Below are 141,972 nucleotides of genomic sequence, written 5' to 3'. Positions count from 1 at the left end.
TAGGTCCCAAATCAGTGCTTTCCAAAAGAGACTCACCTGGGACCTGGTCACAAATATAAATATGCAAGAGAGAGAGAGAGAGAGAAAGAAAAGGAACAGTAGCCCAGCATCCTGGTCAGCAGGCTTGTCTGTGATTCACCTGTAGACAAAGAGAAAATAAATGTGGATTTTAGACACCAAAATGTCTGGTGGCTGTGGGCTCAAAGAAGATCCCCCCCCCCCCCCCAATCCAGCTTTTGGATTGGTTTTAAAAGGACATGAAGCCCAGACTTGGGTCACATGCACTGTTAGAAAAGTCCTTCCCTACTGGATTGTACCATGTAACCCTGAGGTCCCTTTCTCACTCTTGTTTTCCCTCGGCCACAGCTGGTTAGCTGAGGGGGTGGCCCAGGACAATAAAACAGATGGGCTGAGATGAAGATGCAGGGGTCTGTGCTGGCCTTCTCATCAGGTACTCCCCTATCCAGGGACAGCCTACTGCACTGGAGCTGCTCCAGATCCTTAACACAACTGGCTCGAAGGCACAGAACTAGAAAGGAAAGGTGGGTGGCATGACCAGCAAGGGGGATGGATGCTGCCTGGCCCCACCATTCAAGCACATTGTTCCTAATATCTGGCCAGGTACCAGCAGGACCAGTGTTCAGGGGTGTGTCTGGGCAGCAGTGTATTTTTGCTCCTGCACATTCTTGGGAGGGCTTCCAAGGGAAGGGATGCGGCTGGGCATGCTTCTGTCAGAGAGGGTGGTAGTTCAATCAGAGAGAACCCCTTATCCTGCAGGTCCTAGATTTTCTTCCTCTTGGTGTTGGCCTTGCTGGCCCACCATGTGGTCCTGACCTGCAGAAACATCCCACTGGAGTCAACATCCATGTGGGGATCCCAGAGCACCTTAAACCTTTCTGTACTTGGTAGGGATGACCGTGGAATGCCTCCAGAAGGCTGTCATTCCTGCATCTAGTTCCAGACTCCTAAGAGTGGTCCCAAGGCTCAGGCAGGCCTGACTCTGAGGCTCCTGGGCAACTATGAGTTTGGGAAGCAGTCATGTTGTTTCTTTGTAAAGGTCACTTTATGAATTATGTGGTTGTCTGGAGCTCTTAGATTAATCTGCCTGGCCATGCCGATTGGATTTCAGATACTAAAGCTCATTCTTCCAGAGCTTTGTCCCTTTAATAAGACACGCCTGCCTGCTTTGGGAAATTATGACATAGCTGCAGGGCTTGGTTTGGGAGGTTGGATATGGCCCTGAGGACTGTTTGTAGGTTGTCCTGCAGAAGCCCCCTGCTTGCCCCGTGATTCTACCGGGACAAGTAGCTGAAGGTCACTCAGGAAAGTCATGTGAGTTTTCTCTTGGCCAAAATGAGTTGACACCATTATTCTGGAGCCCCTGTGGAAGGCCTGTGAGAGAGGTCACCTTGGGACAGGCCGAAGGATAACAGAGAGCCTGTCCATTGGGAGGAATTCAGCCTCTGACTCCAGGGAGGCAGCCTGTCTTGCATTCTCAGGGTGCCATGGATGGAGTCTGTAAATGTAAGATTAGGAACTGGATGCAAAGCCAGCGTGGTGCCGGAACTCCCTGTTTCCTTTCCTCATGTCCACTCTATCTCTGGGGCTGAGCCTTGCACGGTCCAAGCTTGTCGGCTGAGAGCTCTGCTGCTGTTTTTATTGCACAGGCTGGAGCCTCTACAGTGGGGGTGAGCACAGCTTCTAGGGCCTCATCTCTTCAGCCTGAAATCATCAACCACTCACTGCTTTTGTCATTCCCTGGAGGTACCAGCATGATCCTCACATGAGGACCTGGCCTTGAGGACTGTTTGCCCATATTCTAATCTTACAAGCATGTGGTAGACTTGCACTTTCTCCCCTGATTTGCCTTGGTTGGCAAAGTATGATCAGAAGTGTGCTCCTTCTAAGCAGAGGCCCCTAGGAGCCAGTGTGTGGTTTGCCATACTCCCTTCTCTTTGTCACGAGTGACCAGTGGTGTCCAGAGAATGGAGGCTTTGGGTTCCATGTTAGGGCAGTATGTGTAGAACCCTCACCAACAGATGAGCGACACCAACAGATGAGCGACACGCAGTAGGACTGAGAAATACACCTTTGATGTTTGAAGCCGCTGAGATTTGGGGGTGTTACCACAGCATAACTTAGTTTATCTTGACCACTGCAGTCACAGTAGACACTGTGTCTAAGAACCTCAGCTGCACCCAGCACAGACCTATACATTTGCTGAGCACGCACTAGGACCTGGGTGTTAAGTCAGGAAGGCGCTGAATTGCCAATTTACCATCACTAGGTAAGGAAATAAACACTAGGACAGATTTATGCATATGTGCAGAAGGAGGAACAATTCGTTCTTTATGTAAGCGACATTGAACTAAACCTTGGAGAGTTTCGGTCCAACAATACCAACAGCAGCTAATCTTTTTTTGAGCTATGTACTAGGGGCTAATCTATACTTGTTTGGGCCTATTTGATCTATATGGTGACCCTAGAAGGTAGGAACTATTACCTTCATTTCTCAGATGAAGAAACTGAGACACAAAGAAGTCAAGTAACCTACCTAAGATCACAGCTCTAGGATTCAACCTCAGAGCCCATTTTCTTCAGCATTCTAGGCTGAGAGAGCAGCTATATTAACATGACAGTGACTGGCATGAGTAGGGTATGATGAACTGTCTGGTGCAACTTAGTCATAGGGCATGTGAAAGGGTGTGAACCTGTGGCTGGAAGTGTTGGCCACACTGTGATGGGTCCTATATGCCAGATGGAGGGGTTTGGACTTTCTCCTGTGGGCAGCAGAGTGGAGGACAGACTTCATGAGCTTTAGGAGTATCACTGCCAGCCATGGGACTTAGAGTGGAGAAAGGGTGTTACAGGAGGTGGGAGTCCAACTGGAGGGGCCTAGAAAACAGCCTGTGAGAGATGGTAGGCCTGCCTGAACCAACGTGAGGGCAGAGCCTGCCACACATACCCTTCCTTTGGCCCTTGACTATGAGTAGACCCATATAGTGTTTCCATGGCTTTCTTTTTAATTTTTTTTTTTTATGTTTTATTTATTTCTAGGAGAGAGAGAGAGAGACAGCATGAGCAGGGGAGGGTCAGAGAGAGAGGGAGTCACAGACTGAAACAGGCTCCAGGCTCCAAGCCGGCAGTCAGCACAGAGCCCGATGCGGGGCTCGAACCCACGAACCGCGAGATCATGACCTAAGCGAAAGTTGGACGCTTAACCGACTAAGCCACCCAGGCGCCCCTGTTTCCGTGGCTTTCATATCCTCTATTTTTCTTCTCAACTGGACTGAAAGCTGCTTGAGGGCAGGGTTCCTCTTAAGTGTTCTCTACTCTGTCCTTTTCCTTAATCTTGGGCTAATGCCCATGTTTGGAATGTCCTCCTCCTAGGGCAGAACACAATACCTTGTCCAAGGCCCAGCTCAAATGCCATCTGCCTGCTATGCAGTCTCCCTGGAGAAATATTGGTCACTAGGTTATAATTGCAGCTGGCATCTGGGGCCCCACTCAGGGTTTGCTGTTGGCACGGCCTGTTGGCTCCTGGCTTGTGCCTGTTACAGTGCGCCCCACCCAGTAAAGCATCAGAGAGAGCCCAGCTGGTCTTCCTCCTCATGCTTCCTAGTCTCCTTGAGGTCATAGACCATCTTATTCACTCTACAAGCTTGCTGTGGTTCACTAGTGCTCAGTGGACCTTCAGGTAAGAGGGCGGTTTGCACCTGACCTCTCAGCCACGATCAGATGGATAGATCCCATCTTTGAAATTGAGAGACTCTGGGTTTAGAGATGTTCACTGTGTGACTCATGAAACATTAAGCAAATCTTGTTTTTTTCATTAAAGAACAATTAGTCACAACCTCAAGCTAATGGCCGGATATAGCTCAACAGTCAGCAGATGCGGTTCTCATCTGAAATGATGATGAGAACAATAGCCTCTCAAGCCTGCGTAGAGCTTTACCAGCTCACAAAGACCATTCACATCCAGTATTCTTGTTAAGCCCCAGAGAAGCCCCTGAAAGCAGGCAGGACAGGTGCCTTCGCCCATTTTGTGGATGTGGAAGCTGGCCCAGAGCTTCAGCTATCAGCCCAAATTTATGCAGTCTGCATCTGGCCCAGCTGGGCCTCCTCTCCTGCCTCCATTCTCTGACCATGCTCCTCACCCTCCAATCTCTTCTCTCTCTTGTTGCCAGTCCCTGCCTTGGGTTCCAGCTCTGCAGAGCAGGGCTCAGCTGTCGGGTGCTGAGTGGATGCCTCATCCCCCCCCCAGCTTAGATGGCCAGATTCATCCACTTCTGGAGTGTGCTGTCCCCTCTCACAGAACCCTGCCCTCCATGGGAACTGATTCATGTGGGTACCTGGTGACACTAATGTACAGACCAAATGCAGAAAAATCTGCTGTTTGCCATTTGTATCTGGGATCCCTGAAGCCATTTAAAATCTGGGAAGCAAGACACAAAAATCAGGGAAGTTAAATATCAACACAAGATTAGAAAGCTCGAGATAAGACTAGTAGAGTTGGCCTGTCCTTGGGTGGGTTACAGGTACTTGCAGTGGTGCTTTCACCCCTTTCGCTGGTCCTGGAGCTAGGTCTGCTTATTCCTACTTGGGTCCTCCCAGAAATGTCAGGCAGACAGTCCCTGATTTGGGTAATCAGGACTTTTTAGCACATGAGAGTTTGCTGGTTTCTACCTTCATCAGAAAGTTTGCCTTCAAATCTGTGAGGGACCCAGCTGGATGAAGAAAATAAATGAGGATCCCCTTGCCAAAGTCAAGGGCTGAGTTTAAGTCAATGTGCCCCCTGGTGGTAACGCTAAAGAACTGCAACCATTGATGACCTAGGGCCCAGCCGACTTGACCCAGCGTGCTGGTGTGGCCCTTAACACTTCCTGCACTGCCTTTTGTTCCCATCAGACCTGAGCTTGGAGTAAGCATCCCCCTCCCAGAAGTCATCCCTGAAACACGATCTACTTGCAAAGAGTTTTAATGGATAAATCATTACATAGATTCAAGAACACCCTGTTGTAAATACACCCAGAAAACCAGGCTGATGACAGCAGTGCTCACCCCTAAGATCTTGTCTCTGCTGCCATTTCATGAGTTTTAGTAGAACCACTCAGTGCAGCTTTGGCTCAGATAAAACCATGCCAATAAGTGTTTACAGTGTACTCTTTTGGGCGAGGCATGGAGCTAAGCTTAGAGAAGGAGAATGGAAGGTGCAAAAGTCCTGTCTCTCTGGAGCCGTTAAATTCTGCCAAATAAGACACAAACCTCAGAGCAGTTAAAACTCAACACAGGCTTCAAGAAACTTCAGACAAGACTAATATGGTCGTCACCGCCCTTGGGCAGGTTACATAGCCTGTCTATACTTCATTTCCTCATCCATAAAATGGGGCTTAAAATCAAACTCTCCTCATGAAACTTTGTGAAAGTCTGATGAGCTAATGCATAACGTGCTTATTCCGGAACCTGACATGCTGCATGGGCTTAATAATCATCTGCTGCTATTATTGTTGTCACTGTGATCACATGCACTGGTAGCTGCAGGGAGGTGCACGTTGAGATTTCTGTAGGGATTTAGAGGTGAGCCCTTTGCCTGGGCACTTGGTGGGGAGGCTTTTTGGAAGATGTGGGAGTTGAATGATGGAGCCCCAGCATCCACAGTTCCCACCTGCCACCTGGGCCTTAAAGGACGGGTTAAGTGGGATGCATAGTGCAAGCACGCTGGGCAGAAGGAGGGCAGGGGAGGGACATGGAGGCAGGCACAGTTAGTGTGGCTCTGGAGGAGATGCATCTGGGTAACGGGAGGGACTGGGCCACAATGGGAATGGAGCCTGGGGCTGTGGGCTCAGGATACCAGGCCGAGGGGTAGGGCCTTATTCTGTAAGGGGGCACAGTCAGGAGGGTATTCTAGGACTGGGGGTTGGGAGGTGATGAGTCAGGATGTGGGCATTTCTGGTGCCTCAGGTGAGAGGAAGTAGCTGCCAGCCGCAGAGAGGGATGGATATGAGCCACAGAAATGTAGCCTAGACAGAACAGAGAAGGAGAGACTGGAGATGACAAAACATCTCAGACTTTGACACAAGAACGTTGGTGCCTTATAGGCAGGAACATTGAGGAGAGGGAGTGTGGAGGTCAGAGGGGTTCATCTTGGGATGTGGTGATGGGAAAGGGTTTGTGGTCTTTACCTGGAGTTCCCAGGAGAGCTCAGGGGAAAGGGTGGGGCTGGACCGCTGGATGATGTCCTGGCTTGGACATGTCAGATGGGTACTTGGAGGAGCGGGGATCTCAGGGTAAAGGAGAGGAGATAAAGGTCCCGGGGGGGCCCCCTGTATATTGAGGAAAAGCTGTCAGGGGAGGAGGAGAAGGGCCAGGATTCCCCCTGCAGCCCTTGCAGCATGCATGGTGCCATGTAGACTCTGGGAGATGTTGTCAGTGCCCAATGGCTGTTACAAAGGGGACACATTTAGTGACATATGTTATCCTCACTGGAGGCAGAAATCACCTTGGAAGCTAAGGGCACAGTTCTGGTAGAGAAGTATAACCCTCCCCTCTCTTGGATGTTGCCCTGGGCTGGCCAGTTCTCTCAGTGCCATAGATGTCTCCCACCCATGTCCCAGGGCTGCCCATGGACCTGGCCCAGCCAGTGTGTCAACCAGAGGCTGTCCTTAACACAGCATTGGCATGTCCATCTCCACATCGAAGTGCTCTCCGCAGCACCTCCAGCCCACACAAGTGGTTAAAAGAAACAGTGACCCCAGAGAACTTGTAGGTTGAGGGGTCATTGCTGGTGAGTTTAAAATATGTGTAACAGAAGGTTATGCATGATTAAGAATGAATTCCGTGCTCTAGCCATCCCGCTTCTGGGTATATGCCCAAAAGAATTGAAAGCTGTAACTCAAAGAGATATTTGTACAACCGTGTTCACAGCATTATTCCATAGGCAAAAGTTGGAAGCAACCTAAGTGTCCATTGACAGATGAAGGGCTAAACAAAACGTGGTCCATACATACAATGGAATATTGTTTAACCTTATAAAGGGAGGAAATCCTGTAATATGCTACAAGATGGATGCATCTTGAGGACAGTATGCTAAGTGGACAAGGCAGTCACAAAAAGATAAATACTGCATGAATCCACTTCCATGATGGTCTTAGAATAATTAAATTCATAGAGACAGAATGTAGAATGGTTGCCAGAGGCTGGGGGAAGGGAGGAATGGGCAGTTAGTGTTTAACAGGTATAGCGTTTCAGTTTTGCAAGATGAAAGCAGTTCTGGAGATGGATGGTGGAGACTTTATGAATGCACTTAATGTTCCATTCTTGTACACTGAAAAATGGTTGAAATGATATTTTTTCATGTTATAGGTGTTTTACCAAAATTTCAAACAAAGGGATGAATTCCAAGGTTCATTTTAATTGAAGCTAAAATGGCACACATACTAAAAGCTGTCCAAGCAAGGGGCATTTCTTTTTTAAAAAATTTTTATTTTTGAGAGAAAGAGAGACAGAGTGTGAATGGGGGAGGGGCAGAGAGAGAGGGAGACACAATCTGAAGCAGGCTCCAGGCTCTGAGCTGTCAGGACAGAGCCCAAAGCATGGCTCGAACCCACGAACCGTGAGATCATGACCTGAGGCGAAGTCGGACACTTCGCCAACTGAGCCACCCAGGTGCCTGGCACAGATATCTCATATGTAAAATGAGTATGTCGATCTCTGCCCTGCCACTACCCAGGGTTGTTATGTGGCGTGGGAGAGTGGGTTTGTGCAGCCTCTCTGTAAACTAAAATGTCGTGCAGAATCCACAAAGTGTCTGCACTTTAGTGTCTTGACTCAGGGGTCAACCTTGTGAGCTACACCACGTAGGGCTCTGATAGGACTTTTCTGGCACAAGGCTGTTCATTTCAGGCCACGGTGGGCCCCGGCTTTTTGGAGTCCTATAGGGTTCCCCCCGGCGGCTGCCAGGATGGGTTCTGCCTGGCATTTCGGGCTGCAGACTCTATGCACGCCTTTCTCAGCCATGTTCCAGGATGGAGTTGTGCCTTCAGCGTTAACTTTTCTCCTCAGCCATGTTCCAGGATGGAGTTGTGCCTTCAGCGTTAACTTTTCTCCTGTGCTTTGAGGATCATACTAGGAAATAGACACAGAAAACGATTTTCTGTGTTTTGTGGTTCCACGAGGAATCCCAGTTGAGTAAGGCTGGGACCTGGCAGACCCAGAAGCCTCCCACCTCAATCCCATGCCAGGGTTCCACAGGGAATGAGAGGCCCAAGAGAGGCAGGCGTTTGTCCAAGGTTGCACAGAGTTGGTGGCAAAGCCGCCATTCAAAACCAGGTCCCTGAATGCCAGGCCAGAGCTGCATGATGGGGGATGCGGCCATTTCCATTCCTTCCACATTTTCACACTGGAGCAGTTCCATGGTGCTGGGTTTTACTTCTCTGGTTGTTGAGTTTTTCCCCCAGACCACCCTATCTGTAAGAGTGGTGGGTTGGGGAGGCCTGAGCAGTGGCCTCCTTTTTCTTGGGAGCTGAGGTCACAGCTCTGGCTGGCTCTGGGCTGTGTGTGGCTAAGTGCACTGCCGCCCTGGCATGGTGGGAGGAGGGGCAGCAGCTAAGTGGTTTCTGAAAAAGGGCAAAAATGATGGGAAAAGCTCTGGGATCCTCTGGGAATCAGAACCACGGCAACAGCAGCTGCAGCCATTGCTGGAAACATTTTCCTTGAGTGCCAGAGTGCACCCACAGCCCATCCCTGCCAGCGCCAAGCGACTGCGGTCCGGGGAGGGGCCACGGACCCTCACAGAGGCAACTCTTCTCCCCACACCAGTCCAACTCTCTCTTCAGGTAACAAGACGGCTTGGAGCTCGCCGGGACCGGCTGTGTCCGGGGTGCACTGCGTCTAGCTGGTGAGTCCTTTCTGTTGTTTGCTGGCCAGTGCAGATGCTAGCTCTTAGAATGGCACAGGGAGCTGTCAAAAACGGGGCCCTGCCTCTGTCCGCTTGGGCAACTATGAGCAGTTCAACTAGCTTCTCAGCACCTCAGTTATCCCATCTGAAAACTGGGGATAATAATAGTGGCTACCTCAGAGGTCGTGGCGACGCTGAAGTGAAGCTATAGCTGTAGCGCCCTTAGCCTGGCTAATCGTAAACATTTGGCAAGTGGCCGTGGAGGTTGCTATTGTCCTTGTGTATGAGTTGCACCGGGGTCATCCTGGACCCTTGTCCTGGAGCAAAGAGGCCAATGGTTTGTGGCTGGAGGTTTCAGCTCGTAGCTCCTTCTAGACTGAAGGGAAGCTGGGGAGGGACGCAGGAGCCCTGGGTTCTTGTCCAGGCTCCACTAGCTCTCTGCTTTGGATAGGGATCCTGTGGCTCTTCATCCATAGGCTGAGTAGCCCCCGGATCTCCATCCCTCCTTAGGAGATGCTCAGGGAGGCCAAGAGGACAAGAATGACTGGGGCTGGGTCCTGGACCAGTTCCCAGAGCCTGCAGGGAGGCCAGAGGCAGGCAGATGCTTTGACCAGAGAGGGAGCAGGAGAGATGCACCCCAGGGTGAGTCACCTGGACTGGGGAGGAAAAGGGAGCCTCATCCAGGTGGTGGGCAGTTTACTTCCTGGCTCTGGGGTTGAGAAAGGCCCAGAGGCCAAACCGAGTTTTGCTGAGCAGGTTCATTTTTTCAGGACAGTCCTTCAGTCCAGATTGGTGAGTTTGTGAATCTTGCATAAACCAGAACCACCATCTCCATCAGACACCCAGGTCATAACTGGAGATTTCCTCTATCATTGTAGGATATTCAACTGTGACAGGTACATTGCCATGGGGCTCATGTGCTAGGCACACCCAGGCCGGGCAGTGGCAGACCATCCTGGCCCCTTTCACCCTGAAGCCCAGAGCAAATGGCCTCTCAGTCCCTGTCCTGCCCCCTGCTCTGGAAGAAGCTTGGTGTCCAGTAGGGAATCAAAGTGTGAGTGAGGCATGCAGTGCAGACCTGGGGGTTGTTGACTGACTGAATGACGGCACTGTGTGGGCTGCTTCATGTTTATTGGGTTTGGTTAGATTTGGACCAGTCAGAGGAAGAGGCAAAAGGGAACACTGTGGAAGGATTTGTGGGGCCCCTGCTAATGGGTGCTCTGGTTGCGATGTTGAGAGCTGTGTCAGGCACCAGGTTTATTCTTGGTTTTGTGGCCTGTCCTATCATATGGCCTGGTTCTTAGTTGTACTTCATTTTTGCCTTTGAGCTTCCTGGGATGCTTGTTTGAGCTCCTTCCAGTGCTACAGGTTGGGGCTTCTGATCAGAAGGGGGTTGTCCCTGCCTGCCTGGCCCCGGGGCTGATCTAATCAGCCCCCGCCCTGGTGTGAAGTCTAGGGCTGAGTGTAACGGCTGAGATCTATGTGCTGGAGCACTGGAGATACTCTAGAGCCAGGCTGCTGGGTATCAAATCCAGGTTCCACCTCTTCCTAACTGTGGCCTCCAGCAACCACTGTGCCCAAGTTTGCTCATCTGTCAAAAATTTACCTCTTGGAGATGTGAGAATGAAGTGAGCCCATGTGAAGTGTTAGAACGGTATCCACCTTCACACAGTACATGCTCAAGCATGTCAGTGATTTTCATTCTTACTGGCCTCCCGTGCCTTTTAATGGCAGCAGGCTCCTCATAGTATGAACAGTCCTGGACAAGAAGCAGTCTTCCAAAAGCACAAACGAGTGTTGGTGCTTTTGCTTCTGAAGCTTCTCATGGCTTCCTTCCGTCCACCCAATAACGTCCACATTCTGTTTCTTGATGTTCAAGGGCAGCAGCCATCCGGTTTTGTCCCTGCTGCCTGTCCTCCAGCCCCACTGGCTTCCTCTTCACCAGCTGCTGTGGGACCCCCATCCTCTCCCCTGGTCCCACACCCACCCTCCTCTCCTTCTAGGCCCAGATCCTCTGTCTCTTCCTCCATGAAGCCTCCTTCAGCGCCCTGGCCCCTCCTGTGATACCCCTGCCCCTGCCAGCACCTGGTTTCTGTCTCAGATGGAGGCTGAGTCCTTCCTGTACCCCCAGCACAGGCCTGGGTACCCAACAGGATTCAGTAGATGACCGTTGAGTGATGGAATGAACGAAGGGGTGAGTGGTTGTAAGGAGGATTCTCTGGCCAGGAACCCTTCCTGCCACAGAGTTTCCATCTGAGGGGGAACCCAGGGAAAGACCTGAGCCCCCCTGAAAGACGAATGGCAGGCAGGATGGAAAACGGGCCAGCAGTCAGTGGTCTGTCTTCTTCGCAGGGTGCAGAGTGGTGAGGCTGCCTCATTGTTTTCCCCCCAGGGACCTGGGCATCAGATAATGGCTGATTTATTGCCGACAGCCATATGCTCTGAATGTTCACTGCCTGAACTTGTACTTCAAAGTACAGGCCATGAGCACCCTCCCATTCCTTGACGAGCTACTTTTTGGAATCCAGCCACTGCTGGAACATGGATCTCACTAATTTTCTGTGGAAAGGGAACAAGAAGGGTCTGTATCTGATCTGTTTCATGTCCCCCACAGTGACCAGTATAGCTTTTTTTCATAGAGAGGTGGATCAGACAAGTTCCCTGCTCAGGAAGAGGTCATAGGGTGTGGGGGAGATAAGGCACTGCCCGATAGAAATTGCTAGACTGCACAATGGGTGGTGCTAACAGGGCCATGAAGGATGATGGACAACCAACTGGGCCACTCTGGAGGGGCAGAGAGCATGGCCGGTGCAGAGTCTGGGGGTGTGGAGCATTAGTGCTGGACCCCAAGGGGAGGTGGCCTCTGAGAGGTGATAGGATTTGGGCACAAAGAGGAGAAGGACAACGCTGTCCAAGTGGAGGCGCTGCAGGAGCAAAGGTCCCTGAGATGTGGGACAGCCCTGGGTACCAGGGAGCGGGCACGCCTGCTGGATGCAGGGAGGAGTGGAAGAAGAGGTTAAGAAGGGGGTGGAAAACAGTATCAAAACAAGTCCATGGCCATATGAATGTGCTAGCTAACCAGCTGACGTGCTAGCTGCCAGCTGAACTCCACGTGTTCAGGCCTTCCAGGCCTGAACCAGCCCCTAATCTCTTAAAGTTTAAAAATTCAGGGATGTTTGAAATTTCACAAAAATGACCAAAAAAAGTGCAAAACCTCCCCACCAACTCCATGGTTGCAGCCGCCAAATGGAAGAGCAAAAGCAGGCGAGCACATGGCTGGTGATGGGGACACGAGGCGCAGGAAGGCCTGTGCAGTGTGGAGTGTGAGCGTGGCAGTCTCTGCCGCTCACCCTGTCCATGGAGACGCAGCTGGCTCTGCTCTCCGAGGCTGAGCCGTTCTCATCACTGAGTCCCTCCCTGAATGCACAGCCAGTGACAGCCATTCCCATCATTTCCTTTGTTCTGATCTTGGAGGGAGACAGCAGTTATGATCCCACTTTGCAGATGAGGCCACTGAGGCCCAGAGAAGAGAGCAATCCATTCAAGTCTTTCAGAGCCTGATGGCTCCAAGCTGGGGGATTTGTCTACCCTAGTCTGATGCCCGTGGGGCTGCTAGCCCTGCTCACCCCTGAGGCTTCTGAGGTAGGAGGTACAGCACCCCTAGAAGCTTTACTTCTGGGGGCTAGGGCCAGCAGCTGTTGGATCTCTGGGGTGTCCTGCTTCACAGGGGCTTGTGAAAAGAGGGCAGATGGGGGCTAGAGTCGTGTAGTCCTCAAGCTGGGAACACACCTGATCTTGGTGGCTGCCCACAGGCTGCCTCTTGGGCCACAAAGGATCTGACAAGGATGAAGAAATGGGGGAGCTCAGACTCAGGGGAGTCTGAGGAACCACCCCAAGAAGACTCCTGCTCAGACCCCTTGGATGGAGACCCTAACTCCAGGCCAGCTCCAGCCAAGCCCCACATCTTCCCCACGGCCAAGAGCCGCAGTCGGCTTTTTGGGAAGTGTGACTCAGAGGAAGCTTCTCCTATGGACTGCTCTTATGAGGAAGGCCAGCTAGCCTCCTGCCCAGCCATCACCGTCAGCCCTGTTGTCATCATCCAGAAGCATGAGGATGGCCCCACCTGTGACAGGTAAGCTGCACCTGGAGCCTGGGCCCCTCCCCACCTAGAGCCCAACTGGCTCGGCCGGCAGAGACCCCAGCCATGGAGATACCATGTGTTACTGTAGCTTGTGGGCTGAAGGTCATAGAGCCAGGGATCTAGGGGGCCTTCAGAAATCATCTGGTCCAGTATCCTAGGAGCTTCAGGACACATGGTCATGGATACTGGCCTATCTGCTGATCATAGCTACAGGTTGACCTCTAGGTGTCCAGGTCTTGAATGCTCACCAGCCCCAAACACTTAAACTTTAAGTTGAAAACCTCAAAGCCAGGATGCTTCTAGAGAGTGCAGAACAGTTCCAGCCCAATGGCCCCCTTGCTTCCTCCAAGGCAGGTCAGGGAGGGTACATGGACTGGCTGACCTCCAGGCCAGTGTGAGGACACTTTTTCACTTGATAGGAACCATCCTAACTACTGCACCCCCCCTCCAGCCTCCTCTGGGCTACTGCCCCCCAGAGCCCCAGCTCCTGAGCAGGCAGAGAAGTGAGTGGCTTGGGTGTTGGAGGAAGTGGCAGCAGCAAAGACTTTCTATGGTGCCTACAGTCAAGGTGGGGACACAATGTGGGCACATGCACCCCACTGTTCCCCATTACATCAGTTTCCTGGACGGTCATCTAGACTGAGGGATGGGTTTTGTATCATGGTTTTCCACCTTTTGGTTTGTCTTGGGCTTTAGCCACACTCCCTGACAAGCTCCGCAGGCCCCAAGGCTGAAGGGAAATCAGAGCAGGAGATGAAGGTGTTTTCTGGCCCGCAGGCCCCCGTCCCAGGACTCTGCTCCCACTGGGTATGAGAAGAACCTCAAGCTGTATGATCGCAGGAAGATCTTTGAAGCCGTTGCTCAGAATAACTGTGAGGAGCTGCAGAGTCTGCTGCTGTTCCTGCAGAAGAGCCAGAAGCACCTCATGGACAGCGAGTTCAAAGGTGGCCCCTGCAGGACCAGGATCCTGGGACGGGCCCCAGCTGCCATGCTCTGCCCTGACCCTCACTTTGTCCTACAGACCCTGAGACAGGGAAAACCTGTCTGCTGAAAGCCATGCTCAACCTGCACGACGGGCAGAATGACACCATCCCTCTGCTCCTGGAGATTGCCCGACAGACAGACAGCCTGAAGGAGTTTGTCAATGCCAGTTACACAGACAGCTACTACAAGGGTGAGGAGGGGGCCGGGGTCTGGCATGGCTCTGTCCACAAGCACAGTGGGGTTAGGTGGCATGCCCGGGCAAGCCTCTGAGCTCTGTATTCCCTGCACTGTACACTGCGGTGGTGTCTCCTGGCCCCGGGGGTGCCATGCCTCCCCTACCTGCTGGATTTGCTTTCTCCTGGGGCCAAGGGTCCCACCCTCCCCTCTGTGTATTTGGTGTTCTTTGCTTCTGGAAGACATGGCTACTCTCTCTGCTACTGTTCCTTGACCTTGCCACTTTTGACTACTCCAGGTCATGGTCTGGTGTTCCCGGGGGTCTCTACTCCTGCCTCAGGGACTCTCTGGGCCCCTTTGGGCATTCTGGCCTGCTCTTGTCTTGTGGGGGGGTCATCTGGCATTTTCTGCCCAAGTCTTTCCCCTGCACCTGTCTAAGCACCCCCACAGGACTGTGAGTACAAAACCAATGGCACACATCCTCCACAGGCCAGACGGCCCTGCACATTGCCATTGAGAGGCGCAACATGGCACTAGTGACCCTCCTGGTGGAGAACGGGGCAGACGTCCAGGCTGCAGCCAACGGGGACTTCTTTAAGAAAACCAAAGGGCGGCCCGGCTTCTACTTTGGTAGGAAGGCCATGTGGTAGACACTTGGATTTTTGACAATTGCTAAGGGTGTAGACAGAAGGATTTGGAGGCTGGGTGGTCTGGGGACCAAGCCGGTCTATGTCTGAGGCCCATCACATGCCTGTGTTGGCCACAGGTGAGCTGCCCCTCTCCCTGGCTGCATGCACCAACCAGCTGGGCATCGTGAAGTTCCTGCTGCAGAACTCTTGGCAGCCAGCAGACATCAGTGCCCGGGACTCAGTGGGCAACACGGTGCTGCACGCACTGGTGGAGGTGGCCGACAACACAGCCGACAACACTAAGTTTGTGACAAGCATGTACAATGAGATTCTGATCCTGGGGGCCAAGCTCCACCCGACACTGAAGCTGGAGGAGCTCACCAACAAGAAGGGGCTGACGCCCCTGGCTCTGGCTGCCAGGAGTGGGAAGATTGGGGTACGGGGGAGGCTTCGGGCCTGGGCTGGGGGTGTGACTTTAGAGGGTGCTGTGGGAGGGACGGTCTGCCTTGCTGCGTGTCTGGTGTCACCACCACGTGGAGCCCTGATACTGTGACACTCGCCTGTAGGGGTAGGGCAGGGGCTGTTAGAGGCCAGAGGAGTTGTGAGATGCTTCAGAAGCCAGCATCGTACCTGTTTCTCGTTTCCACATGTGAGCAGCACTAGCCAGACTCGAGTGGGGGTGGGGCGCTAGGGCCTGGGGATAGGAGTATGTGGAGCCAAGGGTGAAATGTATGTGATCAGGTGTGATCGGGCTATGGGTCTGATGTGGCTGCAGCTGGGGTCTGAGGCGGTGGGCAGGTTGACCTTGATTGTGGTCAGGAGGCTGCTGGATAGAGGTGAGGGCTCTCCTGGGGCTTGGGTAGAATCTTCAACCGGGGTAGGAAGCAGACGTATTCTTGAGGCAGAGCTGGTGGCCTGGTGGGGACGCATCCTGTGGTCGGGGCTCCAGGCTGGTCTCTAACAGGCTCTTGTATCCCCGTGGCAGGTCTTGGCCTATATTCTCCAGAGGGAGATCCAGGAGCCCGAGTGCAGGCACCTGTCCAGGAAGTTCACCGAGTGGGCCTACGGGCCTGTGCACTCCTCGCTCTACGACCTGTCCTGCATCGACACCTGTGAGAAGAACTCGGTGCTGGAAGTGATCGCCTACAGCAGCAGCGACACCCCTGTGAGTAGGCCATGGGTGGGACTCAGCCGGGGTGGGCCTCTGGTCTCACTGCACCCCCCAGCCTCCACCCCTGCCCCCCCGATCCAGCTCTGCCTGTCTTCTCAGCACTGGAAACCTGCTGCCTGCAACCTAGGCCCAGAAGCGTCATCTCCTCCATTTGTTCTCACTGTTTTCCTTCATCATACAATGTACAATGATGTTCCCATAAAAGCGTATTTATTTCAGATACTCACAAAAAGAACCCTTTTTATATACCATATAAAAAACATGTAGCTTCATTTTGTTTATATAAATGGAATCCTACTAGGCAAAAGGTAGAACAACCAGTTTTTCACTTACTGGCGTGTCTTGCAGATAATTTTATATCAGAGTACAATGTTCTGTAGGAGGGCCGGGGGGTAAATGTCCTTTGGAGGATTTTTGAGTTATATCCAGTATTTTGCTTTTACAGTCCTGCAGGCCACTTGGCCTGGGTTTGAGAATTTTTCTAGGATACCTGGGAATGGAATTGGTAAATCAGAAAGTGTGTGTCAGCATGTTAATAGCTACAGCCAAGTTGTCTTCCACAGACTCCCTCAGTGCACTTGCCCCACCGGTGGGAGTACATCTGCCCATGTCCTTGCCACCCTGGGTATTATCAACCTTTTCTCAAAAACTAGTATAAGTTCTGGGGGCCCCAAATGCTATCTTATTGATGTCTTAATTCTCATTTTCTTGGCTAATGTGAGGGACAGTTTTCTCGTGTATTTACCTGACCATTCGTACTTCTTTGGTAGATTTCCTGCTCATTGTCCTTGGCCATCTCATCTACTGGACTGTCTGGCCCATTCCTTTCAGTCTGTAGGTTCTCTTGTTATAGGAGGGAATTGATCCTTTCTCTGTTGCCTATGTTGCAAATATTTTACTTTCTTCCAGTCTGTTTCTTGTTTTCTAACTTGGTTTAATGCATCATTTGCTTATAAAAGGTTTTCATTTTGAGTCAAATTAGTCTTTTTCTTTTATAGCTTCTGTGACTTTTATCTTGCTTTGCAAGGCCTTTTCCACTATGAGATTGTACAATATCCTTCAATGTTTTTGTTTAGGTCCTTTGTAGGTATTTTACATTTGGCTCTTTATCTAGAATTTATTTTTGTGTAGGGGGGAAGTAGGCATCTTACTTAATTATTTTGTTCCCACATGAGGGTCCCAGGGCCACTAGATGAAAAGGCTGTCCTGCCACCACTGCTTTGAAAGGCCACCTTCCCTGTCTGTTCTTTCTGAGTTGATACCTGCCCCTGAGGCAGCTCCCAGCGCTGGAGTCTGTGCTGGTGAGGAGGGTCCACCACAGTACGTCACAGGGCAGAGGCTGAGTTTACAGGGGCAAAGTCTAGGGGAGAGAAAGGTCTAGACTGCTTTGCTATGCCCTGCCAGACTCCGCCTGGGCTGCCACGCTGGATCAGGTCGTTGGATTCAGAATCCTGGATGCGAGTGTTCTCAGAGGGCTGGCTTCAAAAAGGGTGAGGTGTTTGGCCTAGAGAAGAGATGGCTCTGGGGCCATGCTGCCATTTTCATGTCTCTGAAGGCTCTCTCAGGCAGAACTGCAATCCTGGGGTCCCTGAGTGCAGAACTGGGACAACTGGTGGAAAGTAGGGAAGGAAGACCAACTTTACTCCAGAGAATAGACCGTCTGGCAGTTAACGTGTCTCCCCAGGCTGTTTGAGGCAGCAAGGAGCTTCCCATCCCAAAGGCACTAAAAAAAACATTGAACAGGGACCTTATTGGGGGAGCTGGAGCTTGGGGCTGGGGGTTGGGCTCGATGACCTGCAAAGGTTAGGATCACCTGATTTCGCCACATCCATCTTAGGAATACTGGAACGTTAATAGAGATCTCTTGGAGATGAGACTTTATGGTTCCTGGCTGGGGACTGAGCCTCACCTCTCTCTGCTCCCCTTAGAATCGCCACGACATGCTTTTGGTGGAACCGCTGAACCGACTCCTGCAGGACAAGTGGGACAGATTTGTCAAGCGCATCTTCTACTTCAACTTCTTCGTCTACTGCTTGTATATGATCATCTTCACCACAGCAGCCTACTACAGGCCTGTGGATGGCTTGGTGCGGCCTAAGGCTCAGCCCCGGGACAGGGACTGGGGACAGGGATGGGCATTTCTATGAGACCCCCGAGACCCAGGCCCGGGCCAGGCCCCAGACTCCTTCCCAGCTCACTGGAGAGATGGAAGGATCACCCGGAGCTCCTCACGTCCCCGCGTGCAGCCCTCCATCTCTCAGGCTGTCCTGGCAGTACTCCCATCCCCCTTCTCAGTCCCTCCTGTGCCTCCTGGTTCTGAGGCTGAGTGTGTGGTCTATGAGGTCCCTGATGGCAGAGGAGGGACAACAGTTTAGAAAAGATGCAGGAACTAGGGTCCCAGAGGCATCTCTTCCCTACAGAGGCAGCAGCTGTCTGTAGGGTCATGGGCTGGCATGAGCCCTGCGTCTGTTGCCATCCCACTGGCCTGCCCACTGTGTTCACTCACTCACTCACTCATTGTTTGTTCCCTACTTTTGAGCAATTCTGTGCCAGGCCCTGAGCCATGCATCAAATCAGCTTGAGACCAAACTTCTTTCTCTACCAGGAGCCATGGACTCCTTTGAGTTACTAATTTGAATCCTTTCCATTCAATACCCAAGCACTTAATTTGCTGACTTTGTAGCCAAGGCACCTTGCTTATAAATTGGATTTAAAACTCCACTTCCTAGTTAGGTGAAACCTGACTTCTATCCACCTAGTAAGGCCATTTAATGATTTCATTTTGTGAGAAAAGAGAAAGGTGCTAATAAGACAAGCTAGTGAGGCAGTGTTTACAAAACACTGACGTCAAACAGAAAGGAAACCCACCTCAGGAAACTGCCTGAGACACAAGGATGACACACATGTGTGTGGGACATCCCACCTTCCACCAGCCATGGGAACCTCGATGGAGGGGTTCACCATAGGCTGTGGGAGCAGCAGGAAGCATATGGCATTAGTGTCTCTAAGAGTGTCTCTACCTATGCTATCACTCTCCTTCCAGCGGTGCTCCGGGCTGGGACCTTGTCTGTGAAGGAGCACAGCACTATAAGGATGCTCTGCTTGGCATCTAAAAGCTGCCACTTTGGAAATCAACTTGCCTCCTTGCAGGTGTCCCCAGTAATGCACTGTCTTTAATTATGCCTCTCTCCTGATGGAGGCTGGGCCTCTTGGGCAGCCTGGCTTTTTTTTTTTTTTTTTTTTTTTTTTTTTTTTTTTTTTTTTTTTTTTTTTTGATAAAGTGAGTGTGTGAGTGGGGGAGGGGCAGAGAGAGAGAGAAGGAGACAGAAGATCTGAAGCAGGTTCTGTGCTGACAGCAGAGAGCTGGATGTGGGGCTTGAGCTCATTAAGTGTGATATCATGACCTGAGCTGAAGTCAAGCACTTAACTGATGAGCCACCCACACGCCCCCCAGGGGCTGACTCTTAATCACAGGGCTTGGTATATGTTTGTTGAGTGAATGAATGAGTGAATCCAATCACTGACTTCTCTGCACCTTCCAGCCTCCCTATAAGCTGAAACACACCGTTGGGGACTATTTCCGAGTCACTGGTGAGATTCTTTCTGTATCAGGAGGAGTCTACTTTTTTTTCCGAGGGGTAAGCATTCCTTCCCACACTGTGAGTTTCCATTATCACCGAAACAAAAAGCTAAGAGACTTCACTCGTTGCTCACTCGCTCTTCAATTCATGGGAGAGATGCCCAGGTGAAGATGAGGCATTCATGCCCAGTGGTTTCCGCGACCCAGGGCAGTCATGTTCGAAGACAATCAGGACTCTCCACCGAATGTACAGTTGACCCTTGAACACCACAGGGTTAGGAGCTCCAGCTTCTCACACAACCGCAAATCTGCTTATAACATTTGACTCCCCCCAAATTTAACTACCAGTAGCCTATTGTTGACTGGAAGCCTTATCGATAACATGAACAGTCTATTAACATGTATTTTGTCTGATATATGTATTTCACACTAGATTCTTACAGTAAAGTAAGAGAAAATAAGTAAGAAAACCATAAGAAAGAGAAAAGACATTTACAGTACTGCACCACATTTATAAAAAAAAAAACCCTGCATATAAGGACCCTCAAAACCGTCTGTTAAAGCTCAAAACAACAGAGAAAATCTGCACACATACTGGGACCATTTTATTTTACCTGAAAACTCATACATGTGCATTCCTTGGCCATTCTTCTAATATATGAACAGTCTTTTCTTTGAAATTGGAACCATGGTTGCATGTACAAACAATTGGAGATTATTGTGGTTTCCCCCCCTTAATCTTTTTGATCTAAGCTACACTCGATTATTTTTTTATTGACTTCACTTTAAGGAATCTTTCCAAATCAATGGACTCAATTTTTTTAAAATATTTTTTAAATTTATTTCTAGGAAAGAGAGAGACAGTGTGAGCAGGGGAGGGTCAGAAAGAGAGGGAGATACAGACTCTGAAATTGGCTCCAGGCTCTGAGCTGGCAGTCAGCACAGAGCCCGACGCGGGGCCCGAACCCACGAACCGCGAGATCATGACCTAAGCGAAAGTCGGACGCTTAACTGACTAAGCCACCCAGGCGCCCCTCAATGGACTCAATTTTTATATTACAGTAAAATACAAAGCCACAGTAGCAAGTGCAGGCTTGATGACCAGGATTGACTGTGGGAGGGAGTAGAGTGTGGGTGTCGTGGAGGGACTCCTAGCCACCAGCACTCGCTGTGGGCATCAGTCAGAATGTTTCCAGGGAGTGGAGAGCGCTGGCTGATCTGGTGACTTAGTTCAGTGGAGGCTGATTAAACACTTTTTACTATAATGCATAGTTCTTAAAATTAGGGAAATGTGTACAAATGAGAAAGAAGAAAAAATCACTCAATGTCATCATTCAAACAGAGCCATTAATATTATTTTGGTGATTTTCCTTCCTGTCTTTATTTCTACATAGAGCTCGTAATTCCACTCTCTATTTTAAAAAATCTCTCCTGAGTCACATAATGTTACCCTGTTAACCTGACCCTCACTACCCTCTTCAGAACCTCTGCTTTGATGCATTTGTTCTGTATAGGAGCATTGCAAGTGCTCACCATTTAACCTCTCCTGGGATCTTACTCTGTCTATTTATTTGCAGATTCAGTATTTCCTGCAGCGTCGGCCATCACTGAAGACCTTGTTTGTGGACAGCTACAGTGAGATGCTTTTGTAAGTGATGCTTTGACTCTTATGACTCAATAGCAGACAGTATCTTTTGGCCCAGTCCTAAGGTTATAGCCATCAGTTCTCACCCATCCTCTCACCTATGCTGGGCCCGGAACATAGTAGGACCTCACAAATGTGTTGAATGAATAACAGAGGCTCTCGATACATGTTTGAATGAATATCGAAACTCCACTCAATGTCAGATATGCACCACGTGCTAGGGAATGACATACATGGGCTCATGTGGCTTATAGTCTGAGTTACAGTCTGAATACCCTTGTTCATTTTTTCCATCCATTTGTCCAACCATCTGGCAGTCACTGAGTTGGCATTGGAATACTGACATGAAATAGATATGTTTCCTGTCTTCAAGGAGTTTCCAATCCTTGGGGCAGTGTTTCTCAGCACTGGCACCATGGACATTTTGGACTGGTTGATTCTTTGCTGTGTGGACTGTCCTATGCATTGTAGAGTGTTTAGCAGCATCCCTGGCCTCTGCCTGCTAGCTGCCAGTAGCCCTCTCTCTGTCCCCCATTCTTGATGACCAAAAATATATCCAGATTGCCAAAATGCCCCTGACTTGGGGGGGCACAAAATCACCCCAGATCAAGAATCATTGCTTTAGGGGGAGAGAGATTAGCAAAAACCATAGTTGTAAAACAATGTGGATATCACCAGGACCCCCCCTCCAAATAAGCTGGAACCTTATGAAGTTTCCTTGGAGGACCCAGGATACACAAAGGGGGTTTTCAGATGGGAATGGGTTCTTCTGGGATTGTTATAAAGGACTTAAATCTGATCCCTGAGTTTCCTTCATTCCTGAGGCCTCTTAATTCCTGGCAAATGTAAGGAGTTGATTTCTTATCCTATTGTAGCAAGCTTGTCCCCATCTGTTTACCGTAATCTTCAGATACTTGTACCTTAACCCCACAGGGCAGGGTCTGCAGGGTTAGTGCAATGCTGGTTTGCTTTACTAAGAGAAGCAACGTTCTCCTACATAGCATTTTGCCAATACACTCGATTCTATTCCTAGGAGGACCCACTGTAGGCAGGTTAGAAATGTATTTTATTTTACTTTTTCAAAGCTACCCATGCACATAGGGAAGCACTGAAGAGTACTAAAACGCTTATAGCCAGTATATGAGTTCCTCATCTTAAATCTTCCTACCTTGTAATCCTCCTTCCCAGGGACAATCACTTTTCATTCTTGTGGCTCTTTCTTCTGATGTTTCCTCACCTGGTGGATGAGGATTTAGCATCCTCACACTTCCTTCCCCTCTGCTTCTGTTCCTCAAGCCTCCCAAGATGGTTCGAAGTAATTTTTGTTTTAGTCTGAATTGAGTAATTTACGTTCTTATGTCTCTACAAGTAGTATTCACAGTTGAGCTTCATAATATACTGCACTTATTTTTTTTTTTGTTTCTCTTAAATTTGTAATTGTCTTGTTGTCACATGTTTAGTTTTCTTTGTACCCATTGTTAACTAGTCCCACAATCTCAAAGCCTCTCAGTACAACTTTTCTCAAAGTCAGTCACATGAATTATATGATTGGAATCCCTGCTCCTTTTTTTTTTTCCCCTTGAGAGATTTCCTCCAGGAGTGCTGTCCTCACGTTCTTACTGGGCTGGTTACTTTCTGGACCTGCTGCTTAGCCATCATCCTGGGACTCCTCTTTTTTGCCAGCCTTGGGATGGTCATTGCTTTCTTTCTTTTAGACTTCCTGTCTCTCTCTTGATTTTCCTCCTTTTTTATTTGAACACATCCTTCAGTATTGTCATTTGGTGAAAAGGATTGTCTGATAGTGAAGGGCACACTGATGACAACTTTCATTGTACCTGGTTCTTGAGTCTCATTCTCCCACATGTGCATCCAAGGTGTCATCCCTTCACTGGCACCTTGGAGATCCCTTTCCCTTCTCTCCTGATTTGGATCTCTTATTTTCTGAATGCTATGCCTTCCTCTTTACGGATTCATTCCTTTTTTGAGGGGAAAACATCCTTAGCTAAAGAAAAAAGGCACATAGTAGGGAAGGGGGAAGTAAAATTTATTTTAAATCTGGCATGCCTGAGAATATTTTTACTATACCTTCACATTTGATTGATAGCTTGGTTGGGTATGAAAATCTTAAAAAAATTGAAGATATTTCTCCATTGTTTCCTTGCTTCCAGCATTATAGATGACAAGTCCAAAACTATTCTGATTCTGGATCCTCTTTTAAGACCCAGTTTGGCCTTTCTCTTTGTAAATCGGTAGTAGCTTCTGTTTGTTCCTAGTGTTCTGAAACTTAATGATATGTCTTGATTGGATTTATTTTTATCCAATGTTCTGGGCACTCAGTGGGCCCTTTCAATCTGAAAGTTATGTCCTTTATTTCTGGGATATTTTCTTGAATTATTTCTTGATCTCTCTTCTAGAACTCCTATGATATGTATATCGAACCTCCTGACCTAGTCCTGGACCAGTTCTTATATTTTCTCACTCGTATTCCATCTCTTTATCTTTGGCTCTTCTTTCTGGGAGGTTCAGATCAATTTTAATTTCCAACCTTTCTATTGAGTTTGTTACCTTTGATATCATGTTTTTACTTTCTAAATGCTCTTTTAAAAAATTCTGTTTATTCCTTTTTAATTGCACTCTATTCTTGTTCCGCTGATACAATATTTTCTTTTGTCTTCCTAAGGCTGTGCAAATAAAGTTTTAAAATAAAATAAAATAAATTTTCTTCTTTTTGCATGGGTTTTATTTTTTCCAAGTTGTTGTTTCCCATTTTCTTGTTGTGCTCTTTCATATTAGAAGATATCTGGAAATTTTTTATATCTGCTCATGAGTAAGAGTGGAGGACTGAAAAGCTGGTGGGGAGCTCTTAATGTATAAATGGGGCTTATCAGTTTTTTGAGTTTGACTATACACTAATCTAGTTAAGCTATTTATTGGCAAATATCCAAAGTTAGTTGATAGCATCTCTTCAGTCTTCTGCCTGGAGGAAAGAAGTCTGGCTGCCAACTTTCTGAGAACTGAGTGGAGAAGAGGGCTTTCTGTAACCTGTGTTATATAAAAATCACGTAATCTCCTGCTGTTGGTAAAATACCAATGCTTTCACTGTTGTTTGATGAAAGTGGGTCCAAAGATCCTCTGCTTTATCTTCTTCAGAGACAAAACCTCCACTCTTCCTTATTTTAGGTGTCTTCATCTCCTTCCTGGAGGTCTCTAACCCTTTTGAGGCTCCTTGGTTAAAGGAGCTGATTCTCAGCTTTCCCCACTACACATTTGGATTTGGTTTTCTTGGGTCTGCTAAGTCAGTTTCTATTTGTCTGCTGCTTCCGAAATGCATATGTGGGGCCTCCATTTTCCATCCAAGGTATCTCTTACCTATTTTAACTGGTGTCAGTTCTTATTTTGGCCATGGTTCTGCAAATACAGAGGGATAGTTTTCCTTTGCAGCAGAATTCCAATTGAAGAGCCGGTTTATTGACATCAGTTTTCAGTAGACTCACATCAGCACAGTGGTGTTTTTTTGCTGGGTTCTTTCACAGAAATGGGAAATGAGGTGGCCAGTGTGGTCTACAGTATAAATGTAGTTGGGGATACTTTCGAGAGAAGGCTGTGGTGAACAAGGAGACCTGGGATTAATATGTAAAGAATGGACCACTGAGCAGATTCTGTCATAGGATCATCAGATTTACACACCTTATCCATGGATCACACGTGGGGAGCCCCACCAGCCCAAGTTGCTGAGGAACATCTTCCCTGGCTCTGCTCCTGAGTCTGAGGGTATGACCAGCGGACTCCGCCTGTAATGTGTCAGGAGATCATGGCCTGTACCTCCTCACTGCTAAAGCAATGTTTCCCAGACTTCTTTCAGTATTGCCTTTTGAGGCATTTTTTCCTAATTGCCCCCCCATGAAATCTAATATCACAAATATACTGTATAGTTGTCTATGTATTGTATTTCTATTTGTGCTTTCTATAAAAAGAGAATAAGATTTTGCACCCCCTCCAACCAACTTTTTCCCCCTTGGGGATGCTGTTACTCCCACTGAGAACCATGGGTGAAAGGAGGCAGGACAGTCAACCCTAGCTCCCACAGCAGCCTGTTGTCTGTGCTTCTGAGGGGGTGCCTGGCCCCCTGGGTGCTCTTAGACAGAGCTTCCTATCCCTCCACCCTCAGCTTTGTGCAGTCACTGTTCATGCTGGGGACCGTGGTGCTGTACTTCTGCCATTACAAGGAGTACGTGGCCTCCATGGTGTTCTCCCTGGCCCTGGGCTGGACCAACATGCTCTACTACACCCGCGGCTTCCAGCAGATGGGCATCTATGCTGTTATGATTGAGAAGGTGGGTGCCAGTGCCAAGTAGGTTCTCCATAGAGCCTGTTTACCTCATGGGTACATGGGACATGGCCTACAAACTCTGTCTATCATCTGTAATGTCTGGGGAGTTGCTGGTTTAGCTTCGTACCCACTTTCCCAGAAATTACTCAAGATTCAGGCAATCTGGTCTTGACCTGGGTTTGGGGGCTCCCCTAAAAGTTGACTCCCCCAACATACCAGGCCCTGCTCTCCCACCAGAACAGAGGCCATGGTCGGGGGAGCTGTGGATGACTTCCTTATGACATTGGAGCTGAAAACCACCAAACCAGACCCTCCTGCATGTTCTCCAGTTCTACTTAGGCTCAGGATTAATCCGAGGCTGACATAGTCCTGACCTTTCCCTTGGCCTAGCCTGGGACTGGACTTGGTTCTGACACGCCTGCTCTCTCCTGCAGATGATCCTGAGAGACCTGTGTCGCTTCATGTTTGTCTACCTTGTTTTCTTGTTCGGGTTTTCCACAGGTAATGGGCTTGGTCAGGGCTGGTGGCGGGCAGAGCTCCTGCTACCCTCAGCTTCCTGAGGACTCTGCAGGGGCTGGGTGGGGAGAGGCCCACTGGGGTGTGTATCTGCAGGTGACAGAGTGGATGGATAAAGAACACACAGAAATGAACAGGAGAACCTGGTGATTCATAAACAGTGTAAACATTTTTAGAGGTATGAAGTGCTGCTTGCCTACAGTATAGCTGCATTTTGGCTTAGTTTTTATTTTGTTTTTATTTTATTTTGTTTTGTTTTAGTTTTTGGTTTTTTTTAAAAGATCTTTTATTTTGACATTATTTCAGATTTTCAGAAAAGTTGCAAGAATAGTACAAATAACTTTTCTGTACATATTACTCATCATCCCCAAATTTTACCGCATTTTGAAATCACTCTCTCTCCCTTTTACACACACACACACCACATCACACCACACTTAAAAAAAAAAAGAGTAAGCTACAGACGTGATCAACCCTTTACCACTGGATAAAGCCTGCATTTCCTAAAAACAAGGATATTTTCTTACATAAACAACACATAATGATCAAAATAAGGAAATAAACACCAATACAGTACTAATCTACCAGCCTTATTCAAATTTCACCAATTGTCCTAATAATGTCTTTTATAGAAATAAAAATCCCAGGACATGCATTACATTCAGTTGTCATGCCTTTTTAGTAGTTTCCTTTAATCTGGAGTGCTTCCTCAGTCTCTCTTTTTTTTTTTGACCTTAGCATTTTAATGAGTAAGGGCTAGTTTTTACAATGTCTCTCAATTTGGGCTTGCCTGATGTTTCCTCACACTTAGATTCAGGTGTGCATTTTTGGTGAGCCTATGGAGGAAGTAATGTATGTCTTCCCCAGCTCACTGGATCAGGGTTCCCATAATGTTTGTTTAGACCGTGTCTGGTGATGTTAACTTTAATTACTTGGTTTTGATGGGTGTGATAAGTAATTTGTGAGGAGATGCTTTCAGACTAGGTAAATATCCTGTTTCTCATCAAACTTTCAACCGGTAATTTTAGCATCTGTGGATGATTCTCACCTGAATCACTTAATCCTAATGGCTGCCGAATGATGATTTTCTAACTCTGTCATTCCTTCCACATTTATTCACTGGCATTTTATTATAGGGAAGAGCTTTCCATTCTCCTACATGCGTTTATTATTTCCATCAGTGCGGCCTCATAGATTCTTTTCTGTTTTTGTTTCATTTTTCATGGATTCTCACTTTGTTAAGGGGGTCATAATCTTACTATTACCATTTATCTTGATGCTGAGATGGTCTGAGAAATCGTCTTTGAGGGCCTCTTCAAGCTGGCTCCTGTGCCCTCCTGACACATCCACAGGATTTCTGGGCACCTGGCTCTACTTTGATCCTCATCTGAGTTCTGCAATTACATGGTTCACATGTATACCCTCTCCTTCCCCCACCCCACAGCCTGGTTTGGAATCTGTCTCAGAGTTATGGACAGCTTTGCCTAGGAGCTTTGATTGATAGGGATGTGTGTGGGCTCTGACACCCAGTCTGAAGGTCCTGGACTGTCGGTACCCACAGGAAGGGACTTGGCCAATGGGGTTAATGGATACCGAATGTGCAGTAACCATGGGCACAACTACTACAGAAGCTCTCAGGCTCCAGACTACATTTCGAAAAGAAAAGTGTAGAATGCAGCAAGAGACCATTCTGCTCTGAGCTGCTTAGTCCCCATCATTCTGGAAGGGGCTGGCTTTGCCCCCACCCCCAAGGGGCACAGGAAGACAAGTGTGACTGAGAAGCTGGGTGCGGATCCAGGACTGATACGTAAATTTAGGCAGGTTGTGCACTGCCCAAAGGCAGCTAGATTCACATTGTATATGTACATTTGCATAGTTTTAAACACTTTTTTTTCCCCTAGCAGATGATGATAAAGTTCTTACTGTAACAAAACAGTATACAGTTGACCCCTGAACAAAATGGGGATTAGGAGCACCAATTCCCTGCACAGTCAAAAATCTGCAAATAATTTTTGACTCCCCCAAAACTTAACTACTAGTAGCCTACTGTTGACCAGAAGCCTTACCAATAACAAGCAGTTGATTAACACATACTTTGTATGTTATATGGATTATATACTGTATTCCATAATGAAGTAAGCTAGAGAAAAAAATGTTATTAAGGAAATGATACAGAAAAGACATTTACATATTATGCTGAATTGATCGGAAAAATATCTGTGTACAAGTGGACTCGCAGTTCAAACCAGTGTTGTTCAAGGGTCAACTGTACTATGACAGTTTGCTGATAGTTCTGAAGAAGAGGGTTGTTTTTCTTTAAATTCACACAAAAGTGCCATATGGCTGAGCAGCATTCTTGCTGCAGACCCATCCCAGGAGATGTGGTGTGTCTGTTGGGAGATCTATCTTGGCTTCCATCCAGCTGCACCTGTCCCTGCCCCTGCCCTGTAGCGGTGGTGACACTGATTGAGGACGGGAAGAATAACTCGGTGCCGGCTGAGTCTACATTGCACAGGTGGCGAGGGCCTGGCTGCCGGCCACCTGACAGCTCCTACAACAGCCTGTACTCCACGTGTCTGGAGCTCTTCAAGTTCACCATTGGTATGGGCGACCTGGAGTTCACTGAGAACTATGACTTCAAGGCCGTCTTCATCATTTTGTTGCTGGCCTATGTGATTCTCACCTATATCCTCCTGCTCAACATGCTCATTGCCCTCATGGGTGAGACTGTCAACAAGATTGCGCAGGAGAGCAAGAACATCTGGAAGCTACAGGTGGGTCGGTGGGTGTGGTGTGCACAGCAGGAGGGCATTGGCTGCTCTGTTGCTGCTTAACCCAGCTGGGCATATGTGCCCCTGCGGGGCTTGAGGAAGGGCAGAGAGCCCAACCAGGCCCGGGGGATCTTCCCCAGCTGGCTCCTTTCTGCCCCTTCCTGTGGGGTTGCCCTGCTACACATCATCAGCTGGTATTCACAGACACTGTGTTTCCTGTGACTGGACAGTGCCCAGGAGAGGAGATGGAAGGCTTGGCCCCATGGAATGTCCACCTCACAAGAGCTTGGTCTAGGGTGGGCACCAGAGACCAGACTTGGGGGAGCAGTTAAAATCGGGTTGACCCTGACAGGTACATTTTTGAGCCACCTGGTCTGTAATCTGCCTTCCCACCTAAAAACAAATAATTCTAATTATTAAGTAGCACTGACTCCATACCAGGTACTGTTCTAGGTGTTTTATATGCTCTCAGTTAATCCTCAAAGCAATGCTTTCATGTGGCTACCATTACATATCCCCATTTTTGTATAAAGGCACTGAGGCATTGAGAAGTTAGGCATCTGTGTCCAGGGTAACTACAGATCTTCTTCAACTTACAGTGGGGTTACATCCCAATAAATCCACTTAATTTGAACATGAACTTAATACACCTAACCTACTGAACATCACAGCTTAGCCCAGCCTACCATAAATGTGCTTAGAACACTTAACATTAGCCTACAGTTGGTCAAAACCATCTAACACAAAGCCCATTTTATAATAAGGTGTTAGAGATCTCGTGAAATTTATTGACTACTGTAATAAAAGTGAGAAACAGAATGGTTGTATGGGTACAGAGTGATTATAAGTGTCCTGGTTGTTAGTCTCTGTGATCCCATTGCTGAGTGGGAACTCCCGGCATCAACGAGAGAGGATATTACCATTATTGCTAGCCTGAGAAAAGATGCACGTTCAAAACTCCAAGTATGGTTTCTACTGAACGCAAATTGCTTTTGCACCATCGTAAAGTTGAAAATTATCAAGTTGAACCATCGTAAGTTGGGGACTGTCTGTAGTAAGTAGCACAGTTAGGCTTCAAGTCAAGCAGTCTCATCTCGAGGCCCTGTTCTTTACTACACTGTCTGTCCCCTTGTGAGTAGGGAAGTCTGGGGCGGGACACTCTACATCACTCATGGGAGGCCCAGCCCTGACCCCACCTGACAGGCTGAGCTTGGAGTGTGTACCTGTTGGGCTGTGGAAACAAGCCTGGTATGGAAAACACTAGAGGTCCAGCTTGGGGGTACTGGGAGAAACTCTGGAGAGGCTGGTCTTGGAAGCCAGCCCCTGGATAAGCCCCTCAGCCCTTTGTGTCTTCCCACAGAGAGCCATCACCATCCTGGACACGGAGAAGAGCTTCCTTAAGTGTATGAGGAAGGCCTTCCGCTCGGGCAAGCTGTTGCAGGTGGGGTACACGCCTGATGGCAAGGATGACTACAGGTGGTGTTTCAGGTAATGCTCAGGCAGGAATCAAACTTAGGGAGCTCAGGGGCTTAGCTAGATATCAGGGATCTACGCAGAGCCAGCTATGGGTACAGAGGCCATTCTGGAGCTTTGTGGGCATAGGTGACTCACCCAGAGCCAGCTGTGGATACAGAAGCCTGCCTCAGGGCCTCTTGGGACCACTCATGTGCATGGGGGACTCTCCCAAGGCCAGCTGTAGTTAGGTACAGAGCCACCCCAAGGCTGAGCTGTGGGCATAGGAGACCAACTGGAAAATGAGGTGTGCAAAAGGGGTCATCCAGTGATCAGAGTCGGAACCAAGAATCCAATATTTAAAGTCCTTGGGCCCCATGATATGGTCAGAGAATACAGCTTTGGGGGTGGTGTCCAAAAAGCAGGCCCTTCTATGTCTCCTCGTCCTGGTCTATGGGCTTCTTGGGATTGGCCCATGGCACCAAGCCCTCAACTGGGAAGATAGGCACGGCCTTTAGGCCATTAGCTCCCAGCTCCCTTGTCTCCTTGCCCTGCAGGGTAGACGAGGTCAACTGGACCACCTGGAACACCAATGTGGGTATCATCAATGAAGACCCAGGCAACTGTGAGGGCATCAAGCGCACCCTGAGCTTCTCTCTGCGGTCAGGCAGAGGTGAGGTGTGAGGGAAGGGTGCTGTAGCATAGATGACAGGCAGGTGAAGCCTTGGGATTCCTTTCTCCTTGCAGGCCTTCTTCACCCCTCAACCTGGATGCTGGAATAGCCCCAAGGGTCAACCACTTGCACACATTCCTGCACAGCTGACTGGGGCTCATGCCCATGCGCACCAGCTCTGCCAGCATCCTGGCCCAGGCACCTGTCCTCAAGTGCCCCAGAGAAAGCAGCTTATCCCATATACAGCCATTTGGATGGATGGCCTCGTCGTGGGCTGCCCTGTCTCCTCTTCCTGTTCCTCATACCAAGTGTCTACATTCAGCTCTATGAGGCTTACAGACAAAAGCACGTACAGGCAATACTCACCTTGTGTGGACACATACAGGAAGGCAGAGGAAGGAAGAACGGGAAGGATAAAGGGTATACCTTGAACAGAAATGCCCTGTAGAAAATCACTGCCAGAAAAAAAGTTCTTTAACAGTTAATGGGAAATATTTAGCAGTACACATTAACTTAAAGGTCTAAATTGAGGACATTTACTTAAGAATGAAGCAGACCTAGTTTTTATTGAATACATTTTGAGTTATGATTATAATTTTGCACTAATTCTGTTTTTATATTTTTGAAAAACGTTGTGAAATATATGTAACAGAAAGTGACCATTTTAGCCATTTTTAAATGTTCAACTCATTGGTGTTAATTATATCCACAATGTTGTGCAAACTTCACCACTCTTTCCAAAATCTTTTCATTATTTCAAACAGAAACTCTGTACCTATTGAATAATCACTCCTACTTTTCCTTCTGTCTCTATTCTACTTCTGTCTCAATAATATTTCATTTTATGTATATGCCATATTTTATTTATCCATTCATCTGTTGATTGACATTAGGATCGTTTCCACCTTTTTGGCTATTGTGAATAATGCTGTGAACATTGGTGTCCAAGATTTTGTTTGATGCCCTGCTTCAGTTCTTTTGGAATTAAATTGCTGGGTCGTATGGTAATTCTGTGTTTAGCTTCTTAAGGAATGCCAGACAGTGTTCTATAGTAGCTGCATTATGATACATTCCCACCAGCAATACATGAGGGCTCCACATCCTCACCAACAACTGTTATTTTCTAGGTTTTTGTGGTGGTGTGTTGGTTGTTCTTGCCATCTGAATGGATGTGAAGTAGTCAAAATGTCAATTTCTTTCTGGTGTTTGAAAAATATTTTCATTGAGTAAAGAATTCTGGGTTAAATATTTTTTTTCTCTCCTTTTAAAAAAAAATTCCAACTCGATTTTCCTCCACTGGCCTCCACTGTTTCTGATGGAAAGTAGCCCATAATTTGCATTACTATATGTAATTTGTCTTTTTTTCTTTGGCTGCTTTCAAAATATTCTCTTCATTTTTGGTTTTCAGCAGTTTGACTACGATGTGCTCAGGTTTGGTTTTCTTTGGTTTTATCCTGTTTGGCGTTTGCCTGAGATTCTTGAATCTGTATGTCAGTGTTTTATCAAATTGGGAAGCTATATATATTTTGCTTCATTCTCTCTATCTTCTTTTTTGGGGACCCCAGTTACATTTTGGATTACTTGATATTGCCCCATAGGTTTCTGAGATTTTGGTCATGTTTTCCTCAATTTTTTTCTCTCTGTTTCTCAAATTTAGTAATTTTTATTGATCTGTCTTCAAATTTACTGATCCTATCCCCAGCCATCTCTAGACTGGTATTAAGCTCTTCCAGTGACTGTTACATTTCCAGCATTGTGCTATTCATTTTTAAATTTCTATTTGGTTATTTGTTTTATAGTTTTCTTTTTTTTTTTTTTTAAATAATTTTATTTATTTCTAGGAGAGAGAGAGAGAGAGAGAGAGACAGCGTGAGCAGGGGAGGGTCAGAGAGAGAGGGAGTCACAGACTGAAACAGGCTCCAGGCTCTGAGCTGGCAGTCAGCACAGAGCCCGACGCGGGGCTCGAACCCACGAACTGCGAGATCATGACCTAAGCGAAAGTCGGACACTTAACCGACTAAGCCACCCAGGCATCCCTGTTTTATAGTTTTCATTTCTTTCCTGAGATTCTCTAGTGTCCTCTAATCAAGACCATATTTTGCTTTGTTTCTTTTCCTTCTTTTTAACGTATATTCATAAGAGCTGATTTAAATTCTCTGCCTGCTAACTCCAACATGGGGGCCATCTTGGAGTCAGTTTCTATTGACTGCTTTTTCTTCCCCCTTACTATGAGTCACATTTCCTTTTTTCCTAGCATGTCTAGTAACTTTTAATTGTACACTGGGGATTGTGGATAATATGCTGTAGAGACTCTGGATTGAATTTTTGTTTTAAGTGGCAGTTCAATTATTGATGATGAATCACCCTGACTTCTGTACGCTTAGTTTTAAACTTTATTATGGTAGATATGTGAAATGTCAAGTTATTTGCCAATCCCATCAAAATTGTGGGACTCAACCTCCCAGCTGTTTCCAGGGCTTGGTTTTAGGCTTTGTTAGGGTGGGTCTTGAGTAGACCTTACTCTAGGGCATGTAGAGTAAAAAGGGCATTTCTGGTATTTTAGCTTGATCCTCGGAGTAGAAAAAAAAAGTGTTAACGAGGTCTCTCCACTCTGAGAATCTCTCCACTCAGTGTCGCTCAGCTTCTCGTGTTTTTGTCCCACTTTCAGCCCCATGGTAGCCACTGTCTGGTGAGCCTTTGTGGTCTCACACTGTGCAAGTATGATCCAGCAACCCATCCCAGAGACTTCTGGACCTCCACCCCGACAGCTCCCTTCTTTCTCTTCTCCGGTACTCTGTCCCACAGATGCTAGCTGCTTTGGCTGCTCCAAACCCTGATCTCTTCTTTCTTAGCTCAGAGGCACCACCATACTCTGCTTGGACTCCAGTGTACCCCACCATGCTCAGAGAAACTGTCCCCAAGCAAAGCATCAGGGCAGTCATGGGGCTCACTTTGTCAGTTTCACTTCTCTCAACAATCACAGTTTCCAGTCTGTGTCCTATGCCTGGAAACATTTATTGCAAGTATTTTGTCCTGTTTTATGGTTGTTTACAGCAGGGTGGCTAGCCTAGTGCTCAGTGCTCCATCAGAGGTGGAAGTAGAGATCTGTTTTACCAAGAAGCTTACTTTTGGAAAACTACTTAAGGGTGTAATCAGTTTTCCCAAGAGCCTCCTGCAATCTTGTAATTTTCCCATGAGTTTCATTGGAAGCATTTCCTGTGTCGTGCCATAATTCTTACTGATTCTCTCTTCCATTGTTTAACCCTGGTCTAAATTTGCCACAGAGCCATTCAAAGATGGCTTTGTCTTTAATTTGAGCAGTTTTCCAACATCACTCTTACTGATTTCGTGAAACCCCACATCTTTTATACTTGCGGTTTCACTTTGCAGTTGATTTGCATTTTGTTTGCGTGACATTGTTGGCTGCTTCTAACATTACACATTCACTGTGATTTTATATTGGCAAAGTGGCAGGGACACACATAGTCATGTTACTTGGGGTTGGGGCCAGAGATGGTTCAAGGTTCCCTGATTTCACTTTTATAATTAATTAGTGAATATTTCCCAAGGATTTTGCTTTCCTGTACAACCTTGTAACAGTGGACACTTCAGTAATGAATAGTCACATAATTCAGATAACAAGGAACTCTCCCACCCACAAAGTATGTGTGTGATTGGAAAGGGTAAAGGAATGCATGAGAGAAAGGCCAGGGAAGAAAAGGGGTTACTAGCTGAACTAGGAAGGGCACGTGAGGGAGTCTTGGCATCAGGACTGTGGGAAGTGGGCACTGGGAGCCCCATGCCTCCTTTGAGAGCCTTTGAGCTGGAACTGGGCCAAGCAGTCTCTGAGGCCAGCCAGAAGATTGTGTCTCAACGAGATCTGGCCTGTATCCCCACGAAGCCCGGCTTTTATGCCTGGGTTCCCAAGAGATCATCCTTCAGCAGTTGACGATTGGCATTAGACTGTGTTTGGGGGCAGGCCAGTGTCAGTCTCCATGCAGGCCTGGGGTCAGTACCAAGACCTGGAGACTTCAGCTGGAGTGGTCATGATGGACCATCATCCCACATTCCTTATGCCTTTGACATGTTAGTATTAGACACCAGCAGAGGGGCCTGAATAGTGGCCTCTGAATGGGAGGTATAAATTTAGGCTGGTTTTCCAGAGGGATTAGACCCAGGGTGGCCACCAGAGGCCTTGGCTGACTAGGGCTCTGGCAGTGGGAGGAGAACATGTATAGCTTTCCCTCTTGGCTGTCATTCTGCCTAGGTGGCTGGGAACCTGGAGGTGGCTATGGGGGTGACAGCTAGGTCCCCTTCAGGAGCTTCCTGTCCATACATGAGAGCCCCATTTAAGGCCTAGTGTCACCATGGTTTCCTGGGCACTGTTCCCAATGCGCTGTGCCCTGTGGGGCCTGGTCCCCAAATCCCGTCTTCGGACTGATGTGATGTGAAGCCACCATGGGGCAGGTCCCAGTGTTGTTCTGTGGAGACCTGCTCTCCCTCCCATGTGGGCAGGGGGGCAATGGAGGCTGAGAAAGGCAAGCAGTGGGCTCTCGTGAGGCCCCTGCAAGTCAGGTGAAGGTGAAGGAAGAGAATTTAGGAACTGCCACAGTGGATGAGACTGCTTAGGTGGGTAAGGGAAGAGGAAATGGCATGTATCCATGTGTCTCAGGAAGCCCGGAAATGTCTGGGTTTCCTTTTAGCTGGAGATCGGTGAGGCCAACAAAGAAGTATTTCTTGCTGCTTGCTGCATGCAAGGCAGTAATGATGTTTTACCCTTCAGTTTCAGGAAGAAACTGGAAGAATTTTGCCCTTGTTCCCCTCTTACGAGACTCAAGTACAAGAGAAAGGCACCCTGTCCAGCCACAGGAAGTTCATCTGAGGCACTTTGCTGGTTCCCTCAAGCCAGAAGATGCTGAGGTCTTCAAGGATCCTGCTGCTTTAGGGGAGAAATGAAGGCCCCCTACAGGGTTCTCATAACACTCACTGTTGGGCCTCAGGATAAGCCGCTGCTGCTGCTGGGAGGCCCTCAGCAGCCTGGCCTGGTCTGTGCCTGCCAAGGCACTTTCCTCCCTGTCCTGGACACGCTGTGGGCACCATTGTTGAATACCTGGGAAGAGAAGGTCACCCAACCCTCACTGTCCCCAAGTGAGTCTCCTAAAAGGAAAGGATTTTTCTCTCTCGCTGTCTCTCTCTCTCTCTCTCTCTCTTTTTACAGACTCTGTTAAGTATCATGAATGATATATCCTTATGTGGACATATGCAATGCCCCTATTTTATTTTATTTTCTATCACTAAGAGTAAAAGTGAATGAGGCCCAGGAAAACACCTCTTCGAACAAAACATGTCCTTCAATGTAAAATGCCGAAGCCGGTCTCTGTATTGTGCTTAATACCTCCCCTGAACAAAGTGGTCTGGGGGTGATGTCGTTTATTCCTCAGAGGAAGGGGGGGAGCTGGCCCAGCTCTGGGGGTGTCAGGTTTATCTAGAGGGACTACCTCCTTCTGTGTGACACATCACAGTTCCAAAAATTTTAGCTCTTTCGCTGTTCAGATGAAAGGACAGAACCTGTCTCAATAGCACGTGGCAGGAATTTTTTTAATGATCTTCTGTTTGCTGTGACCATGGTCTTGCTCCCCTGCAGTGGTACGTACTTCCTCCTCCATCCATCCTGTTATCCATCAAATATACAAGTAAGTAAGCAAGTAAATAAATAAATAAATAGCTAAATATCATACCAAGTGTGAACTTTGTGCCAGTCACTGAGCTAGCAGAGCTAGTTGGCTCTATGTGGGGGTGTGTGTGTGTGTGTGTGTATGTGTGTGTGTGTGTGTGTGTGTGTGTGTGTGTACTACCGAGGCTGGGACAGTTAGCAGTTAGTAAGGTTACACAACCAGCAAAGAGCATTGCCTGGGTCTGACACCAGGCAGACTGACTCTCCAAAGCCTGGAACTTAACTGCGGAGCCAGGCGACCTGGCAGAGATGTGCTGGGGCATGCTAGCCCATCCCTGGGGAAGGGAGATATGAGGGCTTTTTGCTTTTTCCTGTGGGCCTGGGAGCCCTAGCTTTATCTGTAGGCCTTCCTCTGAAGGTGTCATGTAGATGTCAGATATTTGCAACTTTCCACAAATTGGATCACCTTTCAGACTTACTCGGAGCTGTAAGGAATCTGGTGGGTGTTCTTTTATAAAATGAATGATCATCACCTTTTGTGTAAACCTGCGTTGTTTAAAGAAGGACACGTGCAACTAGCCTGTTCTTTCCCTTTTGTATCTGTCACTGTCTCTTTATCTCTCTCTGTCCCCGTGTCCCTCCCTCCATCACCTGGAGGCAGCATGAGCCACAAGCCAGGATCCCCCATGGGGAGGCTGCTGAGCTCTCCTAGCCCAGGGACAGCTGCGGCCTGCTAGGATGTAGGCGGGGCCTGTCCTGGCCGCTGTCAGGGTGGATGTACACAGGCCCGAGGCTGTTGATGGAGGTCTGTGCGGCTCTCAGTCCTTCCTCCTTCTTCACTGCACTAAGTGGAGCATTTCCTAGAGCAGGTCAAGGGCTCGGCCCATCCCTGTGGGCACTCACTCCACAGAGACCCCTTCTCTTCCCCCTCTTTCTTCAGGGGAGCTTGTGCACCTGCCACAGGGCCTGAGGTCTGCAGGGCTTGGGGGTTGTGGGGAGGAGGTGAGGGTGTGCTTGATTCCCACCTGGGTATGTCCTTTGTGAGGGTTTTATAGTCCAGGGCAGACAGACACTGACCCCAGTCTGGTGAGGTGGGGAGCCATGTAGGGCATGTCGGCAGATGTCCAAGGGCTGCCTAAAATTCAGGCCTCTGGGGGCAGGACTGGGGCAGGAATATCCAGAGACTGCCTGTTCCCTCTTGCTGCCCATCCCCCCTGGGCCCCGGGACGCATTTCCCTTTTGTGTTTTTTTGTTTTTTTGTTTGTTTGTTTTAATTTTATAGTTTATTGTCAAGTTGGTTTCCATATAACACCCAGTGCTCTTCCCAACAGGTGCCCTCCTCCATGCCCACCATCCCCCTTCCTCTCTGCCCCTCTCCCCATCAGCTCTCAGTTTGTTCTCAGTATTCAAGAGTCTCTCATGGCTTGCTTTCTTCCCTCTCCCCAACTATCTTTTTCCCCTTCCCCTCCCCCATGGTCCTCTGTTAAGTTTCTCCTGTTCCACTTATAAGTGAAAACATATGGTATCTGTCCTCTGCCTGACTTATTTTGCTCAGCATAACACCCTCGAGCTCTATCCATGTTGCTACACAAGGCCAGATTTCATTGTTTCTCATTGCCATGTAGTATTCCATCGTATAGATGAACCACATCTTCTTGATCCATTCGTCCGTTGATGGACACTTAGGCTCTTTCCATGTTTTGGCTACTGTTGCCCCTATGCATCAGCACTCCTGTATCCCTTGGGTAAATTCCTAGCAGCGCTATTGCTGTGGCCTAGGGGAGTTCTACTGTTAATTTTGTGAGGAACCTCCACACTGTTTTCCAGAGGGGCTGCACCAGTTTACATTCCCACCACCAGTGTAGGAGGGTGCCCGTTTCTCCACATCCTCGCCAGCATCTAGAGTCTTCTGATTTGCTCATTTTCACCACTCTGACCGACGTGAGGTGGTATCTCAGTGTGGTTTTGATTTGTATTTCCCTGATGAGGAGGGACGCTGAGCATTGTTTCATGTGTCTGGTGGCCATCTGGATGTCCTCTTTGGAGAAGTGTCTGTTTTGTTCCACACACACAGCCCATCTGGGAGGTTTCTCCAGTCACTGTTTTCTTTTTATTTAGGTTCTGCTTGTTCCATGCACTGTCACAGAAGCACTGAAGTCACTGATAAGGGTGGGCACCGCATGGCGCATGCCTGCTACCAGGAACGAGGAGCTGGTTTGAGGACGGCAGTTTGTCGGTCCTTCCAGGCTCCCAGGCCCTGGTGCTGCTGTGGCAGAGCACTAAACGTCACCCACGTGGTGCCCAAGGCTGAGTGTGCAATACTGGGTTCTGCGGGCTCCAGGCTTGGTGGAAGAAGTCAGGACTCCTGGCTCCCCTGTGCTATGTGGGCCCCAAACAGTGGGAATCATGTCCCCTGCAGCCCCAGCCAGTGCAGCCGGGGTTCCCACTGGAGGAGGAGTTGCCTTAGGTGTGGGGTGCTGACTCAGCTCAGCTGGGTGACAGCATTGGTGACAGCATCCCCAACAGGGCCCCTTCCCCCTTGAGGCTGGGCCAGTGCAGCCTTCTGTGATTAAGGGGTCAGGGCTGACTCAGCAGCTTGGGGCCTGATGTGCAGCTCCTGTCTGGTGCCCCACCGAGGTCGTGCGTCACCCACACTCATCACCACTCCTTGAAAGTGCCTGGACCTCTTGCCTCCCAGTCTTGCTCCTGGTGTTCTCCCTGTGTAGACGGTCCTTCTTCCTTCCAAGTCCAGCCCAAATGCTCTCCTCTCCCTGAGCCCATCCCCAACTTCCTTATGGGAGGGATTTCCTCCCTGCTCAGTGACCTGAGCCCTTTTTGTCCTTTCGACCTGCCTCGTGGGGGTATGGTTCTTGCCTGAGCCTGTCTCCTGTGTGGTCCACAGTTTCTTGAGGGTGGAGACCGCTTTCCCCAGTTCTGAATCCTATGCCAGCCCTTATTTCCCTGCCTTGTCTCCTACTGTGGGCTCTCACTGTGTGTTGGATTAAACGGGATTGAATGCAGACCAGCTCAAGTGGCAGGAGCTGCTGTTTCCTTGCATCTGGGGTAGGAGGGTGGGGAGTAGTGGCTCTGACTCTGTCGGTGACCTGGTCCCTGCTCTACGCACAGCAGAGGAGGCTCCCCTTACTCCTTGCTGGGCCCAGTGAGTGTCTCTGGGTGGGGGACAGGGGTCTATTAGAGTGGCTTCAGCCTGGCATTTGAGAAAAAGTGCCAATACCAGGCAAAATGTAAACCGAAATTTGGCAACAGCCTCACCCATAAGGTTCTGAGGCAGTGGGAAGTAAACTAAAAGGGACAAGGGGCTGAGTCGGAAGGGGCAATTAATTGATTATTAGAGGGAAGACTATGATTGATCCAAGATCAGGCCTTCATGAAGGAGTTTCAGGCAATGTTTGTGGGAACTTTGGGGCCCCCTTGATGTCAAACTACAAGAGCGGCCCCTACTTCACCCACACTAAAGCCTCTTGGCCCCAAAGCCAGGTCTCCTGCCCCTTACTGGCTATGGGTCCCGCTGCCCCATGGTCAGAAGTCTGAGCCTGCCTCCTGCCTCTCTCCAGGTGGGCTGGTTGTGGTGATGAGAGCCGGAGGACTTGCCCCAGATGACAGTTGGGGAAATCCCTGCTGTACCAGTCACGGGTGCCATCCCTGTCAGCAAGACTTCCTGCTCCCTCCCAGTCCTGTTTTGCCAGAGGGAACAGGTGTGCAATTCCTGAGTGTCAAGAGACAGGCAGGCCCATGCCAGCCTTGCTCCACCCCCTTCACAGCTGCAGCCTGGGTGGGGTTGAGGGGGGCACAGTCTTCCCTATGGTCTGGCCTGGAGCAGGTGGCCTGGGTGGTTGCCAGAATGGACTGGGATGACAAAATCAATAAGAATTAATAGCTGTTACTGTTTATTGAGTTCTTTCTGTGCCCTGGGCCTTGTTCAAGTCCTTTCCATGGGTTTTCTCAAATAATTCTGCAAGGTGGATTTATTATGCACATTTCATGGGTGGAAAACAGGAGGAATGACTTGCTCAAGGTCACATAGCCAGAAAGGGGTGAGGTTGTCTGGCCCTAAGGTCTGAAGTGCATAATATCTGGTTGTAAGCTTTGAATGGGGGATTTCCTTTGTCTTTGGAAAGGTCAGATCCCAGACTTTGAAGGACAGATACTCAGTCTTGGGGCTGACCACCTTTGGATCAACCAGGCCAGTGCTCAGCTGTGGCCTTTCGTCCCATGGCTCAGGGCAGAGCACATGGCCTCTCACCAGCATGATCTCTTTGACTCTTCACAGCATCCGTGGGAAGTAGGTATTATAATTCCCATTTCCCAGTTGCGGAAACTAAGGCTTATGATGGGAAGCATCAAATACAAGAAAACAAAGATGGGACCAGAACTTCAGCCTCAGCACCTGCTGCCTCCCCTGGCTTCTCCCAGGTTGGGCTGCTGTGTGGGTGTGGGGCTGACTCAGGCAGGGCATGTGGGTAGGCGGGCGCTGCAGCTATGGCTGGTGGGTGTGGCCTGCCTGGTGCCTAGGGCAGGTGGCCCAGCCAGTTCTTCCTCCGACGCCTCATTTCGACCATTTCTCTGCCTATGATGAGAGCCTCCTCCCGCCTCAGCCACAGTCCCTCTGGGGGTCCTTGGGCCTGGGACATGCGGTGATCTCAGAGCAAGGGCAGACACCACCACCCGGACCTTACCAGGTGAGTCCTCACTGCACATGGCAGCCAGTGCCCTCCAAGGTCCTAGGGGACCCTAGGGCAAGGACATCAGTGGGCCTTTAGGTCACATTCACCCTTTGCTGACAGGTCTTGGGGGAGGGGTTGGGAAGAAACTTGGATCTCTGGCAGGAGAAACAAAGTTAGATGTGAGCTTTTGGCCCGGGGTGTGTGCCAGAGACCCAGGAAACCTCCCTGAGGTTTGGAGATCTTGAGGGGGGGAAGGTCTCACAGCCTCCAAGGGGAAGAGGTGAGGTTCTTGTCCCCACCAGCAGGCCCCAAGGATGTGGTTCCCCAGGGCAGGAGTGTGAGGGGGGTAAGGATGTGATGAGATAGCCCAGAACTTGAGAGAGACAAGGCCCAGGCAACTCACAGTTGCTGAGCCAGCAGCTGCAGGGTCTCCCTGTGGTCTCCAGGCCTGGTGTGTCTTCCAGGGAAGGCCATTCCAGTCAGTATCAGGGCTTGGGAGGCGCTTTCTGGGTGAGGGAGCCCAATCCCAGAGAGAGGGAGGGCAAGGCAGCGAGAGAGTCCCACAGGTGAGAATGCAGGGTTTATGGGGTGACTCAGGGAGCTAATTATCACTGCTAATTATAGCTTCAGACCAGAGTTTTCTTGACCCTCTCCTGCCCCAGCTTCCCAGAACTGCCCCGACTCATGGGCCCAGGGCAAGCAGGATGGAGCAGCCAGCTGTCATGGGTGAGAGCCGCAGGGGCCTTGGGGGCCATTCAGCTCATTTATCAGAAGAGAAAACGGAGGCCCAGGGAGGAGTAAGAGACATCTCTCTCCTTCACTCTTGGTTTAGCTCAACCTTTTAGCCCTATCGGGCCATATGCCACTTTGGGCTGAGGAAGGTGGAAAGGGCCACCCATCCTCGTCCTGTGACTGTGGATATAGGCAGGGACCCACATGCTCATGATTCTCCACCCATCTGGCCTTAAGGCCCCTCCTCAAAGACCCTTGCCTCAAGGTACCTGCATTCCAACACCAAAGCCCTCCCCTGGATAACCCCTCCTCTCCCAGGGCTGCTCATTTTGGGGGAGGACAGCTGTCCCATTTCCAAACCTCACTGTAGTCTGATGACAAACTGCTCCAGACACTTTTTCCAGGAAGCTTTCCTATTTGGGCCAAGAGTACCAGTGGCCCCGGCTGCACCCCACCCAGCTGGACTCTTCGTACAGATATCTGTCCCCTGCCCCCACCTCCATGACCCTGAGGCGGTTCTCTGAGGACTGTCCAAGTTGAGAATGCCCCCCCCCCCCCAGTTAACTGTAGAGTCACCTCCCGTCCACACAACGCTTTGCCCTATCCATCTCATCTTATGTGGCCAGCCTCCCCGTACTCATGCCAATGGCCTCCACAGCAGCCTCCTCCTAGCCCTATGGCCTGGTCTCCTCCATCCCCCACTCCATCCTCCTCCAACATGGCTGTCTCCTATGTAACCCAGGACCCGCCCATGTCCCGCTGCCCTGGGGACCAGCCACAGTTCCTGACTGGTGTTCCAGGCCATGACAACATGGTCCCACCTGCTTCAGAGCATCTCAGTGCCAGTGGTCCCTGTGAACTCCCCAGGTTCGGCAACCATACCCGCTTCTTGCCACCTGCTAACTCTCTTGACCTCTGGTCTTTGCTCAGGCTATTCCCTGTCTACTTTGCCGGTTCTGTACACAGAAACCTCTGAGGTCCCCTTAGTGTCCTCAAAAGACACGTCAGTCCCTCTCTCCAGCATATCCCTCGGAGCCCAAGATGGCATCCAGCCCCATCAGTATGAACATCAGTAAAATAGGTCAGGACTGGGAGCTGCCTCCTCTGCCTTGGGAAGCGGGCTCTACTGCTCCCTTCAGGTGAGAACAGAGTCCAATGGACAGGTAGCCACAAGGCTCATTGCACTCAGCTCTGGGTGCACGAGACAAAGATGATCAGTGTGTTAGCTGCAGAGACCACCAGGGTGCTAAGAAAGCCACAACACCAGAGAGGCTGGAGGCTGTATTACTATAAGCATTGTGTCTAGCGTAAAGGGCGTGGCAGTCTTATTCTGTTGAGGACAGCTCTGAACACAAAATCTGATAGGAGCATTAAAAAAAGCAGAGCTAGGGGCGCCTGGGTGGCTTAGTCGGTTAAGCGTCCGACTTTCACTTAGGTCATGATCTCGTGGTTTGTGGGTTCGAGCCCTGCGTCGGGCTCTGTGCTGACTGCCAGCTCAGAGCCTGGAGGCTGTTTCAGATTCTGTGACTCCCTCTCTCTCTGACCCTCCCCTGTTCACGCTGTCTCTCTCTCTCTCTCCTAGAAGTAAATAAAACATTAAAAAAAAAAAAAAAAAAGCAGAGCTAATTCTTGGGAGTCCACCAGAAGATTGGCAGCTGGAATTGACGTCTTGAGAGAAGCTAAGGGCCTGGTGGTCTCTACCTAGAAGTTCTGCTGGGCTCTCCTGGGATGTGCAGGAGCAGGGCTGTTAGAGCAGGGAGCAGGAGAAATTGCGGGGACAGTCTCCCTGCCCTGGGAAGAGTTGGCAGCCTGGGAAGGTGGAGAGTGAGCTCCTTATTCTGGGGGTATGAGCAGGAGCCCCAGGTGCCACATGGGGTTCTGAAGCCCCCTGAAGTTCCTCTATGACCACTCAACCTAAGCATGTGTGCTGTGATTGTGTTCCAGTCATGAATGCCCACCCTAAGGAGATGGTGCCCCTCATGGGCAGAAGAGCTGCCGTCCCCAGTGGGAACCCTGCCATCCTGCAGGAGAAGAGGTCAGCAGAGATCACCCCAACCAAGAAGAGGTAGGACTGGAGGGCTTGGCCGCTGTGCTGTAAGGGCACAGGAAGGGTCCTGGTGTCCGTCCTCAGGGATCCCTAAGACTCTCAGTTCATCTGGAGTGACCTGGTGCCCAACTAGGTATAGATTGGAGGAAGGTGGGGAAATAGCACTGCATACTCAGGGGGCTGAGCTGAGGAGGTCAGTACAACCAGAATAATCAGGAAGGCCTCCCTGGAGGTATGAGAGGCACTGAAGCAGAAATATTCAGGAAGGCTTCTGGGTGAGAGAAGGGGTTGCTGGAGCCATCTTTGAAACAAGGAGCAAAAAAGTTCATGAAAATTTCAGGTAGCCTGGATCCCCAAGTGGGTACTTTTCCATATACACCAGCTGCTTTCCTGTCCACCATGTGCTGAGCCAGGTTATTCAAGCTCTTTAACCCCACCTGTGTAATGGGGACACCAGCAAAGGCACCAGCTCACAGGATGATGGTTAATTGAGATTGTTGGCACAATGCTCTGTGCCTGGCACATAGTCAGTGCCCTGCACATGCTAGTGTTGATAGGGTTTTTGTTACTTAGAGATTCATCTTCACCACTGTCATTGTTATTAATATTCCACAGGGCCCCTGGGAGCCAGACAGGGCTGGGATGGTTATGACTGCTTCCCAGATGGGGATGTGGAGGAAGCAGGAGCAGGGGACGTACTTCTCCAGGGTCGTCCCTGGCCCCTGAGTCACCTGCATGGTAGTCCCCCACCCCCTCAGCTGATTTGGTGCCCCTCAAGTCTGAATGCCCTTTTCCCTATGAACTGTGCTTTCTTCCGACCCGGGTGGGCCCCAGGTGTAGTTCAGCTCATTTGCCCTGTCTCCTTTGTCCCCCTCCCAGGCCCCCTCTTGGGCCAGAGGTGAGGTTGGTGCTTTCCTTTCTGTCTGTTGCTTTGAGTAATAATCTCTGAGGTTTTCTGTGTCTCCCCAGAGCCCAACCTGGGGAGACAGAAAGAATGCCCATCCCTGATAAGTCTGGTGAGAAAGGCATCCAGAAGAATGTGGGAAGTGTCCTGACAACCAGGCAGGATGGGGTCTGAGGAGGGGTGGGTCATTCTGATTCTGTGGGCAGTCTCAGGGCACTTCTTGGATGAAGTGGTTTGAAATGGGTGATGGCAGGTGGAGAGGAAGGGAAAGAGCATCCCAGACAGAGGCTGGGGGCAGGGACCAATGAGGAAATATGTAGCTGAAGTGCTGGGTAGGTGGAGGAATCTTGGGGAACATGAATCCCAGTGGGGCTGGGATTTGTGAATTGGTTAAGGAGCTTGGACAAACCTGAGGGCAGCGGGGAGCCATACAGGGATTTTGTGTGAGAGGGAGGGCATGGTGAGATTTACGTTTTGGAAAGGATATTCTGGGTGATCTGTGTGGATGATGGTTTGGAGGCGCGGCTGGGAGTAAGGAGATGATAGAAGGCTCTTGGGAAGCCTGAGTGATAGGTGGTGAGGTCTGAACCTGGGTGATCAGGGATGGAGAAGAGGGGGTCAGGTCAGAAAGGTATCAGGGTCATGGTGTCTGCAGGATCAGCTATGACAAGTAGGGGAGAAGGAGGACCGAGAGACATCCCCTTCATCTGGTGGGGGACCTGCAGGGATGGTGGGGCCATAGGTCAGAGGAGAAGGAGCAAGATGAGGAGAGACAAGCCAAATCCAGGTGTGAATGTTGGCTGAGAATTGCCCGGGGGACATCCGGGTAGAGGCTCCATCCTGGAGCGCAGGGGAGAAAACTGGGTGGACATTGAGTTCAGACAGGTACTAGCGGGGCCCTGGGGATAGCCTGGGCCTGGGTGGGCCTGGGTGGGCTTTTCTAGGTAAGGGCAGAATCATCCCTGAGCTAAGCCACCAAATAGCACCCTCCTGTCTCTCTTTCCCTTCCCCCCTCTCACATTCCTTGGGGAGGTTTGGACCTCAGGGAAGCATTTCAGACAGGGTTTCAGGAAATCTCAGGATCTTTCCACAGTCAAGCTGTCTTTTCTAAGCCTATCCCTGTTCATTAACTTAGCTCTAGACTCAGCTCTACCTATGGCCTTAAAAGCCAAAGGCCTGGGTGTGAGGTGTGGCTGTGGTCTCCTGAAACAGTAGCCCCTTCTTCCCAAGGGCTCTTTGAAGACCCTCACATGCCTATTTCTCCCCATATCCTGGAGGTTTTGGGCATCTCCCTCAAAACTGAGTAGAAGACTCAGCCTAGAAAGAAAAATAAAAATTCTATGTAAATAAAGAAGGCCAGTTTGATGAGTAAGGGAATCTGTACTAATGGTGGGATTGAAGACACCAAGAAGTCTAGGTGGGGAGAGATTTCTTTGGGCCTGGAGCTTTTCATGAACCATCATGCTATTGCTCATGAGCAGCCACTGTGGCCTCCTTACTGAACCCTGGGCAAGGTGATGCCCTGGGACAGAGACATGGGCTGATGAAGGGTATGGAGGAGCTGGCCTCTTAGAGACCAGGGCCCTTGGGCATTTCTTGGGACAAAGTGGTTGGCCACCCAGGCTCCTTCCCAGCCTTAGGGATGCTCAGGGGTAGTTCATTATCTTCGAAAGGGACAGAAGTGCAGGAGGGATGGTGCAGAGCTGTATGCTCCCCTGAGTTAGTGACACACTTGTGGTGCCCTTTGGTCTGGATCAAAGGGAGGAACAAACAAACAGGATGTGCTGCAGATTAGGGGTCAGGATGGCACATGGCTAAGACGTCACCATCTGTCATGATGGCAGGTGAGATGTGGCACGTGCGGTGTGCAAATAGGGCAGGTGTGGGACGGGCCCTCGTGGTCTAGCAGCTCCCCATCCCAGGAATTGGCTCACAGGAGTTACCTCTCCAGCCCAGCTCTCAACACTCTTGTTCCCCGCCACCAAAGACTTCCTTCCTCAGACATAGTTCTTGCCTTCTTGCCATGGAAGCTTTTCTCATGATGTGCTTTCTTCTTGGGATTTTCCCAAGCCACAGCTCTGCTCCAAGACCCACAGCGATAGAGCACAAAGTCTGTCCTGGTCCCTGTCCTCAAGTGAAGAACCTTCTCTTCCCCAGAGCTCCCACAGCCCAGCTCCTCCCTAAAGAAACTGGCATGTCTATTGGGATGGTGTCCTAGCTCTGGTTGAAATCACTAAGGACAGGATCCATGGAAGGGCCATCTCTTCCTTCCCTGCTCCCCAGGTTTCCTACACAGAACATATTAGTAGCTTTTGAGTGAGTGAGTGAGTGAGTGAGTCAGTGAAGGAGCAGGTGAGACAACAAGAGAAAGAGTAGGTAAATTGAATGAGTAAGTGCCCTGGTGGCTTAGCATAGCCCCTCAGCATGAGGGAGGACACTTCATGGTGAGATAAGGAAATATTTCTTCCCCTCCCCTGGGCCCTGCGTTTCCAGGCCTGGAGTAGATAGATGCTGTCATGATCTGATTTTATGCTCCATCCTTGAGGCCCCTTTGGGAGGAGGCCCTGAGAAGGAGGAGAGGTAGAGGAGAGGCACAGGACCCTTCCTCGGCTTCTTGTGCAAGACTGAGAAAAAGAGATGAAAGCTTTGGGCAACAGACAGACCAAAAGGAGTCACCTGAGGGATGCAGCCTCCAAACACTTAAAAGTATAAGGTTTAAGCCTGTCTGCTTATTGGGCCAGTCTACCAGTCTCTCTATCTACTCACTGATCTGCCCACCCAAGTTCTCATTCCCCAGCCATCCATGCAGCTATTCACCTAGCTTTCCTTGTATTCATGCACCATCCACTCATCTCTTTACCTTATTCACCCATCCAACTCATCTGTCCATCTATCTGACCAGCCGTTTTTCCTTCCTTGCGTTTATCTTTCACACATTACCTATCCATGTTCTGCTCCTCTGTTTAGTTAAGTCTTCTGAATGTCAGAGCTCATGCTGGGTTCTGGAGAATCAAGGACAATGCAATTATAGTTCTTCCCATTGAGGATCTTTTTTTTTTTTTTTTTTAATTTTTTTTTTTTTTTTATTTCTAGGAGAGAGAGATAGACAGCATGAGCAGGGGAGGGTCAGAGAGAGAGGGAGTCACAGACTGAAACAGGCTCCAGGCTCTGAGCTGGCAGTCAGCACAGAGCCCGACGCGGGGCTCGAACCCACGAACCGCGAGATCATGACCTAAGCGAAAGTCGGACGCTTAACCGACTAAGCCACCCAGGCGCCCCTTCCCATTGAGGCTCTTGCAGCTGAAGGTCAGTGTGTTGTCTAGAGCAGGAAAAGTGATGGCCTCATTGTGCTACGCCCTGGTCTGGTCCCTGGGGCCAGTTCTGACCAATTCACTATTCGCAGTAGCTCTTCAGAGCAATCTTTGCCCATTTGTGCACCACTGAATCTCCAGCTCCTGGAATGGTGCCTGGCACACTATAGGTGCTCAATAAATGTTTACCGAGTAGATGCACTACTGAGGAGCCCAGACAAGCAGGGACAGCTTTAGGGTGGCATTCCTGGGGCACTTCAGGGATGCTGAGAATGGTGATCAGACTGGATGAGCTCTGATGCCCACCTCAGCTGCACAGTCCATTTGTGGATTATTTTATTTTATCTTTTCTTTTATAGTTTATTGTCAGGTTGGTTTCCATATAACACCCAGTGCTCATCCCAACAAATGCCCTCCTCCATGCCCATCGCCCATTGCCCCCCTTCCCCCACCCCCATCGGCCCTCAGTCTGTTCTGGGTATTCAGGAGTCTCCATGGTTTGCCTCCATCCCGCTCCTCAACTATTTTTTCCCCTTCCCCTCCCCCATGGTCCTCTGTGAAGTTTCTCCTGTTCCACTTATAAGTGAAAACATATGGTAGGGATGATTTTAGAGCTGTCCTGGCTCCAGAGTCCAAGCCTTAGGGATTATCCGGCCCAACCATTCTCCATCCTGGGGTCACACGGGAAGTAGAGGCAGAGGCAGAAGCAGACTAGAACCCTGATTTTGTGCTCCCTGCCAGGGGTTTACTTCTCTTTTGGAAGAAGGATTTGATTTCAGGTCAGATCAGAAGGGCGGAAGATAGGAGGGTGAGGGCTAAGGTGCTAGCCAGTCCCTGGATTTGTTCTGAGGCTTCCAGGCTTGTCTGTGCCTGGAGCAGAGGAGAGGGATTCCCCAGGCAAGACCTGGGGGTCTCCCTCATGCCTACCCCATCCTGGGAAGTGCCTGTGTTGGACACTCTCCACCTGTGGCTAATCCCTAGAGTTGCTTCGGCTAGAAGAAGATCCAGAGGGCTGAGGGGAAAGCGGTGTGGCTAGTGGCATAAACTGTGAGCCTGGAATCATGAGTCAGGTTCTCTGAGCAACTTGGCCTCTAGCCTGGGGTAGGGGGTCACTATGAATGAGGGAACTGGACCTCAGCTCCCTCATCTGTAGAATGGGGTCATGATCCCTTCCCTGTGGCCCTTCCTTCTGAACTTGATATGGCTGGAACCGTACTTTGGGAGCTCCTCTGTGTTCTTGTGAGAAAAGGAGGGAGTGTGTTGATCCTTCTGGGCCTGGGAAGGAGGCAGGCAGCAAAGGCACTTAGGAGAGAGGCCAGCTGGCAGGAGGCCACTGTTTCCAGGCGAGGTCACCGAGCCGGCAGGTATGCTGCAGCAACCACGGGGTGGGAGGGGTGTTGCTACAACTGACCGTCAGCCTGTTCCTCACTACCCTGAATGTCACAGGAAGCCTTGTCTCTGAGTGTGTGATTGTGGGTTCTGAGAGCGTGCGTGTCTGTGTTTGTGGGTGTGTCTAAAGGTGAGGCCAGGGCTATGTCTGGTTGGGGATCATATCTTGGGTCTGTGTCTTGCCTCTCATGGGGCAGTGAGTCTGTCCCTTTCCTTGGGGCTTACCCAGGTCACAGGCCCTGGGCCCGGATCTCTCTTCCAGCCCGGGGAGGAAGCATGCCCTTCACTTGCTCCTCTACTGCTCCTCGCCTCCACTGTCCAAAGTGCTTTCCTGAGTTTTCCTTCTTGACAAGGGGTTCTTAGCCCTGTATCCTGAACTGTTATATCCCCTCACTGCTCTAGATCTCTCTCCTGTGCCAACAAAACAATATGAGAGGTGATCAAAGGGGATTGAATGTGCGGGTGGGGCCTGTGCCCTGGCAGCCAGGAAAGGCCCTAGTAGATGGCGGCATCCGGGGACCTCCTCCATGGCAGGGCTCTTCAGATCTGAGGCCAGAGGAGCAGCTGTGGGACATGATGGGGAATTGTCATTCCTGTTGCCATGTTTGCCATCTCTGGTGGGTCCTTTGCACCTGCAGACAGGAAAGTGCCCTCAGATGTTAAGCCACCCCAGTAGAGACCCCTGGGTTCATCTGCTCAGTGTTGTTAGTGACAAGAGTCACCCAAACCCAGCTTTGAATCTCGGCTCTGCCGCCTATCTGCTGTGAGCTTGGGCAAGTAGCTTGTCCTCAGGGCCTCCACAGGCCCCGCTGTGGAATGTGGATGATCTGGGTAGTGCCCACCCCTGAGGGCTGCTGTGAGGGAAGAGCGAGGCCACGAGGGATGGGGTCCGGCACAGAGCTGGCCGAGAGCGAGCGCTCTGTGTGGCCGGGCGCTCTCAGCAGCAGGGTTGCAGGACACACAGGTGGACAGCCCCTGCCCCAGCTCTAATGGCCTCGCTTGGGTGTCCCCGCAGCGCGCACTTCTTCCTGGAGATAGAAGGGTTCGATCCCAACCCCACAGTCTCCAAGACCTCTCCCCCCATCTTCTCCAAGCCTATGGACTCCAACATCCGGCAGTGGTGAGTACCCGCCCCCTGCCCGGCCAGCCCTCAGCTCCAGGGGGGCGGGGGCAGTGACTCATCCTGGGGCACAGGGCCAGGCCCGGCTGCCACACGCTGCTTTTGTCTATTTTTAAACTCCTCTCTCCCTCTTCCTTTCCCCCACCCTCCAGCCTCTCTGGCAACTGTGATGACATGGACTCCCCGCAGTCTCCTCAGGATGACGTGACAGAGACGCCGTCCAATCCCAACAGTCCCAGGTGGGCCTGGCCCTTCCCCTCATCCCGCTGTGCCCACCAGGCGGGTGTCAGAGACACAGGCGCCAGGACCCAGGAAAGAGAAAGAAGCCTCCATTCCCGGTTGTTGGGACAAATGTCTGGTCCGATGGCTGTGGCTTGTCGGAATTTTGGTGGGGGGAAGGGAAGTACTACATTTTATAAACTATAAGAAGTATTACCCATTCATTATGAAACATTCAGGCAACAGCATGCAGCAGAATGAGAACTTTAACACAATCCCATCTATGTAACTTAAAAATATATACGCATATAAGCCATGAAACATTATATGCATTTTGCAAGAACACACACAAATGAAAGACCTTGCATTACCATGGTTGCCTATTTGGAGTGTCGGGGCAGGGAAGATACATTTCAAACACCACAAAAGATGACAGTGGGATTTTCCTTCCCCTAATCTCTTACTTTTTAAGGTAATCACTATTAACAGTCCTTCCTAATCACCTTTACTATGTGTATCTGAATATATATATATATATGTCTGTATATATATGTATATTTAAAAGTTTATTTATTTTGGGGCGCCTGGGTGGCTTAGTCGGTTAGGCGTCCGACTTTCGCTTAGGTCATGATCTCGCGGTTCGTGGGTTCGAGCCCCGCGTCGGGCTCTGTGCTGACAGCCAGCTCAGAGCCTGGAGCCTGTTTCAGTCTGTGACTCCCTCTCTCTCTGACCCTCTCCTGCTCACGCTGTCTCTCTCTCTCCTAGAAATAAATTAAAAAAAAAAGAAAGAAAAAAAAAGTTTATTTATTTTGAAAGAAAGAGAGAGCAGGGGAGGGGCAGAGAGAGGGAGACACAGAATCCGAAGCAGGCACCACACTGTCACTGTCGTGCAGACCCCCATGCAGGGCTTGAGCCCATGAACTGTGAGATCACGACTGAGCCAAAATCAAGTGTCGGATGTTTGACTGAGCCACCCAGGTGCCCCAAAATATATGTTTTGAAAAAATGTGACTGCACTTGGATTAGGGGGGAAGGCTGCCTAGGGCAACGTGGATCCCGGGGGCCTGGAGCATGAATGGAGGGGTCCCGGGCATGTGACAGGCCCACGGAGGTACAGAGGCTGGTGCCGCACCCCGCAGGCCCATGGGGGAAGGGGAGCCGCTGGGGCTGGGGGCGCGTGTGTGGTGAACTGGAAACGCTTTCTGGCCTCAGTGCAAACCTGGCCAAGGAAGAGCAGAGGCGAAAGAAGAGGCGGCTGAAGAAGCGCATCTTCACAGCCGTGTCAGAGGGCTGCACGGAGGAGCTGCTGGAGCTGCTGGTGGAGCTTCAGGAGCTCTGCAAGCGGCGTCGTGGCCTGGAAGTTTCTGGTCAGTGCCTGGCTGTGGCCGAGAGGATGCACCGCTGGGGCCCCTGCCTGCCTCCTGCTGTCAACCTTCCCCCGTGACAGCCCGTGAGGAGGGCATGTGAGGAGCCCAAATGCTGGGCTGGGGACTTTGAACCTGACTCTGAGGGCAATGGGGAGCCATGAAAGGGCATAGACAGGTGAAGGTCATGGTCTGGCTACTGCATGGAGGATGCAGCAGAGCCGGGGGAAGGTGACCAGCTCTTCAGCAGTGGAATTGGCTGGACCCAAGGACAAGGGGGGTGAGAGGAGCCACGCAGCGGGTGAGGTTGCCTCCTACAAGGGAGAGGGTGCAGAAGGCAAGGGGCAAAAGGCCTCAGATAAGGCTCTCTGGGGGCCTCTGGGGAGAAGCAGCTGGAGAGGGAGGAGGGGAGTGTGTAGCCCGGGCTCCAGGAGGCCAGTGAAGTTCCTGGGGCAGAGTCTCGAGGTTTGAGGCTGCACCCGCACCCCCCGCCCCCACCCCCGCCAGGGGCAGAAGGGGCCCCTCCTGCAGCTCATCCTATTTCCCTCCCTGCAGACTTCCTCATGCACAAGCTGACGGCCTCTGACACGGGGAAGACCTGCCTGATGAAGGCCTTGTTAAACATCAACCCCAACACCAAGGAGATCGTGAGGATCCTGCTCGCTTTCGCTGATGAGAACGACATCCTGGACAGGTTCATCAACGCCGCATACACTGAGGAGGCCTACGAAGGTATGCGGCCTGTGCGAGGTGCCGTGCCACACGGCATTTCGGAGGGTGCGATGGGAGCCAGACCACGCAGAGGTGCTGCTGTCACAGCAGGCTGAACCCACTTAGCACTGGCAGCACATAGCAGGCCCTCCTCTCTTCCTTCCTTTGTTCTGCAGACAGCTTCGAGCACTGACCACATGCCAGGCACGGTTTTTGACACTGGGGTACAGTGGTGAACAAGACAGGTGTAGGCCAATGCTCTAAATAAAATAGTTTTAGAGGCAAAATGCTATGAAAATAAAACAGAAGGTAAGGGGATCAAAAGTGACTGGGGACAGGCAACTTCAGAGCGGGTCAGCACAAAGGTAACCTTTGACAAGCGGCCTGCTTGTTGGGTGAGGCCAGCACGTGGCAGCTGTTAGTATCCTCATCATCACTACTATGAACTGCCCCACTTGGGTCTCCGTTTTGTGGTTTCTCTCTGAAATAGGCTGGAGAGGGGCAGGGAGACCAAATGTGAGATAGTGTTTCCCTGCCCAGCAAATCTGTTGCAAAGAATCTGTACAATGTGTCCTCCCTGGAGTTTTTGGACTCAGCAAAACAGCCCATTAGGGTCTAATGAGGTACAGAAATGATGGGCTCAGGAAGTACAGGATGCCATCTTGCTGATATGCCAGGGGGTGCTGAACATTGCTCTTTGCAGGTGATGGTCTAGCTCGGGCCCTCAACTTTTCTCATGGGAGAAAGTCATTTTTATTTTTACTTTTATTTATTTAAACTACAGACTCTCAAAAGGCTTTTTGTTACACGCAGGAAAAAGTCAAAGATTGAAAGCTCCACACTGTTGATCAGAAGAGAGGAAACCCAGGGAAGATCGCTATCACTGAGTGCTGAGCCGCACACTGAGCTCCCTGGTAGCCAAAGCAAAGAGAGAAAATGGATAAGCTATAAAATGTTCTCAGCCTGTCACCAGAGAGTTGATAGTAGTCTTGTATCCAGGGTGGGTTAGGCCAGTGCCTCAGGCTTGTCTCTCCTGATTCTTCTCCCTTTCAGTCCCCCTTTGTCCCCTCCTTTCTTCCTGTCAGCATTACAGGGACTTACGTACTCCCCTTCTCGTAGCATGTTCCCCTTGAGGGTGGGGATGGAGTCTATCTTGCCCATAGTGGATTCCCTGGGACCTTGGGATCTCACATAGGAGGTCCTGAATAAGTGCTTTTTGAATGGGTGAATAAATGAAGATTAGTGTCTTTATTAAGGCTTTGCTGCCTGGCTGCCACTCCTTACTTCTCTCCTTCCTCCTCCTCCCCTCACCCTTTCCTTCTTTACTGGTGGGCTTGTTGGGCGCTGTGAGCACCCTCTCTCTCTCTACATGGCAGGAGTCGTTTATTTCTGTTTTCCCAGAAACCATCCCCACCCTGTTTTTTCCTTTTGATGGTATGTGCTGGTGCCTCCCCTTCAGTCCTGGGCGCTCCCTGCCACCTGGGGCCGAGGGGCTACAGCCCCGGCAAGGTCGGCGTTTTCCTCCCTCGGGGCCTGTTGCTTTGCTTTTCCTTCTGAGTCTCAGTTCCCCCAGCTGGCAGAGGCGAATATTCCTCCATATGCTGCTGAGAGGCTCCAAAGACAACTTTTACAATCTTATTATTTTTAGTGTTTTATTAGAGGCCTTCCAGAAATTTGCCTTTTGCAAGGCAATTTATTTAGTTAAAATGTTTAGTATTAAAAGTTTTAAACACACATTTGAGATAGTAGCTTAATGAACCATTATATATCTATTGTTGAGATTCAACGTAACAATTTATTTTTAAATACAGAAGTAACACGTGAAGAGAGTTTCATTGTAAACCATTCAAATATTTTAATTAAGTTTAAAAAAAAAACCCTAGTTTTTTTGCCTAGTTCCTATCCAGAGCTGATTATTATGTGTATATTTGGAGGACTTTCCTAGGCTTTCTACACATGTGTATATGTGCACATGGAAGTAGATAGTTTTATTTATCCACTTATACTTAACATAGAATAGTATAGTACTAGTGTAGTACTGTTTGCATTGTTCTATGACTTGCTTTTTTTTTCTTTTTAACTTTATTCCTCAGACACCTTCCCACCTCAGAATATGAAAGTCTGCCGACTTTAAAAAAATGTTTTTTTTGTTTTTTTGTTTTTTTACAAATAGTTTATTGTCAAATTATTTTCCACATAACACTCAGTGCTCATCCCCTCAAGTGCCCTCCTCCATGCCCATCCCTCCTCCCCCCCACGTCCATCAGTCCTCAGTTTTTGTCAGCATTCAAGAGTCTCTCATGGTTTGCCTCTCTCCCTTTCCCCCACCATTTCCGCCCTTCTTCTCCCCCTTGTTCCTCCGTCAAGTTCCTCCTAATCCTCCTATACGTGCAAACATATGTTATTTTTCCTTCTCTGCCTGACTTATTTCGCTCAGCATAACACCCTCAAGGTCCATCCATGTTTAAAAAAATGTTTTTAATGTTTATTTTTGAGACAGAGAGTGTGAGCAAGGGAGGGGCAGAGAGAGAGGAAGACACAGAATACGAGGCATCTGACTCCTTTTTACCTGCTTAGTCTAAGGGTGGGTATCCTGTGGCTAGTTTCTCTATTTCCCTGTTGATGGCTATCTGAATGTTTTCCAAGTTTTCACTATCACAATAGCACAGTGCACGTTCTTTTTTTTTCTTTTTTAATTCAAATTAGTTAACATATAGTGTAATGATTTCAGGAGAGAATTCAGAGACTCATCACTTAAAAATAACACCCAGTGCTCAGCCCAAGAAGTGCCCTCCTTAATGCCCATCACCATTTAACCCATCCCCCCGCCCAACACACCTCCAGCAGCCCTTAGTTTGTTCTATGTATTTAAGAGTCACTTATGGTTTGGCTCCTTCTCTGTTTTTATCTTATTTTTCCTTCCCTCCCTCTATGTTCATCTGTTGTCTTTCTTAAATTCCACATATGAATGAAATCATATGATATTTTCTCTTTCTCCGACTGACTCATGTTACTTAGGATAATACACTCTAGTTCCATCCACGTTGTTGCGAACGGCAAGATTTCATTCTTTGTGATAGCCCAGTGATAATCTATTGTGTATATGTACCATATCTTCTTGATCCATTCATCAGTCAGTAGACATCTGGGCTCTTTCCATAATTTGGCTACTGTTGGTAGCACTGTTATAAACATTGGGGTGCATGTGCCCCTTTAAATCAGTGCCCCTGTAAATTGGGTCACAGGGTAGTTCTATTTTTTTTTTTTCCCCTGAGAGACAGAGACACAGCGTGAGAAGGGGAGGGTCAGAGAGAGAGGGAGACACAGGATCTGAAACAAGCTCCACACTCTGAGCAGCTGGCAGCACAGAGCCCGACGCGGGGCTCGAACCCACGAACCGTGAGATCATGACCTTAGCCAAAGTCGGACGCTTAACCGACTGAGCCACCCAGGCGCCCCAGGGTAGTTTTATTTTTAACTTTATGAGGAACCTCCATACTGTGGCCTGTGCGGGGTGATTGGGAGAGAAAGCATGACTGGCCTAGGAGCTGAAAGAATGGTGTCCCAGGGACTGAGGAACAGAATAGGGAAAAAGTAGCAGGAAAAGGGACTGGAGGGACGGTAACGTTGTTGGTGGAGGCTGTGGAGCCTCCAGATGGAAGGGACTAGAAGGCTGGGGGTGTGGAAAGGTCTCAGAATGTCCCACCAGAAACAGCATTTTCCAGACAGCTGCCACCGTGCTATACACAAAAATACAGTCGTGGTGGATTAACAAACTTGGCGTTTAAAAAAATGGAAAATTCATTTATAACTAACCTTTTGGCAGGGAAGACCTTCTTAAACAAGATCTAAAATGCAGAAACAACCACAAATGAAAAGCCAAGATGTTTGATACCGTAGAAATGAAAGCTTTCTGTATTTCAAAAGACATTTTAAAGAAAGTTAAAAGGCAAGTGATAGGATGGGGGAAGTATTTGAGATGTAAATAAAGAGACAGTATGTTTTTAAAAGTTCCTGATGTATTAAGCAGTAGACAAAACAGCCACAGGCCAGGCTATGCTGAGGACTCTTTCTCCTAAGGGTCTTTGGGCCTCATCATTTCTTTCTCTGCTGGAGCAACAGTTGCTCACAAATCTGGGCTGATTCTAACGCATCCTCCAATTCTGCATCCAGAGTGTTGGGAAAATACATATAAAAAAATCCCAAACTCTGGTCATGTCACTTGCCTGCTTCAGTGCCTTGTGAATTCCCATAGCACTTAGGGGAAAGTTCGAACCTCTTAACCTGGCCTATGAAGTCTTGAGCCAGCCCATCCAGCCTTGATAAACTTAAGGGGTCTCAGCGTAGAGGCCACTTCTGGGAACGCTGTCCCTGTCCCCCTCCTGCCGTGTTAAGAGTCCCTGCTCTAGGTAGATGGCCCTTGCACCTCCCAGTATGACAGCACTTAATTCTCTGTGAGACTGTGAGGTTCTTGAAGAGAAGAATCAAAACCACACCCCGTGTACCGCCCTATCCCCAGCGCCTGGCACCGGGGGCACACAGCGGGCACCCATCAGTATTCCTTGCATCCATGTGAATGAATGGAGCATAGAATGAAGCTGGGACTCTTGGTAGCTGGGCGACAGGGACCAGACAGGCAGCTAGTGTTTCACCGTGGCTCTGTGGAGGGTGTGGAGGCCCCAGAGGAGGCTCACCCAGGGCCCAGCCGCTGAGTGCCCGCCCCCCATCCCCACCCCGTCCGCAGGGCAGACAGCACTGAATATCGCCATTGAGAGGCGGCAGGGAGACATCACCGCGCTGCTCATCGCTGCTGGCGCCGACGTCAACGCCCACGCCAAGGGGGTCTTCTTCAACCCCAAGTACCAGCACGAAGGCTTCTACTTCGGTGGGTGCCGCCCCCGCCCAGCATGGGCTGCCCCAACCGGTGCTGGCTGGCAGGGTCTGCAGCCCCCCCCCCCGCCGATCCCTGCCTGTTCGCCATGTGGACACGTCCAAGGCCCAGCAGGACAGAGAGGGGACGGGGAGGCGGCAAGGGGCAAACCCTTCTGAACCCGACATCCAGGGCGGACCTGTGAGGGAGGGGCTGGAGAGAGAATGGGGGGATGGGATGGGGGCAGCTGCATTCCAGGGGTGTCCCCTGTGATCTTAGAGGCCACCTGGGCATCCAGTTGCTGTGTAGGGAACAGAGACCTAGGGGAGAAAGCCCTATTTTATAGGGAGGAAGACATGTCTGGAGAAGGGGAATGATTTTCCCAGTGTGGTTAGGAACTGATGCAGGTGCCCTGGCGGCCAGTTCTGCCTCTGCCCTTGGACCCAGTGCCTTCCAGGCCTGCACCTAGGGAGTCAAAAGCAGGAGAGGAAAATTCCCTGACTTACAAGTTAGAGTGTCCAGAAGCAATTGGGGTCAGGACACTCTGGGTGAAGGAAAGATCGTAACATATAATTTAGATACAGTGAAATTCACCGTTTTAATGGTCTGATCTGTTCAGCTCCACAAATGCATACAGTCGTGAAACCACCACCACCATTCGGACAGGGCATAAATAGTTCCATCACACGGGAAACTTTCCCCCTTCCCACTCCAGCTCTTCACTGACAACCACAGGCCTATTTTCTCTTCTGGGTGGTGTTTTAATCAGCAGGACCCTGGGTCTGAGCAGCCAGGAGCACGGGGTCTGTCCTGTTCACGGCCCAGCATCAGACCCTGTTGGAGACAGTGCTGGGAGATGTCTGTCAGTGGGATGAAGAGAGGGAACAGGAGAGAGATTGGAAGGAAAGCAGCAGGAGACCTGCTGTCCCGTCCTGGTTCTATCCCAGGCTTGCTGTGTGACTGTGTGTGAGTCACCTGCCTTCTCTTTTCTTAACAAGCATTTATTGATCACTTACTATATATACCAGGCAGTGTTCTCAATGTTGGAAATGTATCAGTGAACAAAGCAAGGACCCTCATGGAACTTATATTCTATACTGGAGGAAAACTATCAGCAATAAACATAATAAATAAGAACACTATATAATATGTTAGAAAATGCTAAGTGCTATTGAAAAAATAAACAGTAAGTCAGGGGAAGGGGAATTGGGAGTTCCAGGGCAGGAAGGAGGTAGATTTCAATTTTAAATAGTGTGGTTAGGGTGACTCATTGAAAAGGTGACATTTGCACAGAAGACTTGGAGGAGGCGAGGGAATGAACAACGCAGATACTGAGACACAACAGTACAAGCAGAGGGAACAGCCTGTGCAAAGGCCCTGAGGTAGGAAAATGCTTGGTATGTTCTAGGAAAAGGAAGGAGGCCATTGTGGCTGGAGGGGAATGAGTGAGGGTAAGAGAGGAGATGACATTAGAACATGTAGGGCCTTGTGGGCTGTTGTTCTATCCTGTGTTTTATTCTCGGTGAGGCGAGTCTTACATGTTAGTTTGATTAGTCTGGCTGCTGTGCTGAGTGCCAGAGTGGTAGTAGAGAGACAAGGTAGGATGTGATGCCAGTGATCCAGCTTTAGTCTCCCCCATATAGGGCGGGTGTGGGGAGAGGTGCAGGGTATCTCAGCGGTAAGTCCTACTGAGGCCATGGGCTTCCGTCCTGGGGCTTGGGGAACACTGCTCTGGTCCGTGCGAGAACTGAGCCCCGGTGTTCCCCCCACCGCCCTCCAGGTGAGACACCCCTGGCCCTGGCGGCGTGTACCAACCAGCCCGAGATTGTGCAGCTACTGATGGAGAACGAGCAGACAGACATCACCTCGCAGGACTCACGGGGAAACAACATCCTACACGCGCTGGTGACAGTGGCCGAGGACTTTAAGACGCAGAATGACTTCGTGAAGCGCATGTATGACATGATCCTGCTGAGGAGTGGCACCTGGGAGCTGGAGACCATGTGCAACAATGACGGCCTCACGCCGCTGCAGCTGGCCGCCAAGATGGGCAAGGCCGAGGTGGGGCCCGGGGTAGGGGGCGGGCAGGAAGGAGGGCAGGGAGCTCCCTGCCTCTCTGCCAGCTCTTGGGCCTTTCTGGGGACCCCACAGATGACACCTTGGCCTGGGGAAGATCTAGGTCTCAGGTCTGGAAGTGCATGTGTGTTCTGAGTGACCACACAGGACCACTGAGGTGCAGGGTTGGAGCCTCCCCACCCTCTGGACTTCAGTCCCTAATGTTCCGTGTTTCTATCCCCTGCTCTGGAACCCCTTGTCTGGGGTCCGAGTGAGGGAGCCGTAAGACCAGGGTGACACAGTACCTCATGTGCCTTGTGGCTGAGATTCCTGGGTGGCGAGGATGGGCCTGACCCTCCAGGCCTTTGGCCTCTCACAAGGACCAGAGTCCCAGAATGGCTGCTCAGGATCTGGAGAGAACTCTGTCTATCTTGTTGGACCTCTGAGCCAAGTCCCTAGCAGAGTGCGTGGCTGCTTGTGGCCTTTGTGCCCTGGGTGGTATGGCCGAGGAGCTCAAGGCTTAGCCTTGGTGAAGACTCAGGCTGGGGTGGGCTCCCACCTCTCTTAGTGGCTGGAGTCACAGCCTGATCTGAGATCAAGGTCAGGACTAGGGTGGGGGCTGAGGGAAGGGCTCAGAGAAGCTTGCTCCCCAGCCTCCATGTGTTCCATCCCAGGGAGGGGCCTGAGGCTCCCGGGAGGCTGTGCGAGGCCTGGATGGGTGCAGGGGCTGTTGAACAATCACAGCTGTGCCAGCCTCGGGGCAGCTGACAAGGAAGGCGGGTGCCCGGAGGGCCCTGGGTCCAGTCCCAGTGGTCAGGCCTGGGGCTCACAAGGGACCTTTTCATTGTCTTGTGGGGGAGGGAGGGCTTGGAGATTGTCTTCGACAGAGAAGGAATTGTGTGTGTGCCTCCCCACTCTCCCCGCTGTCTCCTAGCCACACCCGGGGACACAGTTCATGGGAGGCTTTGAGGAGAGTCAGATTAGGGCTGCAAGTGGCACTTTCTCTGAGGCAACCTCCTTGCCAGCCACTGAGGCATGGGCTCTGCTGGCAGGGAGCATGGCCCCACGGCCCCCTGAGTCTCTAGGGGAGAGTGTGTTCCCCCATGGCCAGTCCTGGGGACGTGACCCCCTCATTCCTGGTCCCTTCTTTTCTTCATTCAGTGTTTTTTGGAAACTTTCTGGATGCTGCCCAAACTGGCTGCCATGCTGGGAATGGAGGGTTCAGAGATGCTTAAGACACCCCCTGTTTCTTGGGGCTCTTCGAGGCCAGGGGCTCAGGATGGGGAGACCTGGGCTGTCCCTGGGAGCTCTCTGCCTGGGCTGTGGGGACGAGGCTCCCCTATGAGATGACATGGGAGCCCCACTGGGTCATGTGAGATCACAGCTCCGACGCAGTTCTCCCCAGCAGGACCCTCTTCCTGGGCCGTGGGTTGGTGCCCCAGGAAGCCCTGGCCCCGGTTTGGGGAGCCGTGAGCTGGGGAGCAGTGGGTCCACTTTGCCTGCACTTTGGAACTGCGCAGGGAGCTTTACAAACGCACATGTCCACGTCCCACCTCCGGACCGAGTTAGCCGGTGGGGAGGGGTTGCTGAATGTTCCTTGTGACACTACCGGGCGGTGGGGTCTGATCATCCCTACCCGGAGAGTGGGTTTCCGAGGCCTCCTGCCAGGCTGGCGTCTTGTATCACCCCTTGTCTGGCCCACAGTCAGTGGGTGAGTGAGCCTCAACAGGCATGGCCTTGACTGAGGGATTGGGAAGCTGGAAAAACTTCTTGTTTCGTCTCACATCCGGGTCAAACAGTTCTCAGAATTGTCAGTTCCCAGATTCTTCACTGAAAGGGGTCCCCAACCGGTGTAAGGATTTATGAGACAATTGTGCAGCTTTCCACACCATGCAAAGGGCCTCCACACCTTTGATTCCTGGTAGTCACAGTCTCCGGATGCGGGCTGAGCAGAAGTTTCATACCCATTCCACAGATGAGGCAGAGTCCAGGGGTCACGGTGGCAGGCGCAAGGCGCACGGGCGGGATTCAGTGTGCCCAGGTGGGAGGGTCTTCCCAGCCCTGCTCTACAGCTGCTCCCCTTCCTGTCCCCAGATCTTGAAGTACATCCTCAGTCGTGAGATCAAGGAGAAGCCCCTCCGGAGCCTGTCCAGGAAGTTCACTGACTGGGCGTACGGGCCTGTGTCTTCCTCCCTCTACGACCTCACCAATGTGGACACCACGACAGACAACTCAGTGCTGGAAATCATCGTCTACAACACCAACATTGATGTGGGTCTCCTGGGAGGGCTGGGGAAGGGCAGGGGTGGGGGCCTGAGCGTCCGGCCAGGGGCTCCGGGGTCACTGGGAAGACCCGTGCCACTAGCTGGACGTGTCTGTAGTCCTCCGTCCCTTTGCCCCAGTAGGCAGAGCTGACACAGAAAGGGGAGGGCTAGGGCAGATGCCGTGTTTGCCTGTTCCCAGCTGACCTCGGGCTGTAAACTTTTGGGGTGGGGGTCCGTGGCCCCAGAACCCCGGGCAGTGTGAGTGGGGGCACGAGGGTGGGATGATTGGTACTGATCTCTATCTTGTTTCTCCCCCTCTTCCCTAATGGTTCCAAAAGCCCCCTTACCCTCCGGGAAGGCACAGTTGGAGCAGTCAGGGAGGGCTTCCTGGAGTAGGCAAGAGTGGGGAAGACCAGTGAAGCTGGAGGGGAAGAGCTCAGCAGGGAGAGGTTTCTGGCTTTTGGCGGAAGTGTAGCAGCAGGCCGGATCTTCCTCCTCCCCGTGCTACTAAAAGTCATGCCTCCCAGAGCCTGCCTTGTCTGGGGTCTCCAGGACCCTTATGGCAGCCTGGCTGGTAGAGCAGTTTGATTGCTATCAGTTGTATGGATGAGGACACTGAGGCCTGGGAAGGTCAGGGGCTTTCCTAAGGTCACACAGTGAAGGGACCGAGTTGGGGCCATACCCCCAGTCACAGCCCTTGCACCTTGTAGCCCTCGCTCCCCATTGAGCAGCAGGGCCTCCGGCTAGAAGCCCAGCTCCCGTGGGGTGTGGCCACTGCTCAGGGAAACTGGGAAGGAGCCTCAGGAGCCGGAAATCACCTTCCCAACATTCCCAGACGACCCAGTCATGGGACATAATGACTGGCCCTTCTGCCAGGGATGGTGCTGACTCAGAGCTCCCTCTGCAATGAGGGCCCTTGGAAAATTGGGGGGGTGTTCTACCCCCAGAACCGGCATGAGATGCTGACCCTGGAGCCCCTGCACACGCTGCTGCATATGAAGTGGAAGAAGTTTGCCAAGTACATGTTCTTCTTGTCCTTCTGCTTTTATTTCTTCTACAACATCACCTTGACTCTCGTCTCCTACTACCGCCCTCGGGAGGAGGAGGTACGTGGGCGCCTGGGGGGAGGGCGGTGGGATGGTCAGAGCTTCAGGAGTTGGGAGCAGTCCCGTATGTCGATGGGGAAACTGAGGCCCAGAACGGCCAAGACATTTGCATGGCATTCCCCGGTTGTCATCCTTCGCAGTTTCTAGGAAACTAAATATGTCTCCAGTGCTTAGCTTTTGGGGGGAGATCTGGAGGGCTGGGGTCCCAGGCCCTGCCCAGGCTCCGTCTAAATCTAGAGCTGATTGGGTGTTTCTGCTATGAGAGCCACAGGAAATGGGAGGAGGGGGAGGTCACTCTGAACAAGCTTTCCCACCACTCTGGGCCTCAGTTTCCCATTCATTACACAGGGCAGAGTTTCAGCTGTGAGTGTCCTGGAGTGGATACGGATGGGTTCTGGAACGAATGAAAGCCATGAGGTGTGAGGGGCTGTTCACACGGACTGGATCGATCAAACACTCTCCCTGTAGAGTTCTGGGCTCCCACTGTGGGTGGGCCAGGGGCAGGGAGCTGCCCTTCCCTCTCTCACATGCTGCAGAGATCAGGCTTCGCACGGGCCTCCGGCTCAACTTGAGGGTTTGGCATGTGTCTGTACATGACCCCCCCCCCCCCCCCCCCCCCCCCCCCCCCCCCCCCCCCCCAGAGCTGGCATGACCCTGCCTTCCTCATTCCTCATCCTGCACCATCCCTCCCTTCCCTTCCTCCCAGGCCCTCCCACACCCCTTGGCCCTGACGCACAAGATGGGGTGGCTGCAGCTCTTGGGAAGGATGTTCGTGCTTATCTGGGCCACGTGCATTTCTGTGAAAGAGGTGAGTGGCCTCAAAGCCCTTTTGGACTTGCCTGCAAGGCAGGCAGGTGACAGCTGGCCTGGCCTTGATCTACCCTGCTCTGCCTTATTACGGGGTGGGGGGGAGTGAGGCTTTGGGGAGGCACTTCCTTTCCAAGCTTTGGATTTCTTAGTTACAAAATGAGAATAAGCAAATCAGCAGGTCTGTCCTGCCTACTTTCCACCTCTCCACACCCCCCCACCCCATCCATCTATCAGCCATTTATCTACCCTCCCAGCCACTCAGTGCCCCATCTTCCTGTCCCTCCCTCCACCCGCTCAGTCACCTCTCATTGACCCCTTCACTCATCTGAATTCCCAGCATTCCTCCTCACTGTCCCTCTAGCCTCCATCCATTTTCCATCTTTCCATCTGTTTATCACTTGATCACTTATCGATCCATCCAACAGGTGAATCAACAGGCACAACCTGAACACCTTCTAGATGTTGGAGCCCCAGGGGGAGGTGATAGGGAGGGAGGGAGTTTGTTCTCTTTGAGCTCACAGTCTTGTAGGGGAATTTCAGATAGACATAAATATCTGGGCTTTAAACAGGGTATGAAAAGGGCCCTGTGTGGGGTTCAGAGCAGTGCTCAGAGGAAGAGAGATGCCATTTATCAGGGGATAGGAAAGGGAGAGAAGGCTTGAAAGCAGAGATGGCCTTTAGTGTGCGAGGGTGGGGCTGGGCATGAGGACACGGGGGAGGAGGTCACCACAGGACGGGCATGAGGAACAAAATACAAAAAGGCTCAGAGGTGGAAAAGCTAGGCCATGTTATTTTTTTGGTCTTTTTTAAAAAATTAAATTCATAATGTTAATTTTAGTATGGTTAACATACATTGTTCTATTAGTTTTAGGTGTAGAATATAGTGATTCAACAACTCTATACATTACTCAGTGCTCATTAAGATAAGTGTACTTTAATCGCCTTCACCTATTTCACACATCCCACCCCTCCCCCCCCACCTCCCCCACCCTGGGTAACTAACCATCAGTATGTTTCTATAGTTAAGAGTCTGTTTCTTGGTTTGTCTCTTTGTCTGTCTCTCTTTTTTTTCCCCTCCTTGCTGTTTGTTTTGTTTCTTAAATTCTACATGTGAGTTAAATTGTACGGTTTTTGTCTTTCTCTGACTGACTTATTTTGCTTTGCATTACACTCTCTAGCTCCATCCGTGTCATTGCAAATGGCAAGATTTCATTCTTCTTCATGGCTGAATCATATTCCATTATATATATAGTTTGGTGATTGTAAATAATGCTGCAGTAAACATCGAGGTGCATATATCTCTTTGAATAATGTTTCTGTATTTTTTGGGTAAATACCCAGTAGTGCAATTACTGGACTGCAAGGCAGTTCTATTTTTAACTTTTTGATGAGCCTCCATGCTGGTTTCCACCATGGCTGCACGTGGATGCACGGCATCCCTCACCTGGGCTCCGGCTTGGTCTTCTCCCCCTCCCCCTCACTGAGCCTCAGTCCTGGGGAGACACTGCCTTCCTCAGAGCCTCCCGTGAGAGGCATGAAGAAGGTGCAGCTTTTCTTTCCTTTTTGGCCTCAGGGCATGGCGATCTTCCTGCTGAGACCCTCAGATCTGCAGTCCATTCTCTCTGATGCCTGGTTTCACTTTGTCTTGTAAGTAGGTCTATCCTTTTGGTCACCACTGCACAGGCAGGGCTCAAGTCCTGTATCGTGGGTGCTGTGTCCTCTGGAATGACCATCCTCCCCTGTCACCATGTCCCAGTCATCCTGCCATAGTCTCATGGCCAGGGACCTCCTCTCTCCCCTCTAGTAATAGAGGCCCATGGATGCCCATGGAGGGGTCCAGAAAACCCTACCACAGTGCCCACCAGCAGGCTGCAGTGATGACTGACTTCAGCTTGACGTAGAGCCCTGGGCAGCAGATGGGGCAGAGAAGGCAGGAAGAGACTTAGCAGCGCTGTTTACTTCTTTATGAAGCGATGGTCTGGGCCAGTTCAGTTCCTCCTACTTGTGTGGGGTCTAGGTTACCGTCTTGGACTCTGGCAGATAGGTCTGGAAAGCACTAGAGAAATCATCGAGTCTCATCTGTAGGTGTGAAAAACCAAAGCCCAGAGCAGGGAGGTGAGTGACTCACAGTCATGCAGAGCCTCAGCCCCAGCCTCCCGGTCATCTTCGCCTTATGCTAGAGCAGGGCTGGCCACCTTAGGCCCCTAGCCAGAAGCCCAGCTCAGCAGCCTTTCCGAGTGAGGTCATGTGCAGATGACATCAGAGGCTTCTGTGAGCCCTGTGTCTACGTGAACAGAGGCTGATTCAGCACTGCTGCCTGTGAATGGAGCAGGATTTGCAGCAGGGGGTGAATGGTGGGCTCGATAGCTCTGTAGGTCTCCTCTTCTGAGCGCTCAGGAAGCCGGGTCTCTAGGACCTTGAATCTTGGCCCAATGTTTCCAAATACCCAGGTGTTTGGTCACATGTGTACCTGCCTTCTAGAGGCATGAACGGAATTCTTCATCCCTGAGGGCAGGTGCAGAGCCCAGGTGCAGTGAGTGGTAGGCGAGGTGCAGCACCGCCGCATGATGTAAGCCACATGGAGTCTTTTTCCCATTGAGAAAAGATGATAATTGCAGAGAAGAAATCATTGATACAGCCACTGGCTTTAGTGCAGACAAAAGGCACCGATGCCCTGTCCTTCTCTTCTGCTTCTTAGGTGCTTTGTTAGTGATGAGAAAGGTGTATACATGCTTCCCCACTTCAGTCCGAAATGCATGGATCACCCAAACATTTGCTTTTCACCACATGAGAACAAGGTTGCCTGTGTCCCAGTTTAGCTAGTTAGATATTTTATAAGTGTGAAAACTGTCTGATGTTATGAGAGAGCCTTTTGTCTAGATGTCTCCTGTGTATTTCTTATATATTGTCCTTTAAAATTTTTAATTGTGGTAAAATACCTGTAACATAAAAGTTACCATCTTAACCAATTTAAGTGTACGGTTGAATAGCATTATGTATATTCATTATGTTGTACAACCAATCTCTGTTTAGTGTATCTATCAGTTAGCATATGTTACAGCTTTTAAAAAGATTTTATTTATTTATTTTTGGGAGAGACAGAGAGAGACAGAGTATGAGCAGGGGAGGGTCAGAGAGAGAGGGAGACACAGAATCTGAGGCAGACTCCAGGCTCTGAGCCTGACACGGGGCTCAAACCCACAAACCGTGAGATCATGACCTGAGCCGAAGTCCGACACTTAACCTACTGAGCCACCCAGTCACCCCAAAATAGATTTTAACAAGTAGGTTGTGGGAGATTTTTGTTATGATTGGCTTTTAAGTAGAGACATTGCCAGTTTTTTCATTTTTCTTAAAAATACAGTTATTCACTGCACCCTTAGTCTACCCCAGTGGTTTCCTGATCTATGTGGGGCTCAGAAATCATGTGGGTGATCAGAGAAATATCTAGCTTTCGGGGCTGCTCCCCAGGGCTTCTGAACCAGAGTCCCTTGAGTTCTAGGGATCTGTATTTTTAAAAAGTCCCTGTCAGCTGCAGCCAGCCCAGTGTTGGCTGTGACTCACATCTGCTGATGGCTGCTGCAGGGCTGGAGTTTAGACCTGGCCTAAAGTGGGGCTGGGACAGCCTCGCCTGTCTTTTTGGCATTAGCCCATAGGGTGCCGGGAGGTTGGGGGTTTGAGGATCTACCCTGATGCTGAGGAGGAGTAAGTAAGGCCCTTGTCTCCTGTGTCTCCTGAACAGTTTTGTCCAAGCTGTGCTTGTGATACTGTCTGTCTTCTTGTACTTGTTTGCCTACAAAGAGTACCTCGCCTGCCTTGTGCTGGCCATGGCCCTGGGCTGGGCGAACATGCTCTACTACACGCGGGGATTCCAGTCCATGGGCATGTACAGCGTCATGATCCAGAAGGTGCGTTGGAGGCTTTTGAGCATCGCGGACAGGCAGGCTCTGCAGTGGGGGAGTCCTCAGAGAATGTCCATTTTCAGATGGGGATACAGGTCTGGAGAACAAGAGCCTTGTTGCATGGACCAGCCTCTGCTCTTTCTCCCAAACCCCACTGTCTCCCTTTGCCTTTGGTCAGGCTTTAAGTGTCCAGACCCGAAACACCTGGGCTTGTGGGACACAGGGAAGGAATAACCCTTTATGAAGAAGTGTGCTCATCTCCAGGCAGTGGTGTGCTGGTAAATATTTAACAACCAGCATTCTGGGAAACACGTCTGCACACACACACACACACACACACACACACACGTTCATTATAAATTTTACCATACAAAGGATGAGTAGTACACAATTTACAAATAGTACAACAAATACTGCTCTTTATTGTAAATTCCACATAGCAAGTTGAATCCAGCAGAATGATTTGTTGACTTTGTTAAGCTCTTATATCTGCTGCCAATCTATGGTTGAAACTGACAAAAGTATTGTTGCAAACATAAATGCTGGTTGGTATTTTTCTGGACTTTAAGGTGTGAGACGAAGCCTTATGTGGGAACTTCCCTTGTTTTCCAGTGATGTGAGCCACTTATTTGCAGAATTGGATGATACTCTTCAATGCTGGAGGACTGTTTCATTAATGTTATTGTGTTATTCACCACACAGCAGCTACAGATAGGACGCATTTTGAAGTTTAATCGGCCTTAATGTCTTCTCTATCACTGTCTTAAATCCAGACCTAGACAACCAGCAACTGATTTGTACCATTTACTAGTTTCCAAGATGTAAATCCTACCATGGCTGATTCCCAGCTACCAATATGACATCATCAAGCACAGAGTTGGGAAGAGATGTGCAGGAACACATTATATAGTACGCACAGCATATGGCTGTCGTAGATGTAAATAACCTTAATAGCATAGGTAATTATAAAATAACTAAGCGATGAGTTTTGAATATTTGTCATCTTTGTTTTTAACATAATTTACTTAATTGTAAGCTTATGTGATTTAATTTTTAATAATGGCTGTGTTTAAACAGTAGCTTACAAAATTCATGAAAACGTGACCGTCAGCTCTTCTGAGCGGGTCTTTGCTGGCTCCAGCACACCACTGCCCCCAGGAAGTGTGAGGCTTTCAGACGTGAGCCTCTGTGAAGAAAGGTGCTCCCATACAGGGTGAATCATCAGGGATAGAAACAGACTGTGTTCCAGGAGGGAGGAGGGAGGCGAGCAGGAATGGAAGGGAAGGCTTCTTGGAGGAGGTCGGGCCCAGAGCTGAGCTTTGGAGCGTTGGGAGGAGCATTTCTCTAGGGTAAGGGAGGACGGCCTGAGGGAAGGCATCGTGAGGGTGAGGGGCCCGGTGAAGGGAAGCGGTAAGGAGAGCAGGGGCTAGTGAATATGTGCTCCAGCCTCACCCTTGAATCCTGTTTCTTTCTTTATAGGTCATTTTACATGATGTTCTGAAGTTCTTGTTTGTGTATATTGTGTTCTTACTTGGATTTGGAGTAGGTAATGAATTTATAAATAATAGGAAGTCCCACAGTTGTAAAGCACCTTATACAGATGTCAAAATGATAAGGCACAGAGACAGCCTCAGCAACAATTATGTCACCTACCAGGGGACCACTTGGCATGCTTAGCATTTTCCAAGTGCTGCCTTTTTACGTCTCCCACTATCTTGACTAAAGAGGAGTCATCACCCTGATCATAAGGTAACTGAGGCTTAGAACCAGCCCTGTGACTCTTGCCCATCCACACTGTGGGGTACGCCGCCCACGTCCACACCAGCATATTATGGGCCCTCACAACCTGAGGTAGGCTGGGCAGGTGGTTTGGGCCCCATTTTACACATAGGGAAACTAAAGTTTGCAGAAATTTGACTCATTGATGGTCTTTGAAAAATAGGAGTAAATTAATGCATGGAGGTAACCTCCTTTGGTCCCATGGATCATGTTACTTGTAGCTTACTTTGGATATATCTGTGAGAGCCTCTGTTCTGCCGGGGACTGGAGGTGGGGAGGCCCCTCTTAAAATCTCTTCATTTGTACAACGTGATTTTATTTCTAACTTCCACATAGAGAGCTATCATTGTATTTTCCCATACCAGTTCTCCTCCCCTCCACTAGCCCCCAATGATCATTGGCATTCGAAATTAGGCAGCCATTCCCATCTTCTGGTAACTTTTCTAGACCACAATGTGCTTATTTATTTGCTCCTTCACTTGCTTATTTATTCATCCATCCATTTACTCCTTAATTTGACCATCCATCCATCCATCCATTTAACAGTGAGCCACTACTATGGTATGTTGGAAAAAAGAGAAGAAAGAAGCCCAAGTCTTGGCCAGGGGGTCTCCCTACAGAGCATTAGGAATAGACTCTGGACCTTACAGTCTTGGAGGAGATGGCCCAGGCTATAGGAAGTTGGGAGTCCAAAGCCCGGTTGGGGAACCAGGGACACACGTAGATTAGAATTTGCAACTCTGCAAGGCTGTAGGTGATCAAGGGCCAAATTGCAGGGCAGAGGAGTCTGCTTTGTTAGGCAGGAAGAGCTTTCTGCAGGAGGCCAAGGCACAGAACCAGCCTGATGACGCTTCCAGGAGCTGAGGCTGGAGGTGAAATCTAAAGGGCCAGAGAGGATGAGGCAGTAGGGCTGCGGGGGGGTGTGTGTGCGTGTGTGCGTGTGCGTGTGTGGGCGTGTGTGTACGTGCAAGTATGCATGAGCTTGCTGGGTAATGAGCCAGGCAGAGAGCCAGAGGGGAACACCCTGTTCTGTCCTCCCAGCCCTGGCTTCGCTGATCGAGAAGTGCTCCAGTGACAGCAAGGACTGTAGCTCCTATGGCAGCTTCAGCGATTCGGTGCTGGAACTCTTTAAGCTCACGATAGGCCTGGGCGACCTGAACATAGAGCAGAACTCCAAGTACCCCATCCTCTTTCTATTCCTGCTCATCACCTACGTCATCCTCACCTTCGTCCTCCTCCTCAACATGCTCATCGCCCTCATGGGAGAGACCGTGGAGAACGTCTCCAAGGAGAGTGAGCGCATCTGGCGTCTACAGGTGAACCTGGTATGGGGGCCTTCACGGGGACCCGGTTCAGCACACGGTATTGACAGCCGTCTGCATCCGTGGATCTGGGGTGGCACCTGGGAATCTGCATAAGCTCTCTGTGCTTGGCCAGGTTTGAGGAAGTCGTAGTCCAGGTTCCCTGGGTGTAGGGTCTCAGCAGTGTGACTGGACAGCAGCACAGGTGAGACAAACCCAGGCTTATGGGCATGTCCTACTCAGGGTTAATGGCGTGATAATGTGGATGTTGAAATGTGACTTTACATTGCACTGAGAGGAGCATAGGGCATAGGACAATGGAGGTGACAATTCTGCTGTCCTCGACGCTGGCTACCACACTCCTTACACGCTGCAGGCCTTACACACTGAGGACCCTGACGCACAGGATGGTCCAGAGCTGGTTACCAGGCCTGAGAGAGGACTGGAAACTGTGCCTCACAAGAGAAGGTGTTGAAATTTACCCTCGGATATCTGCAGAGCTACTCGTGGAGGGACAGCTTCCTTCTGTGGCCCCAGAAAGCAGCACTGAGGTGTTTGGGGCAACGACCAGGAAGTTTCTAATTATTGGGGCCTTCTTAATTGGATTGTTGATCATATTCAGGAGAGATTTGACAAATTATCAACAGGAAAACTGCTGAGGGGCGTCCAAGGCTCGCATAGAGGTGGGACTACATGATGTCTGCCCCTCTTTTCACCGTGGGATCCCAGGATCCTAAAATTTTCAGTTAGGAAGCTACTGGACTTCCAGAAACATTGTTTATGTTATGTTTAAAGCAATCTGAACACCTTTCCCAGTCTTACTGGTTTTTCATTTTTGAAATCTGTAGATTAGGCAAACCCTCAGGATCTATGCAGTAAGCACCCAGTGGAAGTGTAGCACGCATGTGTGCGGGTGCAGGTGTGTGTGTGGGTGCGTGTGAATGCCTGTGTGTTCACGTGCCTGTACGGGTATGTGTACGTGCACACTCATACGGAGCTGTGTTCCTGGGCTGGCTCCTCATTGATAGGCTCATTTGTGTCCCCAGAGAGCCAGGACGATTCTGGAGTTTGAGAAAATGTTACCAGAATGGCTGAGGAGCCGGTTCCGGATGGGAGAGCTGTGTAAAGTAGCCGAGGAAGATTTCCGGCTGTGTCTGCGGTAACAAAGGGACAGGGGCCCCCGGTGGTGCTGGTCTTTGGGTGCGGAGAGAGAGAGATGAGTCGGTGAATGTTAGAGAAATGGTGCTGCCACTTGCTTTCCAAACCACAGCTACAGTCGGTTCTGGCCTCTTCGGAATACAAACTTTGCTCTTGTGGAGTCACCAGCCCTGGGATGAGGTTTCTCGAGCTTCCAAAGGGAGAAGAAAGGAGACTTCTGGTAGAATTTCCCCTCTCTGCTCCTTGCAGGAGCCTCCGTGGCCTCTCCCTGTCCACTGTTTGGTTTAGGAAACATTTGCTGGCCTGGTGCTCTTTGTCCTTTGCTCTGCCCTGTGTGGCTTCATGTGACACCAGGGACCTGAGGCACATTTTGTCACTGGCAAATGGAAAGTGACAGATACAGGGCTTTTGACAGGTATCAGGCTGTCTGGTGTGTAGAAAGTGCTTGCTCATGCCGTGACCAGCTTTTCTGATAACGAGCCTACTCCATCCTGCCCCCGTCTGACCGCCTGACCTTCCAGACTGCCCTCTGCATATCGCCTTACCAGAAATAGCTTCTCTGACCAAAATTCCCATATCACAGAAACCACCGTTTCTGGCTGTGATCCTTATCCTAACAAGTCTCTCTAATTTTGACGCCCTCATTCTAGAAAGGTGAACTTCAGCCAGACCAATGCCTCCAGTTATAATCTAGCACCTTAGACTCTGTCCACTCTTACTGGGATTTGGACCCTAACCACCTTCACCTAGTGAAACTTTAACCCTAGTTTAACCCTAAACTTGCACAAAGTTACTCCTCACAGTGTCACGTCTAAGCCTGGGCCTCCTCCCCACCGTCTCCATGCATGGCCTCTCACCAGGAAGGGGCAGCTGTAGCTGTCTCAGGACATCCCCATGATACCTCTCCGAGTTTTTGGGCCCCCACACTGGGAGGGGACCGATCCCTTGAGGCCTGGGAAAATGGGGACTTGGGTAGATGTCAGACCCTAAAAATGCTGCTGACATGACCACAATAAGGCAGGAGTCCCAGATCCCAGGGGTGGACAGAAGAGGGGCTGTCTAGGACACTGCAAATGCCATGCTATTTGTTTGCATCTAATGAGGTGCAGTTGAGAAATAGTGAGGATGATTGTCACACTTGCAGGATCAATGAGGTGAAGTGGACTGAATGGAAAACGCATGTCTCCTTCCTCAATGAAGATCCGGGGCCCGTGAGGCGGACAGGTACTGTTCCTGTCAGGAAGTATGACAACCACGCCCGTGTGACCGTGTGATCTTGGGCAAATCGTGACTGATGGCCCTAATTTTCCCCATCTGCAAAATGGGCAGGTTCAAGTAAATTGGTTCTCAGATCCCTCTCAGCTGTGACATTAAAAAAAATTTTCAGTGTTTAATTTTGAGAGAGACAGAGTGCAAGCAGGGGAGGGGCAGAGAGAGGGGACTGAATCCAAAGCTGTCAGCACAGAGCCTAAAGCAGGGCTCGAACTCACAAACTGTGAGATCATGACCTGAGCTGAAATCAGACGCTTAACCGACTGAGCCACCCAGGCATCTCTCAGCTGTGATGTTTTATAATGCTCCGAATAACTTTTAAAAATCAGGTGCTGAAAAAAAATTAGATGGTGCATTGGGACCTGGAAGCCTGTGTTACAGAGCGCCACCTTTCTAAAATAGCGATTTTGGTTTTTTTTGAAAGCAGATCTCACCAAAATCCAAGATTCTTCCAGGAGCAACAGCAAAACCACCCTGAACGCATTTGATGAAATAGATGAATTTCCAGAAACTTCGGTGTAGGAGCAGAATCCAGAGCTGGCGTGGGCATGGGCTGTCTGGTGCTGCAGGCGGGGCCCTGGACTTGGTGCTGAGAGCTTGCAGAGCAGGGGAGCCCGGCTCCGGGTGCCCAGGAGCAGAACGCACCCCTGCTGAGCAGGTGGCTGAACAGAGAGGTGGCCATCGGTCTGAGTGGGAAGCACCCTGGATTTTTTTACTCAGCAAAGAGTTTGTATAAAACCCATGGTGGGCAGTCCTGAGCCTGGGAGTCCCTGAAGTCCACAGTGAAGTCCGTGGGCTCACCAGCTGGAGGTCATCTTGGCTGGGAGAGAAGGGCGGCAGGGAAGGGGCCAAGGCCTGAGGAGCAGAACTTCCTTCCTGCCAACATTGCCTTGATGGCCCCCGGCCCCAGCCCCGGCCCACACATTCCACAGGCTCCCTCACTGTGTCTGGGCTCCTGAGTCAAAGGGATTCTTGATCCCATCCCAGAACAAACAGGGCACTGAACTCAGTGGGATACCCTGGGGGAGGAGGGGACTGAGCTCTGGAAACGCCTTTTTGGACCCTTCAGGGACCAGGAAACTACCCTTGGAATGTGCGCCTTGGCACCTCAAGGCTTGAACTGTCTCAAACTGAGAGACGTTTCTAGTAGAGTAATTAACACAGGGTTTTTATTTTCAATAGAGAGAAGACATTTCAGTTTTGCATGAAAATTACGTCAGATGAAGTATGTGATTTTAAAATAGATTTGGGGATTTGGGGCAGGATATAAGTATTATATACTTGGCCTCAGGGTGGCCAGAGCAGGGACGAAGAGCTTTTCTTCCCCCGCACAAAAGTGCCCATGAGACGCGCCAGGCGGGGCCTGTGTGGGCTGCTGTGACCCGGGGGGAAGAGCCTGGCCCTTGTCCTTGTCCTGGCGCTGCAGTCACCCGTGCCTCCCAGCTGGGATCGTGGCTTCATCTGAACCAGGAATAGCAGCTGCTCTGTTTATACGGTCTTAAATCTCAGAGGTTACTATTATATAACAGTATTTCTCATTGGAGGAATTTAACAAAATACCTGAAATGCTCTGGCATTTCATATTTTTGTTAACTGTGAATTTTGAGGCTGAGGAGGAGTGTGAGGAAGGAGTGTTTGCCAAGGCACGGGGCCTCGTCCTCCGATTTCACCCCTCTCCCCCCCGCCCCCCGCCCCGGAAATTACACACAGTCAGTCTGGGGCAGAGGTGAAGTGGAGACGGAAAGCTTGTTCCTGATCACTGGAGCCTAGACAGCCAGAAAGTCCACGCTGCCTTAGGTGTCTGGTAAAAGGATTCATGCAGGAATCTTGGAGGGTGGAATTACAACAATATTAACCATGAATTTTAATTTTCAAGGGCATAAAAATAAATTTGGCCTTTAGACAACTTAGCGGTTGGCTACTGGATCTGACCTGAGGCACACTGAGGAGTGCAGGTCGAGCAATCCACTCTGGGCCTGTTTCTCCACTTGGGGTTGCTCTGTGTGGCAACTTCCCTGGGTGAGTGGACACTGGGCCTTTGTGCCCCTGGTGGGCCAAGGCTGAGAGAGGAGGTCAAGGGTGAGCCCGAGACCTGCAAAGTCTGTGGCAGCCCCTGTACTCCCAGTTGATGTCAACCAGGGCTCTAAGCTGTGCTCATGTCAAGCTCCCACGTAAGCAGGGGTAGCAGGCACTTGGCGTTTCCTCTGGAAAGGGGAGACGTGGGGAGGAGGGTTGTCACAGAGGCAGGTGGAGCATATGTGTTCCAGATGGGCAGAACCAGTGCCTTGGAAATTTCAAGGACAAAGATTTTGGTTCCATTCATCCAGGAATTGCTCCAGATATTAGAAATATTTAAGCAGAACTTCTTAGAGATGTTGTTAAGGATTCCGGTCTGATGGACTTTGAGGTGCTTTTAGATACAGGATCTGCATCCTGTATCTGGAATTCGCAACTTGTGTACATCCAGAAAAGATGCCCCGATTTGAAGGACGGCCATTTGGATCCATGCTGCCATGGTCTGGGGATTCCAGAGCTGTTCTGATTTGTATATGAATGGATAACACCACACAGTTCTCCATTTCCCACTTGAACAAAAGCTGGGGGGTGAGGCAAATGGAAATCAGTAATGGGATCTTGGTCTTCTCAAGCAGACGGAGAGCTGTTCTCTGTGGGTCTGAATGGAATTTGTTGGCAGGACCATTTTCTATACTGGATACTCATTCTTTAAAAAAGGCTTTCAGCCTAGATCACCTGAGCCTAGGTAGGTTTACCATGGCCAAAAGAAGCAATGAGTTAAAGTTCATTGTTTTTAAAAGATCAGTTCTATTTTACACCTGGAAACTAAGCCCAGAAAGGAAGGTGGATTTGTTTAAAGCCAGGCAGGATGGTATCAGAGCTGTTGAAGCTGGAGTTTCTGACTCCTGGTGTCTCCCAGCTCCTTTTTTTTTTTTTAGCAGTTGTTCAGTAACCTTGAGTCTGCCTTTGTGGTCACCACCTATGTTATGTCAGGGGGATAGCACTTTTTGCTCAGATGATTCATGACGGCAGTCTGCATTGTCCCAATGATCCCCATGACAGGTTTAAAACTCAAGTGTGCACATAGGTGTGCAAAACCACACATACACATACACCATGCCGCATTGAATCCATGGGCATATAAGGACATCTTAAAACTCCATGATTTACATTTCAGTAATTTAAGGGGGTAGGCATTTTCCAGGCATGGACTCTCGCATGCTTGGATAATGGCTTTGGCTAGAAATTTTCCTTGAGCTAAACTGCCTCAGTGGGAATCTATTGTTCTAGACATCCTGTGACGTATCCGTTTGGAATAGAAATGGTGCTCACCTTCCTCTCTGGGATGTAGACAAAGGTGTATGAGGTTGTACTGTGAAGTAATTAAGCTCTTAGAAGGCTTCTGCCTGAGAGAGCCCAGTATTATTGAAGTTCCTTTCCTTCTTCAGGGCCTGGTGAACTGTGGCCTTTTGCTCTGGGCGGGGCCCAGGTCGATGGGCCGTCATCCTGGCCTGTAAGCCGTACTTGATTTTTGCATTGATTTACATGTTTATACTGTGATCTTGGTCCCAAACACAGAATTGTCACCTTGTTCTCATTGCATGTGCCTGATCCTTGTAAATTTTAATTCACATACTTGATTTTAGTGTTGTGTGTGTAACTCTGTGTTTAATTAAGAAAAGAGTCATAGAGAACATTTTAGTGCCAATGAAGAAAAGCTTCTATGATTACTAATAAATATTTATTTTGCCTTGTCATGATCATGATTTATTCTTGTCTTAGGTATGCCAGAGTGAAGAGCAACTGAGAATCCTGGAGAGTTGCTTTCTCTAAATAAAGGGGAGTCCACTTTCTGGACCTGAAACATTATTATTGGTTCCAGCTCAGGGACAGAGTCAGCACACTGAGACAGGTCACCCTCGTACAGTGTTTACACCCCCCAGTGCACTGAAGGTGCAGTATTCTGTTCGAACCACTCGGCAACTCTGGGGTCAGTTTGAGTAAAGGAAGACTAAGGGAGTTGAAATGACATGCCCAAGGAATCACCGCCAGAAACTGTTAGCAGTTTAGGCCACATGACCCCCAAGCAGTGCTCTTTCCGTCATGCCCTGCTGGCTCGCAACTTATCTTGCATGGCTATAAAACCATGCGTCAATGTGGAGACCAGAAAGTATAAGTCCCTTCTGTCCACCTCACAGGAGCTTTGTGAGGAGGCAATGAGGAAGCAGCGATGTTAGTAGCATTATTTGCCAACTCCTATGTATATGCGTGTTTAAAATTCTTTTATTTCATAAGGATGGCAGTTTTTAACTTGGATGCCAAGACACCGATGCATCTTGATGGGTTGCAAAACTTGCAGACAATCTATTAATAAGTGATTTGCTGCATTTGGTGAATTTTTTCTTCATTCAAATGACTTCTAGAGTCACATCCTTCCCTGGGATGGGTCTATTTGAGTGGCGAAGAAATGAGAATTATACATAATCTACATCCTAGCTCAAATAAGCTTCAGCCTATCATCTAGGAATGCGCTATCTACGGGAGCATTCTGGGTGGGCTGATAGAAAAAAGGGAGGAAACCCCTGTTGTGGGATATGTTCTGGGAGGGGATGCCTCGGCCAATGTGTATGAATAGTTCTATGGCTCTTGATAGTGAGAAGAGTTACTTTCCAAAAGGTATTTTGTAACTTAAGCATTTAAGATCGTATGTTTCCTATTTATAAAGCTTTCCCAATCACATTGGTTATCTTAATCACAGAGTTTTGTAGATTTGATAAGTATTTTATTTTATCCCCATTTAATAAATGGAGAAAATTGAGACTTGGAGAGAGATGGATTGACACATAAAAGTCACAGTGCTTTTTCGTGGGCCAAAGATCCTGGCTCCCTGAGGTTTACTAATTAGTGGTAGTCAGTAGTGTCAATGAGCTTGAATAACAGAGTGGTCTAGGCTAGCCTGAGTACCATTTCAGAATATGTCTCATCCAGGTAACGGGAGTGTAGCATGGGATAGGGCTTCAAGAAGAGGGAACGATGTGGGCAGAGACCTCAAGGTACTAGGGAGCTTGATCCGGTTCAGGGGGGAGAAGTCTGTGTGCCCAAACTCCTGGGAGCAAGGGGACAAGTGACATGAAATAGGGCTGGAGTGACAGGCAGAGGACTTGTCCAGCTGTGGTGAGGCTTTGAGATTTCATATCAAGGGTTAGGGGAAGCTACTAAAAGCTTTTACACAGAGGAATTATTACAGGTGAACATTTCCCTGTTTTTGCAATGGGGTTGCAGGCTTAAAAAGGTATATATTCTCCTCTGCTATCCTCTGGGACAAAGGAATGTCTGAAGATTGTAGAAAAGTGAATTTCACTTGGGAGTGATGGGAATACTGAGGGACTGGGAAAGAAGGAAAGGAGGCAAAGAGAAGGCAGAGACATTGGTGGATTATGAAGATGCTTCAGCAGAGAAGGGATGTTTGAGAACACTTATTGGGCACTTATTAGATAGCAGACACTGAAAAGACATCGGTAATGTCTTCAAGATGGAATGGAAGCAGAGAAGGGCAAAGGGGCAGAGGCCAAGAAGGCTTTACAGGTGATATGAGAGTTGAGGAGCATTTTGAAGGAAAAGTAGGAATTAGCTAGAGCAAGGGCTGAATGGGGCAAAGGGGTAGAGGAAGGAGGGAGAGAATTCTGGGTGGGAGGGCCCGTCTATGTGAAGGCAGATAGGAAGAAAACAATGTGAAGCGGACTAGAACAGAGAGGGCCTGAAGGGCGATGCATTTTGAGGTTGTAGGGAAGGGGAGGAGCAAATCGTAAAGGGCCCTTGTGTTAGGAACTTGAACTTGAGGGGCGCCTGGGTGGCTTAGTCGGTTAAGCGTCCGACTTTCGCTTAGGTCATGATCTCACGGTTCATGGGTTTGAGCCCCGCGTCGGGCTCTGTGCTGACTGCCAGCTCAGAGCCTGGAGCCTGTTTCAGTCTGCGCCTCCCTCTCTCTCTGACCCTCCCCTGCTCACGCTGTCTCTCTCTCTCTCTCTCTCTCCTAGAAATAAATAAAACATTAAAAAAAAAAGGAATTTGAACTTGAATAACTCGTTATTCTGTGCTGGGCACTGTGCTAAGAGCTCGTCTGCATCAGCCCACTCATTCTCTACAATAATCCCAAGAACTGGACACTATTATGATCACCTCCATTTTACAAATGCAAAAATCGAGTCTGTAACTGAAAGTAGCTAACGCTCTAGGTTTTTTCAAAATCACATTTAATTAGAAACACTGAATACTATAAACTTTGAGTCAGAGGAAATAAGACTTTATATGTAAATGTTATAGGTAACTGATAGAAGAATAAAGTACTCTCGCCAAAATTTACATCTAGAAAACACTGACCCATAAAACAACTCAGACATAAAACACAAAGGAACTTTCATAGGAAGACTGATAAATTGAATTTTCACTACAGAATTCAGAAGGAAGAGAGTTTATTCCAATAAAAATTATTTTGGCAAAGTACAAAAATATTGGTGCTGAAAAATTTAGAAACTGTTTATTTGTGCTTTATAAAACACTGAATATGAAAATGACATTAGCTTACTGGGGTTCACTCTGGAGATTGAGATATTTACATACATCTTTGTTTCAGATAACATGAGTATGATTTTGGGACATACATTTGAAACCATAAACATGGGCTCCTTGGGGTTCCAATCATAAGATAAAAACACTCTGTACTTGGCCACTAGGGACTAAGAGAGGAGGTGCGGACACTCTTGCAGGGGCTGGAGGGAGAGGGAGGCAGGGTTTCAGCCCAAAGACCTTGGAGGCGAAGAATGTGGGGTGGGGAGGGGGTTGGGCATTTAGATCACAGGCACTTTCTGGAAAGGATGCACCTGTGAACCTGAAACATGGTGTTGGGTCACCTTGGTGTCCACTGCCATCTGCTATTTCTGTCTTTACCGCCTGTGCTGCAGGAGCCTGAGGACTTCCCTACATGTTGTCTGCGAACAAGGGCAAGCGACTTCTTTCAAAATGAGAAGCGACAGTTGGAAGGAATATGCCTCTTCCAGATTTTCCCAAATTCAGAAGGAACATCAGCTTCTCAAGGGGCGTGTGAGATGTCTGGAGGAGGCTTCCTGCTCCTTGAGGTCAGTGCAGAACAAGGGGCCATGTCGCGGCAGCCGCTCTATGTGGGCGACTGTCTGCAGACAGAGGACCGTTCAGGTCCTTGATTTATTCCTAATGTCACCTTTATAATCAGTCCTCATTTGTTGTTCACATTTCATCTTCAAAAGAGCAATTACAAATCTCCTATGGATATCACAAGTATTTCTAAAGTTACAGATGGGATGCTTAATATATTATCATTAGTTCAAATATGAAAAATTTAAAAATCACACATCTGCATCATTAGTTTCTAGTATCATTTATACTGAAAACACATTTAATTCTATGCTCAAGTTACTAACTTTTAAAATATAGTACCCATTTCACTTTTGAAATTTAAATTTAAAGGCTGCTTATTAAGAATCTCACATTATCAAAGTATAATATATAAAAAGCTATACAGAAATAAGAAATGCACTTCTTTGATTAAGCTACGTGTCCAATATGATACTTTGAAAAGATACTCATTAATTCATTCATTCATTCAGAAAATCTGTCTGAATGCCCACTGTGTGTGAGGCATTGGACTAGGGACTATGGGTATGAAGTTGGAGAAGGCACAGTCCTGCCCTTCAAGAGCTTACAAAGTAGTAGAGTTTTCAAGATACTGTATACCAGGTGGGCTAGAAGTGGTTCCTAATGTAAAGAGGAGCGAAGACTTCTTGCGTTGAGTGTTACTTTGGTTGTCTTTGTAAAAGCTTCTTTCTTTTCATAGTACGCGGCCTCGTTTACAAACACCGGGTACACGGTACTCCCTCCGCCCAGTGGAATAATCTTTCCATCAAGAGTTAAAAACACAGGATCCCCAGGGTGCAGCGGTTTCCAGTCTTGATCCTCTCAGGAAACAATTAAAATACATAAGTTACATTTAGGGTTTTTCCCCATTTTGAAAGCTTTATGTCGGGCTCTAGACAACCAACAAATTATAGCGGTGTCTAACAAAAGGGATACTTGAGCGATGTGCCGGGAGGCACACGAGTGATCTGGCTAAACTGAGACCGAACCATTAATTTGGGCGGCAGTTTTAAGAGTTCCCCATTTATTTAGTGTTTATACCTGATACATGTAATTAGAGTTAGCTTCAATGCCAACTTTGCCTTGAATGTTGTCAAAGAGATTGAGACTATTAAAGGCAAAACTAAATGCATCTCTCCCTTAGTGTATATTCTACCTCTTGCTAGCTCAAGTTAAATTCTGTTCAGCAAAGGTTAAGAAATATCCTTTAAGAGCCTTCAATGTGCAAGACATTGTACTATTGGAGATGTAAAACATGAATCCTTGTGCCTGCCCACCAAGGGACTCTATTCTTATGGGTCTTGTGAGAGAAGGTGGGGATGGGCTGGGGCGTGTCTAAGAGAAGGTGAATGTATTCCATGATAACAACGGAGTTATCTGATCGGGACAGTGAGCCTTCAAACACCAGTGCTGTCACATCACAGGAACCCAAAAGCAGTTCTTCTCAAACTTAGATATGTTTTCAGATCGTGTTTTGTTAAAATGCAGATTCTGATTCTAGAGGTCTGGGGTGGGGCCTGAGATTCTGCATTTCTAACATTTCCCAGCAGCACCTGGGAATTTATTAGAAAAGCACAATTTCATTCCCCGATGTAGACTTGCCTTCATGTTAACAAGTCCCCAGAGATTCACATGCACAGCATTCAAGTTTGGGAAGCTCTGCATTATGGCAATTTTCTCAACCCTGCCTGCACAGTATAATTGACTGAGCTATTTAAAAAGTATAGATGAGTATGGGGCACCTGGGTGGCTCAGTTGTTTAAGCATCAGACTTTTCATTTCAGCTCAGGTCATGATCTCACGGTTCGTGGGCTCCAGCCCTGAGTCGGGCTCTGTGCTGACAGCACAGAGCCTGCTTGAGATCTTCCTTCTTCTTCTCTCTTTGCCCCTCCCCTGCTTGTGCTCTTTCTCTCTCAGAATAAATAAATAAGTAAAACCTATATCTATAGATATTATATCTATATAATATAGATATAACTATACCCAAACCTGAGCCACATGAAAGCCACCTGGTAAACCTAATTGATTTCCATGAAGAAGTAAATCAGAATCCCTGGGGAATGGGCCTGGGAATCAAGACTTGTTAAAAGCTCCTAAGGTGATTCTCCTGTGGCCTGAGTTTGAGAAGCAGTGCTTTAGTGCTTTTGTAACAGGCTTCAGGCATTTGGGGGTACATCCTCTAGATCATTCCAGTGAGCATCCATCACCAAGAACTGTCTCTCTTTGAATAAAACCTGGTGTCTGTCTGTGTCCCTCGCTCCAGCGTCAACTATCCTCAGTGTTCCCTCCCTGCTCTCCACTGACACTGGTCTTGCTGTTCCTCAAACACTCCAAGCCTGTTCTAGCCTTAGGGCCTTTGGACTTGTTCTCCACAAGGCTGACTTCTCATCATCCAGGCTCCAGCTTCAATGCCACCATCTAAGAGATGGCTCTTTCAGACCATTCCATCTAACAGGAACCCTTTGTTGGCCTCTATTATTCTGTTTATTTCTTTTATAGTACTCATTACAATTTGAAATGATCTGGTTTATGTATTGTTTACTTATTCATGGTCTGTTCTCCCATGATTAGTATGGAAGCTCTGTGAGGGGTCTTGTCTGTCTTGAACCTCAGGGCCCAGAATAGGCTTAGTAGTCGTTTATGTGTATTTATTTACTTTAAAAAATTGTTTAATGTTTATTTATTTTTGAGAGAAAGACAGAGCAAGAGTGGGGGAGGGGCAGAGAGAGAGAGGGAGACACAGGATCCGAAGCAGGCTCCAGGCTCTGAGCTGTCAGCACAGAGCCCATTGCGGGGCTTGAACCTACAAACCGTGAGATCATGACCTGAGCCAAAGTCGTACGCTTAACCAACTGAGCTACCCAGGTGCCCCTCAAGTATATTTATTGTGATAATTAGTGAATCATTCACTCCTTGTAAATAGTGAGCCATCAAATCGATACTATCCTTCCTTTCAAGACCTACCACAAACACTGTTTGTTACTGATCTCATTAATCTCACTTCTCTGCTTCACCAGGATGATGTTTGTCTTCCTCAAGGACTCTTGAGGAATACAAATCTTTAAAAAATCCTGTGGTGTAGCCAGTTATAACATCACTACCTTGGCCTCTATTTCTTGTATTTGCTATTTTTGTTACCTGTAGTGCTTTCCCCCCTCTCTCAATCTTTATATTTCTTTCCTTTAAAACCTAAGGAGTCTAAGGCTCCTTCTTCTGGCTTCCGCCCGGATCTCACTAAGGCATAAAGCAGGATGTGCTCCACTTACCTGAAGTTTTGGGCAGGCTTTTTTATTAAGTTGTAAGCCTGGATAACTATTATTAGGGTCATTAACTAGGGGTCTGAACTGGATCAGCGGTTTTCCACCCTGATTACGCAGGTTATTTCAAAGTGGGATCCTGGCGTTGTTATGTTTCAAAGGCCCCCTAGGCAATGTGTGTCCAGAGTTGAAAGCCCCAGACTACTTAATCTGCCAAGTCTCTTCCATCTCTGATGTCTGAGGGTGCATAGGGTATGGAATGGATGTTTTGGCTTTTTGGAATCTTTCCTTTTCCTCACTTCTATCTTTGCCTTTTCCAGATTTAAACCTCCTATGCTCTCCTAAGAGCCTTTTCTCCCTCCTTAACTATGTCATTATTGATCAAACCAGATCAAACCAAGGAACAGATAACGGGTTCTGAGGAGAGTCAGAGAATGGTGGCAGAAAACACTGCAAAGAAAGAGGTTCTGAGTGTTTTGCTCTAATTTATTCAGCGGTGATCACAGGGAGGTGGCAGCAATGTGGTCACCTGCAAAGAACATTAGTCTGGATGTGCCATCGATAGCCGTAACACTATGGGGAAGATCTACATTTTGTTTTTTTAAAAAAATTGTTTTTGATTGTAGTTGACACAAAATGTTACATTAGTTTTAGGTGTACAAGTACATAGTGATTCAACAAGTTTATACCTTATGCTATGCTCACCACAAGTGTAGTTACAACACTATCATAATACCACTGACTATATTCCCTATTCCACACCTTTTTACTCTGTGACTTAATCATTCCATAACTAGAAGCCTGTGTGAGCCTCTGTTTTCTTTTTTTTTTTCTTTTTTTTTTAGTGTTTTTATTTTTATTTTTTTTAGGAGAGAGAGAGAGACAGCGTGAGCAGGGGAGGGTCAGAGTGAGAGGGAGGCACAGACTGAAACAGGCTCCAGGCTCTGAGCTGCCAGTCAGCACAGAGCCCGACGCGGGGCCCGAACCCACGAACCGCGAGATCATGACCCAAGCGAGAGTCGAACGCTCAACCGACTAAGCCACCCAGGCGCCCCCTCTGTTTTCTTGTGTTAAAATAGAAACAATAATTCCTGCCTATTGCACGTGGGCAGGAATTTCACCTTTCCTGAGAGGCCTTCTTCCTCCCCACTTCATTATTCTTTCATAGTATCTGATTATCTTGATTTCTAAACCATAGTTTAGAGTTTAGTATATGTATAAATATCATGAGAGGGGCGCCTGGGTGGCTTAGTCGGTTAAGCGTCCGACTTTCGCTTAGGTCATGATCTCGCGGTTCGTGGGTTCGAGCCCCGCGTCGGGCTCTGTGCTGACTGGCAGCTTAGAGCCTGGAGCCTGTTTCAGTCTGTGACTCCCTCTCTCTCTGACCCTCCCCTGCTCACGCTGTCTCTCTCTCTCTCTCTCTCCTAGAAATAAATAAAACATTAAAAAAATTTTTTAAAAAAATAAAATAAATATCATGAGAGTATAGACCATGTTCACTGATATACCCCCAGAGCCAGCACAGGATATACTCAGTAATATTTATTGAATGAAGGTCTGAATACCTTACCTACATTGTTAATACAGGTAAATGAGCTAATGTATGTAAAATGGTTTATGAACTGTGAAGTTCTAATAGAAGGTGGGGCATGATTATTTTGAGTATTTTAAAGTAACAGCAAATGTTACCTGCAGATTAGGGTGGATAATAGCAGCAATATCTCCATTTTCATTCCTGGGATAATCAACTTTCTCCATTATTTTATAGACTTCAATATCACAGGGGGGGAATTCTTTTCCTATGGTGAAAACAATATGCATAAATGGTGAACAAAAAAAAAAATCTCTTGAAAAAAAGAGGTTGACCCTCTACGGGAAGGAGAACAACAACTAAAAAATGAAGACAATTACAGGGAGAACATCCCATTTAGTTAAGGACATTGATAAACAACATTCAGCCAAAAGGGGTTCTCAAATCACTCCTATGGGCGCACCATCACAAGTACACTAATGGGTAGAGGTAGAAAGCAGAACTTGAAAAGCCAGTACAGGCTAGGACTCAGGACACCTGGGCTTTAGTCTAGCTGTGTAACCTTGAGCAAGAGGCTGAACTTGTGGAGGCTCACTTTCTCTACTTGTCAAACGAAGGTTTTGACCTTATCTAAGAGGGCCCCCCAGCTCTGACATTCCGTGACTGCACATCCTCGGGAGGACTCCCAGCAGGTTAGGTGGCTTCTGCGCGGTGCTCCTTCTCTTAAGTAAGTATTGTGAGACCTTGGGATGCAGTCAGCCTGCCAACAGTGGGGTCTGACTTCCAAAGATGGGGCCACATTAAACAACCCGATGCCCAGAAACTTGTAAAAGGAGTAGGTTACATGTGCACCAGGCAGCTCTGAGTAGACTGGGTGAATTTTCGTCCAAGATAGGATCCTTAGGGTGCTATGGTTGCACCTCGAAGGAAAGTCTTCCTTTGTCCTTAGAGCAGAAAGCGCAGCCAGGGTTGGAATGTGGGTATCTTGTGATTGCTTCTGTACCAGTTAGCTTTTGCTGCTTAACACACTACCCCAGAACTCAGTGGTGCGAAGCAACCACCTCCAGGTTAGCTCATGATTCTGTGGGACGTTTGGGCAGTTCCCCTGTCGCAGGCTGGCTTTCTGATTTGTGACTGGCTTGCTCATGCATTTGTGGTGAGCTGGCAGGCTAGCGGGAGGCTGGGTGATCTAAGATGGTCTCACTCTCATGTCTGGCATTTGCCAGGCTGGCGACTGTAGCTGGGGTGTCTGACTTCTCTGCCTCCTAACCTCCCATTATCCAGCAGGCTAGGCTGATCCACGAACTGGCAGTGCAGGGTTCCCAGGAGGAGCAAGAGAGCAAGCCCCAGAGTGCAAGTCCTTTCTGAGTTTCTTCTGTGGTGCAAAACAAGTGACGTGGCCAAGCCAGACTCAGAAGGTAGGGAAATAAACTCCATTTCTTGGTAGAAGGATCTAAAACATCACGTTGTAAGAACACGGACACAGGCAAGGGAAGAATTTGTGGGCATTTTTACAATCTACTCCATCTTCCAAGGGAAAGACAGAAACTTATCAGGTGTCATCTCTGTAAAGCAAAAGGTCTGTTGGAAGGACCAGAAAACGTGGTAGAACGTGAAGAGGCATGTTGCTGCTACTTAGAATCTCAGAGTTGGAAGGAACCTCAAATGCCTAACCTTATCAGTGCTTGCGTTTTCTCCAGATCTTTTTGGCCAAGTGATCTTACTCCTGCTTGGACAGCCTCACGCAGTGTGGTCCATTCCACTGTTGGTCAGCTTTGTTAATCGGACATTTGTGTCTCTAGGTAACTGCAGTCCACTGATTCTATTCTGTCCTCAGAGTCACAGAAAACATGTCTAATTGCTTTCCGGTATAACATGTCTAAAGCTCTAATATAAAAAGTCTTCTTTTGCCAGCCTAAGTATTCTTATTCTCTACCTGTATGTGTCACATTCATGAGGTTATATGTGAAGATACTTTGTAAACTGAAGTTCTACATGCATCCTAGGGATGGCCTTTATACCACGGTTTTTAAACTCTTCAGCCTTCTCACTTCTCTCCTTGGTTAACCTCTACTTCATAGAGGTTCCTCCCAAAATATGGACTCAGAATTTATTCAAGTCCTCCAAGTGGTGTTTATTCAATGCAGAAAAGAGACCGTCACTTTCCTTATTCTGGGATTTTTTTAAAGCAAAAACAAACTTTGAAACTGAAACGTAGTTAACCTAAAGCATTTGCTTCAGACAATTGCTAAAGATTGTCAGGACTTTTTAGATCTACCTTATGACCACAGGTATTTTCCTGCAAGATTCCTGACGCCTTTCATTTATATATAAGCATGTCCCATGTATCCTTATCCAACTCACTAGTAATACTTTTGAGTAGCACAGAGCCAAAGATGGAGCGCTTCTGCACGTTTCTAGAGATTTTTCTCTAGGCAGTTATCTCTTTGTCAGCATCCTTTGGATAACGGTATTCCTTCCATGATAGTTAAAAATCAACCAAACTGGAAACTCAAGATTAACAGTTTAAAATTTTTGAGTTGCAGAATTCTTTGCTTAAATAAAATGTCACGCGGAAGAGCAACGAAACAGAAGTACGGGTCTGGTTGAAGCAGAGGTTGGGGCTGTCCCGGAGCTACCAGGACAGCCATGAGATCCCCACCGCTGGGGCTAGGAATCTATGGACTATGATTTGAAAACCATGTTTTTCCTCTCATGTCCGTGGCCTTGTACCCGGCTACCTTGTTTCTCAACATACAGTAGTCTCACACTTCCTACTGGAAGAGTTTCTTAGGAATTAGTGGTGACCTTCCCAACACCAGGTCCGTTAGACAGAGTAGAGCCTGTCCTCTACCACAAAGGTGGTAAAAGCTGACTTTCAGTCTTTACGACTTTGCAGTCAAAGGATTCTCAGGCACGGAAGAAGTTCCGGTGATTGCAGTAGGGTGCACAACCTGAGGTTAAGGAATTATACTCCCCACGACACTGAACTATTCTCCAGCTTTGTCACTATAATGACCCACTCCTCCACAACAATTCCAATTCGGCCTGCTGGAGTAGTTATTTACCTAGGATTGTCCCTTTCTTTCTTTCTCTCTCTCTCTCTTTTTAGGAATTTTTAAGAGTTTTACAAATTTTATTAAGCTTTTAAGTTTTAATACCAGTAGAGTTAACAGAGTGTTATATCAGTTTCAGCTTTTTTTCATTTTATTTTAATTATACCTTAGTTTTACATTTTAAAGTGCATTTATTTTTAATAATCAATAAACCCTTTTTGCTGCAGTTTTAGGTTTATCAAATAAACAAGCAGATAGTAGAATTCCATATATCATCTTGCCACCAGCCCCATTTAATTATTTTGAATTACACAAATAATCCATGAATACATCATTTACCTTGAAAACAATTAAAACAAAATTAACCTGTTTTTTCCGCTCCTCTCGTCAGTAATTGCTGTTACCAGTTTGTTGTGTTTTCTTCTAGAACTTTTGCTGTGTACTAACATCTATATGTATGTGTATTCTAGTAAGTGTTTATTATTACTATTCTGAGGCAAATTGATATACTGCATGTTTTGGTTTGTAGCTGGCTTTCTGTAATTAACAATGTATTTGAACATCTTTCCACCTTAGTTTATCTAATTGTTCACCAACGGATTGATATTCAGGTCATTTCTATTGTCTTGCTATTACAATGATGCTGATAACTGCCCTTGCATGTGACACATTGGGTGTGCCCCTACTTGCATGTCTCTGAGATATGACTTGCTGGGTCATAGGATTTGTGCATTTTAAAGAGAGGATAATACTATAAAAAATTATTCTCTAAAGTGTCCTTACCAATTTGTACCAGAAGGGAATGAGAGCATCCTCTTTTCCTACACCATTACCATCACTTAATATTGTCAGATTTTAATACTTGCCCACTCCAATGGGAGAAGATGGTTTTTCACTTTAATTGGCATTTCTCTGATTAGTAGTAATATTAGACATCTTTTCATATGCTTGTTGGACGTTTGTATTTCTTAGTGTTCCTTTGCTATTTATGGTGGAGATTAGCAAGAAAATGAGGATTTTATTTAGGGGCTTTATTTGGTAGCTGCTTTGCTTAAATGTGTCTACTCTGGTCATTGAGGAATGGCTGACATGAATAACATTCTTTTTTTTTTTTTTTTTTTACAAATAGTTTATTGTCAAATTAGTTTCTACATACATGAATAACATTCTTAAAAGCATCTAATGTCATGAGCATGGCAAATTTGATGATTGCTATATCAGTGTTTAGTGGTTAAGTCACTATGTGTGTTCATTTCATCTCCCTTTTCTGATCTATTTACATGCACGCATACACACACACACACACACACACACACACACACACACACATCCACACACACTAACAAGGAAACAATTCCTGCCCCCTACTTACCTTCATTGAAATTATGTATAAAATCAAGGCCATGTTTGATCATTTTTCTCATTTGATCCAAAATATCAGCTCTCAGAACCCCTTGAGGCTGGGGACCAACTTCTACACCTTGATACAGAAGGGGAGATAGTCACACTTATATAAATATTACAATATGTTAGACAATTAAGCACTTTCATATATCAAGATCTAGAATCCCATCGTTAAAATGATTAAAAATGTAGACCATGCAGCATAATGGAAAATATTTGAGACAATGTTAGGCAAAACATAAAAGCAGAACATTTACATTTACACATTATAAGCACAGTGAATAAAGACTGTGAGAGAACATGAAAAAAAATATCAAAAAATTGTATTAGAGTAGTAAGACCTTGGGGTCATTTTTCTTTACATTTCCTTCAATATTCTCAAAATATCTAAAAATTATAGTAAAAGGGGTAGACAAATTTATACTGGCAAATAATTGGTGGCCACAAAGAGAAACTGTCATGAACCTAACAGTTTTGACAGGAGGAAAGACATCTATTTAAGTCTCAGAAATTTGGTGCCATGGATGTAAGTCAACATGACCATCTAGGTGACCCTAGAACAACATTCTTGCCTTTAACATAACAACTAATATTCACATGATAGCGCAACAGTTTTGGTTTTCTCTAGAATAAATTTGTATTCGGGGCGCCTGGGTGGCTTAGTCGGTTAAGCGTCCGACTTTCACTTAGGTCATGATCTCGCGGTTCGTGGGTTCGAGCCCCGCGTCGGGCTCTGTGCTGACTGCCAGCTCAGAGCCTGGATCCTGTTTTATTCTTTTTCTCTCTCTCTCTCTCTGACCCTCCCCTGCTCACGCTGTCTCTCTCTCTCTCTCCTAGAAATAAATAAAACATTAAAAAAAATTTAGAATAAATTTGTATTCATTTCTTCTCACCCCAGTACAATCCATCCTCACACCTACAAAACACTCTTTCTCTAAATCAAGTATCTAGTTACCTCCTTCCTGTTCCAGTCTCCCATACAGTTATCCCCCATTCATCAAAAATAATATCATTCATTCTTTTCCAACCAATTCATATGCATTCATATACATTCTTTTTCACCCCTTCTATTTTTACCCACTTTTCTTATTTCTTGATTCACAAAAATCATTCTGTATTTGATCTTTATTTTTTATTTGTTGTGCTTAGCTTTTTTGTATATATGTTTGGACATATATCTAAGTATTTGGTATAAATGTGGCTAAGGTATGAATTTTGTGTATAAATGACTTGTACAGATGTGTGAAAACATGTCCAAGGATATGTCTATATGTGTGTTGTAGAAGACACTGTTGGCTGCCCATCCAAAAGCCATTCCACTTCCTCCATGCTGACAGAGTCCTGATTTTGGTTGGGTATCCAGTCTTCCAGGGAAGTGAAATTTTCTCCAGCCCAGGTGTAAATGTGGAATAATTTAAGTCGTGCATAGTACTCCCATTATCCTAGTGATTGATTTAAAAATGGACACGTGATCCAGTTCTGAACAAGTGGTTATAACGGAGGTCTGCAGGGGAGTTCCTTAGACTTTGCTTTTACCCATTAGATATTGTATTGTTGGCATATGATACTTAAAACTACAGTGGACATCTTGGGGCTGCTAAAAAAACACTAAAGATGGCATACTAGAAAGATAAAAACCTGGCCCTTCATGATGTCGTTGAGCTGTTTTGTAAAATAATAAATTTATCTTATTGTTTAAGCCATTTGAGCTTCCTGCAGCCAAAAATATTCTACACATTCTTGTTTTGGGAGGAGATGGAAGGTGTGATGCAGGCAGTGCTACTAGGAGAGCAGCTATGACTGGTAGGGAGAGGGTGTTTGACCCAGAAGGGCCAGTTATGGAGGACTTTTTTCCTTTCTGATTGTGAGTGGAAGCTAATAGGGTGGCCATATTTTCTAAACCAATAATTACCCTTGACACAAGATCCTGTATCAGGGAAGAATGTTTAGATTTTTAGGAAATAGCCATGGCATAGTCCCAAGTGGAGCTGAAGTAGCGGTCATAAACTTAAATCTTTTGAGTCTTAAATGAGGCCATGGTCGATCCGAGAAAGTTAGGAGAAGATTTTGTCTAATCTTTTCTTCCGTGTCTGTGTATGTGTGTGCATGTGTGTATGTGTGTGTGTCTATGCATGTGCATGCACACACCTGAGAGAGAGATAGACACAGAGAAACAGAGACAGAAAATGAAGATTCTGTGCATCATCATAAGGCGGCTGCAGCAAATAGCTTCTTTCCACAATAAAGAAAGTTTACTTAGAATGAAGCTGCCACATTTCAGCTTCCTTGGTAATAGAATACAAAGGTGGTCCTTTTGGAGGCTAGTAGAAGCTAAAGCAAATTTCTATGAGACGATAGTTATAGATGTATTGTAAAATGTTGAGTTGGAGATAGTTTCTCTCTGATCTTAAGTGTTTTCCCCCCAGTGAGTGGATAGTATAAAAATATTCCAAATTAGCGAAGTTGGCAGGATAACATAGAACATTTCTAATTATTTATGATGATCTTAGTACTCTCTCATATTGAAATGCTTGAAAGATTTGGCCCTAAAAAGGACCAAATATATTGGTAGATATTTGTTCTACCTAAGAGCAGCATTTCCCCACAAATATCATAGACTAAGAATGCTTTTTCAAAGTACTGAAATCTTTTGCTTTATTTAAGGTGACCCAGAGAAACAGGATCTCTATCCTTTATTGTTAAGCATTTAGTTTATTTCAAATAATTACCCATACTTAGATATTTAGCTTGCCCCAATTGATCCCTGATTATGTACCCAAATTATCAACAGTTAAATAACCAAGATAATTTTAAATTTGCTGATACTGTTTGATAACTTGTTTTGAAATTAAATCACCCTTGGTTTAAACCATCTTAGATCTCACAAAAAATAATTACAATTGTGAGAGCAATTGTAATGATTATAGTGTAGTGTGCAGACAATTATGCTAGCAGGTCATTCAGGAAAGAGAGTGGAATATAGAAGAAAGAGACTGTCTGTCTGAGTGTGCAAGCCTCCATGTTGGAAGTTGTCAGAAGGTAAAGATGAATCCACAGCCCAGTAACTGACAGGGCAAACAAGTGAGTGGATAGATAGCAAACAACTCTTAGGAAGACATGACTACGAAGCAGGTGCTAAGAAGATGCTGGGAGAAGATTTTTTGTGGGTCTTTTATGTTTCTGCATGTTTTGCCAGCAAGACACTGACTGCCTTGGTTCCAGATTATTTTTCAAGAATGTTTTTACACGGCCGCCTGGGTGGCTTAGTCGGTTGAGCGTCCGACTTTCGCTTAGGTCATGATCTCGCGGTTCGTGGGTTCGAGCCCTGTGTCGGGCTCTGTGCTGACTGCCAGCTCAGAGCCTGGAACCTGTTTCAGTCTGTGACTCCCTCTCTCTCTGACCCTCCCCTGCTCACACTGTCTCTCTCTCTCTCTCTCTCTCTCTCTCCTAGAAATAAATAAAACATTTAAAAAAATTTCTTAAAAAAAAAAGAATGTTTTTACAGTGAACAGTCTTGGAAGATAGAGATGATCTTTTTCTAGGCACAAGGGCAGGCATCTTTACTGTGCAGTTTAAAAGATTCAAGTTCTCTCAGTTCACTGTTTCTCTTCTGGGATGAAGAAAGTTGCTCAATGAAACTGAGGACATTTGATATAGTTAGAGCCTGCCTGGAGTTAGTTAGTTTGCTTATTACTTGACAGTTATAAGCCATAATGATAAGCAAGTAGCTATAAATATTCTTCAAAAAATAATTTTCACAGAGTTTCATCCAGGACACATTTTGTGCTGTTGTGACAACGGGAAATAGGACTTACCAACAGAATACTTGGCTATACAACGAGTGGTTGCATATTTGAGGGAAGGATGCTCAATAAGATAAACATAGCAGGGTAATGGAGCCAAAGCAGTCTGAAAAGAGTTTAAACATCTTTATTATTATGTAAAGACCCTATGCTTCGTCCTTTTTGCCATCAGAGAGTCATTAATGCCTTCAATATGCTTTGCAACATCAACTAAGGTTAGCAAGATAGCTTTATGAAATACTCTAAAATTCAGTGTTACTATTATAGCTTTGAAAACACATCAATGAATTACATATAAAATTGAATTCTACCCAAAAGGTACATTAAACAATTCTCCAGAACCATGATCAAAAAATATGAAATAGGGGCGCCTGGGTGGCTCAGTCCGTTAAGCGTCTGACTTCCACTCAGGTCATGATCTCATGGTTCGTGGACTCGAGCCCCACATCGGGCTCTGTGCTGACAGCTAGCTCAGAGCCTGGAGCCTGCCTTTGGATTCTGTATCTCCCTCTCTCTCTGACCCTCCCCTGCTCACGCTGTCTCTCTCTCTTTTGCAGAAATAAATAAAACATTAAAAATTGTTTCAAATATGAAATAAATTTACCTTCTCAAGATATTTGGCTATTTTTGTTTTCATCCCTGGTTACACTTGCTATTTAGCTTAGTATTGGTCTCATAAAGAATTCTGTTTCTACCCTTATGGTCCAGGTCTGTACAGATGTTAGGTGACCCCCCTAGCTCCATTCATCTGAATGAGAATTCAAGATAAGGCCTCTAGATTTTGATAACGTTGTCAGCATGCTGCTTCTATGCCTGGTAACCAGAGCATTCAACTCTCCCTTCAATGAGCAGAAAGAATAGCTGCATTATGACCTCCCGCCACAACTACTTTCTAGTTATTGTCAAAAACTCAAGGGAAACAAAAATAAAAATTAATCTTATTAATTCTGCCTTACTGCCTGTGACATATAAGGAAATGCTTTATCTCATTTATGGCTTTTGACAATCCTATGGGTAAGTGTTCTTATTATGCCAACTTTATACAAGGAAAGCAATGTTTGCGGAGTGGAGTATCTTTTTTTTTTTTTTTTTTAATGTTTTATTTATTTCTAGGAGAGAGAGACAGCGTGAGCAGGGGAGGGTCAGAGAGAGAAGGAGTCACAGACTGAAACAGGCTCCAGGCTCCGAGCTGGCAGTCAGCACAGGGCCCGACGCGGGGCTCGAACCCACGAACCGCGAGATCATGACCTAAGCGAAAGTCGGACGCTTAACCGACTAAGCCACCCAGGCACCCCCGGAGTGGAGTATCTTGCCCAAGGTTAGTGAATGAGAACACGAGGATATAAGCCCAGCTTCTCCTGGCTACATGGGTCAAACTCCTTCCACGAAACTGTACTGGCCTTCTGGAAGGAAGAGTAGCCATTATACAGAAATAAATACATAATTCATTATTTGTGTTTTTGCTTGGTTGTTACTTTCTAGAAATTTCCTCTAGCTGTCAGCACCAGATTGCTGAATTTTTCATCTTGTAACTTTCTGAGCCTTAAAATGATCAGCTATACAAGTACTGAAAGTACAGATATGTGTCGGGGTATCTGAATCAAATGGAGACAAGGGCAGAACTAAAAAGAGCCACTCTTTTTATCACTGGTCTTTGGTAATATTAAATGACTATTTCTCAAGCTTCCTAAAACTAGCACTGAGCTATGTCAACCACACCATTTTAAGAGTTGGTACTGATTTTGCCAAATAGCTTATGGTTTGGTGGCTGTCTGGATAAATGGGTTATAATTTTACAGATACAAGAATCCACAATTGTTTTATTTTATTCACTGTATTTATTATTTTACTCATTTCTTCAACTTTTCTCCTGCCTGTCAACACCGCCTCTATTCTGGTGCTCCTCCCACTCCTTCATCTCTCTCGGACCCCCCTTCCAACCCTCTTATGGTTGCTTTACATCTATAATTGACTTAAAAGTACAGGTACCATGCTAACTTATACATTGATAACACTGGGGCACCTGGGTGACTTAGCTGGTTGAACATCTGACTTTGGCTCAGGTCATGATCTCGTGGTTCATAAGTTTGAGCCCCACATGGGGCTCGCTGCTGGAGCCTGTCAGCGCAGAGCGCACTTCAGATCTTCTGTCCTCTTTCTGTCCCTCCCTGCTTGTGCTCTCCCCAAAATAAGTAAATATTTAAAAAGAGAATTTTAATTAATAACATTGACATTACCTTAATATAATGAAACATCTGAATTAAAAAGTCATTCTTGGAATCTTCAAGAATAAGAGTGCACCCCATGTTAGAAGTAGTGTTGTGAAGGTCAAAAATAATGTCGTAGGAATCTTCATTGTCTTTTGGACCAAATAAATGATTGATTTCTTGAGCCCTTCTCACTTCATATGGCAAATCCTCTGACATTTTTTTGCTGTTATTAGCAGAAAGAAAAAGATTAACGATATCTGTGGCTAAGATGACATCAAACATACAATAAGAACACAATGCATTAGGAAACAGTTGCCAAACCTTTAATATGAAAAAACTGTAAGGGAAGTGGAAACTTATTTCAAAATTTCATAGATAAAAAATTCCTTCTTTTTTCCCCATTCGATTTTATGTAATAGTGCAGTGGCATGCTCACAAACAGTAGTTCATCCATGCAGCTGTTCCCAGGAAGGACATTTCAAACAGAATTTACTATTTGACTTCGATGTTTAACAAATTGCATTCATTAATTTAATCCATAGCATTTTGTTTTTTAATAGTTATGTACACTGGGCGACTTAATGGGGCTAGACTGTCAAAAACACACATAAAATTTTTTTGTCCTCTAACTGATTCTAAGTTTGACAAAAATATTCAAACTTAGGTGATCACGTTACCTAAATAGGGATTCTAATTGAGGTCCAGGAACAATTAGCGGTCCAGGGTAAGCTTTACAAAGCCTGTAAACTCTATGAAAATGCAAAATTTTGCAGGTGAATGCATACATATTTTTGTCTGGGATGAGGTTTTTATGGAATTCTCAATGAGTCTCTACTTCCCCTCACTCTTGAGGATATGTTTTTTCTTACTGTACATGATGACAATTTCAGTTTATTCTTCCTCATTAAACAATATTTTAACTCAACCACTTCTCTATAATTCCATCTATTTCTGTTTCCTGGCTATTTTTGCCTGTGTTTTCAAGGGACCTGCAGTTTGAACTTGGGTAATTCCTGCCTAAAATGCAATCAATAAGGTGGAGCAGCCATTTGTTGACCATAAAGCAAAAACTATGAGGACAAAAGCTGTATACTAAGGACCGTGCAGTGGGAAGACAGAAGAGACCTGTGGCACTTGTGTTATTATTGAACCACTGCAACCAGCCCTGGCCTGCCAACCTCCAGACTTATTTGTGAAAAAGAAAGCTTCACTTAAGCCACTGTTTTCAGGTTTTTATTATATGCAACCAAACATTGTTCCCAATGGATAGGTATGCATTTTAAAAGTTAATTCATGGGGGCCTTTAGGTGGCTCAGTTGGTTAAGTGTCAGGACCTTGATTTTGGCTCAGGTCATGATCTCACAGTTCATGAGATTGAGTCCTGCATTGGGCTCCGTGCTGACAGCCTCGAGCCTGCTTGGGATTCTGTCTCTCCCTCTCTCTCTGCCCCTTCCCCACTTGCATGCTCTGTTTCTCTCTCAAAATAAATAGATAAACATTTAGAAGTTAATTCTAACTTCTCCGTGATGTTCCTTTACATCCAAGTGATTTGCTTCTAATTCTCCCCCATGTTGGTAATGGCATCACTAGCCATACAGTTGCTCAGAGCCAAGGTTTGAAGTCTTGAAAGATAATGGACACTTTGAGTTCTCATGCCTGCAGTCCAGGTCTCATAGGAAGAGTCCCAAGGGATGAAGGGATGAAGCAAAAAGAATAAGCGAAAGCAAGATCCTAAAAGGCACATTAATCACACTAAGTTACTTAAATCTATGCCAGATAGATTTTTGAAGAATTTTGAAGCTGGGGAAGGACATGATAAGATTTGCCTGTTAGGATGATCCCTATGGCTGCCTTTATACTGAGACTCAATGGCAGGAAGGATTGGAATAAGGCTAGCTGCAGAAAGATTCTTTAGGAGGCTACTCTGTCCACAGATGCAATAAAATAAGGTAGTGAAAATGGATAGGAATATTGGATTGCAAAATATTCGATGCTTGAATAAATGGGAAGATTGAGTGACTTGGTAGACATGAGGCTTAAGGAACAGAGAAGGTTCTAAGTTGATTTCCATAGAGGCTTTGATGGGTAATGGTGACATCACTGAGATGGGGAATATAGGAAAAGTAGCAAATTTGGGAGGGGGAAGATAGGAGAAGGTAATTAACTATGTATTTTATAAGTTTCCATAACTACCCTGAGAGAGAACTGCCTAGCTTCTGAAAAGTGTTAAAGTATAAGAAGTAGAAAGTGAATTTAATTTAAAAGACTGCTCTCACTGACAATGCATACTATTGATGGTCATAATAAGAAAACTCACCCCAGTCCATTTCAGAGTTATTTGAGAAGTTAACATGCTGACTAAAAGCATTATTCTTCAACAAATTCTTATAAAAGTTAGTTAAAAGCTATTTTAGGCAGATAGACAAATCTTAACTTTTTAATGTTTTATTTATTTTTGAGAGAGAGAGAGAGAGAGAATATGAGTAGGGGAGGGGCAGAGAGAGAAGGAGACACAGAATCTGAAGCAGGCTCCAGGCTCTGAGCTGTCAGCACAGAGTCCAGTGCAGGGCTCGAACCCACTAACTGCAAGATCATGATCTGAGCTGGTCAGAAGTTTAACCAATTGAGGCACCCAGGCACCCCTAGGTGAATAGATAAAATCTTAATTGTGTCAACATAACCTGAGTCATGAAGAGAAAGCATTCCTGAAATTAAAATATATGCTAGTAAAAATATGATTTGATACACAAAACATGACTAATGTATAATTCTCCCTAGGAAACATCTATTTCATAAAATGAGGCATATTTGTACTAAAGGTAGTAACTGTATTTGATCTGTTGTGAGATTAAATTTAAGTTAGCGTTTATTAGAAAATGAGTACATAGAGCAGTGGGTGCTGTGGGAGTTGTTCCTTTAGTCTTCTTCTTCTTTTTTTTTTTTTTTAATGTTTTTTATTTACTTCTAGGAGAGAGAGAGACAGCGTGAGCAGGGGAGGGTCAGAGATAGAGGGAGTCACAGACTGAAACAGGCTCCAGGCTCTGAGCCGGCAGTCAGCACAGAGCCCGACACGGGGCTCGAACCCACACCGTGAGATCATGACCTAAGCGAAAGTCGGACGCCTAACCGACTAAGCCACCCAGGCGCCCCTGTTCCTTTAGTCTTCTAATTCGTTGTGGAGAGAAATCATTTTGTTCATAGTACTCCCACTGTATCTGGCACAGTGTACCATGAAGAATAGGTGTTAATAATACTTTTAGGCAAATAAAAGCAAGAAAGTGATGAAAAGCAAACACTAAGAGGCCTATATATCTATACTAGGAGCTATAATGATGTAGACAAAGTTAAAAATAATTAACGTTATTTATATTATGTATTATACATATATGTATTATAGTAACCCAGAGTGTTACTATTGCATATATTGTAACAGTAATTGTTTATTGTATTATGAACTAACTGAAATTTAAATTCAGAATATGCAGGGGAAGTGTCTTTATCTCTCAGAGATCCACCACTGAAGCCAGTACCTCTACGCCTCATTTCACAAGGTGGTCTGATTGTTTTTGATGATGGGCATTTATTCACTTTTTCATTAAACAAATGTTAATTGAAATATTACAATTTTCTTGACTAGAACTTTATGTACTACCATAAACGTAGTTGTATAAAAACATCGTAGTGAATCAGCTAGGAAGCTAACAAATATGCAACCATAGAGGCCAAACACTAATATAATACAGACTATTATATCAGTTTCTTTAAAGATATAATTTAAAAATAAAAACTATTGTTATTGTCTCAGTCTATACAGAATGCATTTAAAAAGAAAATCAGTTAAGAACAGTCTGATACTTTAAAAAGTTTATAAAAGAGCATGTGAAGGCCCAGTTTAGGTAATAAATCTTAATCATAGCAGAGTATGATTAAAAGTGAAAGTGATCTTATTTACAACAGCGACTATATGTACAGATACATATATCATGTGCTACATATACATGTTCTCTCTCTCTCTCTTTCTCACACACGCGCGCGCGTACATACACACACACACACACACACACACACGCTACAATCCAAAATGTACTCTTACCCAAGATTTTCAGGGTCAAAAACTCGATTCAGGTCACAGTCAATATATCTGGTACACTTCTTCACTGCTCTTGGGTTGGCAATAAATGGTTTTACCTCTAGTCCTGTTCTCTGAATCTCAGTGCCATTCTCCAGCCAGTGCTTAACTAGAAATACTCCTGTTAACTCATTCCCATGAGTTCCTCCAAAGATAGCAACCTTTTTAATAGGCTCTTCAGTAACATCACAAGAAGTCATTTTTGTTAAGTAGTTTTCTCTGATTTCTGCAATTCAGAAAAAAGGAGATCAAATAATACTTAATTTCTTAAGAAAAGTTTAGAGATTCAAATCTAAATGATACTTTAACCAAAGTGCAAAGTGCAGAGTTCTGAGCCCTGTTTATTATAGGGACACTCCCTTCCTTAGCCCTGCCCTTTACCATATTTGGATTAAAATATGCAGAGATGAACTAGATACAGCTGTTTAACTTCTTACTCCCTCACATGGTCAGTAGATGCAACAATAAATGCAATAATAAATTAGCATCTCACACTAATATAAAAATTCTGTTTTCCTTTCAGCTATAGCGAATGTCACCTAATGTTGCTTCCATGAGTATTTGTAATAGTAAAAATAGTTTATACTTTTCTAATCCTCAAACATATTTAAAAAATTTTAAAATCTATAAAAATAAAGAAGTGATGGGGCGCCTGGGTGGCTTAGTTGGTTAAGCGTCCGACTTTCGCTTGGGTCATGATCTCGCAGTTCGTGGATTTGAGCCCCGCGTCGGGCTCTGTGCTGACTGCCAGCTCAGAGCCTGGAGCCTGTTTCAGTCTGTGACTCCCTCTCTCTCTGACCCTCCCCTGCTCACGCTGTCTCTCTCTCTCTCTCCTAGAAATAAATAAAACATTAAAAAAAAATAATAATAAATAAAGTGGCTCATTATATGCATGCTATGATTTGCTATTTATGTTTCCACACACATTTCAAAACATTTCTTCTCTGAAATGAGTTCAGAGCCTTTTCATTATCTGAGGATATTTGAGTCTCACCTCCATAAACAGCCAGAGGCAGATAGAGCCTAAGAGACTCTCTGTGGAACCACCACCATTTCTTTGAGTATGCCTCACAGAGACACAAGAACCAAATAAATGATCACTAAGATGTAAAAAGCTACTTTGAAATATGCTTTAATTTCCTTCTCATGAAGTTTTCAGTAATTCTGTGTCAGCTTCTTGAGGAATCTTTCTCATGTTTTCCCTTACTCTTAATGGAAAAGCAACTGTGAATAATTTTTCAAGTCTTTGTAATGCCTGAAAATGTCTTCGGGCATGCTATATATACTAACCAAATTATGAATTTATTATAATACACAGTCTTATTTACTAGAAGCCCAGACTCTTCACTGGAATGTGTTACTCAAGCAGGGAGTCTTATTAGGGGAAACTATTCAGAATACTAAGATGATTACATCCCTTTGGAGAAATCACTCGGAACCAAATCAGATTTGATTTCATGCTTGATCATCCAGAAAGACAAATATGTTCAAGTTCTGGAAATACTATGTACTAGTAATGCCAGATTGTTTGATAGGGATACAACAAGAGCAATTCATTACAATCGCAGAGAAGTTTAATTTATAATTAAATTTCCCACATTATCTCAGTTTATTCATATATTTACATTATAAGATAGGGTGGGTTAGGTGTTGACATTGCCATTGTAGTGCTAAAGGCAAAGTCCCTTAGCTACCAGGAGAAAACTGGGCTTGGGACCCAGGTTTTCTAATTCTAAACCCAGTGTTTTTCACAGAACAGGGTGCTTCCTGTTATTTTTGGACTTCCCCAAAGTTCTAAGTTTGCTCTTTTGGAATTCACATAAACAGTTACTACAGGGTGCTCAGGAAACAAACAAGCATACAAACAAAACACATGCTGGAATATAAAATGTGGATGCTTCATAATATTTAATAAACGGATCCCTATGTTCTTCCTTTAGGAGATTATAATGCAGAGATAGAGAAGACAAAATAATAAAATCCAAATTTACACATTAAAATTACTGTTCTGAGAAAAAGCCCATGTATACAGCCTTTGATTTTCTACCCCCATCAATGTACACTGAACACTTTAATGTGAGATGCTCAAAACAAAAGTAAATGTAAACAAATGATGGTTGTATTGTTTATTTTAGTCTAAAAAACTGTAACTATGGTGAATTATTAACACTTGATTCGGTTTTGTTTCTTTTCTGCTGATTTGTGGTTAGTTCTGTCCTTTGCCCTAGTCTCTCTGGAAATGCTGCTTTGGTTATTTACTCGTAGCTGGCACAAATGACTTGCATTTCGAGGCTTGTTTTATGGGATTTTAACAGATCAGCACTTCGAAGCACATTTAACATTCATAAATAAAGTTTCCCTTACATGTCAAAATGAATAACTTTTTTGCAAGCTAGTGAATTGCAGTAATTCTGTCCTATACTTACCTTGTTTATTGTGTAGAGTTTGTCTTCTGTGGAAAGCTTTATTAGAAAAAAAAGAGAGCATTTCCTTAGAACTAGAGCAACAGAGGCTTTTCATACTCTTATACCAAGTTAACTTCCGAAAGATTTTTAACTCCCTGTTTCCCAAAGCACACTAAATTTTTGAGCCCTACAAAAACTACAAATTTTCGTTAGTCTACTTCTTTTTGGAGAGTTCAGAGAACTGATGGTTTATAAAGTAGAACCCTTTCTACTTATCACTACTGATGAAGTTTTGGGGTGGTGGGGAGGGGTCCAGAGCCAACAGCCAAGGAAGAATTCTTGAAGACGCCTTTGGTGCCAAAACATGATTTTATTAAAGCACGGGGAAAGGACCCGTGGGCAGAAAGAGTTGCATTGGGGTAGTGACAGGTAACTCATTATTTACCTTCAGGTTGGGAGGAGGTCAGGGATTGAGAGTAAGTCTCTAAGGAATTTTGGAAGCAACAGTTCCAGGACGTTGAGGGGCTAGCTCTTGTTAGGGAAATACCATTTGTTACCGTTTAGTAAAACCTCAGTCACGAGACTCTTCAGGTTCTATCCAGGAGCCATAAGTTTGGAGTATGATTGCCAGCATATATCTTGGGGGAGTTGAGATAAAGGAAGTAGACTCACAGGGTCCTCAAGTTTGGGATAACGTTAAGCCAAGATTACCTTTTGCCCCCAGCAAAGTGTCATCATTGAGGCAGCTGAGCTCCTAGTGGGAGGTCATTCTGCAGGTTTCAACGACTAGTCAAAGGGTTATAAGCAGTAAGGGAATTTAACTTTTCATTTGCCTTAGTTTCCACATCACCATAGCAAACACTTAAACCGCTTTCCTTTGTTCTTGGGTAGCCAGGAGTGTCCAAGGAATATTACAAATATTCCACTGGGGTGGGGGGTGGTTGGGGATTGCCATTAGCCTGTACTTTGCCCTCAGCTTGCCCAATGCTCCCTCATTACTCTCTCCCTATTACGTTGAATATTTAATGTTTTTAAGTATTTAAAAGAATAAGCCTAACAATTTCCAGCACTATAAATGTTTTCTAGGGATAGTGATAGTTTATTTATTAATAAAATAATGTAGTCTAAAACCAAGGAAGAATAAAGTTTTATAGTCGTGGCTGCCCAGTAAACCCATGCAAGAAATTTTGTGGAAGATACATTTAAGTTGTTGTTTCCAAAATAGTATGATTGAAGGATACAGAAGATCTTCTATCCAATATTACATATGAGGTATCTCATACATAATGTGGCTGCCCAGCAGTCATGTTGTAAAAACTCCCTTGGGCCAAAAGGTGAGGGGCTTGCAAACGAGGAAATATCAACCATTGTTTGATCTCAAACTCATTTCGGGTAAAAGGTCAGGGGTTGAGCAACCTAGCTCCTCTTGGCTGCAGCAAGTCCGTGAGATGTAAATCTTTAGCGAACATTGTGATTAGAATGGTCAAACATGTTCTTCAAGCGACTGTTAAGCAACTCCCACCTCTAACCGCAAAATTCTCACTTCTGTACACCGGCTTCGCCCCTCTCCCTATACAAACCCTGAGCTATGGATCGGAGGGGCGCTCTTCGGAGGACTCTTCGGGTGCTCGGGAGGGGATGTCCGGCCGGACTAAAATAAACCTAAATAACCAACTCCTTTGTGTCCTCTGGGCTTTGTCTTCGGTGATTCTCCTTTGGAAAGGGAGGTCTAACATTTTGGAGGCCCCAGCGAGATCCCGAGGACAGGAAAGCCTTTCGTTGGGCCTTGGCGCCAGGCTGCGGCCATGGAGATTGCTCCAGGTTTTTTTTTTCCCCCATCACCTCCGGAGGTAAGTTTTTGCCGGACTGGTCGCGACCAGTTTTGGAAGGGTTGGATTAGAGGAGGCTGACGAGCCTGGAACCTCACCAACCATCCCCGCCAAGACGCTGGTCCGGGACTTTGGTGCTTGTGCCTGGGACTTTAGTCTAAATTTGCGCCCAGGACTTTGGTATAGCTTGGTAAAACTTGGTGAAACTCGTACCCGGGACTTTGGTCTATGTTGATGTAACTTGGGTCTGTCATGTCTTTGTCTCAACGTTTCGTTTTCGTCTGCTTTCTCGTGCTGTGTTTGACATTGTTCCTTCGATCAAAATGGGCAGTTCAGAGTCTAAAATCAACATGCCACTAGAATGTTTTTTGGTTAACTTCAAAGCCATATATACATATGTCTGAAAGGGTAAACGAATATGGCGTTAAATTCTCAAAGGGTAAACTGCTAACCCTCTGTGAATTGGAATGGCCAGTTTTTGGAATTGGATGGCCTCCAGAGGGTTCCTTTGATCCCTCCTTATGTCGAGCCGTTAATTTGGCGAGTAGTTACAGGTAACCCAGGACACCCGGACCAGTCTCCATACATCGGTATCTGAGCACAAGCATGTGAACAGCCACCCGCTTGGCTGCGACATTGTTCTCTTAAAACTGGTTGCAAGGTTTTAATAACAGCGAAGAATCCCATGGCTCCTACAAACCTGAGGTAAAACCTAGGTTTTCCCCCCTCCAGTGGAAGATCTACTTGATCTCTCCAACCAGCCCCCTCCTTATCCCCTATCTGCCACCTCCTTGGCTCCCTCGCCTCCCCCAGATTCGTCCTCCCCTTCACCCATGGTTTCTCTACCTCCCCGCCCAGCTTCAATGCAACTGGAAGCATCAAAACCCTCCCTTCTCTGAGAAGCCGCAAGCCCTCATTTATCTGCCGGAATCTGGTTTTCACACTCATTTACCTACCCAGGACGATTGTCAACAACTCTTACAGCTCCTTTTTACTTTTGAAGAACGTGAGGACATCTTCAACCATATCTGCTGCATCTTAGGCACAGATGGGACAGCCCTCCAGGCAGCCCAATGAGCCCGCCTGGAAGAGAAAGTGCCCCCGGCGTGCCCAAATTGGAGCTACAGTTCATCACCAGGTAGGAGATCACTCACCAATTACCACCAGTATCTTCTGGCCGGCTCAGGGGAGCCACTCGTAAGCCTACCAATTTGTTGAAGGTAAGCGAGGTCCTACAGGGACCTGAGGAATCCCCTGCCACCTTTTGGAGTGACTTTTAGAGGCATACCGGACCTATACTCCCATGGACCCGGATGCCCCTGAAAATCGAAAGACAATTAACTTAGCTTTTGTTGCCCAGTCGGCCCCAGATATTTGTTAGAAGTTACAAAGGTTAGAAGGATTTGATAGAGACAAATCCTATGAGTGTAGCCAGGAGAGACAAGCTTATGAGTGTAGCCATGAGAGTCTTCCATAATTGAGACCCCCCCCAAAGGAGAAATTAGCCAAAAGGGTAGGGAAAGCGACCATTGCAGCTCTATTGGACCAAGGAATCATAACATCCTCAGAGGGAAGAGTAAGAGGGCCTTTTAGAAGGCCCTCTCTCGGAAAAGATCAGTGCGCTTACTGCAGAGAGAAGGGACATTACAAGCGGGAGTGCCCTGTGCTCCGAAGAAAAAAGGAGGCCCAAATTCTCCCCTTAGCAGAAGAGGACTGACGGGGCCTGGACTCACGGCCGCTAAATCCTCAAGAGCCTATGGTCACTTTAAGAGTGGGGAAAACCGATGTTAATTTCTTGGTTGACACGGGAACGGCACACTTGGTCCTCAAAAGGCCCTTAGGACCAATGACAAAAATGAAAACGCTCTTGAGTCTCATTCCCCCAGATCACGTTGTTTACTCTGTACTAGACCTCAAGGATGCTTTCTTCAGTATTCCCCTGGCTCCTATCAGTCAACCGATATTTGCTTTTGAATAGACAGATCCAAATACTGGGACCACTGGGCAGTTGACATGGACTCGACTGCCTCAAGGATTTAAAAATTCCCCTACCCTGTTCAGGGAAGCCCCGAGTAAGGACCTGCTGCCGCTAAGAGGCCACTTTCCAAAGGCCACTATTTTACAGTATGTTGATGATCTACTTAATTGCCAGACCAGACCAGGTTACATGCCAGGAGGCAAATGAGGGAATTCTACAGACGTTACAGGATTTGGGATACCGAGTCTCATGGAAAAAGGCCTAAATCTGCCAGGATCGTGTCACCTTTCTGGGGTACACTCTACCAGAAGGTAAGAGGTCTCTTTCTGCTTCCTGGGTTCAAGCGATTCTACAGATACCTCCACCTACCACTAAAAAGCAAGTCAGAGAGTTCCTTGGAACTGTGGGCGATTGTCGTATCTGGATTCTCGGGTTTGCTGAATGGTAAAACCATTGCATGAGGCTACTGCAGGGGGATCCACCCCCTTGATTTGGACTGAGGCCCAACAGGGAGCATTCGATAAGCTAAAGCAAGCATTAATTTCGGCCCCAGCTCTGGCTTTGCCGGATATCTCAAAACCCTTCTTCTTATATGTGGCTGAAAAAGACAGGGTGGCCAAGGGAGTCATCACCCAAACTCTTGGGCCATGGAGGAGACCCATTGCCTATTTATCCAAACACTTGGATCCTGTGGCACAAGGGTGGCCCATCTGCCTGCGAACTGCTGCTGCAACTGCCACCCTTGTAAAAGAGGCCAGTTAACTTACCTATGGCCAAAGTCTAATGGTTATCATGCTTCATGCGATGGAACCCCTGCTCCACAGCTTCCCCGACAGATGGCTCTCGAATGCCAGACTACTTCAATGCCAGGGCCAATTGTTGGACCAACCGAGGCTCAAGTTCCAACGGGTATCAGGACTCAGTCCTGCTACTCTCCTGCCACAATCTAATGAGGGCCCACCAATTCATGACTGTCTTGAGATCCTAGAGACTTATAAGAATGGACAGCCTGAGTTGACTGATCAGGCACTCCCAGATGGCGACTGAAACTTTCTTCACCTATGAGAGCAGTTTCATTCCTCAAGGGCGACGAAATGAAATGTCGGAGCTGCCATGGTAAATCACCAGTTGCAGGTAATATGGGCCCAACCCTTACCCCAGGGGAACTCGGCCCAAAAGGCAGGGGCATTGAAGAGGTAATTCCCCCGAGGTCATAGGAAATCAAGCCACAGAGAGAGAAGCAAAGGCAGTTGCCCAAAAATCAGTGGGGAACATCGGACACTACCAGATAAGGTGTTCTATTCCTCCGAGGAAGAAGCCGAATACTCCCATAAAGGTTGGGAAAGACACCCGATGGTTGGTGGCAACACCCAGATGGGTGCCTAATCATTCCAAGGACTCTAGGGAGGACCCTATTAACTCAACTTCATGAAGCTACCCACCTGGGTGAAAAGAAGATATCTCAAATGGTATCCCCCATTTATATATTCCTGGGATAACTCCCAGTCTTTCGGACTTGGTGGAACGGTGCCTGATTTGTGCTGAAACAAACGCCACAAAAATTACTGGGCCACCTGGAGTTTGGTACCGAGGGACAAATCCCGGAGAACACTGGGAATTAGACTTCACAGAAATAAAAAAGGGAAGTTATGGATACAAATACTTGTCAGTTCTTATAGATACTTTTTCTAGTTGGGTTGAGGTATTCCCCATGAAAGGGGAAGAAACAGAAGTAACCATAAAGAAGCTTTTACAAGAAATAATTCCCCGATTTGACTTGCCCTTATTTCTGGGGTCTGACAATGGCCCAGCCTTTAGGGCTAAGATATCTAAATTGATTAGTAAAACCTTAGGAATAGAATGGAAATTACACTGTGCCTACCGTCCCTAAAGTTCAGGGCAAACAGAAAGGACAAATGGAACTTTCAAGGAGACTTTAACAAAATTATGCCTGGAGACTGGAATGAATTGGATTGATCTCCTGCCTTTCGCCCTCCTCCTAACTAGATGTGCTCCTACACGACTTGGGCCCACTCCATATGATATAATATTCGAGCGGGTGCCCTATTGCTCCCCAGGCTCTTGTAGCGCTTCAGGAGGAATGGACAAATCAAAAACTTCCCCTTTCCTTACAAGCCCTACAGCTGATCCAGGCTCAGCTCCATAAGGAGATCCGTAAGCAATGAGTGGGAACTGTTAATCCCCTAACTCATCTCATAAAGTTGGGGATCTGGTCTTTATTCGTGGATTCAACTCGGATTCATTAGAACCCCGAAACAAAGGTTTGAAATGTTGGCAGAAAAAGTAAGACGATTTGGACCCTTTGAAAAAGATGGTTTATGCTTAATTGGTTCCTGAATTTACCATAAAAAAAAAGTCCTAGTGTAAACCTCTCAATTGGTTATTAAGTCCTCAATTGGAGACTAAGTTTTCCTAAGAGTTAAAATTCTGCTAAGTGTACTTAAGATTGATGGAAAATAAGGAAAGGAATCTTGTATATAGGAAACTGAGAGATACATAAAAAAAGATGTAAGAAATGGAAATACATTTTTGTTGAGGGTAAAAGAAAGTAATTTTGTCCTAAATAAGACTGGTTGTTTAGAGATAAATGGTTTTGGAACAAAGTTTAAAGGCAAAGGAAAGGTGTAGAAGGTCCGAGAAGGGAAATTTTTGAAAAGGAATTCTATGTGTGCTCAGGATAGACTAAGGTTGAGATGAATGGAATTTGAAAAGTACACTGGTATATGGTTAAAACTCTGCTTTTCTCTCTGGTCAAAAGACAAAGTATTTTTGGATTGTAAATCTGCTCTTGATAAGACAATGTAAACAAAGGTTTTCTCCTTTTTCTGCCAAGAAAACCAATGCTTTAGGTTTCATCTTTATCGGGTCTTTGACTGCATAGTTAAAATTCAATGTTGAGGGAGCTAGGTTTTTCTAACTACTATATTATGTTATACATTCACTTTTAGGATCTTTTATTGCCACTTTGGTTGAATAGAAAAAGTTTTAAGATTTGTAATGATCTGTAATCCTATTTAGGATGCGCTTTTAACTTCCTAAGGTTTTAATAAGCTTCCCAGGATTTGAATAGTAAAAAAAGGTCTTTTGACCAATTAGGCCCTTTTATTTGAGATGCTAAGTTATTTGTAAAAGCACTGTGTACAACAGTAAACCTTAGATTGTATTGCATGGGTAAATGCTATAATTGCCCAAATATATATGCAAATCCTAAAGTTTTAATGTTTTGGTATAGGGTTATCATGTAATATTCTGATTACTTAAAATATTATATGTCACAAAAATAACTGAATTTGTCAATTGCATCATACTGAACTGTCATCAAATCTTTAACAATGTCCATCTGAGATTTTGTCATTTATAATTGTTCTTATTCTCTCACAAAACGTGTTCCTTCTTCAAAGAGAACACCTATCCTAGTCCCAGTCTTAACTGTGATAGGAATTGCCGCATCAGCTGCCTTGGGCGCCTCAGCTTTAGGAATACAAGATGTCAATTTCAAATCTTTAAGCTAGCAGGTGGCCCAAGACCTGGGACTTCTGACCCAGTCTGTTGCCCACGTAGAAGGCCAAGTCAACTCCCTGGCTGAGATGGTGCTCCAAAACCGGCAGGGTCTAGACTTACTCTTCATGAGAGACGGAGGATTATGCGTGGCACTGGGAGAACAATGTTGTTATTATGCCAATAAATCAGGAAGAATACAGGATACTCCGGCTACAGTAAACCAACATCTGTTAACTAAATATGACCAAAGAGAAGCAAACTATGGTTGGTTTCAATCCTTATTCAGTTGGTCCCCCTGGTTAATGACTCTAATATCTGCTCTAATCGGGCCCTTAATCATCATTTTACTTGCCCTGGCTATAGAACCTTATGTCATTAATAGACTCATGGCTTACACTAGATTGAGAATAGGGTCCCAAAAACTCTTAATGCTAAGCCAAGGAACCTACCAGCCCATAGACATTGAAACTCCGGTATAAGATTAACTGAAGATAACTAAAATCAGTGGGGAGTGAAACACTCCCTTGGGCCAAAAGGTGAGGGGCTTGCAAACAAGGAAATACCAACCATTGTTTGATCTCAAACTCTATTTGGGTAAAAGGTCAGGGGTTGAGCAACCTAGCTCCTCCAGGCTGCAGCAAGTCCTTGAGATGTAAATCTTTAGTGAACATTGTGATTAGAATGGTCAAACATGTTCTTCAAGCGACTGTTAAGCAACCCCCACCTCTAACCGCAAAATTCTCGCTTCTGTTCACCGGCTTCACCCCTCTCCCTATATAAACCCTGAGCTATGGATCCGCTGGGTGCTCTTCGGAGGACTCTTCGGGTGCTCGGGAGGGGCCCTCCAGCCAGACTAAAATAAACCTAAATAACCAACTCCTTTTGTGTCTTGTGGGCTTTGCCCTCGGTGATTCTCCTTTGGAAAGGGAGGTCTAACAATGTAATCAAATGACTCTATTTAAAATTTTCCTTTCCCCACGGACTTCTTGCTGTCACCCATCCTGACCAAGTTTCCAGATGGAAATAAATAAATGTAACCAAAACAAGATAGGGATAAAATAGATAACTTTATACAAACTAGTAAAGATTCCACATTGTTCATGTCTGCAGTTCTGACAGATTTGCCACAGCATGTTGTTCATAGTGGGTTTAAAATATTTTCTTTAAATGAGAAATCCATTCTGGGGGCGCATGGGTGAGTGTTATGTATGTGTGTATGTATGTATATGAGGTTAAAATCTGCTTCCCTAAAGCTTTTATTCATTTTTTTGGTCATTAATTTGTATCAATGTTTATTTTGAATGGCCCTTAATTTTTAGCTACTGTTTGCAAGTGATATTGGTCCATGTTCATATCTACTTCTTCTTCTTCTTTTTTTTACTTTACACTTAAATATTTTATTTTTTTAAAAAATATATAGTTTATTGTCAAGTTGGTTTCCATATAACACCCAGTGTTCATCCCAAGAGTGCTTTCCTCCTTCACATCCATCACCCACTTTCCCCTCTCTCCCAGCGCCATCAACCCAAAGTTTGTTCTCAGTTTCAGAGTCTCTTATGGTTTGCCTCCCTCCCTCTCCTTAACTATCTTTTCCCCCTTCCCCTCCTCTATGGTCCTCTGTTAAGTTTCTCCTGTTTCACATATGAGTGAAAACATATGCTGTCTTTCTCTGCCTGACTTTTTAAAAGAAGTCTCCTCTTTGAAGGGGCACCTGGGTGCCTCAGTTGGTTGAGTGTTCGACTCTTGATTTCAGCTCAGGTCATGGGATGGAGCCCCATGTCCCGCTCTGCGCTAAGCTGGAGCCTGCTTAGGATTCTCTTTCTCTCCCTGGGCCCCTCTCCACTTCTTGCACTCTCCCTCTAATAGTGGTAGTAATAATAATAACAACAAAATAAAAAACAAAAGCCTCCTCTTTGAAACCATGACGACTAACAAGTCTTTTCAGACATTTTATATGAAGTCTTCTCTTTTCCAAATTAAATGAAGACACAGTTACTTCAAACATATTCCTTAGTTTGGCATTCATACTCATTCTCCTTTCGACCTAATCTTATAAGAAACTAGAGATTACCCTGGAACAATGCAAGGGTGAGGGGCGCTGACCCCCCTAGCAGCTGAAAATCCCTGTATAACTTTTTACTCCCTAAAGCTTAAATTACTAATAGACTACTCTTAACTAGAAGCCTTACCGATAGTCAATTAACATATATTTTATATATGTGTTATATATCGTATCTTTACAATAAAGTAAGCTCCAGAAAAGACAATGTTACTAAGAAAATCATGGAGAGAAAATACATGTACAGTACTGTACTCTAAAATATCCAGCTATAAGTGGACTTGCACAGTTGAAAAGTGTACTTGTTCAAAGGTCAATTGTACTACTCTGTTTCACTGTCTCATAGTCCTAGGCCTGTACTAACAACCTTCCCTCCATCTGTAGACCCTCTGCACATTTCTGTTCACCTATCCCAGGTTTCAAATAGAAGATATAGTAAACAAAACATGGCCTTTGACTTCAGATAGAGCTAGAATTACTATTCCTGCCCGATAGTAAGTACTCAGTAAATGGTAGCCAGTTACTAATTATGGGCTAACATTTATTGAGCATTTACTGTGTTCCAGGACTGTTCATTTTTCTCTTAATACTTTTAGAGTGATTGAGTAAATGGTTATTCCTGTTTTACTTAAAAGGGAAATGTATGTTTAGAGGGGGTAAATAACTCGCCCAAGATCAGAGGGCCAGGAAGTGGCAGCCCAGCGCCCGAGGGCCAGAGCTCCAGGTCATTGCAGCGTTCCATTTCCTCTCCTGGGCGTTGAATGCGGGTTCTCTCCACTGAGCTCGCGCTAGAGCTGCAGCGCTCCCGCCAGCAGCCAGGTGAGTTTAATTCCCAGCCTACACCAAGCAAGGTCAAGCAAACCCGATGACCTGGTTTTGAGGCCTGAGGCCTTGCCGTCATTCTTTTCTAGGCGAACCTCCAACGTCTTATAAACGTCTTGGGTTTTAGAACCTACAAACTGTGAGGGCGTTGGGGGGAAGGGTAAAGCAGGGTGTTGGGCCACCAGTTGCGGGTACGTCTCAGCGGTGAATAGAACGGACTCGTCCCTAGAGCCGTCCCTGCGCCTCGTACCTCACAGTTGCGAACAGGAAGGACAGGTGGGTTAACGTCTTTTTCTCAGTATCCACTGAAGAGAAGACGCCATAGCGCCCGCGCCCCAGAGGCAGGTGGCTCGTGCGCCTGCGCAGTTGCTAGCGCGGGTGGAAGTGCGCCTGCGCAAAGCTCGACTTCTCGCGCTTCTTCAGAGGCCGGGAAGTCAGCAGTAGCTGACTGGGCTGTGTTGGCGACGACGACCACTACGGCGGTGGCGGAGCAAACGGGTGACGGGTGACGGTTATTGGATGGTTAGGAGCCCGAGGGTTAAAGTTAATGTGTTGGCCAGAGGGCCAAGAAGGGAAAGGGTGTGTTTTCTCTAGTTACCAAACTGCCTCAGTCCCTGGGTCAGTAGAGGTGGTTGGAAGAGAATGTAGACCTGACTGGACTGCCCAGGAGTGGCCCAAACAGGCCCTCCTTGCCTCCATTTGAGGCAGTTGCCTGTAGGGGCTCTGTGTGTGTGTGTGTGTGTGTGTGTGTGTGTGTGTGTGTGTTGTTTGAACAAACTTTTTGCACGTCAACCTCGCCAACCACATTACTGCCGTTAGAGTCCAGTTAGAAGCTGGGGTGGGGACAACTCAGGGTCCCCGACCATCTTGTGTGGGGGAAGATGTCTCATTTTTTTAATTTTGTTTGTATGGTGCCCAGAAATGTAATCGCACTTGTAAGCCCTCCTCTAGGTTCAGGATGTGAGTTGCGTTGGTATTTCGGTGCTGAGAAGAAGTCGCATAACCTCTGTTTTGCTTGCTAGAATGACATCAAGAATATTTTCTAAAGGGCCTGCTATATTCCGGCTTCAAGCCCAAGATTTAGAAACAAAGCAGAGGCAGTCCCTGCCCTTATGTTTCCCCATTTTTGTTTCTTTACGTGATATTTGGAAATTAGTGTTTACCTCAGTATGATTTACATTGTTACTTAGTTGTTTCCTCTTTGATAATGAATTTACGAGCAGAGATTACCTTATTTAGGTTTGTATTTTCCTGTAATAGGTGTTTGTTGCATCAAATTGGGACTGAAATATATATTTCCTTATATGTATAATATATTAGGGAAAAATTGCAACAAATTTTGTTGAAGAAAAAACTTGTTTCACTTGTTGAAATTATATAGAAATTGGCTAGAAATTTACCATCACTGTTAGTCTGGATGTTGAGGCCTTAGTCTTTGGTATTCTTTTTTTTTTTTTTTTAATTTTTTAAAAAATGTTTTATTTATTTCTAGGGGTGAGAGAGAGAGAGAGACAGCGTGAGCAGGGGAGGGTCAGAGAGAGAGGGAGTCACAGAGTCTGAAACAGGCTCCAGGCTCTGAGCTGACAGTCAGCACAGAGCCCAATGCGGGGCTCGCACCCACAAACCCCGAGATCATGACCTAAGCAAAAGTCGGACGCTTAACCGACTAAGCCACTCAGGCGCCTCAGCCTTTGGTATTCTGTAATACAGGGATCTCCAGTTAATGGCCAAAGCAAGTGATCTGCACAATGTTTTAAAGTGAGATGGAGCGTTTTCTCACATGGTTAGTTCAGTTGTGTAGGTTTCTCCCTGGTCTTGAAGGATATTGGCTTGCCAGCGTTGTAGCCACTTTCCTCTTTATAAATCTGGTTCAGAGTCGTCATTGTGGGTCCTTGGTTCTGAAATATGTTATGTGGACTGTGTGAAAGAAAACCTCTGTATGTTTAGGCAGCAAGGTTATAGCAACCTTAGTCCCAATCAATTTTTTTTTTTAAAAGCAAGTCTTTTTTTTTTTTTTAAGGTTTTATTTATTTCTAGGAGAGAGAGAGAGCGTGAGCAGGGGAGGGTCAGAGAGAGAGGGAGTCACAGAGTCTGAAACAGGCTCCAGGCTCTGGGCTGGCAGTCAGCCCAGAGCCCGACGCGGGGCTCGAACCCACGAACCCCGAGATCATGACCTAAGCGAAAGTCGGACGCTTAACCGACTAAACCACCCAGGCGCCCCAGTCCCAATCAATTTTGAACAGAGTTGGGAAAATGGATTATGTTGTAAATTCTTATTTGGGAAACAAAAGATTCTGTAAAGTGTTAACCTTATTTTGAAGTCATGGGATTAAATAAAAATTTCAGTAATTACTAGGCTGAGAATTTGATTTTTTTGTTGATAAAATGTGAATTGCAAATTTCTTTGAAGGTTTAGTCAGACAACTTCATTTGTAAATTTGGAGTGCTAAAGAAGAAGTTGCAGACTTTGATATTGAAGGAAATGAAGAGAAACCTAAATGAAAATTCAACTCGAAGTACAGCAGGTATTGAACAACTTTTATCGTTAAATTTTCTTTAGTTTTATATACCGTGTAAGTCTTGTATAGTTTATAGATGGAACATTTTGGAAGGAACTTTAGAAAAGGCTGAACATGCAGTCTAACCTCTTTTAGGTGCAAGGAAATAAGATAACTTATTCAGGGCAAAATAGTGGCAGAAGTAGGAGTAAAACCAAACTTTCCTGGATTTACTCTAGTGTTCTTTCTACAAACCTTATGCATTTGAGTTGTTCTGCACTTTTAAACTGAAAACAAAGAAATAGGCTTATTTCTGTTTGTATTTGTGACTTTCTTATTTAAAATATTTCCAGAAGCATTTCTGTCTCCCTAACAACTTCCCCTACCATTTCTTCTTTCTCAGTTTATTAGTTAGTACAAGGACAGATGGTAAAAATGAAGAGAACCACAGAAATGGTGATAATGCATAGTGAAGATAGTAATAGCTATTATTTATGGTGAATGTACTTTATTCTAGCCATTAATTATAATGTATTAATTTATTTAATTTTTACACTGGGCTGGGCATTGTTATCATTCCTGTTTTCCAGATGAGAAACTAAGGCACAGAGAGGTTAAATAAGTAACTTATGAAGTGGCAGAACCAGCATTTGAACCTAGAAATCTTGGCTGTAGCATCTGTGCTCTTAATCATTGTATTATCCTGTCTCTCTATGTATGTCGTATTAGTACAATGAGTTTAAGGAAATTGCCCAAGTTTATATCTTGAAGTTGTGATTCAAACCAAGGCAGTCTGATTTCAGAGCTCTCATAATTTTCCCAGCATTTCATCAGATAGTTGTCACAGAGACTATATTCTCCCTTAGTACATGTTGATGGACAAGCTAGAGTACAGTCTAGTGGCAAGATACCTGAATTGAGATTTGGGAACCTTAGGTCCTGTCTAGGTTCTTCCACTGTGGTACCATGCCAGCTTTTTGAATCCCTTTTTTTGGTCTGAGATCCCTTCTAGTTTTAGTGTTTATAAATTCTGACACTTGGCTTGACTTGAGATCCTAGGGTTCCCATCTGGAGAGCTTGGAGGTAATATTTATGTATTCTCATGGGGACTGGATATTATCACTTTAAGGCATTTTAAAAGTGACCCGCAGAAAATAATGCATTACAGACACCTGGAGTGCTTGCTAAAATTGTGGAGTTTTGGATTCCGTACTAAATCTGCTTAAATAAAATCTCTGAGAATGGGGTCTAGGAACTGGCATGTTAAGCACAAGTCCATGTAAATCTTAATCAAATGAGAACCGTGGCCCTAAAGAGTGTGCTATTATAGTCTAAAGAGTGGTTAGGGTTTTGGAAAGCATGGGTCAAGGTTTGGTTTTCCCTCACCTCTCTTGTACTTGAAGGGTCCCCTCCAGTTGACATGGTAATAAGCAAGCACAGAAGGGAAATAAGGAAAACAAAAAGTGGATTTGGAAAGGGTTGAGGGTGAGGGCGGAGATGGGAATTACTTCCAAACAAGAGGAATTAAGTCAGTTTTAATGTAGAACAAGAAAGGAGTTTTTGTAGAGACAAATGAGGCTGTTCGGAATCTTAAAACGAATGTAAAAATCAATCCAAAGATGTAGAAATATATCTATAATAAATATAAAATCAACATATAAAAGTAGACAAATTCAAGTTGTATATTATACAGTTACTCTATAACTAGACCAACTCTTTGCCTATTACATACTAATATATTGATGTATTTAATTTAGGCTGTTTGCCTGTACCATTGTTCAATCAGAAAAAGAGGAATAGACAGCCACTAACTTCTAATCCACTTACAAATGATCCAAGTATCAGTACTGCTTCTGACAGTTATGATTTCCCTCCTCTACCAACAGGTAAGAAAATAAGGTGAACATTTTCAGAAAATAAGACTTAAGATTATAGAAAATTACCATTTTTATATTATTATAATGGAAATAGAAAGTTTATTTTTTATTCTTTTCACCATCCAAATATAGGGATTACTTGGCTCTTTCTGAACATTCCAGTACAGTAGTTTGAGTTTCCTGGTCTACAAGAGTGGCTTAGCATTTAAATGGAGTATCTTAGATCTGGAGCCTTTGTTCTAATGAAGTTGTAACCCACATTGTAAAGATTTGTTTTTTTCTTTTTCAAGATACGTGGATATGGTGACTTAGGCATGTGGAGAAACTCAAGTTGCCTCAGGAATAGGAATAAGTGTGCATGTGAACACAGGAAAAATGGGGGTGGAAGGGTAGAAGCCTAAAATTTCTACTGCTTGTTTTTTTCTCTTCTCATAGCATTTTTGCCTTTCTTCATTTGTTGCTTCATTTCTCTCATCCAGTAGGCTTCCTTATAGCTTCAACTAGCCCATGAACTAAATTGCCCTTGCGGGGAGTTAACATAACCTTTTTAGTTCTGGTTCTCAGAAACCACTGTTGACTGCCTTCTGTATCTTTTGATTAAATTCTAGAGATAGAGAGCCTTTGGTTCAACACGTCTTTTTCAGTGAGGTCATTAAAATTCTGGTTTAGCTTTATGATTAGGCCTCTCATCTCTGGAACAGTTAACTGTGTGGTGGGTGCAGAGAAGTCTTAATGTTTGCTGACTTTTTATTTCTCTTCAGAAGAAGGCATGGACAGGCAGACATTCTGAAATATACTTGGTATATGCTGGTTATATACATTTATATATTTTTGAGGATACTTTAAAAATCTTTGATAGGTTCTTTTGCAACTGGGATTTTAAAATCTCTTTACATATTTATATTCATATATAAATATAAAAATATATATTTGGTAATTTCATCAGTGTGCTACCATAGACTTTAGTCTACTTCTAAATCTATATTTTCTTTTCTTCCATATTTGAGGAATTCAGAGTAGGAATTTTGTATTCTCATTTTTATGGATAAAAGATAAAAATTCACATGGATATGCGTGAGTGGGCATTTATGTGGTCATCCTCTGCCATCTGAAAAATTTCTCTGATGTTTAAAATATTTTTATAAATAGCATGAATGTTGGCCTTGAAAAATAACAGCAGTTGGAGCTACTCCATAGGGAAATGTTCATCCTCCTGAAGTACTGAATTGTCCAAACTCTGACCAGGATTACTATCTATCAGAGATATAATAAAATTCTTATACTGGGTAAGAGATAGGACTAGATCAGTGTTTTTCAAATTTGTCTCTTGAGGGGCACCTGATAACTCAGTCGGTTAAGCGTCTGCCTTTGGCTCAGGTCATGATCTCACAGTTAATGGGTTCAAGCTCCACATAGGGCTCTGTGCTGACAGCTCAGAGCTTGGAGCCTGCTTGGGATTCTGTGTCTCCCTCTGACTCTGCCCCTCCCCCACTCATGCTCTGTATCTCTCTCTCTCTCTCTCTCTCTCTCTCTCTCTCAAATAAACATTTAAAAAAATTGTGTCTTGGGGCGCCTGGGTGGCTTAGTTGGTTAAGCGTCCGACTTTCGCTTAGGTCATGATCTCGCAGTTCGTGGGTTCGAGCCCCACGTCGGGCTCTGTGCTGACTGCCAGCTCGGAGCCTGGGGCCTGTTTCAGAGTCTATGACTCCCTCTCTGATCCTCCCCTGCTCACGCTGTCTCTCTCTCTCTGCTCAGAGCCTGGAGCCTGTTTCAGAGTCTGTGACTCCCTCTCTGACCCTCCCCTGCTCACGCTCTCTCTCTCTCTTTCTCCTAGAAATAAATAAAAAAACATTAAAAAAAATTAAAAAAAAAATTGTGTCTTGATCCATTAACATAACATTTAAGTTAATATTTAAAGAAGGAACTAGAAGAGAATAGAGTAGATTAGAAAATATCAGAGTGCATCACACATAGTAAGGATACAAATTGATGGTGCAATTTTGTTATGTGCTCTCTCCTTTCTCTCATGCACACACATGCATACTGTATGTGTGTGTGTATATATATGTGTGTGTGTTCTTTTTTTTAATGTTTATTTTGGAGAGACAGAGCATGAGAGGGGAAGGGGCAGAGAGAGAGAGAGAGAGGGAGACACTGAATCCGAAGCAGGCTCCAAGCACTGAGCTGTCAGCACAGAGCCCTATGTGGAGTTTGAACCCACCAACTGTTAGATCATGACCTGAGCCAAAGGCAGATGCTTAACCGACTGAACCACCCAGGTACCCATATATATATATATGTTCTGGGCTATGATGTCGTTTTATTTAAAGTTATTTATTTCTTTTGAGAGAAAGAGAGCACACAAGCATGGAAGGGGCAGAGAGAGGGGGAGAGAGAATCCCAAGCAGGCTCCATACTGTCAGTGTGGAGTCTGATGCAGGGCTAAAACTCATGAACCATGAGGTCATGACCTGAGCTGAAATCAAGAGTCTGGCGCTTAACCTACTGAACCACCCAGGTATCCCTGGGCTATGATGCATTTTCTTTTGCTGTGGGTTGGGATCAAGAAAGTTTAAGAAACATTGATTACACTGAATTCGTGTTACAAAATACGAGGTAGTATATATACTAGGATTGACTGTGGAAAAGATACAGATTAAACTATTATCCTTGTTTAAAATACAGTGAGGAAGAAAGACATCTGTAAAAATTAATAAGACAGGCTGTGACAAATTCCACAACAAATGCTGTTGAAGACCACATCCATATCTTCAAGTCCGTTGCTTCAAGCTTTTAGTTTCCCACCAATTAAATAAGTATGAAATAATTATTTTTTAAAAATGTTAGCTATCTTACTTTTATCTGTTTACTTATATCTTTTGAGATTGGGCCTGGGAAGCAGTGAATCCAGAGTTGCCTCCTTTAATGAAAACAGTGAACACAGGGTATGTGGAGAAATATACACTAGTGACTGTGTATGTCTGAAACTGAGTGTTGTCATTCTTCTGTGTACATTTTACATTTCTCAGTTTGGAAACAAGCTATTAATATTTATAAGACATGATTCCTTTAAAGGCAAATGCCACATTCAGTTTGTCATCCCCTGAGAAGTCAAGATTCTGTGTCCAAGTCTATTCAATCAAATACTGAAAGAAGCAAGAGTAGTTGGAGGTGAGTTTACTTAAGATTTCTCTCCTTCTCCTTCCCCTCTCCTCCTCCCCTCCCTTCCCTCCTCCTTCATCTCTTTGTCCTTGCTTAGACAAAATTACATTCAAGAAATTTTTATACTTAATACTAACTAAGTATGTGGGCTCACCCAGGAAGATGAAAGGACTGTAGTTCTTCAGGGCTTGTCCCCAGGCCAGGAGCACCTCCTAGACAAAAACGTTGGAGCAAGTTGCAGATGTGTTGTTTACCAGTAAGGAGTTGGGAAGCTGAAAGAAACTTTTCTAAACTGAGTAATAAAAGTAATTCCATAGTCATAGAAAGACAAAATCATTTCTGTTCTCTCTATTGGAAGTAAAAATTGCTGTCATATGAGGAGGTGATAGATGTGGGAAAAGTTTTAGAGAGGTGTATTAGGCAGTTAATTAATAGAAATGCCAGTAATGTTTTTTTATGGATTTTGTGATGTTTACAGTATCAGTCACCTTCTAAATTTTGTAATTATTTGTGATATCTTTTCTCATTATTTTCATACCTAATTTTGGACCTAATTTACTTGAGAAGGAAGGCTGCCCGCATTATACAAGCTTCAGGCCCCATACAGTCTGGACTTGTGCCTGGTCGCTAGGGAACCGGGACCTTTTCTTGGATTATTTTCTCTAATGAGGGATGAGTTAGTTGTATTATTTGCCCCCTTGTGATACTGGTGATATTTTCAGAAAACTTATTCAGAAATAAGAATTTGTGACCTGGACTAGTTTCTCCCTGTGGAACTCTTAACTAGTATGCTCAGAAATTATAGGTTTGATCATAATTGATTTTGAATTAATTAGAGGCCTCATTAACATCATGTTCTCATCAGTTCTGATCTCCTCATAGATTAAATTAATCCAACTCGGTTAGATTGATGTAATAAAATGCTGCAACAGATTCATAAGTTGGGCTTTTAAGCTATATAGTAAAACTACAAAATCTCTAATCAAAACCTGCACTGCCCATATTTATTCTCCTTGTGATTTAAAACACCTATAAGCCATAGTTTAACTTGTTAAAATTTTACTTTGTAGAAAACTTAAAAATAAATGTATAAAGAAACAACCAAATGTCCTTAAAATCTTATACTCAGAGACAACCACTGTCATATGAAGGCTTATATGGTTTAAAAATATACTTTATAGTGCTGGAGTCCGTATTGGGAGAGTAGGATTCTCTGGGTTCCAGATTGACAGTAAATTGCTGTATAACTTCAGGCAAGTTATTTCGTCCCTCAGTTTCCTCACCTAAAAAGAGAGGTATAATTTATTGTAGGGTTGTTATGATAATGTATTTGGAATTTCCAACTAGTCAGTAGTTACAGAATATTTTATAAACCACAATTTCCCACTATGAAAAGGAAAAGTATGTAGACATAAAAACTAATATTAATTTTAAATTATTACAGCTACAGAGATGACAAAAAAAATACTAGCTGGAAAACTTGGGATAGAAATGATTTTAAGCCTCAATGCAAAAAGACAAACTTAGTGGCAAATGATGGAATAAATTCTTGTCCAAGGAGTTGGGGAGCTCAACAACAGAAACAGTTGAGAATATCGGAACCTCCTAACTCATCTCACCAAAGAGAAACTGAAGTACTCAGACAAACACATTCAACAAAAACACCTGACTCCACAATGAGAGGTCTAGACAAAAACAGTGCATTACAGGCATTTAAGCCTAATTTTCAACAAAACCAATTTAAGAAGAAAATGTTGGATGATATTCCAGAAGAAAGCACTCTCAAGGTAAACTTTTAAATATGAATTATTTACATTTTTGCATTTATGTTTAAAATGAGATAAATATTTAGAAGTTTACAGAGATAGGAGCATTTAAAATCAATCCTATGGCATGCATTACTTGTTTAACACAAATACCTAGTTCCATTGGAGTGGATGAATGTTTGTTTCCAAAATATTTTCTTAGAGGTTGTGAATGGCTGCTCCTCTTCATAGTTCCTTTATTTAGAATATCCTACCAGGTTCTGAATTTCACTGTTTATTGATTGTTGTGGTGAAGAGTTTATCCATTACTTGTAGAAATTCTCAAAGTTCTTCTGTAAATGGTCAGATACTAAATATTTTTTACTTTATGGGTCACCGGGTCTCTTAGCTATACCACTCAACTCTGTCTTTATAGCTTGTAAGCAGCCATAGACAGTACATAAATGAATAGGCTTCTCTGTGTTCCATTAAAAGTTTACAAAAATAACAGGATAGATTTGAACTGCAAGTTAGAATTTATTGTACCTTTCCAGCTTCGTATTCCATAATCTACTAAGTCTCCAGTACACTAGTCATTTCAGACCCTTCACAATTCTCTGCATATGATATGCACTCTAATACGACTCTGCTTTGGTTTATATTTTCCCCTATATCTGTACTTCAGCCTTACTTCCTCCTATCACCACTCTTTGCTCTAATTGTTCTTTGTAAATATCTTTTATATATTCTATGTGCTGGGTGTTCACTACCTTCCTTCCCTTGTCCCCTCATTCAGTAGATATTTTACCCTTCACTCTTCTTTGTGTTTTGGAAGGCTGAATTGTCCTCCACAGTACAGCATCCTGAGTCCCTGGGCTAACTCCTATTAGGGGTCAGCCAGTTGGGTTCACTGGCAGGAAATCAGAGGGTGGAGAGTAAGATTGGGGTTTCCCATTTTCTCCCTGTTTAAATGTTGTGTCATAGTCGGTAGCTGTCCCTAAAATTATATGACCCCTCCATGAGGCCAGCTTTCACAGGTGTGGTAATTTTATTTCCTCCCTTTGTCCTTTCAGCCTAGGAGTGACAGTAGCTTCTTATTGTTGTCAGTCTTTGAGGGCTTAAGTACCCTGTGTCTGTTCTGTGCATATACCTGTAAGAAGTCTTTACAATAGAAAGTTTGTTTTTTTTTGTTTTGTTTTGTTTTTTGCTAGAAATCTGACTGATAAAGCATATGTCATAGTGGCTTTCAACCTTATGTTTCCTCTTATAAAAGAATGATATGCATAGTTACCTTAGTAACAGTTGTTCATTATGGTAGTAGCTCTCAATGGGAGGCATTAATATTTTGGGTAGGAAGAGGAGGAGGAAGAAGGTAATTGTAGTTGGAAACAAAGTCCCATCAATTGTTCTTTGATGTGCCCCCACCCTCACAAAGGAAAGTGCCCTCTTCCCCACCCCACCCCCCTCCCCAAATTAGTAACTTAATGCACCGTATTCTTAGTTGATTTTTAAAAATGTCAAACACATTCCCATCTCAAGGCCTTTACACTCGGCTTTCCCTCAATCCTCACTCATCAACCTATTTAAAATAATAATCCCTGTCTTTCTTTATCCTTTTACTGTTTTTTTAAAAAATGCATAGGATATATCAATTCCCAACATTCAATTATGTATTTATTTTCTGAATCTTCCATTCAAAGGCAAAATTTATGAGGGTAGATATCTTGTCTGTTTTGTTCAGTGTTGTTTTTTTTTCATTAACTATACGTGGTGCATAGTAAGTGCCAATGAGTACTTTCGTAATGAATGAGTGAATGTGTCTGGCTCCTCTCTTAGAGTATTATGACATTAGGGAAAGGAATTGTGTTTTACTCACCTGTGTTTATCACCGGATCGGCACATAATGTTTTAAAAACAAGTAAACAAATGAATGCCCATATAAATAATTCTCTGCTTTAAAAATACTCAATGAATAAACAAATGAGTGATGAATGTCTATGTAACTAATTCTCTTCTAGATTAATTGACTCTAAGTACATTCTAGTTTTTCCTGCTATAAAGTGCTAATGGTATCTTTAATTTAGGGAATAACTGTACTAAAATTAACTATAGTGTTTTTTTTACATATATTACACATTTTATACCTAGGGACCTAGAGTCTTTACCATGGAAAGTGAAAGTGTGTGATGAAAAAAAATGAAAGGATTTTCTAATGCTATTTTTTAATTTTTTCAAAAGGAAGCCTCATTGTTTCAAGTAAAGCTTAAGGAAAAAGATAATTCTTTAAGAATTATATCTGCAGTTATTGAAAGCATGAAGTACTGGTGTGAACATGCACAGAAAACTGTACTTCTTTTTGAAATATTGGGTAGGTATGATACTTCAGAAAACCTCAGTAATACTATTTGGACAATACTTTTGAATGTTAATAGGAATATCTAAGGAATCTTAAAGAAAAATAACATTTGCAAAAGGAGATTATGGTTTATTAGGATTTTCTCCATTTCCTGGATCTGTCATTGGTTTGTGTGACTTAAGATGTATTTAGTTATTTGTTCTAATATTCTTCTGATTCATAATGTTAAAACTGGAGAGATTATTACAAGGGCTCTAAACCTTTGAGGTAGGTGAGGAAATGGGGCAATTAATTAGAGTACATTAGACTATAATAAAGCTAGTTAGCTGCAGAAATGGATCTAAGAACAAAATCTTCTTTATTCTCTATCTGGTGTTCTTTGTACTATATTACACTAAATCCAGTAGTAATTTTGTATATACACTAAATCATATTTTAAATACTCTAAAAGAACATCCTTTAGTGATATGAGAAAACACCCTATGATTAATCTGTTTTTTAAATTATTACTTAACTTTTTAGAATGTTTCTGGAATTTGAGTTTACCTAGAATGAAGAGATAAACAAGTAAGAAGTAGAGACTCAAATGTAGTCTCTTTTGATGTAGTTCTTTTGATAATTCAAATAAAATAAATATTTAATTCCATTTAAATTATGAAATATTCTAAATGTATAGAAAAATAGAGAATATAATAAATATCCACATACCTATGTTATAGATCTGTTTGAAACCCCCATCCTTGTTTCTTCTTCTCTAAAGATAATCCCTGTGGTATCTTCTTTGTCCATGCTTTTATAACTTTACTATGTACATCTGATTTCATAATTTATATATTTTTCTTTATGTGTTTTAAAATACACGGTTGGCATTTTCATCTAGAATTACGTTTTTGATTTCAGCCATCTTTCTGTCCTATCACAGTGTTGGCTTCATCCTGAAGCTCCAAATGTGGTGTCTCCAGCAGCCTCTGACTCTTCCCTTTTGGTATTAGGATGGCTATCCTCTGTACCACACATACTTATACTATACCACACTGTCACATCCTTCGGTAGTTTCTTCTTATTGGTTTTTCCAGAAACTAGTAAATGACACCTAGCATATCATCATTTCTGGCTAGGTAACAAGACCATCACTGAAATCCTCAACTCTGTAGCTGGGGAATGGGATATGCTGAATGGGTTAAATCAGTCTCCTGGATCAGTGGGTGGGGCAAATCCTATCCAAATCATATGGCTAATAATGACATAGCAGAGGTTTCCTAGGGGAAAATGTGTGTATTATTAGGGGAAATGGAGACTGACCTCAAAATAACAAATGTTCACTGTCAGCACTCATCAGGTGGCTATTAAAGGAATGAATAATGTTCTCATTTGATAATTTATTGAAATAAACATGAAATATTATTTGCATTTTATATATGAAACAGATTTGAGAGAGGTTAAACAATTTGCTCAGTTTAGTTAAGTTTAAGAACTGGGATGCAAATAAATAATTTCTGATGCTAATGCAGTTTTTCCTTCATTAAACCTTGATGCTTATTCATTATATGTTTGTATTTTATTATTATAATATAGAATGGTCTAAGGATTTAACCACTCCATATAACACATTATAAGAAAAAAAAGCATCAAACAGCCAAGTATTGTCAGTGGTATGAACTTGGGCATATCACCTGTTCCTGAGTTGGAAAGGGCCAGAAATTTTGCTTTCCTTAGTATAAAACAGTTTCAGAAATACTGTTCTCTCTTAAAGTGTTGTCTTTTATTATTGTATAAATAAGAGTAGGAGAGCTTGGTATAGGAATAGTATTTAAATACCACTTCTCACTGTTAAATTTTATTTACATTTTACCAGCACTGATTTTTCTCCCCCTATTTTAATGTTGCTTAGCTGTTCTTGATTCAGCTGTTACATCTGGTCCATATTATTCAAAGACTTTCCTTATGAGAGATGGGAAAAATACTCTGCCTTGTGTATTTTACGAAATAGTGAGTATTTGTTTAAATATTCTTTGCAAAGCCTGTACCAATAAAACATACAAATGTGGGCTGTAATTTCATTGCAGTAGAAATTCTGTTAACAATTTAGTAGTACTTTCAACATTTTGTTTGGTTTTAATTCTGATGTTAAAATTTATTTGTTCAGCTAATCTGGAGAACCTACCGGCACCCGCCAGGTGCTGTGCTAGATGCAAAGGATACAAAATGGAATATAAGTGCTAAATAGCTCTTTCTTTCAAAGAGTTTATATAATCTCAGGTAGAGAGAGTTACATAAATGTTACACTTTGGCCTGATAAATGGTATGATAGAGGAATGTGCAGTGTGCTAAAAAAGTAGATAAAAAGGATGGGGCAGATCAGAGACAGGTTTTTGAAGAATGTAGTAACCTATCTTATCTTACATATTAAAAAACTAATAAAGCCAGAGTGTGTTGGGGGAAGGGAGAGGCGTGAGGAGTGCATTCTAAGGTGTGAGGGCAGCATATGCTAAGAGAGAACATGGATTGTAGAGGAAACTACAGGTAGCTTATAATTACCAGAGCCTGGAGGTAATAAGTGATGGGGATGAGGATAGTGGTTTTGAAGTTGAAGGAAGGCAAAGAGTGGGCTGGGATATAGGAAAGACTCTTTGTGACAAAGAAGGCTGAGGGTGACAAAGGAGGGTGGAGATCACAAAGGAGGCTGGAGACTTTTAACTTAGATACATTATAGAAGAGTTGAGTATTCTGGTTGTCCTTGATTCTGAAATCAGACTTGGATTCCAGTTTTTACTCCCACCATTTACTAGTTTTATGACCTTGAGTAAAGCTACTTCAACTTTCTGAGTTTTTTTGATTTGTAAAATGGTTGGACTAATTCCTACTTTGAGAGGTAATTTTGAAGATAAGATGATAAAACATATGAATGTACAGCATTTGACACATAGGAGATGATCAAGAAATAATAATTATGTTATTAAGTTCTATCATATCTTTAATACTTATTTTCTCTAGTTTGATAACTTTAAACATTTTTTGTTGAAGTATAATATATACCTAAAAGTGTACAAATCATAATTGGACAGCTCTATGAAGTATCTGTGAAGTGTCCCAAAGTGAACATTACCAATGTTAAGAAATAGAGTATTGCTGTCACCCGATGCATCCTTGTGTCTGCCATTCATTGCCTCCTGTCTCTACCTAAAAGTAACTACTGTCCTGACTTCTAATATCACAAATTAATTCTGCTTCATTTTGACCTTTATATAAATAGTATTATATAGTATATCTTTTATGTCTTTGTCTCAACACAGTGTTTGTAAGATTCATCTGTGTTGTAGCTATAGCCGAATTATTTATATTTCTATGTACAGTATTCTGTTGTAAAACAATTTAATTTTCTATTCTGTTGTTGGTGGCATCTGAGTTGTTTCCAGATTTTTTGATGTTAGGAATGCTCTGTGAATATTCTTCTATATGTTTCTTGTGCATATGCACACATTTCTGTTGAGCATCTACCTAGAGGTAAAATCACTGCATCATTGTGTATGTGTATATTCCAATATAGTAGTTATTTATCAAAGAATTTTCCAAAGGGCTGTTCCAGTTTACACACTCACAGTCAGTGCAGGTGAGTTGTAATTTTTCCACATTATTATCAACACTTAGTACAGTCATTCTTTTTTGTTTCAGCTATTCTAGTGGTGTTTAGTGCTATCTTATTTCTGTACAGTCCCTGGTGACTAATGAGTTGAACACCTTATATATGTTTACTGGCCACTTAGATACCTTCTTTAAAGTCTGTTCAGGCCTCTTGTTCTTTTTTCTTTTGAATTATTGTTTTGTCCTTAATTCTTTAGATGAGGTTTTTGTTTGCGTTTTTTTATAACTATTCTGGGTACAAGTTCTTTGTTCATTATTTGTATTGCAAATATTTTCTCATACTCCATAGTTTGCTTTTTCTTAACGGTAGGTTTTGAGGAACAGAAATTCTTCATTTTAATATAGTCTTTTTAGCAATTATCACTATTACCCCTTATAGCTAGTGCTTTTTATGAACATTTGGTGAAAGCAATTCCAGAATACTTTAATTTTATTCATAATTAAGAGGATTTGATGCTGGCTGGGTTTTTTTCTGTTTTTGTTTTTTTTGTTTCCTATTTTACTAGGCTCACTAAGGCATAGGTCTTTTTGGGTTCCCACCCTAAGCTGGGAGTGAAGGTGGAGGTGGTGACCAGGATCTCTTTTCCTTGTGGGCTTCTGACTCTATTTTTTATCTCCCAGTCCTAGGAGCCTTTCAAAAGCTCTGTTCTGTTTCTTAGACTCTTAATTTTCTTGACTATACTTGATATATAATCTCAGGGAGAAACATCCCTAAATGTCAGGCCCCATTCTGGACTCCTGTCCTCTCCCAAATGGGTGTCTCTGTATTCCTTCTCTCTGTTGGTATCTCTCTAATGTCTACAGAAGATATAAAAATATTTCATCCAGCTATTCTAGTTGTTCTTAGCTAGCTGGAAACTTGGCCTGAACTACCTGGTCTACCATATACTAAAAGTGGAGCTCTAGCAGTCTAATAGAAGTGAATAATTCATGTGCCATTACAGTGGGAGTTATCAGTCTTTTAAGAAGCAACAGCTCACCAGCTTGTAAGAAGCCCCACCCAAGTGAAGGTCTTTCCTCTGTGTTAGGGCACCCCCGTATGCCCAGCTATTATGGTCTTGTCAGCAGTGGGGCTCTAAGTCAGCTGAGTGAATTACAGCATTTTGAGGTGATTAACATTTTGTTGATTATATTTTTGGTTTCAAACAATTGAAATTCAGATGAAGTAAAAAATAACTTTATTGATTTTTTTTTTTTTTAAAACAGGATCGTGAACTTCCAAGACTGATTAGAGGCCGAGTTCATAGGTGTGTTGGAAACTATGACCAGAAAAAGAATATTTTCAAATGTGTTTCTGTCAGACCAGCATCTGTTTCTGAACAAAAAACTTTCCAAGCATTTGTTAAAATTGCAGATGCTGAGATGAGGTATTATACTAATATAATGAATGAAATTTAAATAGTGATGAAGGAAGTTTAAATAGTATAATTTAAAGCATTTTTGTTATTGTTTAAGTTATCATCTCCATGGTTTTATAGCCACTGTTTTTCTGTATTTCATTTGTTGAATTAAAATATTTCAGCCTTTTAAATGTGGGAAGTTTTTTTATGACGGTGCACTTGCTAAAATTAAACAACCATTTTGGATAAAAATGTTCAATATAATAGGAATAGATGCTTATTTAACATGAAGTAATAATACATTTGAGTCAGCCCAAAAGCTAACATCAAGCTTGATGGGGAAATATAGGGACATTCCCACTAAAGTCAGGAATAAGACAAGGGTGCCCACTATCAGCACTGTTACTAAGCATTATACTGGAGCAGCTAGTCTATGACATTCATTTAATTACTTTAAAGTACTTAGTAAGCATATATTTTTTATATATAATTTGCATTTAATTCTCTCTTTACTTCCTTATATCTGTCTTTCTAAAATACATCTGCACTCTGATCTTTCCTCTCTACATCCTCTCCCTGCCCTCATTTTTTGGATCTCTATTGTTTACCTCTCTATGAAGCAAACAAGTGGAGGGGAGTTATAATCTCCAGCTTTAAAAACAATCATGGTGGAAGAATCCCTTAGAAGGTACATGAAAGGAGGATGCAGAAGATGATAGCAAGTTCTCATCTAGCTTTGCAGTTACTGCCTTATACCAAAGATTCAGTTGTGATGCCAGTTGGGAGATCACATCCAGAAAGATTGGTGTACACTCCTTTAGAATATGGTATATACTTTGAACCAGGAGTTTATATGTGGTGCCGTTTCTTCCATAACTTTGATTCATGAGTCCAGGAATCAAAGGGTGGTAGCAGGACTGACTTTTGTCATTATTAGACCAAATAATGTACTCAAAAATTTTTTGCTTCCCATCCCCACAATTTTGGGCTGCTGGCTAGAGATCTTACTTTCTGTTGTAGCTGGGTTGCTCCAAATGTAGACACTGAGACGAAGTCTTATTATTTGCTGGTACTTTATTTTGACTGTTACCTGACAGGGGGAAGAGACAGAGGGGTAAATAGCAAAGATGGGAAAACCAGTAACTGGGGAGGCTTATTAAGTTGGCCACTACTGAGGTGAATAAGACTTAATGAAATGCATCATAGGACCATCCACCTTAATGAAAACAGAGGAAGCATATATTCATCAGCTCCTACCACTTTTTTTTAAATATTCATTTTTGGGGAGAATGCAAATGGGGGAGGGACAGATAGAGGGGGACAGAGGATCTGCAGTGGGCTCTGCCCTGACAGGCTGGCAGCAGTGAGCCTGATGTGGGGCTCTAACCCATGAACTGTGAGATCATGACCTGAGCCAAAGTCAGATGCTCAACCAACTGAGCTACCCAGGGGTTCCCCCGCCCCACTTGTTTTTTAAGGGTTGGTCCATGGATCCTAAACTCACTTAACACTTTCAGGTTCTGTGTAGATGAATATTAAACTGGCTTCCCATGATACTCTTCTCCATGGAAGCAGGAAAACCCTATGATGGGATTCATTAAGCAGGTGAAGCAGGTCTGAGGCAATGCAGTTATATTGTGTCTCTGTAAAGCTGGTTGAAGTCTGCAGAACTGGTTAATGCAGCTGTAGTTGGAATAAAAGACGATGTCTGAAGAGAATCTGAAGCGGTGTGCAAGAGGTGTCTGGTGCAGTTCCCAAGGAGTGTTGCTACTAGAATTGCTTTAATGGTTCTATTCTACTAGAAGCTGAGACTGCCACTTGGCCATTTTAAGTTCTTTTTGTTACTGAGCCAACAGGCAAACAAAGGATTTACCATACTGTCAATCCAAATTAACAATAGAAAAATGAATTTCTCTACACATTGAGGAAGAACTGTCTGATACCCAAGAGATTCTTTGGAATACCACTTAGTAAAATATAATGGAAAACTACAGCAACCCAATAAAGGCAATAACACTGAGGATTCAGACTCCCAAGGAATGAAAGTTGAATATAAAGAAACCATCCAGCTGAAATGATACACATAGATGAAGTGTGGAAGAAGGAGTTATGAATATTGGCTGTGGCTCTGTGATCAATGCAGGGTAAGAAAGAGCTGGAAACCTGGAGATACTCTAACAAATAGAGTGGTAGAGGTGATAGTGGTGGTGGGGTGTTATTAAAGTTTCCTACGGAGGTGAGAAGCTAGATATGCCTCAAAGGAATGGAAATCTACGTTTCTATCTGCGCAGAGCTGACTTGAATATACTCTGGAAGAGTTCTCTTTTACTCCAGTACTTTCTCTGTATCTGCATATGGTTGGTTCATAGAGCTCTAATTTTTATTAGCTGCAGATTTATCTCTCCCTTTGAGTATGTTTATGAGGAACTAGATTGTAGTGAGAGATTATGCCACCCTGGGAATCTTTCCAAAATATGTGTCTTTCAAAGCATTTTGCTCAAAGACAACTGATGACATCTTTTTGCCCATAAGATAAAGCCTCTTAAACTGTGAGATATTTTAAGATATTAACAGCCTGGTCCCTCTTCGTTTCCATGGCTTCTCCAACCATCCTCCTTCACCTCCCAAAACGTAGGCTCCAGCCCCATAGGACTACTGTCCATTCCCTAAACAGGCAGTGATTAAGCATCCATATATGAGCTTCTCTCCATTCCCACCTTCCCCCAAAGCATAGTCAGGTGTGATTGATGATGTAGTCAATCACTGCTCCAGAACTAAGAGAGCATTTGTCCTAAGGGGTCCTGAGTAATTTCGATGTCTTTAATGAGTTCCTTTAGGATCTAGACTCCTTTGGAATCCAGAGCCCCTTAAGTCCAGGGATGTGTAGAACAGGAGATGTGAGAAGGGATATTGCAGACACAAGGGACAACCACAGAGGCTGTCACTTCACATATCTTAGTAAATAAAGGGAAACGGGACCTTAGGTTAGTGCTCTGGAGTGCTCACACACAGTGGGCAGAGAGTGAATGAGCTGGTCCCTTAGGGTCCTTCCAACATGAGGGTCTTACTTTCCCAGGTTGTGTGATGTTCTGTAGGATGGAGCTTCAAGTATGATAGCCCTTTTCTTCACCTCCCTGCCTCCCCAGACTTCCCCACATTCTAGAACTATTTTGGTTGATGTTCATAATTACATTTAGTCTTTTTATTAATGATAACATTCATAAATATTAGCACATAAGTCATCTCAAAAGATTGTATCATTTTAACATATCTCTTAGGCAGACAGTTAATACATAGGTTCTTAACCCTGGAATATATAGTTGAATTACATAAGGAGCTTTACAATACTTTGGATATCCCTCTTCCTCCAAGTATCTGATTACATTTATTGGAGTGGGTGGGTACATTAATTTGTATTTTAAAAATGTATGTCCTTACTACCTAAAGTGTCCACAGACCAGCAGACTTGGCATCAGAAAATGTAAAATTTAGTGCCTAAAAATGTAGAATTTTAGGCACCAATCTACAACATCAAAATTAGAATTTAACAGGACCCCTAGGCAGTTCATATGTAGATCTTTAGAAGCACTGCCTCTCGTGCTTCTTACTTGCAGTCCAGACTGAGAACCATTGATTGACCATGTGAACAAGATGAGAGGCATCATTAATGGAGCAGTTGAAGCTTGTACGCCGATATGTGGCAGTGTCTGCAAGTGCTAGCTCTCTAGTCTGTGCTTCCTAATGAGGCTTTTGACACAAGGGATGGTCCCCACAGGGGAGAAAAATTCTGACAGATTAAGTATATGAAACTATGCTTGATGTAATTATCTGCTGCAACACCGGCACATATGTCCAGATGGAAAAAAATTTTAATGTGGCTCAAACAGCATCAGCAGGGTGAAATTCTAGCCAATGGACTCAGTTATGTTTCTTTAGGGAGGGAACTTTTCATATTCCTTAATTCTCCTGCTTAGCTTTCTTAGTCAGCTCTGAGGCACCCTCTATGGTATGGGTGTCTGGAGAAGCACTGGAGTGAGGTCTCAAGGGTATAAATTACTTTTATTTTTTCCTTTCTTCCCCAAATTGCTAAACCTCTATACATGAGTTTTATTTTTTCATAGCAACACCACGGAATCCTGTGGATACAACACAAGGGAAAAAGTGACGGTGTGGATGTGTATACTGGGTTGTCTGTTTAGGTTAAAGAGCAGTGTGATTGAAGTAGTCCAAACTTTCCATGATTAGACATTATGTCAGGGGATTCTGTAATAAAGTGTCAAAAACTAGTAAGTTCTTGTTCTGGGAGTATTTAGTAGGAGTAGATATTCCAATAGGAGTTTGCTGTCTTTTAGGCAATAAATATTTACAAAACACTGGCTTCATCCAAGCACATGCCAGGTGCTGGCACTTCTGCAGTCATGAAGGCCCACGGCCTTTCCTGCATCAAGTATACAATCCACTAAGGAGGAAAGCTGTAAATAATCCCTCGGGCAGTTAGTGCTTTAGGGGCAAACATATGATGCTTTGGAAACATACAGCAGGTTCTCACTTAGTCTGGGGGGACAGGAGAGGTATAGCTGAGCAAGTGACGTGTCATATGCCTGAAGCATAACTTGGAGGGACAGATTGGGAGAGGGGCGTGATGAGATCATGAGTTTTATTTGCGATCTGTTGAGCCAAAAATGCTTGTGATATGACAGGAAGAGATAATCACTATGAAATTGAGAATACAGTTCTGAAGGTGATAGAGGCCTATCAATGAGATTTAGATGGTATTTTGTGCCATGGGAGTAAGCAACTCTTTTAGGGCTGTCTATGTAGCATTATAAGAAAACAGGATGCAGGAAAAAAGCCCAAGGAAACACTAATATGTAAAAGTCTGTTATGGAAGACACCAATCACAGTTATTCAGAATGAATGGCTGAGAAACAATGTTTGCACAGAAGACTAAGAAATCAGAGTGTTCCAGAAGGGGTGGAAGAGTCAATATTAGTAAATGCTAATTAACAAGAAAAAGTAACCCTGAAAGTGATTAAATTAAGTAATATGTTATATTTGTGGTATAGAGTGTTCTACTGGATATCAAGGATGAAGTCAGTTATTGCAGAACAACTTACAGACTATGTATCATAGAAATATTTTCATTTTTATTCAGGTTTTCAATGGATACGGTGTCAACCTTTTGCTCTCCCAGTGTTCTCTTTCCCCTTTGCACACCTTCCAATAGGGTATAAAAAGTTTGCACAATTATGGGATAAATGAGCCTTAAGTACATTTTAGTGAGAGTAGACAGTAGGTTCTTTGTATAAGCAAGGTTAGAGTTGGGAAAGGTTGACAAAACATGAGAGAAAAGAGTGGTGACATGCTCAGTTTTTGACAAGATGTGGCATTGCATGAATTCTTTTCTTGTTTATGCTGAGGCTAGAGTCTGATAAGTCTGATGTAACAAATGTGGATGTAAGTTGATTTCCTCTCTATGCCTCTTTCATGCTTTTGATGTAAATTTCCCATTAAGCACTGCTTTTGATAAGTTGTGTTTTTATTTTTAAAAATTTGCAAAATAAATTTCAAATGTCTTCTTTGACCCATATTTTATTTACAAGGGTTGCTTAGTCACTAAGTATTTTGGGACTGTATCTTTATGTTGTTGATTTCTAGCTTAATTCCATTGTGGTCCTACAGCAGACATTGTATGATGTCTAGTCTTCCAAATTGGTCAAAGTGTGTTTTGTGGACAGAATGCCTGATGAGCTTGAAAAGAAAATGTATATGCTACTGTTGACTGAAGTAGTCGGTAGACGTCCATTATATCCAGTTGATTGGTGGTGATGTTGAGTTCAACTGTATTTCTACTGATTTTCTACCTGCTGGATCTGTCCATTTATGAGGGATAGGTTTTGAAGTCTTCAACTATAACAGTGAATTCATCTATTCCTCTTCTTCTAATGCGGTCCTTCTTGGTCTCTGCAGTCCAGGGTGGTACTTAAGCCTCAACTTCATGTCCTGGTATTTCACATGGTATTTTCCACTAATAAGTGGAAAGTGTGGTCTTCTGGTAAGAGAACTGGAGTTGGGAATGATTTATGTTGCTATCTTGATGACACCAGTCCACAAATATCTTGCCATTTGTGACTTGACCTATTATCCTTAATGGTATCTTTTGATGTCTTAATGGTGTCTTTTGATGATGGAATTTTTTTAAAAATGCTGAATGTTGAGCTTTTAATCAATCTTCTTTATAATTATAATTTTAATTACTTACAAAATCATTTTAAATGCAAGACACTAAAGATATTCTCTACTATCTTCTAGGAGATTTTATGTTCTACTCTATTTCTTTAAATTGTTTATTGTCAAGTTGGTTTCCATATAACACTATTTTTAAATATTTCTTTATTTTTGGGAGAGTGCAAGTGGAGAGGGGCAGATAGGGTGGGGGCAGAGTACTGAAGCAGGCTGTGCACTGACAGGCTGACAATTCAGCAAGTCTGATGTGAGGCTTGAGCTCACGAACGGGGAGATCATGACCTCAGCTGAAGTTGAACACTCAACCGACTGAGCCACTCAAGTTCCCCTCTTCCATTCTTTTTTGAAAATCTTTCACATTTACATCTACAATATGCCTGGAAATGATTTTCGTATTTGGTATGAAGTAGGCATATCTCAAATAGAAAGTAAGCAACACTTTTCTAAATAACCTATAGGTCAAATAAGAAATCACAAGGGAAATTAGAAAACATTTTGAATTAAAATAAAGTGAAAGGATGCATACCAAAATTAGTAAGATACAGCTAACTTAGTGCATATAAGAAAATCTATAGCATTGAATGCTCATATTCCACGTGAATGAAGGTCTCAAATAAATGATCTCAGCTTCCAACTTAAAGATATAAGGAGGAAAAGAGCAACTTAAAGCAAGCACATGAAAAGAAATAACAACAACAACAACAAAACCCAGATATCCATGAATTGCGAACAGAAAAATGAGACAAAAATAGAAAACAAAAGTTAGTTCTTTGAAAAAATAGATAAAATAAACAAGCTTTTAGTCAGAATGAGTACGAGGAGAAAAAAGAAAAAGCACAAATAAAAATACTAGGAAAGATGTAGAAGATGTCACTACCAAGTCCTATAGTCATTCAAATAGTAATAATGGAATCCTATGAATAATCTTATGCCCACAAATGCTACAACTTAGATAAAATGGACAGATTCCTTGAAGGACACAATTTCCAAAGCCTACTCACAAAGAGTAGATAACCTGAATCATTGTTTCTATTAAAGAGATAGCCTTTGTAGGTAAAAGCCGTCTGACAAAGAAAACTCCAGATAACTTTACTGGTCAATTATATGAAGGAAGAAAGGAAGAAAGAATATTATTCTATGTAATTCTCTCAGAACTTAGAAGAGGAGGAAATACTTCTCAAGTCATTTTATGAGGCCTTGGTATCAAGACCAGATAAAGAAATTACAAGGAAACTATAGACCAATATTCCTCATGAACATAGACACGAAAATCCTCATAGATACAAACATAATCTAACAGTACACGAAAAGGATTATACATCACTATCAAGTGGGGTTTATTATGGGAATGAAAAGCTGTTCGTTCAACATTCAGAAACCAATAAATCTAAATGATTAATCAGTTAACAAATGGGGAAAGCCATATGATTTTAAAAAACATGGTGTTAAACTTCAAAGAAACCATTTAATTAAGATTATGTTCCTAGTTATAACTCTGTGGATATGTGTGTTGTACAATTGCTACCAAATGAGCCTTTGTTACTAAAAAGGGGGATTGACTTGGAAAAAAGAATCATCTGAACAAATGCAGAAAATGACTTTCACAAAAAATTCAACATTAATTTAACCACTTTGCGATTAAAAGTCTCAGCAAACTGGAAATAGAAGGAAACTTCTTCAACCTCATGGAAGAACAACTTCTAGAAAACAATAGCTAATATATGTGATGGTGAGAGATTGAACAGTTTTTCCTTAAGTTCAGGAACAAAGAAAACACGTTTGTTCTCACCACTGTTATTCAAATTTGTATTTGAAGTCCTAAGTGATGATGAAGGGCAAGGAAAATAAATGAAAAGTATATAGAGTGGAAAGTAAGAAATTAAACCCTCTCTGTTCGTAGACAACATGGTTGTCTATTTAGAAAATCCCAAAGAACATAAAAAATAGTTCTAGAATTAGTGAGCTCAGTAGTAACATAAGATACAAAGTCAATATGTTATGAAGTTTTATTTCTGTGTATAAATATAAGATTAATATATTAAAATTATATTTATATCACTTATAATAAACATGTGCAAAGTGGAAAAACTCTTTAAAGTACTATTTATACTAGCACCAAAACATTTAATACTTAGGAATAAGTTTACACAATATATGAATGAACTAAATCTTGAAAACTACAAAATACTGATTAAAGAAGTCAAAGAAAAAAATGGATAGATATAAAATGGTCATGGATGGAGATTCAATATCGTTAAGATGTCAACTCTTCCAAAACTGACTTAGAAATTGAACACAATTGCTATCAAAATTCCCACAGGAGTTTTTGGATACAAATGAACAATATGCTTATGATATTTATAGGTAAAGGCAAAGAAACTGAAAAATCAAAACTGATTTTGGAAAAGTAAACAAACCAGAAGGACTCATATTGCTTGGTTTCCAGACTTACCGTTAATTAAAATAATCAGTAACGTATGGTATTGGAGAAAATATAGAACTATTGATCAGTATAAGAGTATAGGGTAGTATACAGAGTCCAGAAATAGATCCACTCAAGTGCTGTCCACTGATTATTGACAAAGATGCAAAGATTAATTTGTGGAACACAGTTTTTTCAATGAGTGGCACTGGAAACACTGGATTTCCATATGCAAAAGATAAAAATGAACCTCAATCCATACCTTACAATCTCTACAACAATTCACTCGATGGATCATGCACTCATACAAATATGAGTACTGAGAACGTTCCCCAATGACATCCTGTTTCATGAGGTAACAGAAGTCCCAGAGCAGGAAAAAAGGAACATGTGCAGCAAATTGTGGTAAGGTGCTGTCAGGTTGCTTCTACTAAAGCTCGTTGAAGTCAGTGCAGTTACTGAAGCAGTGGCCTTAACAAGAAATGAAACTCGAAGAACTGAAAATGGTACACAAGAAGTGTCTCATATAGTTCTTAAGAGAGGAGTGCTTCCATCAGGGGATGGCTTTCCATAACAGTGGTTTCACTGAATTGGAATTTGAGCCCACCATCTGGACATTTTGCTGTTCTTATGTGAACTGATACACAAAGAGAAGGGTTGCCCTTCTGCCTGAGGTGGTGATGTTGATTACTAAGGAGGATCTGGGTTGCTCTACACAAATGGAGCAGATGGGATCATGTCTGAAGTTCTGGAGAATTCTTTAGGTGCCACTTAGGATGTTGTCTGATAATAAATCTTACTGGAAACTGTAACAACCTAATAAAGGCAAGACGGATGAGGGTACAGCTTCCCTAAGAATGAAGTCTTGCATGATACTGCTATGGAAAGAACCCCATACAGCAGAGATTATGGCCAATGAGAACACAGAATGTGTTGTGGAAGGATTTATAAATGTCATCTATGGCTTGTGATCAATGGCAGTACAAGAAAGAACTGGAAAATAAGAGGTAATCTGACACATAGGAAGAGTGGTAAGGATGATGGCGGTGACAAGAGTCCTACGGAGATTTTCCAAGAGAGGTAATGAAGTACAAGTGCCTCAGTGGGATTCAAATCTGAGTTTCTTTTTCTATCTCTGCATGAGGAAGAATTGAACATAAACTGGGAGAGTTTGTATTTTCTCTTATTCCCGCACTGTCTATGTATCCTCATATGGTTGGGTCATAGAGATTTAATTTTTGTTCGTTGCAGGTTTCTCTCCCCTTGAGAATGTATATGAGGAACTAGGTTTTAGTGAGAGATTATGCCACCCTGGGAATGTTTTCAAAAACGTATCTCTCATGGCACTTTGTTCACACACCACTGATGACATCTTGTTGGCCATAGGATAAAGCCTCTTACAATGTAAGATGTTTTAGGATAATCAGTCTGGTCCCTCTTCATTTCCATGGCTTCTCCAACCATCCTCCTTCACCTCCCAAAATATAGGCTCCAGCCCCCAAGACTAGTGTCCATTCCCAAAATGGGCAGTGATTAAGCATCCATCCCTATATGAGCTTCTCTCTATCCACACCTTTCCCAACAACAGATGAGGTCAGTGATGTAGTCAATCATTGCTCTGGGACTCTTAGAGCATTTGTCCTAAGGGGTCCTGGGTAAGTTCGGTGTCTTTAATGAGTTCCTTTAGGATACAGAATCCTTTGGGATCCAGAGCCCCATAAGCCCAGAGATGCGTAGAATGGAAGATGTGAGGAGGGATATTGCAGACACAAGGGACTACTACCAAGGCTGTCACTTCACATATCTTAGTAAATAAAGGGAAATAAAGGACCTTAGATTAGTGTCCTGGAGTTACCCTCAGATACACTGGGTAAGTTGGGCAGAGGGTGAATGTGTTGGTCCCTTAGGGTCCTTCCAACTTGAGGGCCTTGCTTTCCCAGGTTTTATCATGTTCTGTAGAATGGTGCTTCAGGTATGATAGCCCTCCTCTTCTTCATCACCTTGCCTCCCAAGACTTCTCCACACTCTAGAAGTCTTTCAGTTAATGTTCACCAGTTATAATCTTGTGGTCAACAATAGCATTTGTAAATATTACTGTATCATGTATTCTTACTAGCCTGTATCATTCCAATGTGATGACGGCTCTTGTGGTGGGCTTTAATGCAATAGTCTGAGCCCTTGTTTTATTTTAGAATCACCAGGGAGCTTTACAAATCTTTGCACAGGCCTCTTCTAAGATTATGATTATATTTATCAGAGGGTACTCAGTAATATTCATTTTTAAAGGCATCATAAGTATTTGCTATTCACTGTGTAGGACTATAGCATTACAGTTACAGTTGCTAATTAAAAATGTAAAACCGGACCTCTGAACCAGAATCAGTGTTGTGGCAGAAATCCTGGATAACTTGCATGAGCATTCAATTTTAGAAGTACTGTGCTAGATGATTCTTATGTGCAGTCTAGTTGAGGTCTACTGACAATGGTTGAGGATGGTCATCGCATAATCAGTAGTAGCATCAGCAAGTGCTATGTCTAGTTGGTGATTCCTCATCGTACCCTCAACTCCAGAGATGGATCCCACTCATTTACTGGGAAGCAAAATGCTGAGAAGACAGCAGTGTGATTTCCCCTAGATGTTTCTTCCCACTGTAATGCCAGTATATAAAGTCCTTGTGTAAGAATGGTTAATGTGTTTGGATCAAACAGCACTAGCAGGGTGCAAGTCTTAGCAGGTGGACTCAGTCATGTCTTTAATGAAGGAGCTACCCACATATCTGGGTGGTTCTCTGCTTTATTTGTCCGCTTTGAGATACACTGAGGTGTGTTATTCAGGGATCTCCAGAGAAACAGAAGCAATATATACGTAGATATATAAAATATATATATTTATATATATCTGTATACACAGTTGTATATCTCTATTTCCTGTATCAGTTGGATTAGTGATAAGAGTAGTGTCATCTGATGTACCCTGGCATTTTCCTTAGGTACAATATTACATTCATGAATCCCTAACAAAGTGGCAAATTCAGTGCTAAATGGTTGAAAGTTGAGTTTTTGTTTTGAGAGAAATTAGCAGGAGTATCTATTAACTTGAGTTTGCTGTGTAAAGTTCCACACTTAGCATGGAGCTGAAAGCAGAGTCTAGCCCTTGACCCTGGGATTATGACCTGAGCTAAAATCAAGAGTTTGAAGCTGAACCTACTGAACCACCTAAATGCCCCAGGTCTCTACTCTCTTTAAAGTTGAAGAAATGCATGTCTCATCCTGAAGCACAGCCAATAAATATTTATGAAACACTGGCTGCATTCAGGCACCTTGTAGGTGCTGGCACTTGTGCAGTTACAAAGGCAAACACGGCCTTTTCTGCATGAAGTTTATAATCCATTAGGGAAGACAGCTATAAAAAATCCCCTGGGCAGTTAGTCTCTAGGGAGAAGCACAGGATGCTGTGGAAGCATAGAAGTGGGTCTCACTTGACTGGAGGGGACAGGAGACGTATAGTTTAGTAAGTGATGTGTCATATGCCTAAAGGACAAGTAGGCACAAACCAGATGAAGAGGAGCAAAAGGAGGAAGATGCTTCTCAGGAGAGCCAGCAAGTAGAAAAGGCTGGAGGAAAGAAATTGTGACTTTTAAGTCAGCGTTTCTGGAGAGGTGAGTGTGTGTCACTATGGGGCCAGATGAAGCTGTGGAAGTAGGCCAGGGTCAGGTCATGAAGCACCTTTTGTGCCCTTGAAAGGAATTTTGCCTTTATCTTAAGAGCAATGAGAATCTATGACGACTCTAGGGAGAATGATGATCAGATTTTCATCTTAGAATGCTACAGTTTGAATGAAGGATATTAAAGGAGAGTA

The 141,972-nt window shown here is 45.1% G+C and overlaps 5 protein-coding genes across 9 annotated transcripts in view; 4 read left to right on the top strand and 1 right to left on the bottom strand.

The window, feature by feature from the left end:
- The window catches only part of SHPK (sedoheptulokinase), a 20,760-nt gene extending 20,578 nt beyond the window's left edge, over positions 1–182 (top strand). The window contains exon 7 of the mRNA XM_039223006.1: positions 1–182. This exon is cut by the window's left edge and continues 596 nt beyond it. The gene's annotated coding sequence lies outside the window, so the exon portion shown is untranslated.
- Positions 183–8,822: 8,640 nt separating this feature from the next.
- Positions 8,823–36,697, top strand: TRPV1 (transient receptor potential cation channel subfamily V member 1). The gene is made up of 16 exons (XM_039223008.1): positions 8,823–8,896; positions 12,709–13,028; positions 13,815–13,981; positions 14,059–14,211; positions 14,685–14,825; positions 14,962–15,260; positions 15,810–15,989; positions 17,924–18,082; positions 19,538–19,633; positions 21,153–21,223; positions 25,389–25,554; positions 25,985–26,051; positions 28,518–28,840; positions 30,198–30,325; positions 30,847–30,962; positions 35,746–36,697. The coding sequence occupies exons 2-16, from the start codon at positions 12,742–12,744 to the stop codon at positions 35,916–35,918; spliced, it is 2,526 nt and encodes an 841-aa protein (XP_039078939.1). The 5' UTR covers positions 8,823–8,896; positions 12,709–12,741; the 3' UTR covers positions 35,919–36,697.
- Positions 36,698–43,999: 7,302 nt separating this feature from the next.
- TRPV3 (transient receptor potential cation channel subfamily V member 3) lies at positions 44,000–76,581 on the top strand. 2 transcript variants are annotated; one of them, XM_039223035.1, is made up of 17 exons: positions 44,000–44,118; positions 50,720–50,824; positions 50,977–51,063; positions 52,256–52,410; positions 52,963–53,139; positions 57,863–58,003; positions 59,769–60,049; positions 62,138–62,314; positions 63,255–63,413; positions 64,120–64,221; positions 65,797–65,870; positions 67,966–68,131; positions 69,605–69,671; positions 70,946–71,220; positions 72,252–72,364; positions 73,508–73,587; positions 74,063–76,581. In XM_039223035.1, the coding sequence occupies exons 1-17, from the start codon at positions 44,000–44,002 to the stop codon at positions 74,155–74,157; spliced, it is 2,373 nt and encodes a 790-aa protein (XP_039078966.1). In that variant the 3' UTR covers positions 74,158–76,581. The 2 variants fall into 2 exon arrangements, with proteins under 2 accessions (XP_039078966.1, XP_039078965.1); XM_039223034.1 differs by having other exon boundaries at positions 74,060–76,581.
- A 3,593-nt stretch (positions 76,582–80,174) lies between these two features.
- On the bottom strand, positions 80,175–100,507 carry ASPA (aspartoacylase). The gene is made up of 6 exons (XM_039223032.1): positions 100,175–100,507; positions 96,109–96,304; positions 93,884–93,977; positions 90,037–90,144; positions 85,767–85,876; positions 80,175–81,639 (listed from the first exon to the last, which is right to left on the bottom strand). Exons 1-6 carry the CDS (start codon positions 100,408–100,410, stop codon positions 81,442–81,444), a joined length of 942 nt encoding a protein of 313 aa, XP_039078963.1. The 5' UTR covers positions 100,411–100,507; the 3' UTR covers positions 80,175–81,441.
- A 12,281-nt stretch (positions 100,508–112,788) lies between these two features.
- SPATA22 (spermatogenesis associated 22) lies at positions 112,789–129,600 on the top strand. 4 transcript variants are annotated; one of them, XM_039223005.1, is made up of 9 exons: positions 112,789–112,822; positions 115,236–115,350; positions 117,081–117,209; positions 120,085–120,145; positions 120,276–120,371; positions 121,807–122,149; positions 124,346–124,475; positions 126,355–126,452; positions 129,312–129,600. In XM_039223005.1, the coding sequence occupies exons 2-9, from the start codon at positions 115,308–115,310 to the stop codon at positions 129,501–129,503; spliced, it is 1,092 nt and encodes a 363-aa protein (XP_039078936.1). In that variant the 5' UTR covers positions 112,789–112,822; positions 115,236–115,307; the 3' UTR covers positions 129,504–129,600. The 4 variants fall into 4 exon arrangements, with proteins under 4 accessions (XP_039078936.1, XP_039078933.1, XP_039078935.1 ...); XM_039223002.1 differs by lacking the exon at positions 112,789–112,822 and adding an exon at positions 113,242–113,404; XM_039223004.1 differs by lacking the exon at positions 112,789–112,822 and adding an exon at positions 113,247–113,330.
- The last annotated feature ends 12,372 nt before the right edge of the window (positions 129,601–141,972 follow it).

Source organism: Hyaena hyaena, unplaced genomic scaffold, assembly GCF_003009895.1.
Source record: "Hyaena hyaena isolate Hyena2069 unplaced genomic scaffold, ASM300989v1 scaffold_1241, whole genome shotgun sequence".
Classification (NCBI taxonomy): Eukaryota; Metazoa; Chordata; class Mammalia; order Carnivora; family Hyaenidae; genus Hyaena; species Hyaena hyaena.
The sequence above is the reverse complement of the archived record's forward strand: the minus strand, read 5'-3'. Positions and strand labels throughout refer to the sequence as shown.

Bases quoted from the DNA above. Each gene is read 5' to 3' on its own strand.
- TRPV1 (XM_039223008.1), top strand. From the start codon at position 12,742: ATGAAGAAATGGGGGAGCTCAGACTCAGGGGAGTCTGAGGAACCACCC. The intron at 18,083-19,537 runs GTGCGGCCTAAG...TGCACCTTCCAG, and splicing joins ACAGGCCTGTGGATGGCTTG to CCTCCCTATAAGCTGAAACA. The intron at 21,224-25,388 runs GTAAGTGATGCT...CTCCACCCTCAG, and splicing joins AGCTACAGTGAGATGCTTTT to CTTTGTGCAGTCACTGTTCA.
- TRPV3 (XM_039223034.1), top strand. From the start codon at position 44,000: ATGAATGCCCACCCTAAGGAGATGGTGCCCCTCATGGGCAGAAGAGCT. The intron at 53,140-57,862 runs GTATGCGGCCTG...CCCCGTCCGCAG, and splicing joins CACTGAGGAGGCCTACGAAG to GGCAGACAGCACTGAATATC. The intron at 72,365-73,507 runs GTAACAAAGGGA...TCACACTTGCAG, and splicing joins GATTTCCGGCTGTGTCTGCG to GATCAATGAGGTGAAGTGGA.
- ASPA (XM_039223032.1), bottom strand. From the start codon at position 100,410: ATGACTTCTTGTGATGTTACTGAAGAGCCTATTAAAAAGGTTGCTATC. The intron at 96,305-100,174 runs GTAAGAGTACAT...TGCTAATAACAG, and splicing joins TTTGACCCTGAAAATCTTGG to CAAAAAAATGTCAGAGGATT. The intron at 81,640-85,766 runs GTAACATTTGCT...GTTTCCTGAGAG, and splicing joins TTATCCACCCTAATCTGCAG to GATCAAGACTGGAAACCGCT.
- SPATA22 (XM_039223005.1), top strand. From the start codon at position 115,308: ATGAAGAGAAACCTAAATGAAAATTCAACTCGAAGTACAGCAG. The intron at 120,146-120,275 runs GTATGTGGAGAA...ATTCCTTTAAAG, and splicing joins ATGAAAACAGTGAACACAGG to GCAAATGCCACATTCAGTTT. The intron at 126,453-129,311 runs GTGAGTATTTGT...TTTTTAAAACAG, and splicing joins CTTGTGTATTTTACGAAATA to GATCGTGAACTTCCAAGACT.